Source organism: Eleutherodactylus coqui, chromosome 1 (assembly GCF_035609145.1).
Source record: "Eleutherodactylus coqui strain aEleCoq1 chromosome 1, aEleCoq1.hap1, whole genome shotgun sequence".
Taxonomy (NCBI): Eukaryota; Metazoa; Chordata; class Amphibia; order Anura; family Eleutherodactylidae; genus Eleutherodactylus; species Eleutherodactylus coqui.
This window is the reverse complement of record NC_089837.1, coordinates 15,649,952-15,794,130: the sequence shown is the minus strand read 5'-3', so window position 1 is coordinate 15,794,130 and position 144,179 is coordinate 15,649,952. Positions and strand designations below refer to the sequence as shown.

General features: G+C 50.9%; 1 protein-coding gene across 8 annotated transcripts; it reads right to left on the bottom strand.

Annotated features, from left to right (window-relative positions):
* Positions 1-24,131: 24,131 nt before the first annotated feature.
* LOC136619105 (zinc finger protein 135-like) lies at positions 24,132-106,094 on the bottom strand. Of its 8 annotated transcripts, none has more exons than XR_010790993.1 (13): positions 105,959-106,094; positions 101,254-101,327; positions 98,117-98,243; positions 90,941-91,036; positions 88,027-88,128; positions 87,717-87,830; positions 85,451-85,546; positions 55,283-55,381; positions 51,535-51,633; positions 49,529-49,627; positions 33,376-33,468; positions 27,283-31,047; positions 24,132-24,169 (listed from the first exon to the last, which is right to left on the bottom strand). XR_010790993.1 is itself a non-coding variant. In XM_066594380.1 (12 exons), exons 2-12 carry the CDS (start codon positions 101,272-101,274, stop codon positions 30,560-30,562), a joined length of 1,434 nt encoding a protein of 477 aa, XP_066450477.1. In that variant the 5' UTR covers positions 101,275-101,327; positions 105,959-106,094; the 3' UTR covers positions 26,957-30,559. The 8 variants fall into 8 exon arrangements, 6 of the variants coding, with proteins under 6 accessions (XP_066450477.1, XP_066450473.1, XP_066450474.1 ...); XR_010790992.1 differs by lacking the exon at positions 24,132-24,169 and adding an exon at positions 24,387-25,827; XM_066594380.1 differs by lacking the exon at positions 24,132-24,169 and having other exon boundaries at positions 26,957-31,047.
* Positions 106,095-144,179: the final 38,085 nt, after the last annotated feature.

Here is a 144,179-nt window from a genome sequence, read left to right as displayed (position 1 = left end):
CGGCGGTCAGTCTTCTCGTCCAGCGGCCTCCACCCCTCTTGTCCAGCAGCGGTCAGTCTTCTCGTCCAGTGGCCTCCACCCCCCCCCCACCCCTCGTCCAGCGGCGGTCAGTCTTCTCGTCCAGCGGCCTCCACCCCCCCCCCCCCTCCCTCGTCCAGCGGCGGTCAGTCTTCTCGTCCAGCGGCCTCCACCCCCTTGTTCAGCGGCGGGCAGTCTTGTCGTCCAGCGGCCTCCCCCCCCCCCCCCCCCCTCGTCCAGCGGCGGTCAGTCTTCTCGTCCAGCGGCCTCCACCCCCCTCATCCAGCCGCGGTCAGTCTTCTCGTCCAGTGGCCTCCACCCCCCCTCATCCAGCGGCGGTCAGTCTTCTCGTCCAGCGGCCTCCACCCGCTTTTACAGCAGCGGTCAGTCTTCTTGTCTAGTGGTGGTCAGTCCTCTGCATCGGTGGTTAGCAGCAGTGGATTGACAAGCGCAATAGGTCCAGTAATTTAGAGCCTGGCGGTATAATAGAATTGGTGTCTGGGACTGGGTTGTACTGTTGGGACTTGTGCGCCGATCCTTGCCATACGCATACATGGAGCGTCTTCTGTTTTATGTTATCAGCCACGTCACCAGCTCCGCACGATCTTGTGGTTGTAGTGAAGCAAGAGGATGCAGAGGACGAGCAGGGAGGGGATGAGGCGTCGACAGCGGAGGACCCAGGGAGTGAACCGAAGCCCCAAAGCAACGCCACGGAGCCTCCTGACCCTGACACAAGTGAGTGACGCACGCCGGTCCTGCTGTCCTCCTTCATGGGGGGGGAAATGCGGGAACCGTGTGCTGAGTGTGTGACATGACTGGAGTTGTGGCATCCCTCCCTCATACCACTGATTACCGGAGGGGTTAATAAAAATTCCAATTGCTTTCATAATCCTGTCCCCCCCCCCCCCCCCCCCCCCTGCAGGCCCGTCCCACTAACGGAATTGTTACCATTTTCAGCCTTATTACATATACGTGGAGCTGCAGTCCGGTCCCGGCCACTAGTTCACATTTCACCACTTCCACTGCTTGACTTGGTGCTGATGCTGCTGTAATCACAGGGCTCTTGGCTGGGAAGTTCTGTCCACAGATTGCCTGTAATCACTCTGGCGGCACTGCGTGGAGCTTTGCCCATTACTGTAGATGGACTATCGGACAACCAGTCAGCGCATGCGTGTCAGTAAGAAAGCACCTGCTGATTGGCTCTGCTTTCTCCTCTTCATGTGCTGATTGGTTGTCCAGTAACCTGTCTACAGTACAGTTGGTTTACCAGTGAAAAGCTCATGCTGATTGGATGACTCTTCCGCTGTACAGTGATTTACACTACATCTCCTGCAATGCAGCACAGCACACCATGCTTTTTACTGATAGGCACTAAGTTGACCAGCAGAACTGTGAATGCAGCTCTGGATGTGTCTAGTATAAATGTGGCTTTAGATGAGACTGGAGTGTGAAAATTGTGTACACAGCTTTGGAAGTGTTTGGAGGATGAGTTGTGAATGCAGCTCTGGATGTGACTGGAGTGTAAATCAGAGGATAATAAATAATAAGCACTTTTTTTATTTTCCCTATCACCAGAGTTTGATGAAGAGGGGGGCTCTCAGGATCGGACCCCCGGAGACACCACAAAGCTGCTGAGCCCCACCCCCATGATCAGTCCCGACGGAGATGGCGTTTTTCTGTTTCCTGACATGGGGCTGAACAGGCCCCTCCCCCAGGAATATTCGCTGGAGAACGCCCTGGAATTTGAGAAGTATCTGAGCAGCCTAACGCATCCCGCTCTGCTGATGAGGGAGCGACCGCGTCCGACACGCAGCGAGTTTGACCGCGGCTTTTACGAGAATTACAGCATCCACAGCAAGCAGCGTCTGATGCTGATGGGAGAGAAGCGGTACCGCTGCACTGAATGTGGCAAGGGCTTCACCAGGAACTCCCACCTGAAGGCACACCGAAGGATCCACACCGGCGAGCGGCCCTACAAGTGCTCCGAGTGCAGCAAGACCTTCAGCGAGAACTCCCACCTTACCGTCCACCTGCGCGTCCACTCCGGCGAGAAGCGCTACAAGTGCAGCATGTGCGACAAGAGCTTCAGCGAGAACTCCAACCTCATCGTCCACCAGAGAATCCACACTGGGGAGAAGCCCTACAAGTGCCCAGAGTGTGACCTCTGCTTTAGCCAGCACTCCAGCTTGGTGCGACATCGCCGCAAGCACTCAGGCGCGCGGCCGTACAAGTGTGCACACTGCGAAAAGACTTTTAGCCAGAAGGGTCACCTCAGCAACCACATCCGGACGCACACGGGTGAGCGACCCTACAAATGCTCCGAGTGCGGCAAGTGCTTCAGCGAACATTCTCACTTGACTGGCCACCAGAAGATCCACACCGGCGAGAAACCCTACACCTGCGAAGTCTGCTGCAAGGGCTTCAGCAAGATCTCCAACCTGAAGGCCCACCAGCAGATCCACACCGGCTTTCGACCTTACATCTGCTCCCAGTGTGGCAAGAGCTTCACCCAGCACTCCACCCTGGTCCGACACCAGAGGGTCCACGCCGGTAAACTGGACTCCTTCTGGAGAAAACTCTATGAGGTGGAAGCTGGTCAAGACGTCTCCTGGAAAGACCACCTCGGTTCCATGGGTGAAGGAACCGTGGAAGAGCTGTCCTGTCACCCCGACCAGCACTGTTGACCTGACCTCTGAATGTTAAGGAGCTGCCTGTCCTGACACCTGGGGTCTGGGAAAGCTGATTCATGACCCTTGGGGTTGTATTGGAGGCCACACTAGTCACCCAGCTTTCCCAGATGTTACTTAGACGTTCCTGGAAAGTCATTTTCATCGCCATGACTGAAGTGTGGGTTCCAGGAGTTGTGATTTCAGGGTGTTGGGTGAATGTGAAGTTTCCACTTTTTACTATTTATTTTAGTTTTGTATCATAGCTGTGTTCTAATTTATTAACAATCCCGGACGTTTATTGTGACGACGCGTCCGCCCGGCAGAAGGAAGGGTTAATCGTGGACTCGGACACGATGCATGTAGAGTCGGCCGTCCACGTGACTTTCCACCCTCTGTTAATATACATGTTTAGCTCCACTGAATGTCTGTATTGATTCCTGTCTGTGTGGAGGGACCCTCAGTATAAGGCTGGGGCTTGTCTACTACAGGTACGTACACCATGTTGGCAGAAGTATTGGGTCACATAGAAGGTGATAAAATAGAGTTTTATTCCCATTTTTCCATCCGGTGTTGGGCCTCCTTCAGCCTTCATGACTGCAGTAACCCGCTTTCCACCAAATTCTCAGAGGGAATTTGCCTTCATTCCTGGAGGAGTGCTTCAGATAGGGATGCGGGGGATGATGGGCGTGTTAAGGGTGCATAGATACAGTGTTTTAGTTCTTCCCAGAGATGTTCGATGGGATTGACGTCCGGACTTTGGGTCGGCTAATAATGTCTGCAGATGTTCTGCTCCTCCACACTGTTTGCCGTATAACATGGCGGTCGGCCATGTTGGTGGAGACACGGAGCTGTACCCGAGTATTGCCACAGGGTAGGTGATGCCACATTGTCCAGGATGTCTCTGTACCCATTGGTGGAGGGTGGACTTCACTATAACCAATGGTCCTCGTCCTTCCCAGCAGCCCCTCCCCATAACAGAACCTCCTCCAGACATCACTGTTGGGATGATGCTGTCACGTAGAAACCGCTGTACAGGCAACCGTCACACACAAGTGCGCCATCCGATGGAAAGATAGTGTACTGTAATTTAACTGTCCACAGCACTTGCTTCCACTCACTTACAGTCCGTCGCTCCAAGCACCATCGCAGGCCGTTTTTTGTAACCTCATGTCTTCTACTGTTGTTGCCTCCAGAGCTGCATTCCCAATTCTGCTTTAATCAACAAGTTGTTGACTCTCTTCACAGCTAGAGCCGCTTTCACAACGTTTCTGTTACTACAGTATAAGCACAACTTCCTGTAACAGCTGTTCATCTATTACTGCTGACCACCAGCCTGTACATTGTGTCTGAGAGGTAGTCACAGCCCCGTTCCCTGGGGATGACATCACTGATATAATGGTGTGATCAGACACGTGATCCGCACACCTTGTACTATAGTGACATCATCTATTACTGCTGACAACCAGCCTGTACATTGTGTCTGAGAGGTAGTCACAGCCCCGCTCCCTGGGGATGACATCACTGATATAATGGTGTGATCAGACATGTGATCCGCACACCTTTTACTATAGTGACATCATCTATTACTGCTGACAACCAGCCTGTACATTGTGTCTGAGAGGTAGTCACAGCCCCGTTCCCTGGGGATGACATCACTGATATAATGGTGTGACCAGACATGTGATCCGCACACCTTGTACTATAGTGACATCATCTATTACTGCTGACAGCCAGCCTGTATATCATGTAGTCACAGCCCCGTCCCATATTATTTCATATATGGCACCTTATTATGGCCAGGTCAAGAGTAGACGGGTAGGTATATGACTAGAGTGCCATTACACCTCTGCTACGGAGGGGAATTTACAAAAGCTGTCTCTTTAACCCCTTAATGCTAAAGGGAGTACATGTACACCCTCTGGTGTTTGGAGCTGGTGCGGGAGACGAGCGTACTCCATCCATAGTGGGAGCCACAGTCTTTGGTAGCTGACACCCATCTGCAACAGCCATGATCAAAAGTCATTCAAAAGTTCTAGAAGATGGAGTATTTGGATGATGTGGCACAATTGGGGCATCCTAAAATGGCTACAGATGCTAGAATGGCCACCGTGATCCTAGCAGTCCTTGCCAAGAGCCGGAGGAAGACCAGGAGATTAACATGTATGGAGACTTTTCACTCGTCTTGCATAAGGGACCTTTTATAGCGAACGATCGCTCAACAGTCATCCCAAAGATGATCACTCCGGCACGTTCACAGAGAAGCATCATAACTCAGTGAATGGAGGCGGAGTACGCTGTGGACCTCTTCTGCCAGACCCGCAATTCACTCTAAACAGAACCATTATGTTTGTTTTGTTTAAATACCTGCAGAAATTAGAGGAAAATGATCAAATTATCGTTGGTTGTTCAATCGTTGGCCGTGTTTACACTAAATGATTACATTGGGGAGCAATTTTGAACAAAGTTTTTGTTGACTTTGCTTTTTCAGGCGATTTAGACTAAAATAGACCTGCTGATCTCACAGTTGCAGGAAGAACACCTGAATGTATAACTAATTTGTCACAGTGAGGGTTCTATTGTAGTCTCTGAATAAAAGTTACGTTTTAAAGTCAAGAATAAAAAGGATTTGTATCTCAAAATCCTAAATTTGTAGACACACGAACAAAAAAAATAAATAAAATCTAACCCCTATCATATAATGGGGACTGATAGATAAGCCGCATATCTCAAGATATGTAGGATTGGATTTTGGAATAAAAAACTGGGATCTCCCTATTCCGATACTGTTGATACAAATACCTATCGAAAGGCGGCTTATATATCAGTCCCCATTATATGATAGGGGTTAGATTTTATTATTTTTTTTTTGTTCGTGTGTCTACAAATTTAGGATTTTGAGATACAAATCCTTTTTATTCTTGACTTTGAATAAAAGTTACGTTTTAGAGACTACAATAGAACCCTCACTGTGACAAAATAGACATGCTGATTTCAATAATGCAGTTTGTTTTCTTCTATCACGTCAGATTTTTTCTCTACAGCTTATCTGAATGCAGAGATTCAAGCTTCAGAGCATGGCAGTTCTGTAGAAACTGTTTGGGTGAGAATGCAAGGAGAGAACAACAGAAAGGACACCATTGTAGGCATTTACTATAGGCCGCCTGGACAAGCAGAAGATATGGAGGAACTCTTTCTACATCAGATGGCCAAGCTCTCACACCAGCCCAACATAGTGATCATGGGAGATTTTACCCATCCAGACATTTGTCGGGAATCTCTCAGATAAAAGTAATGGATCCAACAAATTCTTATCCGCTCTTGCTGACAACTTCATCTTCCAGAAGGTAGAAGAGAAAACAAGGGGATCTGATATCTTAGACCTAATTCTTACCATTAGGGAGGGAATGGTTGAGGAAGTAAGAGTGGCTGGGACCTTAGGGAGGCAGTGATCATGCTATCCTTGGATGTTGGATAACAAGTGGAGGAAGACTTGAGAAGACTCAGACCTCAAGGTTGGATTGCAGAAAAGCAGATTTTAAGGAACTCAGAGGGTAGGAAGAATCCAATGGCTGGATGTTCTTAAGGACAGAAATGTCTAAGAAGGTTGGGAACTATTGCGAAATGAGATTCTCGAAGCACAATTGTTACCAATCCCTAAAAGAAGGAAGAATGGGAAGCATTTAAAGAGATCAGGATGGATGAACACAGAACTTGCACACATAATAAAACGGAAGAAAGATATGGGGGTATCTAAAAAAAGAATATAATGTGGTCTGCAGGAACTGTAGGGAAAGTGTCAGAAAAGCTTATAAGGAATTGAGGCTTGCAACAGAGGCTAAGAGCAATAAACAAGGATTTGGGGCTATGTCAAAAGAAAAGTCAAAGATGCTATTGGATGTTTACAAAATGAAAATAGTGAATTGGTTAAGAATGATGTTGAGAAGGCCAAAATTTTAAATTCCTATTTTGTATCTGTTTTCTCCCAAAAAGTAGATGTAACATCAGCTGATCTTCCCTGTGGTATTGGGGGAATAAAATAATGCAGGCAATCTATAAGCAGAGAGAGGGTGAGGGAACACTTGGCTAACTTAAAAGAATTTAAGTCTCAAGGTCCAGATGAATTACATCCTAGGATACTAAAGGAAGCAGCAGAGGTAATTGCTGAACCACTAGCCATAATCTCTGGAGAACAGAAGAAGTCCCAGAAGATTGGAAAAAGGCAAATGTCCCTACCTTCAAAAAAGGGAAGAAGGTGGATCCATGAAACTACAGACCTGTGAGCTTGACTTCTGTAGTGGGGAAAATCTATAAACAAATTATTAAATAGCATGTATGCAAATACTTGGATGAAAATGGAGTAATTAACCAGAGCCAGCATGGGTTTGTAACAAACAAGTCATGCCAGACGAATCTAATTTCCTTCTATGACAGAATCATCGACTGGGTGGATCAGGAAAATGCGGTAGATATACTATATCTTGACTTTAGTACAGTATTTGACAAACTATTTCATACCATACCATGACTAAATCTGGGATTGGCAACGGTTAGGTGGATTCACAACTGGCCGAGTGATCGTACTCCAATAGTGGTCATAAATGGCTGCACATCCAAGTGGAAGAATGTATCAAGTGGAGAACCACAAGGCTCGGTCCTAGGCCCAGTGTTGGTCAACATTTTTATAAATAATCTGGAGGAGGGAAACTGATCAAATTTGCCGAAGACACAAAGCTAGGAGGGGTATCTAACACTAGGAGAAAGAGAGTATTCAAAAAGATATTGAAAATCTTGAACTGTGCGCAGTGACTAACAGAATGGTTTTTAACAAGGAGAAATGCAAAGCCCTACATCTAGGCAAGAAAAATGAAAGAAGCACATACAGCTTGGGAGGAATTGGGCTAAGCAGCAGAACATGTGAAAAAGGCGGGTATACTAATAGATCATAGACTGAACATGAGTCAACAATGTGATGCAGCAGCCAAAAAGGCAAACACAATTCTGGGATGTATTAAGAGAAGCATAGAGTCCAGATCACGTGAGGTCATTATTCCCCTCTACTCTTCCTTAGTCAGACCTCATCGGGAATACTGGGTCCAGTTCTGGGCACCCCACTTTAAAAAAGACATAGACAAACTGGAGCAAGTTCAGAGAAGAGTTACCAAGATGGTGAGCGGTCTGCAAATCATGTCCTATGAGGAACAGTTAAAGGATCTGGGAATGTTTAGCTTGCAGAAGAGAAGGCTGAGAGGAGACTTAATAGCGGCCTACAAATATCTGAAGGGGCTGTCACAGTGCAGAGGGATCAGCCCTATTCTCATCTGCACAAGGAAAGAAGCAATAGGATGAAACTGAAAGGGAGGAGACACAGATTAGATATTAGACAGTGAGGGTGATCAATGAGTGGAACAGGTTACCACAGGAGGTGGTGAGTTCTTCAATGGAAGTGTTCAAACAAAGGCTGGACAGATATCTGTGTGGGCTGATTTAGTTATCCTGCACTGAGCAGGGGGTTGGACCCGATGACCCTTCCATCTCTACCATTCTATGACCACTCAAGCCTGGGTTGAGTGTAGCACTAGCGTTCTCCTATGTGGGGAGGGGTGGAGTTAATTTGGCAACCAGCAATATGTTGTTTGTCTAGGCTATTTGCTTACATGTGAGACTGGTGAGGAATTGTGTGCTGCTCTATAAAGTGAATTCGCAATTTTTTTTTTTTTTACTTCTGCACTTATTTCCTTTCCTTCAGATCATGTCTGCATCTGCTATTTCTTGTAAGTGCCTTAACAGCCCTGATGCCTTTGGCTGTATCTTTGGCAGTTTCAGCATTCCCAGTCTAAGGCCTCATGTCCATGGGCAAAAGAAGAATTAAAATCCGCAGCGGATTTTAACTCGTCTGCTGCCCACGGATCCGTGCCCCATAGGGATGCATTGACCACCCGCAGGTAGATAAATACCCGCGGATGGTCAATAAAAGGGATATTTTAAAAAAAATGGAGCATGAAAAAATCTGGACCATGCTCCATTTTCGTGCGGGTCTCCCGCGGGGACGGCTCCCGCGGGCTTCTATTGAAGCCTATGGAAGCCGTCCGGATCCACGGGAGACAAAAATCAGATTTTACTCACCCGCTTCGGTTCTTCTCTTCGCCGCGGCGCCATCTTCTCTCAGTCGCGGCTGGATCATTTTGCTTCGGGCCGGCGCATGCGCGGGGCACGTCACCGACGTCATCCTGCGCATCCGCCGGGCCGAAGAAAGAAGATCCGGCCGCGACGCAGAGAAGATGACGCGGCAGCGAAGGAAGGATCCGGAGCGGGCGGGAGGTAAGTTTATTCTGATTTATTCTTATTTTCAGCGCTCATGTCCGCGGGGCAGGAGGGACCCGCTGCGGATTCTCCATGGAGAATCCGGAGCGGGCCTGATTTTCCCCGTGGACATGAGGCCTAAGGGTGAACATCAGCTCCTTTTGTCACGCAAGCCTCTTTTGCATATTTCAAAGTTAAACTTGGTGATCAGGATAAGTCTTGGGCACCTCACAAGGTGTTCAAGCAATGTCTTGAGAGTTTACGGATGTGGAAGAAGGGAACATGTGATAAGTTGCCATTTGGTATACCTATGGTGTGGTGAGAGTCAAGAAGTCATTCCAGTGACTGTTACTTTTGTATAGTGAAATTGGAGAGGACTTAGGCCAGTTTCACATGTGAGAGTGAAGTCGCAGAATTATGAAAGCGATGATTTTCAATGGTTTCCTTTACATTTGCAATGTTTTCACTCATGTAATGTTGCAAGAAAAAGAAATCACAGCATGCTCTATCTTTTTGCTCTATCACCCATGGCTTTTACTGGGGCCGCCGGCAGCGGTGAAAGCGATGGGAGAACTCCGCGATCCTCTGCCGTAGCTTTGAGAGCAGCGGCTGGGGGGAATCCCTTCATCCCCGTGGGGATGAAGCCATTCCCCATAGTGGCGTGAGGGTGTTTTCACATGAAAATGCTTTGCATCAGCGGGGCTTTCACATGGTGGAAAGTGCGATATTGACCTGTGAATCATGGCCAGATATTGCCCTCGCCCGTGTGAAAGTTAATACAGGATTTGATCTGCATAAGCTGAATGATTTGGCACGAGATTTGGGACTATCAAAAAGGACTGGAGACTGCATAAGAAAAGCTTGCTTGGAAATGAGAAAAGGTTTCCTACTTTCCATTACTGCAATACTTTCGAAGTGACGGTGGCTTTGTGTTTTGCCATAAGATACACGGTTGAATGGCGACTGTTCAGCAATAGCTCTAAGCGAAGCTTAACCCCTTAGTAGACTCTTTCCGTCCTTTAGAGGGCTTTAATCCCCTGGGCTGTAAAAACACACTCGCTCTCAGGATTAAAGCCATGTGAGCTGTGGACATGACAGCTCCATGCTGCTGGAGGTAGCTGACAACATGGCGCTTTCATGGGGGGCTGCAGGAAGCTCCCTTTCCGGGTCACATGATCGCGGGTATACACCGGATACTGCCAATCGAATAGAAAAGTAAATAAAAGTTAAAGATTCATCTCTCCTCATGGCTCGGATGCATGAGCGGAGCTGAAAGTACTCACCCCCGTCCTCCACGATGTCCTGCGACGTCCTGGTCTTTCCCGGACCTGACCACCTTCTACGCATGCGTTGCAGACGTCCTATCTCAGCATGTGCCCAGAAGGAGTGGCAGCCTGGGAGATTAAAAATCGCTTTGCTCGCAGCTACCATGTGTATTCGGGAGCAGAGAGATATCACCAGGAGCCGCTGTATGTGATTCCCGATCACATGAGCGCTGGTATCCAATTGGTAGTTATAACTGCGTTCTTAACAACCTAGACAATAAAAATATTTTAGTATCTCGCTAGGTGAACGCTATAAAAATCATTTTAAAATGTGATTCCAGAATTGGTATGTTTGATTTCTTTGTCTCCCCCCAAAAAACACTATACAAAGCAATCCAAAAGTCACATGTACCTCAAAGTGGTGCCAATAGGACAACCCATTCCGCAATAAACAAGACCCCATAGAGCAGTGTTTCTCAACTCCAGTCCTCAGGACCCCCAACAGGTCATGTTTTCAAGATGGCCTATAGTAAGAACACTGGTAGCAATGTCTGAGGCACTGACAATAATTACATCATCTGTGCAATACTAAGGAAATCCTGAAGACGTGGCCTGTTTTGGGGTCCTGAGGACTGGAGTTGAGAAACACTGCCATAGAGCTCCACCGCTGGAACAATAATAATGTTCAAGGTTTTAGAGTGCGGCGATGGGGTCAATTTTTTGTAAACAGTTTTTTTTACATTTTCTGTTGCTACAGTAATTAAAAATGTCTATAAACCTGGTATCTCAGAAATCGCGCTGATCAGATAGGAAAGTTATCAGGTTCTTCTCACTGAATGGTGAATGCTGCATCGATAAAACCCCAAACCAATGGTCCTGACAAGCACAAGCATCTCCAACTGTTTTATTGTCCCCCATCCAGAGATGGTGCCATTGTTACACCCCTGTGTCTGTCTGAACCATGTCCTTCCATTGGCTAAAGAGCATTTGGTTTCACAGCCTCAATTACATATACTACTTTTGACACCCACCGTCGCCTCCATTTGCAGTAATGAAGTGAATGATGAAACTGGATTCTACAGACAGGGAATGGGGTGTCTTCAGTGACGAATCTAGGTTTAGTTAGGACACTGATGACCGCTGTGTTCATGTCCTGGAGACCTCGGGGTGAGCTCAATCCTGACCCCACTGCTGGTGTGGTGGTCTGTGGGGCCATCACATCAGTCAGTCCCCCCCCCAGTAGTGGTACGAGGGACAATGACAGCTCAGCGATATGTTCAGGATGTCCTGCAGCCACATGTGTTCCTCTCATGGCAGCTTCCAGCGGGATAATGCTCGGCTGCACACACAAGGGGGTCACAGGAAGCCCCCACAACATTGTCACACTGCTGTGTCTGCCCGGTTGCCAAACTTATCACCAATAGAACCTGTATGGAACTATCTAGGATGCCAAAATCCACAGCATACAAGTTTGCACGAGCTAGTGGCTCAGTTAAAAGAAAGGTGGGGCAATATGCAGCTGGATATCATACAGAACCAGTATGCCGCCATGACCGCTTGTAACCTATCTTGTATCCAAGCTAGAGCTTCCATGGTCACGCAGCCAAACAGGGCACTAGAGCTTCCATGGCCACTCATAACATCTTGTATCCAAGCTAAAGGCACAAGAGCTTCCATGGTCACACATACATAATGTATCAAAGCTAAAGGTACTAGAGCCTCCATGATCAGCTGTATAACATCTTGTATCCAAGCTAGAGACAGTACAGCAGGGGCCTAGTGCCTTCATGCCTCCAATATCACATCTGGTATCCAGGCTAGAGGTGGTACAGCAGGGTACTAGAGACTCCATGCCCATATGTATCGCATCTTGTATCCTAGTTAGAGGTACTAGAGCCTCCATGGTCACCCGTATCACATATTGTTTCCAACCCAGAGGTGGTACAGCAGGGTACGAGAACCTCCATACCCTCAATATCACATCTGGTAACAGGGTACTAGAGCGTCTATGGCTACCTGTATCCTATCTAGTATCCAAGCTAGAGCATCTATGTCATCTGTATCACATGTTGTATCCAAGCTAGAGGGAGTACAACTGGGTACTAGAGCCTACATACCCACCCGATTAACATCTTGTATCCAAGCTAGAGGCGGTACAACACAGAATTAGAGACCATTCCCCCCCCCCCCCCCCTATTACAGCTTATATCGAAGCTAGAGGTGGTAGAACAGGGTCCTAGAGCCTCCAAGCCCACCAGTATAACATCTTCTATCCAACATATGGGTGGTACAACAGGGTACTAGAGCCTCCATGCCACCCATAACACATCTTGTATCCAAGCTAGAGGCAGTACAACAGGATACTGAAGCCTAAATCAACTCTCATAAAACATTGTGTATCTAAGCTAGAGGCGGCACAACAATCGCCTAGATGGCGCCATACAGTTCCCTCATGCTGCTCTCCGGAGCTCCGGGTAGGCTTGCAGGCACTTGTCAGTGCAAACAGAGCATCTTTTGCTAGTAACAGCGTTTGAAGAGATTGCTCTAATTGGAAACGCCTGTGTGAAGGAGGGCTTACTGGGGAAAACTGATGTCATACTAGGTGGGCATGAAGGCTTTAGTACCCTGTTGTACCACCTCTAGTTTGGATACAAGATGTGATGCAGGCGGGCATAGATGCTTTAGTAACCTGTTATACCGCCTCTAGCTTGGATGCAAGATGTAATAGGGGCAGGTATAAAGGCTCTAGTACCCTGTTGTACTGCCTCTAGCTTGGATACTGGATGTGGAAAGGGCAGGCACGAAGGCTCTAATGCCCTTTTGTAGCACCTCTAACTTGAATACAAGATATTTTTACGGGTGGGCATAGATGCTTTAAAACTGTTATACCACCTCTAGCTTGGATGCAAGATGTAATAGGGATAGGTATAAAGGCTCTAGCACCCTGTTGTACCACCCTAAGCTTGGAAACAAGATGTGATATGCAAGTGCATGGAGGATCTAGTACCATGTCGGGCTGCCTCTGCTTGGACACAAGATGTGATTCGGGCGGGTATGAAGGCTCTTCTACCCTGTTGTACTACCTCTAGCTTGGATAGTAGATATGATATTGGGGGTATGGAGGCTCTAGGATCCTCTTTTACTACCTCTATCTTGGATACAAGATGTGATATGGGTTGGAATGGAGGCTCTAGTATCCTGTTGTACCACCTCTAGCTTGGATACAAGATGTGATCCGGGTGGGAATGGAAGCTCTAATACCTGTTGTACTGCCTCTAGCTTGAATACAAACTAGGATACCATCGGGCATGGAGGCTCAAGTACCCTGCTGTAACGCCTCTTACTTGGATACAATATCTGATACAGGTGGATATGGAGGCTCTAGTGCCCTGTTGTTCCACCTCCTAGCTTGGAAACAAGATGTGATACAGGGCATGCATGAAGGCTCTAGTTCTGTATTGTACCGCCTCTAGTTTCGATACAATACGTGATACGGGCGGTATGGATGCTCTTGTACTTGTACCACCTCTTACTTGGATACAGGATGTGTTATGGGTAGACATAGATACTCTAGCACAGTGTTGTATCGCCTCTAGCTTGGATACAAGATGTGATATGGATGGGCATCGAGGTTCTGGACTTGAGCTGAATTCAATATGGCGGAGCTCGAAATGGCTGCCAAAAACATCTCTTCCACCAAAAAATGTAGCTGCTCTCCCAATTAATGCTTTCACACATTGGTAGTCAATTTTCTCACAATTACATCGATTTATAAGTGTACAGACTTTTGCCTCACAGTGTATTATGCTGATTAACGTAATGCCTGGCAGGGTCTAATAGGTAAGTTGCAGACCTGGGAGCCACTGTAAGGCCCTTGCTACCATAGCTATCCCATTGGCACTCCACGATTGAGGTAGCACATGGACCCACTCCCTCTTGTTAGAGTAGGCATTTCTTATGCCTATACTAGTGGGTGTGAACGTACTAACCGCTGTGGCTTTGGCTAAACGTGAAGGTGTTATCCTGGTGGTTCCCTACTATTCACCTTTTAACCCCTGTTCAGGGATCTGGTCTTTTGCTACCTCCTGGAGTAGACTGGTGTAGTTGGCAGCTGACCCACTAGGGTCGTCGGCACTGGTGCAATGCACCATGAGATAGACCAAGGTGCACAGTCTGGATACAGACCAATGTCGAGGCTGGTGGTGTTCAAGCGCGATCTGGGTCACAAGTCTGAGGGTCAAGGTAGGCGGAGTTCAAGAAAGTCCAGGTCACAGTTCCAAGGGTCAAGGCATGCAGAGTTCAGGCAAGTCCGATTAACAGGTCCAAGGGTCGGTACAGGGCAGATCAAGATCAGAATAGCTAGCAGCAACAAACACCACCAATATTTGGGCAAGGAGGAAGTTCCCCTGCCCAGCTTAAATAGGCGAGTAATCACCTATTAACCCTGTAGCTGGGCTGAGAGCATGGAGAATGGTTAATTTCTGCAGTGCTGATGGAAAGCACACAACACTGCAGAAATTAACTCTATCTGTGCTGATAGAAAGTAAGAGTTTATTCATTTAGGAGGGGCATGGCAACGCCCACATCCACCCGCAATAGCAGGAGGGCAGCAGACCCGGGCAGCTGACCTAACACTAATCCTTAAAGAGCATGATCAAATACGTTTTCAAGCCATTTGCAAATTCATGTAAATGACCATTGAGCAATGTGAAACTTGTGATAAGGAGAAGAATCTGTGTGGAGACCTGATATCACCCCTGAGAGGGGAAGGCCTGGAAAAAAAGGGAAAATTGGGGGGGAAAAGTTTTCTTCTGGAAAAAATGAAAAATAGGGGAAGAATATGTTCTTTTCCAATAATAAATAATATATCTATGACATGGTATTCAAACTATACAACACAAAGACCTTACTAAAAGACTTAAATTATTCTCTCAGCTGAAGATAAGCAAATCCTAGAATAGAATTCAAGTAACCCTGTTCTTCTCAATGCAGTTCTCAAACAGAAGAAATATGTATTTGTGCCACTAGGGGGCACTGCAGGGAAAAGCCTCCAGTTTAGTTTACTTGTGTACCTGCTCGGACCTCCTACAGCTGAGTAATTGTTGGCTTACAGGAGATGAGAGTTCATGTCCCCCTCTCAGGCCTTACGGACAGGTAGAGGGTAAATGTGTCTGACCAAGAAGTTTCTCTTCATAGTACACATAATACCTAATGGCGTCCTAAAGACTGGAATCATCGGTGTTTACAACATAAGCAGACGACTTTTAAGTTACAATGTAGCGTGGCAAAAATCACAGGAAAATTCGCCCGAAAAGAGACTTTTGGGATAAGGATCCAATTTTAAAAGATTTGTAAGCTGTAGCGTGTTCACAATTAATTGTAATCCTACAGAACTTCTGTGGTTTATTTCCAGACTAGCGAGATTGACAGCATATACTATCATATTCACAGTATGCGGCATTGTCACTGGGCATCTTATTTCAGCACGCAGGGTCCCCACTTTAATGAGGGAGAAGTGCGCCGGAGAAGGTCAAAAGAAAAACCGTATACCCCTGAACGTATTCGTCCCCATCGATCGATAAACCATTCTGAGACTTCTGTTTTCCGGATATTTGCACGACAGCCATGTATTCTCTAATGGCTAATTTGGCATCAAAATTAGGCTGAAAAGGCCTGGCTGGGATCAGTTGTACATCCAGATACAACAATGCATAATTAATATTATCATGGTGGAAGCAGAGAGGGTTTTCTTGGTAACTCTCGCTAGAGGCTTCATTATCGACAAAACCCTAATATCACGGTTTTAGGGATCTGTCGCAGGACCACATTTTCATGGTTGGTAATTCTCGTTCCCGCAGATATGCTGTATACTTTCAAGCACGCTCTATCAAGAGTGTATTTAGCAGGGACCGATAGAAGGGCTTGGCACTGACAGAGTCTTTATTTCTGGTCAGTTTGATCTTAAGATCCAAGCCGTTCAATATGAGCTTCGGCTGATTAAATATGTCTCCGTGAATAGGTCCCAAAGGCTCCACAGATTTAGAATCGAGTTGTCGCCATCAAAGGTCCTTTCATGATGGTGACCGGCCGTGTCTTTGTAGAACAACCCGGCTGTAAATTGCGATGCCAAGGTTTGAGAACTGTAATGTAAAATAGTCTTGCTATACACTCTATAGCTATAAAGGTTATCCGACTGCGAGATAAGCCGATCCCCAACGTGATGTCCACTTGATTGAAAAGGATAATTCTTACAGCCCACACGATTACCGTCGGGGATGGCTGTTATCCTGTGTCACTGTGACAGTGTAGATGCCGGAGGGTATTATTTAAGTTGTAATACTATTCCTCACTCCCTGATATGAAGAATTCTAGAGGGGAATTGTCGGTGAGAGACGCTATAGGCTGGACTTCAACAAACAGCGATTTTTCAAGACTTGTTTGTGTGGGCGGTATGGCGAAAATATCCAATTCAGATTTGGTGCAATCTACAGGTTCGCCGTGTATGAAAGCCATGTTAGAGAATCAGAAGATGTCGTCCGCTGAATGTCGTTTCTGGTAGTGGTGTTTTTTATGCAAAGTGCTCTGATCCATGAGCATCGGGTGAAATGTCACAGGGAGACGCCTTTTTCTTTTATGCGTATTTTCACGATGTGAACAAGCCCTGAGCCTTGCTGTTCTTCCTGGGGCTGATTAATCCGGTCCATAATAGCCACAGAGATGGTAGTGACAGCATCTTTAGCAATGTTTTTGACCGCGGTCTCTACATGCGGTTGTACTAATTCTAGGCCTTTTCTAAAAAGAAGGGCTCTTCTAAAAAGCCCCCTAAATACACCAGCGAGCCCTGCCCCATACATGTATTTATCGCCATGAAAACCTTCCAATCCACAAAAAAATTTAGCCAGATCGCGGGAAAGAATTTATGAACCGGCTAATGAAGCTTCTTGTAGTTCCTACAGTATATACCAATTACGTCAAACACGGTGAAGGCTGCCTTAGTGGAACGATTTAACCACACGTTAAAAACGAGAATGTGGCGATTCCTCACAAAACATAACACTTTTAGGTATATCGATATTTTGCCCGATCTTGTATACAGCTATAATCGCACCTATCACTGAAACCTTCGGTGCCACCCAGTTGGTGTTACAAAGCAGAACTCCTGAAGAATATGGCCGCATATCTACAGCGATGTTCTGAACTGAAATTCTGTTAAACCAACTTTAAAAATTGACCAGCACTTACGTATCTCAGTTTAAAGGGATTTTCGCTAAAGGATATGAGCAAATGTACACCGATGAAATTTTAGTCATTGACTATTGCTACCCCATTTCAATAACTGCTCTATAAGTTAATCGACCTGAGTGGTGAACATATAGAGGGATCGTTTTATAAAGTGGAGATACAGTGAGTGGCTGCTGACCGTGTTTACAGAATTGAAAAATTACTGAAAAAAAGTAATGTTTTGGGGCAAAATATTTTATTTTGTAAAGTGGCTCAGTTACCCTACAAAATTTAACAGCTGGATCGAAGATAATCAGTTGACATCCGCATAGACCATGGAGGTTTGGTCATTTTATATAACTCTCCCTAGCAACACATCTTCCAAAATTTACCCCGAATACACAATTTCTACTTATATAATGAAACTAGCAAAGCCGATTCACCTTTCGGGCCCTTATGAGATGGTGCTAACGGAGATATGTGGGATATGATTGACCCCTATAAAGGCGGTTTTTTTCATCGCGAAACAAGGAGGGCCATTTGTGCAACATTTTGTGAGTGGCGAATATTATTCATCTATCGATGATATCGTGCACACGATAAATGATCGCAAAGCAAATTTGAGGATAGCAAAGCCTTTAAACTATACTATGACGATGTCTACCAGAGCATAATGAAGTGTCTAGCGGTAATATGCCGGAAAGAAGGAAACACTACGCAGATACAAAAGCAGGGTTTTACACATTATTTGTGTACACTGATATCATTCAACATCAGTACATAGGCGACACTTTTGTACGACTTTTAAAAACGGTCTTAATTAGTGGCAAAAGCAATGACATTGTCGCGATGCACTACAATTGTCCTGATTACTTACCATGCATCACAGAAGGAGAAATAAAAAATTAAAAACCATCACAAAAAATGGCCGTTACTTACTGGGTGAGGAGTGCATATAGATGCATCCTCTCACCATGCAGGTAGCTGACTACCAAATGGAGGAGCCAATAACACCTGTGCGGGACATCGATTGTAACACCCAGGGGGAGCCCAGGGTGGCAGTACCAATGTGGTTCACTGAAGGAAATGCAGGGCAACCCGCCGAATTATCATGGCGTCATTAATAGGTTGCTGGTCTGCATGGTGAACTACATATATTAGAATGGTCTGGCACCCTGTATCCACTATGTGTGGGAGTGAACACCAAGCATCCACCCCTCTCATTATCAGGAGGCAGTGGGAGTGGTTGTCTTATCGGTGTCCTGCACAGGTGTTATTGGCTCCTCCATTTGGTAGTCAGCTACCTGCATGGTGAGAGGAGGCTGCATCTATATGCACTCCTCAGTCAGTAAGTAACGGCCATTTTTTGTGATTGTTTTTGATTACTTACCATTGTGCAAACAACATTTTGACTCTGTTACAATCTCCATTTTATCAGACCAGAACACTCCTGTTAAATTAACGTACAGAAAAAACCTCATATAATGACACTTTAGACCGTGCAACAAATTGCCACGTTAAAATTGCTGTCTCAGAGGGTGTATGGCGACCCGCCGTTTATGCGCTGTTATGTTGCTCAATATGGGGGTGGATTGAAAGGTTTTCATGGTGATGAATATATGTATGGGGTGGGGCTAGCTGGATTATTTAGGGGGCTATTTAGAAGAGCCTTTCCTCTTTTCAGAAAAGGCATAGAATGAGTACAACTGCATGTAAAGATCGCAGTCAAAAACATCGCTAAAGACGTCGTCACTACTGGCTTTGCGGCTATTATGGACTGGATTAATCAGCCCCAGGAAGAACAGCAAGGCTCAGGGCTTGTTCACGTCGCAAAAAATATGTGTAAAAGAAAAAGGCGTCTCGCCGCGACATTTCACCCGATGCTCATGGATCAGAGTGCTTTTTGTAAAAAATGCCAGAAACTCGTTAGACGTTCAGCGGACGACACCTACTGATTCTCTAAGATGGCTTTGCTACACGATGAATGTGTAGCATGCACCAAATCTGGATATTTTCGCCATACCGCCCACACATACAAGTATTAAAAAATCGCTGTTTCTTGAAGTCCAGCCTAAAGCGTCTCTCACCGACAATTCCCCTCTGGAATTCTTCATATCAGGGAGTGAGGAATATTATTACAGCTTAAATAATACCCCCCTGCATCTAAACTGTTGTATAGTGAAATAGGATAACAGTTATCCCTGACGGTAGTCGTGTGGGCTGTAATAATTATCCTTTTCAATCAAGTGGACATCACGTTGGGGATCGGCTTATCTCGCAGTCGGATAACCTTCATAGCTATAGAGTGTATAGCAAGACTATTTTACATTGCAGTTCTCAAACCCTGACATAGCAATTTACAGCTGGGTTGTTCTACAAAGACACGGCCGGTCACCATCATGAAAGGACCCTTGATGGTCGACAACTTAGGCTTCGTCAAAAGAGCCAGAGCCACACTTTGTTCTAAATTTGTGGAGCTTTTGGGACCTATTCATATTTAATCAGCCAAAACTGATATTGAATGGCTTGGATCTTAACATCAAACTGACCAGAAAGAAAGACTCTTTCTGTCACAGCCAAGCCCTTCTATCGGTCCCTGCTAAATATGCTCTTGATAGAGCGTGCTTGAAAGTATACAGCCTACCTGCGGGAACAAGAATGACCAACCATGAAAATTTGTTCCTGGGATGGATCCCTAAAACCGTGATATTAGGGTTTTGTCAATAATGAAGCCTTTAGTGAGAGTTACCAAGAACACCCTCTCTGCTTCCACCATTATATTAATTATGCGTTGTTGTATTGTGGAGGATATATATATATATGTCTATTTTACTATCTGAGCTAGTAGAATAGAATGGAATGTGCTGGCACATCTCATACTGCTAACTGTTATCAGAATATGCAGCTTCATAGAGATACACGCTCATAACCTCAGGACACACTTTTTACCCGCACATAACCCTCAGGCGTCATTTGACGACACATTGCTCATTCCCGCACCTGCCCCCTCCATCGAACTCAGAAAGATGGCGCTGGTTTTTCATCTGAAACCACGTGATGTCGGACGTCCATGACGACAGAAACTCACGCCGGACCGGATGCAAAAAGACCATATTTGGACCACCCAATCCCATGCATTGATTTCCAACCACGTATTGCTTCCTGCTGCCCATAAAGGGCAAGTAACTCATAATGCTATAAAAGATGCTTTACGCCTACTAATAAACAGAGTCCAGGAAGACTTTCTACACTGACAGTCTTGTCTCCGTGTGATCTCTTACATTGTGCGCACAATCTCTGAACATAAATCTGGACGGGTGCAAGCATTCCTATTGATTATGCCGTGGACCCCAATATAAATCCACGTCAGAATCTGGATGTACAACTGATCCCAGCCAGACCTTTTCCGCCTAATTTTGATGCCGAATTAGCCATTAGAGAATACATGGCTGTTGTGCAAATATCCGGAAAACAGAAGTCTTAGAATGGTTTATCGATCGATAGGGACGAATCCGTACAGGGGCATACGTTTTTTTCTTTTGACCTTTCTCCGGATCAGGAGCCTGGCATGCACTTCTTCCTCATTAAAACTGGGAACCTGCACGCAGAATTAGGATTTGCCGCACCGATGCCACATACTGTAAATATGATAGTATATGCAGTCAATCCCGCTATTCTGGAAATAAACCACAGAAGTTCTGTAGGATTACAATTAATTGTGAACACGCTACAGCTTACAAATCTTCTGAAATTGGATCCTTATCCCAAAAGTCTCTTTTCGGGCGAATTTTCCTGTGATTTCCTGCCACGCTACATTGTAACTCTGAAGCCGGCTGCTTACATTGTAAAAACCGACGAACCCAGTCATTAGGACACCATTAGGTATTATCTGTGCTATGTAATGATGAAAAAGCCCTATTGTTTGACAGCTACAGATTACTTCTGACAAGCGAGTTATTTCCTAAGGAGTTTATAAACTGTTCAGAAAGGAACGGTCACCCGGACACAAACCAGAATAATCAACTACAAGTTACACTTAGCGCATGAACTGCGGCCATTGTGGTGTTTTGAGCGTACACTTGATTAAGTGGCCTTATTTTCTGCTTTAGAAAGCTTTTTTCTATAGTCATGAACTCATTTCTATGTAAGTCTCCCCTCATTCAGCATTCAAATATATACACACCCCGTTCATTAGCATGCAGGAAAGTTAGAATGTGGAACTCCGCGAAACACGGATAAAGACTACCAGAATGCTAATGTGGCTGCCGTTTTATAGTGAAGTGATTTGGCCCCAGGACTCAAGCACGGTGCTGCACTTTTGCTACACAGACTGACGCTGAACAGGAAAGTTATAACGCGGAATGATAAAGATGAGTTCATCTACAAGAAAAGTGCAATCACCAGATCCTGCGTACCGGACTTGATCCTCCATACGACACGAACTCGCGGCAACAGCAAAAAGTCTCTACCTCTGGGGTGGACCACCTTCATGTCTGCTCTGGAGGAGATTCATATACCTTCTACGATTGTTGCTGACCCTTCAATGTGAGAGCAATTGGATGAATTAAAAATGGATTGTTTGGTCAGGGTCTCGGCTGCCCTGAAATCCTAAGAAAAAGACTCTTTACTTCATACATGCGTTATCTGTTGAAAGAGAGCCTTGATGGCTGTGAAACTGCTGGACTGTTACTAGTACATTGCAGATCAAAAGCCCGGGGGAGGGGTGTACCGGTCAGTTTCCTAAAACGGGGAGTTTTGACAAAACATGTAGACTTTATACTACTAGTGTGCTTTGGATCTGAGGATGTGTTTTGGGTTCAGCTGCAGAACTCCCTCCAGTTTAACACCAATCTCTTCAGCAATGCGTTCATCTGAATCAGACGCTGCACTTTTGTCAGAGGTTCCCAACCACATGGCTCTGATACATCTGTTGTTAAACACCTGAGTGCATCTCCACTCACAGCTGCTCAGAAAAGGAGAGTGAAAGATTTTATTAAGAAACCGGAAGAATGTTGTTGGCATCCAATACATGCTGGTGCAAATCTACTGGATCCAGGATTCACAGGCAGCGGTGTGATGAGAATACAGCTGCTGCGTCTGACTGCGTTATGGAACAAGCTGCGCACTTCGGATGTTGGAAAAGGACTTTCAAATGTTGCAGAATGTAGAACATCTTCAGGGATTCGTCCCGGAATGCATTCTGGGATTCTGCAAGACTTCTCCCTCCTGCAACATGGTGGCAAGGTTTCCGCACGGCACAACTTCGCTTGCATCTTGCTTCCTGCAGATTCCTGCATCTTCTGCTGCATGTGAAAGAATCTGGTCTACATGTGGTTTTAATTATACCAAATCAAGAAACAAACTGACCTCTGAAAGAGTAGAAAAGATTCAATCCGTGCCAACCTGAAGGTTTTAGAAGTCCATGAGAAAAATGACAAAGAGGACGAAGAAACAGAACTGCTTGCCGTAGTTCAGAAGATGAGATAGATATAACTTATGTTGCGTCTTGTTTCTTTATTTTAGGCACGACTTATAGGGGGGAGCTTCTATGGAGCTTAAATACTGAGGCGGACCTTAATAGAGATGAGCGAGTATACTCACTAAGGCACATTACTCGAGCGGGTAGTGCCTTAGCCGTGTATCTCCCCGCTCATCTCTAAAGATTCGGGGGCTGGCGGGAAGCGTTGGGGGAGAGCGGGGAGGAACGGAGGGGAGATCTCTCTCTCCCTCTCTCCCCCCTGTAACTCACCTGTCACCCGCGCCGGTCTCCGAATCTTTAGAGACGAGCGGGGAGATACTCAGCTAGGCACTACTCGCTCGAGTAATTTGTCTTAGCGAGTATACTCACTCATCTCTAGACCTCAACTTTATTGTTGGTGCTAAGGGGCAAAGCTGATTATTTTTTATGTTGAGTTCTTAGTTTTTTAGTTGTTTTTGAGGGAAAGGGGGTGGTTATCTGTTTTATTGCAAGCATTATACTTTTATATACACTGCACTCCAGGCAATTTATAACACAACTAGAAAAAAACAGGGAAGCAACAGCTTTTTCTCATGGATTTAAAATTTCCAGAAATGTTAAATCTCTAGTCACACCCCATGATCGGCTCTTCAAGAGCAAACCGAAGCATATATGTGATATATGTTGGGATTACTTACTACGCATGACAGACGCACCGGTTTACTCACTACTATAAAAGTCTGCTGCGATATAGAATAAAGAGGCGCTATCTTGATTACACCGAGTGCAATGTGTCCTAGTTTTTTGGAGTACTCCACCGAATTCTTAATTTGGAGTAACAAGATATACCTGGAGTGCTAAAACTCTCTAAACCACTTGGATGTAGTTATCTCCTGGGTCATCGGATGTCCCACCCTCGAGGTACCTCTCATCACCAATAATGTAACAAGCTCTTTCACTACAAGGAACAACTGTTTTATTTCTGTTTATTGAGCAGCCAGCGCCCCCTTGAGGTCAGCTGCATATTCCTGACAATGAGACGTCTTAAGGAGTTCATCCAAAGTTAAAGATTTAACCAAAGGCAGGTGACTCCAAAATGTTTGCCGGTTACTTCTAGGTGGGGAGTCTTGAGCTTGGTCATGTAATAGAATGGAGATGTTGAGCATTGCCTTCGTCAATGAAATAAGATGTCGGCAACGTCATCGGATGATATCAAAAATATCCAGTGGAGATCCCATCTGAAAAGACAAATTAATGACTTAACAAGAAAGACTCTGTTATGTGTTATACTCCAATCACAGGCAAAGCTTCGGGTGTTTTTGCACTCGAGCACCACTTTTTCCGAGTAACTGACTACTCGGACGAAAAGATTCGGGGAGCGCCCCCCCCCCACTCCTCTCTGCAACCCGCCGCTCACCCCCCGAATCTTTGCGCCCGAGTAGTCAGTTACTCGGAAAAAGCGGTGCTCGAGTGCAAAAACACCGGAACTGAGTACGCTCGCTCATCTCTAGTCAGGACTCAGTTTGGCCATTACACAAGACAAATCATCTTTTATACCATTGTGCAGTTGATTACTTGTGTGCTTTGGGTCATTGTCTAGTAGCATCAAAGTCTCTTCCGCTTGAGGTGATGGATGGCGGCCCTTATATTCTCCTGTAAGATGTTCGGATCCACCTTAGAGTTCATTGTTTGCTCATTGATCACAAGATGTCCAGAATCTGAGGAACAAAGCCACTCCAAAGCTTGACGTTCTCTTCACTATTCACAGTTATGATAAGCAGTCTGCAGTCTACTTCTTCCTCCAAGTGGTTCTTTGAGCTAAAAAGTATAACTGCTCTCTCATTTGTTAAAAGCACATTTCCTAGAAGCATTGTGGGACATCCAGGTGGTCTCGGGCAAACTTGAGATAGGCTTCAGTGCCTTTTTGGCTAGCAGCCTTTTCCTTTGTGGTCTGCTTCCACAATCGCCATTCTTCGTCAGTGTTTCTCTAATAGAGGACACATGAACAGTCTGTAGGGTCCTCTATAGCTGATCTCCGTTCCTCTTGGGTTCTTTCAGGATTGCCAGTTGTGCTCTTGGAGTGATATAACAGGACACTTCTATAAAACGTCTTCTGAAGTAGCTTAAATCGAGCCAAGGCTCACTCTGAGTAGCCTTTCTTGAGATTAACAGCTTTATCACTAACCAGGCTCTGTGTGCCTCTATTTAACCCATTAGGAATGCGGCACCTTTTCCTGTTTCAATCTTTGATTTATTCTCCCCACCTCTGATAATTTTCCGTCTCCGCTGCTGTCTGAGGGCTTTTTATTTTTTTGCAGTGCGAGTTGCATTTTTCATTGGTTTTATTTAATGTACCAGATAATGTATTGAAGAACTTTAACTCTTTCCAATCCACTGTCTGATGTCTGAAGACATTATGATTTAAGGCTGTACAGCTCTGATGTTGGAAGATGTCCGTCGGGGTTCTCTTACTATTGCCAGCCTCTCTGCTGTCGGAGCCTATCCAACTTGTCGCCTCATGCAGTACTGGCTTTAGCCAGCAGATAGCGCCGTTGTATAACGGCAGAAAAAAACTAAGCCCCCTAGGAAAACCAGGATAGAAATTGCATTGGAAAGGGTTAAAGCATCTCTAATGAAGAGTGAAAACGTAATTCCACCATCTTTGGGGCGGGGTTGTTCTTGGCATTATGGTGTACATATTTTCAGCCGCCGTCTTCTGACGTCCATCATTTTTCACCTCTTCCTGTTGACACAGCTGTGTGAGGGCTCGATTTCATGCAGGACAGCCCGTAGTTTTTTCGGAGTTCATATGACTTTGATCACTTTCCCTTACATTTTTTCTTGGAGTCGAGGTGACGCGATTCTGGCGCTGTGCATTCTTTTCTGACAACGTTCACTGTGGGGAATGAACAATGCGTTACTTTGATAGATCGGACCTTTTTGAACGGAGCGATGCCAAATGTGTTTTTGTTTGGATATTTTTATTATTAATACAGGAAAAGTTTTTTTTTTTTACTTTTAATTTCTTTTTATAAATTAATAAAACTTTTTAAAACTACTTTTTACATTTCATTGAGCTTGTGATCATTTCACAGTATTGCATTATATCGCGATCTGACAGGCAGACTATCATGCTATGCCACAGGCATGGCTTGATAGGCAAGCTGCTGTGGCAACCCTGGGGGCCTTCAAAAGGCCTCTAGCTGCCATGGCAATCAAACGGCACCCTGCAATCTCACCCACATTGCATATAGCGGGATCAATTTCTGATCCCACTCCATGCAAACACCAAGCCTCCAGGACGTAACTGTATGTCCTGTCGTGTTAAGCGGTTAACCAAAACGCTTTTTGACAATTAGCTCTTGAAGAAGTCATTAACTAATCAGGTTCACTTACTTTTTCTTCCTGCATTGTGCATGATTACAATAAAATGTGATTGTTCCCAGCAAGAGAAGCCAAGTGATCTTGTAGATATGATACCTTTTAAATGCTAACAGAAATACATGATGTAATAACGAGCTTACGAACCTTTCGGGCTCTTCGTCAGGCTGAAATGGAATAGATCTGAAGAGGCATGGATATTTATACACACTTATAACATACATACTTATGACAAGGCACAGATATGGATGTGATTGGTTCGCACTTAAAAGGAATTCTGCAACAGCAAACAAACTTTTTCATCTAGGCACTGATAACAAAGTGAAAGTTTTATGGTCCCTGAATTACTGTTGGGGGGGGCAGGCCAGGAATGCTACAAGAGGTACACAAACATTTTTAACTAGACACTGATAAGGGATTATAAATTTATGGTCCCTGAATTACTGTTGATGGGGGTCTTATCTGTATAATAAATGTCTCACACCTCCCATTCACGCATAAAGCCTGGGGAATAATTTAACCCACTATTCAGCGTGTCAAAAGATCTATTCCATTTCAGCCTGACGAAGAGCCCGAGAGGTTCACAAGCTCGCTGTAACATCATGTTTTTTTGTTAGCCATTAAAAGGTATCATATCTACAAGATGACTTGGTTTCTCTTGCTGGGAACAATCACATTTTGCTCTACTGTGATTACCACACCTTTGCTTTGATTACAATAAAGCACAGCTCAGCTCCTCTGACCCCTTTCAGTGATGAGTTGCTTCCATCCACAGCATAAGTATCGGAAGGTGCTGAATGTTTCCCCACAGTGTTACATGAGAGAAACCCACTGGGTTGGCAGCAATGTTTATGCACTGACGATGTTATGTGGGCACTGTGGATGGCGTATGGTGGCAGGTTTGTGTTGAGATCTAACCCTGTCCTGGGTCCTCTACATGTCATAGAAGAGTTATAATGTGAAAACTTACTTCAGTCAGATTTGGAGTCTTCCCGGTGGAGTGGCCAAATGATGAAGGTAGAGTTGTTGGTCGGGTGTCCGGGTTACCCCGTCAGTGGTTTGGCGGGGAATGTTCTTGAGACTTGTGTTCCGAAATCTCCAAGAAAAAAGTTCAGCTCCAAGCGGTTGTATTTCCACCCCATGTGTTTCACAGGAGGGTCTGCAGCCAGGAAACATCCGTCCAGATCCATTTAAAATGCATTGAAGAAAGCACAAGCCTCACAGGCCTCGCGTATCAACGACACAATGACGTCTTCCTTCTGCTGCGGCATCTGTGGCATACTGTAAAACCGTTACCTGGCACATCATAAGATGCATGAAGGCGGTGCGCAGTGATCTGCAAGGTACTGCACTCAAAGTCCATCATCCTCCAATATGCTGAGCAACAGAATACAGTTTATTGTTCTCTGTTATCAGCCATCTCAGGCTTGGGAGAGACCGATCGTAGTATTCTTTCATAAGTAACGGAAGGTGCAGAAGCCGCCCTCTCCCTAACGATGGCTAGTTACGTCACATGCACTGAACGGCCCCTTGACTAAACCCCCATCTAGCAGCACGTTGGACCTTTAAAACTGCAGCAGTTTCTCATGGTGTAGATTTCACTGGATGATGAAATCGTTCTGCAGAAATATCGGCCCCTGCGGACCAGCTGACAGGAAGGGGTCAGCTGATGGTACGGAGCAACAGAAATCTGCATCCATCTGACCAGGAGATGTTTTCCCGCTGCTCAGTGATACAAGTTTTGCGCTCTTTTGCCCGCTGGAGTCTTTCTGTTTCTCTTAGACACAATGGCGCTGGAACCGGTCATCTGCTGTTATACCATCCGTGCGGAGGAACGGCGAGCTGTGCGTTCGGACACGTTAGTTGGAGCTCCAGCGTTGTAGTCAGCTGACTGTGCAGCCTGTTGGTCAGAACGGTTCCTGACATCCTCCTCCGACCCCTTTAAGTGATGAGTTGCTTCTGTCCGCAGGATCCTGTTCCGCTGGATGTTTTCCTTGGTCGCGCCGCGCATTCTCTGTACACTCTCCACCCTGTTACATGACAAATCCCCCGCAGTTGGCAGTGAGACCCCGGCTAGTCTAGAACCGATGACCGGCCTCGTTGGAAGTCGCTCCGATCGCTGGATCTTCCATCTAATGTGGATTCACACTGAAACTGATCCGCAGAAAACTTGTCACGTGATTTCATGCTGCACTCCGGGGTCACGGGGAGAATTACCATACAGGGGAGCGCCAATCATGTGAGGGCCGGGGGTCTAATAAAGGGGCCGGTCAGTGTATGTCCATTGCTGAGAACCTCCATAGATATATTACATCTGTATCTGTTATACACCAAGGATTCTGACGTTAGTGCTCTTTAAAGTGCCCACAAAGGGGTAGCTGGAAGCCAACACTACATCTATAGCGGTCCCCCCACCTACCCTGTGTCACCGGCCGAACTAGATGGACATTGTCTTCATTCGGCCTTACATACTATGTTATTTATTACACTTGTCCGGGAGGGTCCCTTGGCTTCCTCAGGGGCCGAGGAGCGAGTGCTGCTTTTGCACCCCCTATAGCTATGCCACTGAGTGCCCACATTATTACAGTCTGGCTACAAGCAATAAACACCATTTTTTATTTTTGCCATTCTCTCCGTTTGTCGATCCGCCCGGACAGACCCTTCTAAGTTAGGACTGTGACTTTCTGAAATCTATGGGGGTTGTGTAAGATCCCATGCCACTTCAGCTAGGCCATTGGAGCTTACATGCTGCTCCGGAGCCATACGTATGTCAAGGTGCCCATTAGCCCAAATCCGGATATGTCGGCCATTAACCCCTTCCCGCTGCGGCCCTTTTTTATTTTCTCAGTTTGTTTCCTCCCCATTTTTTAGATTTTTCTCTTTCCAGTGACTTAGCTACAGGAGAGCTTGTTTTTTGCCAGACGAGTTGCCTCCCCAATGGTATCGTTTACCGTTTCATATAGTGTGCCGGAAAACGTAAAGATTTGGAGAAATGGGGAGAAATTGAACAAAAATGCAGTAGCACACTTTCTGGCGCGTATATCTGCTTTTACGATGTTCACAATGCGGCGCTCACTTTATTCTGCGGGTCGGCGTGATGTTGGCGACCCCGAGTTTATATCGTGTGTTAAATGTAAGACCTTTTAAAAAACAAACATTTGCCCTGCCCCCCTCTTTTGACCCCTCTACACCTTTTTCTATTTTTGCATTGATCGGGCTGTGCTCCCTTTTGCACGGTGACCTGTTGTTTATTGGTTTGCCCTGCCCCCCTCTTTTGACCCCTTTTTCTATGTTTGCGTTGATCGGGCTGTGCTCACGTTTGCGCGGTGACCTCTCGTTTATCGGTACTATTTTGGGGTACATACAACCTTTTGATCGCTTTTTATTAATCTTTTTTTCTTGGATACGATGAGACCAAAAATCGCCAATCTGGCATTTCATTTTTTCTTTTTTGACGGCGTTTACGTGCGGAATTAGTATTGTGATATTTTAATAATATGGATTTTTGCAGTGATACCACATTTTTTTTCTTATTTTTTGACAGGACAACTGGGAGTTTTTTTTATTTACTACCTTTACATTTTCTATAATATTTTATATAATATTCAATAAAACTCTTTTCCTTTTACATTTTTTTGATGTTCCCATAGAGGATATCAGAAGGCCCCTGGCTGTCATGACAACCCATTGGTATGCTCTGATGGCACTGTGGGGAGCGGGGGCTGTCCGGGACATTTGAATGGTTAACATACGATCAGCGTGAACTCACATGGTGACTGTCGTCGGCAGTTGTCAGCTATAAATGATAACTGACACCCGCAGTATATGCAGCGTACTCCGTATCCGGCTCCATTCCCAGACACCCGGCATGCACCGGACATATGTGGTGGGAAGAGGCTCAAGAGGCTTCCACTGTCAGATAATGGCAAGGATCGGTGTGATCTTCCTAAATGAAATTGGTACTGGCAACGGTGAGAAAAATGAAGAACCAGATCTAAAGTGGTCATGACTCAAGGGTTGACTTTCCATTGGTTGTATCCCACTCTCTAAACACAATGATAGTTGTTAGTGGTTGTGGGGTTGGTTATCGGGTGCAATCACAGCATATTACATATGTAATCCCTTCATCACCTCCATGATCTTTGGGTTTTGACTCCTTCTATCTCAATCAAATTAAAGAACCTTGTATCCCTTTCAATGTCTCAGATCTCCCACCCCCAGAAATGTCTTCTATTCGTGATGTCTCTCTAGTAGTTCTGCATCCGGCCGCCTAGATGTGTCCGTTGGTGAGTCTTTAGATGGTGGGACTGGACAAAACTCTTAGAGCACTGAGTGCATTTGTAGGGTCTTTCTCCTGTGTGAATTCGCTGATGAACCTTCAGGATTGAGTTCTTGATGAACTTCTTGCCACACACAGTGCACTGGTATGGCTTTTCTCCCGTGTGTACTCTCTGGTGAACCATGAGCTCGTAGGGCTGTCGGAAAGTCTTCACGCAGTGACGGCAGTGGTATGGTCTTCCCCCCGTGTGACCGATTTGGTGTCTGAGGAAACGAGATAGATCTGAGAAGGTTTTAGGACATTCACTGCACTGGTACGGCCTGTCTCTTCTGTGCTGGGGCAGAGGTGATAGGATGCCGACATGATTGTGCCAACTGCTCCACTTATAGAATGAGCCGTTGAGGAAGCAATGTGTGCCAGCTGGTCCATCCGATGCTGTGATCTCTCGCCTGTTCTCTGTAAAATGAAAAGTATTACTCTGTTACAGAGGATGCTCTCACACCTCAACTGCTCCTAGTCAGACTAGAACCAAAGACCCCAAGGTTACCACAGAGCTAGCCAGTTGCATGATTTGGCAAATATGAGCAAACCTGGACAAAGTTTACATCAATTTTGGGTATAGTTTAGGTAGAACTGGACAAATCAGGAGATGGTTGGGACAGACCTGGATGTGTTTTGGGCACATAGGAGCTGAATTAGATATTATTCTACCACATGTGGGCAGGCCTGGACATGGTCTAGGTTGACCATGGGATGATTTGGGCACACATAGGCTTAATTCAACTTGGCTGAAACAGATACAGGCAGACATGGACATGGTTATGGTAAACCTTGACACGGGGTGGACAGACAGGTGTATGATCTGGTGCTAAATTAGACATGCTTTAAGCAGATATGGGCAGAATTGGGCATGGTTTATGAAGACCATGATTTGGGAACATCTGAGTACAATTTGCATGTATCTACTACATTGGGCATAGTTTAGGCAAATATGGGCAGATCAAGAGATGGTTTAGGTAGACTTTGGATGGTTTGGGCACATGTGGGTGTAGTTTAAGCAGAGATGGCCAGACCTGGGCATAGTTTAGGTAGACATACACACATATGAGCTGAATTAGACAGTGTTTTAGTTTTACTACATAGCTAGGACTGAACATGGCTAGGGTAGAACATGATGATCTTTATTGCAAGAATATATTTATCTGTACGGCAGTCCCACACATTGTGGGTGAATGTGGGTCCATTGTGCATTGCCAGGGCAAGTTCAGAATTGATTAACCATATATTTTTGCTTATATTCCTATGTTATATGTGGTTGTCTTCTTATTAGTTTTGGACCATATACACATTTTATGTGGATATGGTATGAGTAGATATGCATACCTATCATTAGATTAGGCACAAAATGAAGGTAGATCTCTCTATCATTCAATAGGCTAGGACATAACAGGACAGCAATAGGAGGTTGGGATTGCCCTTATCAGGGCGGATATCCCAAATTGACAGGAAGGGCCTTGTGACAGGGTCAAGATAGGGACAGTCTGGATCATTACCATCTGATTTTGAGAATACATGAATGGGAATATTTTAATTAAAGGGTTTTTCTGGGCAAATACTAATGACCGGCTGTGGTTCATCTCTTGTGATCCCACCCAATCAGCTGATTGTGCGCCAGCTGACAGGGCCGCAAATACAAAGGGGGCTCTGCTCCGACCTCTGTGAAGTGGCTGGCGCTTGTAACTGCAGACACGGCTCCAATTCATTTCAAAGAGAGCTGCACTTGCAGTTACAAGCATTGGTCATCTATTTAAACCATACCCAGGTCTGACCATATCTATCTAAACCATGTCCATATGTACCCAAATTGTACCCAAGTTTGCTCAAATCATGCTTAGGTTGCCTAAACCATCCCTGGCTGCCCATATTTGCCTAAACCATGCCCAAAGCAGACAATATATGCCTAAACTGTAGCCAGGTCTTCCCAAATCATGCTGTGGTCTACTTAAACCATGTCCAGTTTAGCACTCTTAAATCACACACCGGTACGTTCACACCATGTCAAGGTCTACTAATCAGACCTGGATGTGTTTGGGGCACATATGAGCTGAATCAGACACCATTCTACCACATATATATATGTCTGGGCATGGTTTAGATAGACCTTGGCATGCTTTGGGCAGACATGAGTATGATTTGGACATAAAAAGGCTTAACTTGGCTTGGTTAAGGCAGACCTGGGCATGGTTTTAGTAGACCTTGACGATATGGACAGAACAGTGTATGATTTGGTTTTACCACATAGGCAGCCCTAGGAATTGCTAGGGTAGACCATGGCATGACTTGGTAAGACCTGGGTACAATTTGGGCATATATCGGCCAAATTGTGCATGGCTTAGGCAAATATTGGCACACCTGGACCCGTTTTGGGACCATGTGAGCTGAATAAGGTATTGTTTACTACACATGGGCAGGCCTGTGTATGGCTAGAGTAGACCATGGCATGATTTGGGCAGATCTGACTATTGTTTGGAAACTTATGGGCTTAACTGGGAATGGTTTAAGCAGATATGGCCAGACCAGGGCACGGTTTATGTAGGCCTGGACACGTTTTAGGCAGCGTTTTACCACAAATGCTCATTCCTGGGCATGGCTAGGGCAGACCATGGCATGATTTTGGCACATTGAGCATGGTTTAAGCAGAAATGGGCACACCCGGAATGGATTTATCCTGGACGTTGTAATGTGACTATCAGCAGCTGTATGTCTTGTCGTGATCTCATTCACCTTGGTTGGAACGTTCGGTGGTTTCTACATCCGCAGACGCCTGGTCTATCCACATTTCCGCCATCTCTTGTATCCTGCAGGCTGCATTACTTTCTATGGAGCAAGAGAGAAGAAAAAGGTGAACTATCTGCAGAATTGGTTGCCTACTGCTATCTGTACCGATACACGAGGACAGCACCAGGGATTGCATCTGGCCGTTATAAGGTTGACTTGTAATCATCAGTCATCGATACCATCTATTTCTTATAGTTAGAGCATCAGCGCTGTTTTACTTTAATATTCTTTAAAAGGAATTCTCCAATCTTCTCATTTACCAAAAGCCTGAGACCCGAGGCGACCCCCACCATCCTGAACCCAGAGCGGGGGGCTCCTTCCAAGTAGGGATTCCATTCAATGGAACCAAGAACAGGCAGTGTGGGGCAGGAGACTTCATGAGGCTGTGGGGCCCCTTTTCATTACAGATTTCCATTGGATTGGAATGCTATGTTAACCCTTTAGTGACCAAGCCTTTTTTCGTTTTTTCCTCCCTACTTTTAACAAATCGTAGCTCCTTTATTTATCCATCGCCGTCGCCGTATGAGGGCTTGTTATTTGTGGGACGAGTTGTATTTTTCAATGGTGCTATTCAATGTACCATAGAATTTAAAAAAAGTTTTTCAGTACACTATAAGTGGAAGGAATGGAAAAAAATGAAATCCTGCCATCTTTCGGTGCTTCTTGTTTCTGCGGCGCACAAACTGCAACAGAACCGAGATGATAATTTAATTCTTCGGGTCACTACGATCACTACCATACCAAACTTAATTATCTTTATTTTTTTTGCTGAACTTTTTTAAAGATATTCATTTATTTTCTTCGGCCATCTTCTGCGCGCAACGGCTTTGTTATTTTTCCCTCGACGTAGTTGTGTGAGGCTCATTTTCTGCGGGACGTTCTCTAGTTTGTGTTGGGACCATTTTGGAATGCATACGACTCTTTGATTGCTTTTTATTGCATTTTTTCTTGGCAAAAGGTTTTTTTATTACAACTTTTATTAATAACTAGTAAAACTTTATTGATCTTTTTTTTAATTTTTTTTCTTTTAGTCCCCAAAGGGAAATGCTATAGCATTACATCATACTGTGATCGGGCAGGCATTCTAACAAGCCACCCCACGGCCATGGCTTGATAGGCATTCTACCATGACAGCCCTGGGTCCTTTCAGAAGGCCCCTGGCTGCAATGACACCCGCACGGTTCCCTGCGATCTCAGAATTTACAGCAGCATTTAATGGGTTAACAGCTCCGATGAGCCGCACGGTTTATCGGAGCTGTTGCCTGTAAAACAACAGCTGGCAGCTGCAATGTATGGAGGAAAATTACCCCACGATCTCCCTGCATACATGTCCTGCAGCTGCTGGATGTAAAAACACGATAGGCCGGTCATTAAGGGGTTAAAGTAAAGAAGTATCTTGGCCCACATAATCGCTATGATGGAGCTCACTTTGTAACCTTATTGCTACATTGTATCATTTTCTGTTCCTCTGGATGCAGCCTCTCATCCATCCTTTGCTAGTAGAATAACCCACCTTGGCACGGGTCTATTTCGTCTTACAGTGTTTGCATTGTTTCTCCATTTGGCCAATCAAAAACAACCTAAATTGACCATACTGGTATTTTGAAAGAAGCATTACGCATATCAGGCCGGGTAATAGCTCACTGATTAGCATATCGCACCTCGTCAGGCTGGAGATGGGCTTGGGTCTGCTGGGGAGTCTCTTCTGTAGTCGTACATCAGTCTGCTGGGGAGTTTCAGTAGCTCGCTGCTGGCTGCGACGAGAACGGAAACCTTTCAAAGCGCCCGATTTACCGACGCGGAAAATTCTCCATATATATATATTTATGTATGTTAGGTTACATACTAAGTATATTCTTACTATAAACACATATGTGTGTATTTAGAGGGGTTGGGTTATGGCAGTGCACAGCGCCTCTGTACGGTTCATGTTCAGGAGGAGGACAGCAGGGACCGAGCGGTCACCAGCACAGATCCTATCAGATGGTGTATTACTACGGTGAACAGAGAGGTCATAACCAATCAGAGGCTGTATGCAAATCCTAGCATGAGTCCCAGCCAATCAGAGAGAAGAAAGGAAAGAATTGAGGCATCACTAATATGCCTCGTCTGCTGGGGAGTTTCAACATCCGATTTTTTGCAAATACCTTGAGAACGGTGGAATTAAACAAAACCAAACAATTATAAAACAGATGTAGACATGTTCTAGTCACTGGAATTAAAACCTCTATGCTTTACACTGCAGGCTGAAACCACAGAAATGTAAAGGGTCAACAATACAGAACTAAGTTATTATAAACAAGGCCTAGTCCTGGTTTATAATGCACTGATGCACAACCTGCTCCTCATTGCCCTGCGTTATACACTTCAATCACATTTCATAAGTAAGTAGCTGGCTTGGAATCGCCCCAATGGGCAGACCATCTTCAATCTCTAACCTGTCAATTCCAAGGATGCAAACTAAAGAAGCTGAATTACCAATTTTTAGAAATTAGTCAGTCATAGTATGTGAAAGTGAGATATTGGTTAAGACTCCAGGATCATGTGACACAGTAGGATGAAGCTGGTTGCACCGGAGAGGCAACACACAACTTCCTCCAGTTCTGATAGATGATGGATTACCCCACAGATGAGAAATAATTACAAGGGGTCTTTAACTCCCAGAGCCACCATGAAGCATCAGTGGGTGGGAGGGGCTTGTGTCAGTAAAACTTACTTTCCAGTCAGTTTGGGACAAAAGTGACAACAGTCCGAGGGTTGTCCAGTTAGCTACCTTCAGGCCACATCACACAATGAAGTGTAATGGCAGACTTTTTAGGAGTGTGCCCCACCCCCTGAACAACCATCACTACGATCGGAGGGGAGGACCGTGGTCACATCCATACAGTTTTAAACTTGCAGCACACCACAAATGTTCCGCACTATAGTCCTCTGGAGAAGACAAGCCAAGCAGACATTCTGAATGAGTTGTGTTCGGGGACAGGAATCCCAGACTCTCCTAGCTACCTGGTTGCTATAGGGTTGGGTAAACAGGAACTATAATGAGTTAAGCCCATATCGCCTAATATCAAGTGATAGACTTAAAGGGGTTGTGCCAAGAAGGCAACTCTTTGCCATCTGCCTCTTAACGTGGGCCCTCACTTATAAGCCAGAATGGAAAAAGTTCCACTCAAGTACTTTGTGCCACCCTTGTTTTATTATTAGATGGCCATTCCTCTTAACTACATTTTCCCTGCAGAAATGTCTGGATGACTGTGGCTCTCACCGGCAAAATCAGCTATTTCCCCAGGCCCTGTATTCTGAAAAGATTGGATCGGATAGCACATGTCGTTTGAAGAACTGTATCTGCATATGGGAGTTATAACAGCTAGTTTCCGCCTTCCTCTCAAAAGATTTCTACGGGCAGCATGTAATCTGATCTCTCAGTGAAGCTGAAGTGTGATCTGTGGAGACAGATTTTATCAGTTCAGAGTGAGCAGTGCAGGAGAGAACAGGAGAGGAAGAGAGCCTGGAAGGGGAGGTAGAGGCTTTTTTCTCTAATAAGATATATTGCAAAGTTTCATATCTTCACTTGTTCTACTGATTTATGAAAACTGATTGATCGGCGCTCCACTTTAAAGGAGTTTTCCGGGACTGAAATAATAATTAATGGGCAGGAAATTAAAAAAAAGGCAAATGGATTTCCTTAAAGGGCCATCTGGTCCAGTGCTCTGATCCCAGAAGCAGCAGCTGTTGGTCATATGCCACTCATTGTGCATGTGACAATTCAGCCAATCACAGGCTTCAACAGTAATAATGTCCTGAATGGCACACAACCACTGAAGTCTGGGATTGGCTGAGCGATTGTGTGACTAAAAGACAAACAACTACAGTGGCTTCTTCAGGGATGGGGGGGGGGGGAGCATGGCTTCATTTTCTACATTTTGGGCCAACTAGATTCTTATCAGTCCTGCAAACCCCCTTTAATGACAGATTTGGTAACACACTCAGTAGATTAGTATATAGTATACACGTTTTATGGGTTTAGGATGCCAATTAGATTATGAGTGCCCAGTCTGGGGTTGATACTCCAAATGTCGCGATACGGACAGCTCTAGCAGTAATCCAGGCTTGGCCCATTCCATTTACTGTCTCTATCCCCCACTCACACCCGATGCCCCAGTGTCCATGACCTAGCATCACGGTATTCACGGGGTCATAGTCTCGGCCCACACATCGCTTTCTCTCCAACATCGGCTGCACAAGAAGAAATGAAACTTCTCTAATTTGTTTTAAAACGCTTTTATTTATTTAAAACAATAATAATTTTACTCCAATATTTTATATTCAGAGAAGATTTCTAAAAAATAATCACCAGGAACCAAAAAGCCAACAAAAGCAGAATGGATATGTTTCTGGGGTGTGACCGTATACTAAGTGATCTTTCTTTTTGGGGGGACAGGCTGATCGACGTTGCTTATGTTCATCACCTGCCGCCGCACTCCTGTGTGGACATTGGGGTGCTCTGTGGTCCGATCATTAGGCGATCTACATGAGGCCGGGCGGATGACCTCAATGCCTTTCTGTATAATGCTGCCCAGGGCAGCCAGTCCATCGGTCTGCTGGATCTGTAGGAGGTTCAGCGAGTACGCGATCTGAGACAAGATGGCGTTCTGCTCCTGCATGAGGAGGTTGGACTCCCGCTGGTGGGAGGTCAGGTTGTGCAGAGTGCTGTTTATAGCAGAGAATTGGTGGTGGTCGTGTGTCTCGGGCTCCGACTCCGCAGCAATCTCTCTGTCTTCCATGACGTCTGAGGGATGAGGACGACTGTTTGGCGAGATGATGGATGGTTCTTCAGAGGAGTCCTTGCTCGAGTCCTCAGCTGCATCCTGGCATTGAGGAGAAAAGCCGCTGGCCGCCTCCGGATGGACGCATTCAATGGGCTCTAAACACAGAAAAGTTATTGCGTTACCGAATGTAATCATTTTATGTAAATCGACTCTTACGATTATTACTCATGTTGGCTCTTAAACACTCCCAGAATCCCACCACACATCCAAGTCTGGGCAAATTCCATGGGACTGGAAATCCTGCGAGTTCTCAAAAATCTCATTCATTCCGGTAATCCCACTTTTCTTATAAAGTCAAGTCAATCCTTTCATTCCATTTGTTCCAACAGACAATCCATTAATTTGCCATGATTAAGCGGGATGTAAAATTATAAATTCTGGTTGTAACATAATTTAACCAAATTCCTTCATTATCGGATGTCCCGGCAGTCCTAAATCAGTCCTACTTTATACCTAAATACATTCGTCTACCTATCCAAATCAGAACTTTTAATACTCCTTTTTGTTCTGCTGGAGCCATAATCTCACCTTGTACTGTATGCCTGCAAGGGTTTATCTAGTTAGAGACTACTGATTAGATTAATTACTGTATCATGCTTCATCCCACTAGACACATAATCCCATGGATTACCTCTCTCATCCCACTAGACACATAATCCCATGGATTACCTCTCTCATCCCACTAGACACATAATCCCATGGATTACCTCTCTCATCTCACTAGACACATAATCCCATGGATTACCTCTCTCATTCCACTAGACACATAATCCCATGGATTACCTCTCTCATTCCACTAGATACATAATCCCATGGATTACCTTTCTCATTCCACTAGACACATAATCCCATGGATTACCTCTCTCATCCCACTAGACACATAATCCCATGGATTACCTCTCTCATCCCACTAGACACATAATCCCATGGATTACCTTTCTCATTCCACTAGACACATAATCCCATGGATTACCTCTCTCATCCCACTAGACACATAATCCCATGGATTACCTCTCTCATCCCACTAGACACATAATCCCATGGATTACCTCTCTCATTCCACTAGACACATAATCCCATGGATTACCTCTCTCATTTCACTAGACACATAATCCCATGGATTACCTCTCTCATCCCACTAGACACATAGTCCCATATAGGGAGCCTGCATTCGGACCCATTTGAGACCTGGGGGATAAACCATAATGCAGGTAAACCAGATATAGGGATAGTGATTAACACGCTGGATGTTGAGGATAACCGTTATGAACCCATTACACAAATAAATTTATTAACCCACTAGACACCAGGGATAATATAAAATGACTAGAAACTAGGAATACAATTATTAACTTACTAGGAATGTAAATATGCTTACTGTCCTGTAGGTTTATGTGCATATTAACCCACTACCCAGCAGGGATATTATCCTACTAGAAAACATTTACTAACCCACTATCCACTAGGGATATTATCCTACTACAAAACATGGCTAGTATTATTACCCAAATAGTCACCAGGGATATTGATATTGTGCTTGAAAACATAGGGCATATTACTAACCCACTAGCCACCAGGGACGATATTATCCTACTAGTAAACAAAGGCAGTATTTCCAATCCACTAACTTTCATAGGTATATTATTAAACATGGGTAATATTATTAACTCATTAGCCACTGGGGGTATGACTGTCCTACTTGAAAACATAGGCAGTATTCTTAACCATATTCCTGGCGACTAGTAGGTTAAGATTACTGCCTATGTTTATTAGCAAGATACTAAATCATATCCTTGATGGCTAGTGGGTATCCTACTAGTAAACATGGGTAGTATTCGTAACCCCATACTAACAGTATTAACAATCCACTACCCACCAGGGATATGGCAATTCTTTTGCTACAAAACATAGATACTATTACTAAACCACTAGACACCAGGTATATAAAACCCCCTTCTACAAATCAGGGACAGAATTAATTATCCACTAGGCACCACCAGAAACACTGATAATCCAACAGATAAGATTGATATTGAGATTAACCTCCTAGAGATAAGAGACGTTGTATTAATGGGTCATGACTAGGGATGAGCGAGTATACTCGCTAAGGCACTACTCGCTCGAGTAATGTGCTTTAGCCGAGTATCTCCCCGCTTGTCCCTGAAGATTCGGGGGGCGGCGCGAGGCGGGGAGCTGCGGGGGAGAGCCGGAGGAACGGAGGGGAGATCTCTCTCTCCCTCTCTCCCGCCCGCTCTCCCCTGCTCCCCGCTGCGACTCACCTGTCAGCTGCGGCGGCTCCCGAATCTTCAGGGACGAGCAGGGAGATACTCGGCTAAGGCACATTACTCGAACGAGTAGTGCTTTAGCGAGTATACTCGCTCATCCCTAGTCATGACATGTAGGCCACTGATTTCATTTAGCTATAATGTGAATTCGCTATCAGTCTTCAACGAGCTCTCGTATACCTAGCACTGTCGCAATATGTAACGCTCACCAAAGATGTTGAAGGGCCTGGAGGTAGTAAAGACTGCGTAAAGACAGGAGCCGCAGGGTAACATGGTAGGGCTAGTTGGTAGAAGTTCAGGAATGAAAGTTCCATACCACCAAGTCCTACATGTAATGTATCAAGCCAACAATTACTCCGTGGTCCCTAGCGCGTCACATGGAGTCTACCATAACAACTCATCAGAACGCTCAGAAACAAAAGCAACAAACCTTTTCACAATACACAAAATAAGACTATTTACCGGCTTCCACCTCCTCGGGGAGATCTTCCTTGTCTTGGTTCCAATCAACCTCTTTGCTGTATTCCGGCTTGAAGAAATCTCTCAACCTCTGCTCGTATGGCGTCAGCCTCAGGTGCGGTGGGGGTCGGCGCCCAGTCTCTGCAACGTGAGCCGCAGCTTCGCTCAGCTTCTCATTCATTTTGCGTTTGGCATCCTTCCACCTTTTCTTGACTTTATCGCTGGTGCGCGAGGCCACTCCTACTGCGCTCACTTCGTTGGCTATGGCCTGCCACATGGCGTTCTTAGCCACACTGGGAGTAATGTCTGCTTCATTGCCAAAAAGCTTGGAGTAATTCTCTATCACCAGGTCAACTAGGACGTCAAGTTCCTTCTCGGTGAACTTTACGATTCGCAGGCGCGGAACTCCGGGAGAGGGGGATGAAGTAGACTGAGATCCAAGAGAGTTAGAGACCTGAGTCACAGGGAATTGCGAGGGTGACGCGGTATCACAGATATGCAAGATCGGCTCACCCGTATCTGTCATTTTGGCACAGAACAAAGTAAAGTTTAGAGGTGGTGGGCCTCCAAAAACGAGATTGGGTTACATGTAAACTGTGGATAGCTGCAAAGTTAATTCTGTACGTTTCATTGAGTAGAAGTATAATTTTAATATAAGTGGGGCATCTGATCGGGCTGGATGGTGTCAAGTGGACACAAACTACAATTATCTCCTGGCAACTCTCCGACCTCTTTGGTCAGACAGGAAGTTGTCACTGAACAACACAGATACAGTCATTGGCCCATCCTCACAACCCTTGTATGATGGACACCAATCAAGGTTCATGTTGATTGCAGGGATAATACGGAGGTCTCTCAACCATCTACTTGTTATGTCGTTACATGGTTATATTCTTGGTACAATCAATATACAAAGCCATAAAAACAAATCGCACCATATGTATGCCCAGCAATAGGTTCAGATGGACCAAGAACTGGCGGATGTTGTCCATTGCAATCGATCGGCTCAAGGTTTCAGAGAGCTGCAACCCGACAATCTAATCCGCAACCATTTTAGTAAAACCTCCTCGAATGTTTGGTGGGTGAAGAAAACATATCTACAATCCCAAATGTTGGGAGGCTGTGTAAAATCTACTTAAAAAGAAGACTGCAATCATTTGGAAATCTCATCTAACCATATAATATCCACAGAAGAACATAGAATACAAATCAGAAGGGAAAGGAGACATTTTCAAAAAATTAACTCATACAGAAATCATTGGCAGCAACGCATCTCACAAAGGCGGGACAGTTCCATGTCTACCATTGTGTAGTAGACCGTCTTATGGGAAGGGAGGAGACCAATTGGGGAGTTTTTGGATAGGAATTCTTGTCTGATGTAGGATTTTAGCTGCTCCACAGTCCTTGGTCGTCTCTGTAGGCCAAAGGTTTTCCATTAGTGAAAGGTCTGGACTGCAAGTGGCTGGTTCAGCATCCGGACTCTTCTTCTGCAGTCATGCTGTTGTGATAAATGCAGTATGCGGTTTAGCATTGTCTTGCTGAAATACACAAGGCCTGAAAGAGACGTTGTATGGATGGGGAATATGTTGTTCTACAACCTCTACATACGGCTCAGCATTGATAGTGCCCGTCATGATGTGTGAGCTGCCCATTCCATAGCCACTAATGCCACGCCATACCATCAGAGGCAGGCTTCTGAATGGCTTGCAGATAACAAGCTGGATGGTTCCTCTCCTCTTGAGTCCACAGGACACGGCATCCGTGGTTTCCAAAAAGAATTTCACCTTTTGATTTGCCGGACTCCGAAACAGTTTTCCTTTTTGCCTAAATCCATTATAAATGAGCTTTGGCCCAGAGAAGACGCCGGCGTTCCTGGATTGTGCTGATATTTGGCTTCTTCTTGGCATGATGCGGCTGTAACTGTATTTGTGGATTGGTGATCTGTGTTCACACACAGTGATATCTGGCAGTATTCCTGAGCCCTGCAGGGATTACATTACAGAATCATGCCTGTGTATAATGCAGCGACGCCTGAGGGCCCGTAGAGCTCCAGCATCCAGTACTGACCGTCGGCCTTGTCCCTTGTGCACATAAATTTCTCCAGATTCTCTGGATCTTTGAATGTTATTGTGTATTGCAGATGGGGATATTCAAAGTCTTTACAATGTTATGTTGAAAATTTTTCTGGAATTGTCCCACAATGTTTAGCCGCAGTTTCTCACTTATCGTTGACCTCCGGCCATCTTTGCTTCTGAGAGACTCGGCCTCTCTAACATGCTCTTTATACAGTCATGTGACATAGTAATGAAAAACAGCTGGAGGGTCAATTTTCTACTACCTCTTACTTTTCCAGCCTTTCGTTACTCCTGCCATAACTTTGAGAAATTAGTTAATTTTTTAAAATAAAATGAAAAAATGTCTCGCTTTCAACTTCTATTGTGAATAAAATGAGACTCACTAATCATTGCATTCTTTTTTTCGTAATATTTACATTTTACACAGCATCCCATTTTTTTGGAATTGGTGTTGTAAATAAATGTAAATAAAAAACGAACGCAATGATTTGGAAATCCCATATAACCATACTGTATTCACAACAGAACATAGATCAGAGGGGAGACATTTTTCCATTTAACTCATTTAGAAATTGATAGCAGCAACACATATCACAAAAGTTGGGGGTCACATGACTGTATAAAAAGGGCACGTTAGAGAGGTGGAGTCTCTCAGAAGCAAAAATGGACAAAAGTTCACCAATTTGTGAAAAACTGCATCCACAAATTGTGGAAGAATTTCAGACAAATGTTCCTCAATATAAAATTGCAGAGACTTTGAATATCCCAACATTTACAGTGCATATCATCATCAAAATGTATGTGCACAAGGGACAAGGCTGACAGTCAGTGTTGGATGCTGGAGCTCTACGGGCCCTGAGGCGTCGCTGCATTATACACAGGCATGATTCTGTAATGTAATCCCTGCAGGGCTCAGGAATACTGCCAGATATCACTGTGTGTGAACAGATCACCAACCCACAAATACAGTTACAGCCGCATCATTCCAAGAAGAAGCCAAATATCAGCACAATCCAGGAACGCCGGCGTCTTCTCTGGGCCAAAGCTCATTTATAGTGGACTGAGATAAAAAGGCAAAAACTGTTCTGTGGGCAGAGGAATCAAAATTTGAAATTATTTTTGGAAACTGCAGACTAAAAAGGAGATGGACCATTCAGATTGTTATGAGCACACAGTTCAAAAGCCTGCATTTCTGATGGTATGGGGTTGTATTAGTGCGTATGGCATGGGCAGCTCACACATCATAATAGTCAGTGTGCAGTGGAAGTGATGTCAGACCCGAGCCAGGAGCAGGGAGGAAGGGGACACCGGAGCATCAGAGGAGCCGGCGCCAGGAGGCCGGGGGAGCCACTGGAGGATTGTCCGCTCATCCAGTAGGCAGCAGCAGAGGAGCGGGTCCCGTACCCAGAGCGGCAGGAGGACAGACAGTGCGACCGTCGGGAGACGGGACCCAACGCTGAGCCGGCAGGTGACGTCTTCAGAGCTGCAGAGGAGCGGATAAGTAGTCTCTGTGTATCTAAGTGTGTGTCTTATTGTGTGTGTGTCTGTGGTTTAAGTGTGTGCCTGTGTATAAGTGAGGGGGTATTAGAGTGTGAGTCTGTAAGTGAAGAAAACCAGTGTAAGTGTCTGTGTGTAAGTAGAGCAGGATTGGGTGATTGAGCAAGAGTAAATAGTGGGAGTGAGCCTTATTTAAAAAAAAAAAAAAGAAGTGTGTGAGCGGTTAGCACGGGCGGCGGCGTGTGAGCGGTTAGCACGGGCGGCGGCGTGTGAGCGGTTAGCACGGGCGGCGGCGTGTTTAGAGTGGGATCTAGTCAATCTTCACTACTTCCACAAGTAAATTGTAGATCCCCATTAGGATGAGCTCCATGCCTGGCAATGTCATCCAGTGTGCTACTTGTGCAATGTATGCGGTCCTTGATCAGCCGATCGAGGGTGCATACTGTTGCGCAAGATGCGTGCACGTCGCACATTTAGAAGCCCAAATCCTGGATCTAAATGAGCGACTGGCAACACTGAGAGCCACTGACATGATAGTTGTATATAGAGGCAGCATTCCAAAAAAAGACAAAGACCCTTGTGGTCGAAACGTCGCGGCTGGGCTCATGCCACGAGTTGAAATAAAAGTCTGTGGACTATATTACTCTGCTGTTTGGAGTGCTGCCTCTACATACAACTATCGGGACTACATTTTGGAACCTGGGATTCGGTTTCTCAAGGCGTGCACCCATCCTTATGTCCGATATTTCCTACCGATTACATCGGGTTTGGTGAGTGCTGCTGACCATATTCTATTGAGAGCCATTGACATCATGGAAAGGAGTTTGCTGCTCACTGAGCAGACACTCGCTGGGGTAGAGGCGGGGGCGGATGGTAGTACGGAAGTGCAGGGGGAGCAGGCAGTCAGCTGGGTGTCAGATAGAAGGAGGGTAGAGGGAATAGATCCAGGGAGGCTGGTCCTGAACTGGCACAACCCAACATGTCTGCAACGTTGGCAGATGAGGGCGATGCCATTACAGAGCCAGCACCGCTGCAGCACGACAGGTCCTCTGAACGCCAGGGGGATGACTGCTCCAGTGAGACGGGGACGGGGAGCACAGGGCAGGCTAGACAGGTTCTAGTGGTGGGGGACTCAATTATAAGGGGGATAGAGAGGGAAATCTGCCATAAAGACTGGGATCATTGGACGGTGTGTGGTCTTCCTGGGGCTCGAGCTCGACACATCGCGGATCGGATTGACAGATTACTGGGAGGGGCTGGTGAGGATCCAGCGGTCATGGTGCACGTTGGCACCAATGAACAAATATGAGGTCAATGGAGGGCCCTCAAAAATGATTTCAGGGACTTAGGGGCCAAGCTTAGGGTGAGGACCTCCAGGGTAGTTTTCTCGGAAATACTACCTGCACCTAAAGCCACACTAGAAAGGCAGCAGGATCTTAGGGAGGCAAACAAGTGGCTCCGGAGTTGGTGTAAGAAGGAGGGATTTGGGTTCCTGGAGAACTGGGCTGACTTTGCTGTCGGCTACAGGCTCTACCGTAGGGACGGGCTGCATCTTAATGGAAAGGGTGCAGCTGTGCTGGGGGATAAGATGGCCAGAAGGTTGGAGGAGTACAGTGACCACAATATAATCAACTTCCAGCTGTCAATCAATAAGAAGCCTTATCAGGGAGAAACAAACAAACTAAACTTTAGTACAGTTGATCAGCTCAGAACTACTATCGGAAACATTAATTGGGACAATATCCTCAAAAATAACAGTACAGAGGAGAAATGGGAAAGTTTAAAAACATCCTAATTACCTCATGTGAGCAGTTCATACACTTAAATAAAAAAAGAAGAACTACAAGTAGAAGGAAACCAATGTGGCTCCACAAGACGGTAAGAGAGGCAATAAATGAAAAAAAGAAAGCTTTTAAACTAGTAAAACAAGAAGGCAGCGAAGAAGCGCTAAAATCATACAGGGAAAAACTAAATATGCAAAGAAAAGATCAAAATTGCCAAGAAGGAGGCAGAAAGACTGATCGCCAAAGAGAGCAAAAAAACCCCGAAACTATTCTTCAACTATATTAACTGCAAAAGGATTTGCACCGAGAGCGCTGGCCCTTTAACAAATAATGCAGGAGGAATCATTGAAGATGATGGAGGGAAGGCAAATCTATTAAATAGTTTCTTTTCAAGCATATTCACGAACGAAAAGGAAATGTCACATGAGATGCAGGGGAATAAAACAAATAAATATTACATATCTAACACAGGAGGAAGTGCAGAGCCGGTAAGAGAGGATTAAAATTGACAGAAATAGCTGGGCCCAGATGGAATACACCCAAGGGTTCTAAAGGAACTAAGTGATGAGATAGCTAGGCTGCTATATCTAATATTTATGGATACTATCAAGACCGGGGTTGTACCACTGGATTGGCGTATTGCCAATGTGGTTCCAATATACAAATAGGGGTCCAAAAGTGAGCCTGGTAACTACAGGCCAGTAAGTCTCACTTCAGTAATGGGAAAAATATTCCAGGGGTTTATGAGAGACGCCATCCTGGAATACCTCAAGGAGAACAATGGAATAACCCAGCACGGGTTCATGAGGGGTCGATCATGTCAGACCAATCTGATCAGCTTCTAGGATGAAGTAAGCTCTAAGCTGGACCTGGGAGATTCTATTGATCTCGTATATCTGGACTTCTCTAAAGCCTTTGACACCATGCCGCATAATAGGCTAATATACAAAATGAGGCAGCTCGGACTGGGCGAAAACGTGTGTATCTGCGTAAAGAACTGGCTCAGAGATAGAAAGCAGAGGGTGGTAATGAATGGTTCATTCTCTGATTGGGCCACAGTTGCTAGCGGGGTGCCACAGGGTTCAGTATTAGGCCCCACTCTGTTCAACATATTTATCAATGACCTGATAGAGAGGCTGCACAGCAAAATATCAATATTTGCAGAGGACACAAAATTATACAAGATAATCAATGCAACGGAGGACAATGTGCGGCTACAAACGGACCTGGATAAGCTGGGGGCTTGGGCAGAAAAATGGCAAATGAAGTTCAAAGTTGAAAAATGTAAGACTATGCACATGGGCAGGAGAAACGGATGTGACCAATCTACACTAAATGGGGTACCACTAGGGAAAAGTGATATGGAAAAAGACCTGGGGGTACTAGTGGACTATAGACTAAACTGGAGCAACCAATGCCAGTCAGCTGCTGCAAAAGCTAATAAAGTCTTGGGGTGCATTAAAAGATGTATAGGGGCGAAGGACGAGAACATTATCCTCCCATTATATAAGGCACTTGTCAGGCCTCACATGGAATACTGCGTACAGTTCTGGTCACCGGGGCTCAGGAAAGATGCTACGGTATTGGAGGGGGTTCAAAGAAGGGCAACTAAACTAATACATGGAATGGCGGGACTGGAATACCCAGAGAGGCACCAAAACTGGGATTATTTACCCCAGAAAAAAGACGGCTAAGGGGTGATCAAATAACTATGTATAAGTACATGAGGGAACAATACAAGGATCTCCCAGGATCTGTTTATACCCAGGACTGCGACAGTAACAAGAGGGCATCCGCTACGATTAGAGGAAAGCAGGTTTCATCACCAACATAGAAGGGGGTTCTTTACTGTAAGAGCAGTGAGACTGTGGAACTCTCTACCGGAGGACGTGGTGATGGCAAAATCCATAGAGGAGTTTAAGAGGGACTTGATGTCTTTCTGGAGCGCTATGATATTATAGGATATAAATCTTAGGCGACCAGCGAGGTTGTATTTCTGGGTACAGACAGGTAGGAACTATTAGGGGTTGATCCAGGGAACAGTCTGATTGCCATTACGGAGTCAGGAAGGAATATTTTCCCCGAAAAGGCTAATTGGCTCCTGCCTCTTGTTTTTTTTTGCCTTCCTCTGGATCAACAACACAGGAGGATAACAGGCTGAACTAGATGGACATTGTCTTCATTCAGCCTAACAGACTATGTTACTATGTATATCATGTAAGGCACCATCAATGTTGAGCGGTATATAGAGGTTGTAGAACAACATCTGCTCCATCAGGGAAGGCCTTGTATACGTTCAGCAGGACAACACTAAACCGCATACTGCATCATCACAACAGCAATTAGGTCCTCCTCACCTCCCAGACGTAAAAACAAGAGGGGATGCAACAGAATGGTAGACGTGGGCCGCTCCAACCATTGTGAGATGCCTTGTGCCAACAAGATCTAAAGGTCTCCTCTTCCCCATCGGATTTGTTGCATTGTGAATAAAATACGGTTTGATGAGATTACCAAATGGTTGCATTGTTTCTTTACACGGATTTACATTTTACACAGCATTCCAACTTTTGGCATGGTGGTTGTACAATCGAGGCAGAGGAGGCAACCATAGAACAAGATGAAGACATGCACCCTCCTAGGAGCCGTCTAGAAATGATCGCCAACAGTAATGTCCCTTGGGTGCTGTGTTCATGTGTGCGGCCTGATCCCTACAGAGAGCGGTAAGCTCCTGATGAAAGGGTGTCCTATCCCATGGTTGTCCACCCTGGACTACAAAGTAACACTGAGAAGAGGCAAAAAGTATTACCCTAAATGCAAATGCGAGTGCTGACTTCACTGCAGAAACACTGACATTCTGGACATCTCCATGCACACCCCAACACGACACATGCTGCTCCCTACCTACCCGGAGAAGGCCTGAACGAGCGCCACAATATGAGGAGATATCAAACTCTTCTACCATACTGTCTGGTGAGGAGGAAGTGGCCTCTGTGAGGGAAGGGTGGATCATCATCATAACGTATGTGTGAACATGACCTGGAGTCACGGCAAGTGACATCTTGGTGACCACTGAAGGAAGTGCTGATGTACTTTATGTCCCCCTGGCTCAGGACATGACTACCAACGTAGAGTCACACGTCTTATCCGGATAAAATCTTCAAGTTACTTACCTCTTGTCGGTGCAGTGGTACTAACTGGTCCTTGTCCTCCAACCGACACCTTGATATACTCTGGTTCCTCTTGTTTAATTGGCTTGGTGGTCACCTGGCCTGGATATATAACCAAACAATACATCACCGGGGTCCAGAACACGTAAGGCATACCTGCACTTTCAGAATAAGCTGCCATGTGTACATGAAGACCACCACTACAGTGTACATCTGGCTATCAGATGATCGGCATCTCACACCTTTCAGCAGTATCCTACTCTGCAGGCTGTATATCTAGTTTTGAGTTTTCTCTGAGTTGGTGGGTAGACCACTGTTAGGAGGTCTTATATACACTGCTTCTGCTACCTCTCTCTCACTATCATTTTATCTCCATAGAGGTCTAGGAGTAGCATCTCTACGCTTCTTTCTCAGTTGGCCTCTCTTCCTTTGTTCTCTCCATAGACTTCTGTGAACAGCATCTATCTACTTCTCTCACTCCTCTTCCTCCTTTCCTTCCATAGACTTCTATGGTTGCATATGTATGTGTGTCTCTGCTCTCACTTGACTCCTCTTCCCACTCCCTCCTTCAATAGACTTCTATGGGCAGCAGCTTGTGTGTCTCTCTTCTCTCACTTGGCTCCTTCTCGCCTTCCCATAGACTTCTATGGGCAGCATGTAAGTTGATCCTTCAGTGAGTTGACAATCCCTCTTGGGAGACTAGTTTTTCAGAGTGAGACAACAGTTAAGAGGGAGAATGGGAGGAGGGCCGGCGCCTGATAAGTGGAGAACGAGGCATTTTTCTCTCATTAGGATAAATCACATTTCTTCTATTCGCTCGGTCTACTGATTTACACAGAGTTGGTTGGAATGACAATGATCATTTCCACTAATGCGTGTCTGTCTGTAGGGAGTATGGATGGAGTCCAAGTACTGAGAAGCTGCTGCAATGCTCCAGATCTGTATGGCTTCCCTGAGGGGAGTCCCTGTAGGACCACTATCATCTGTAGTCAGTCCTCGGACCGACATGTCAAACAGAAGCACATTTACTCTGAAATGCCTTCACCTTCTCCTGACTCCTCTGCCGACCCCCGATGACATTAGGTCATGTGCTGCGGAAGAATACAGCTTCCCATCTTATAAAGCGATGACATATGACTAGGACCACCACTGGTCCCATCTTATAAAGCGATGGCATATGACTAGGACCACCACTGGTCCCATCTTATAAAGCGATGGCATATGACTAGGACCACCACTGGTCCCATCTTATAAAGCGATGGCATATGACTAGGACCACCACGGACCCCAACAATAAAGGTGGCTCCAGTACATCACTACTGTAGAGCTGCGGCCTCTTCTACACTCAGGCCACTTCTCAGGGGATTAGCACCAGAATCAACTTCTCTACACTGCTGGGAACCCGATCGATCTTGGGAGCGGAGGGGCATATTTGGCATTTCAGCCGCACTTAAGCGGCGCTGCTGATTAGAGCCACCTGATAGGCTCTTCGCCACCACATGACTACACAGCGTGCACGCGGATTGCCTTAAGCAGCCGTGCACTACACACTACAGTTAAGCAGCCGTGCACAGACCCCCCTTTGGAGATGTTCACAAGTGCTACTTCACGAGACTCGCGGGGGGTTATGGTTTAGAGTTAGGGTTAGCACAGCTCTTTGTGCACGGCTGCTTAAGTGTAGTGTGTAGTGCACGGCTGCTTAAAGCAATCCGCGTGCACGCAGTGTAGTCACATGGGGCTGAAGAGCCAATCAGGTGGCTCTAATCAGCAGCGCCGCTTAAGTGCGGCTGAAATCCCAAATATGCGGGCGGGTCCCATCTTCTTCTCATTCACCCGCTCTTCCTCCTCAAGTGAAGATGTGCAATGCTGCTCTGTTCACTTACAAATGTTCTGCCGGAGACGCTGTACTGTCAATATGTAATAAGAGAGGTACCGCTACACCCCTGTGAAGGGGGCTCCTAATATTCATGGCACGGTCCTGCATGTACGGGGGTCTGGAGATGGCTCACCTCTAGATGTGGCCCCGGTACTATCTGATCTGGGGCCACCCACCGACACCTTCATGTAGTCGAGGTCTTCACATTTCATCAGCTGCGTCGATGGCCGTCCTGTAACAAGAGGGTCGCACAGTCAGCCCCATGTCAGAAAGATGGCAACCTCCGGGCACTGAGGCAACACCTCTGCTATCTGACCAGAACAACAACTGGGGAAGCATTTCTAAGGGCGCGCACAAGGAACGGGTTTTTCAGGAAAATAAATCAGATGCCGGATTTGAAAGAAAACCCACGGTGGGCGGCCGAGACCGAGCCCGCGGTGGGCGGCATTGACCGAGCCCGCGGTGGGCGGCCGTGACCGAGCCCGCGGTGGACGGCCGCGACCGAGCCCGCGGTGGACGGCCGCGACCGAGCCCGCGGTGGACGGCCGCGACCGAGCCTCGGGTTCTGCCACAGATCTGCACCACATGTCCATCTGACACTTTATGTCTCAGGAATTGACAATTCTTTTCTTCAGCACAGATTTCCATTAAAAGCGGAATGCAGACTTTGGCGCAGACTGTGTGAACACGCCCCAATACCGCAGCCAAACCAGAGCTGCAGGCAAAACTCAGGTCCTGTCAGGTCTCAGGTGTATAAAAATATATAAATCCTCCTGCATGACCTGCAGGGCGACAGTATGTAGTGATGTAGTATGCGCTCCTGGATGATGGGAGTGATGCATTGTGGGTGATGGGGGGATTAGCTTGTGAGCTCCTGGGGTCAGGGGTGGCGATTGTGATACATTGTGTGTGATAGGGGGGGGGGGATTACATTGTGAGCTTCTGGGGTCAGGGATGATGGGAGTGATACATTGTGTGTGATGGGGAGATTAGATTGTGAGCTCCTGGGGTCAGGGATGATGGGAGTGATACATTCTGTGTGATGGGGAGATTAGATTGTGAGCTCCTGGGGTCTGGGATGGTGAGAGTGATACATTGTGTGTGATGGGGAGATTAGATTGTGAGCTCCTGGGTCAGGGATGATGGGAGTGATACACTGTGTATGATGGGAGGATTAGATTGTGAGCTCCTGGGGTCAGGGATGATGGGAGTAATACATTGTGTGATAGGAGGATTAGATTGTGAGCTCCTGAGGTCAGGGATGGTGAGAGTGATATACTGTGTGTGATAGGTGGGATTAGATTGTGAGCTCCTGGGGTCAGGGATGATGAGAGTGATACAATGTGTGGGCTCAGGGATGATGGGGGGGGGTTTATATTGCGGGTGATGGGGAGAATAGATCTCCTGAGGTCAGGGATGGTGAGAGCGATGCACTGCATTTGAGATAGAGAGATTAGATTGCGAGCTCCTGGGGATAGGAATGGTGAGAGCGATACATTGTGTAAGATATGGAGATTAGATTGTGAGCCTCTGGGGTCAGGGATGATGGGAGTGATATATTGTGGGTAATGGGGGGATTAGATTGTGAGCTCCTGGGGTCAGGGATGATGGGAGCGATATATTGTGGGTGATGGGGGGGATTAGATTGTGAGCTCCTGGGGTCAGGGATGATGGGAGCGATACACTTTGTGTGACGGGGAGATTAGATTGTGAGCTCCTGGGGTCAGGGATGATGGGAGTGATACACTGTGTGTGACGGGGAGATTAGATTGTGAGCTCCTGGGGTCAGGGATGATGGGAGTGATACACTGTGTGTGACGGGGAGATTAGATTGTGAGCTCCTGGGGTCAGGGATGATGGGAGTGATACACTGTGTGTGACGGGGAGATGAGATTGTGAGCCCCTGGGGTCAGGGATGATGGGAGTGATACATTGTGTGTGATGGGGGGATTAGATTGTGAGCTCCTGGGGTCAGGGATGATGGGAGTGATACACTGTGTGTGATGGAGAGATTAGATTGTGAGCCCCTGGGGTCAGGGATGATGGAAGTGATACATTGTGTGTGACGGGGAGATGAGATTGTGAGCCCCTGGGGTCAGGGATGATGGAAGTGATACATTGTGTGTGACGGGGAGATGAGATTGTGAGCTCCTGGGGTCAGGGATGGTGAGAGCGATACACTGTGTGTGATGGGGGGATTAGATTGTGAGCCCCTGGGGTCAGGGATGATGGGAGTGATACATTGTGTGTGACGGGGAGATGAGATTGTGAGCCCCTGGGGTCAGGGATGATGGGAGTGATACATTGTGTGTGATGGGGGGATTACATTGTGAGCTCCTGGGAGCAGGGATGGTGAGAGCGATACACTGTGTGTGATGGGGGGATTAGATTGTGAGCTCCTGGGGTCAGGGATGATGGGAGTGATACATTGTGTGTGACGGGGAGATTAGATTGTGAGCTCCTGGGGTCAGGTATGATGGGAGTGATACACTGTGTGTGACGGGGAGATGAGATTGTGAGCCCCTGGGGTCAGGGATGATGGGAGTGATACATTGTGTGTGATGGGGGGATTAGATTGTGAGCTCCTGGGGTCAGGGATGGTGAGAGCGATACACTGTGTGTGATGGGGGGATTAGATTGTGAGCTCCTGGGGTCAGGGATGGTGAGAGCGATACACTGTGTGTGACGGGGAGATTAGATTGTGAGCTCCTGGGGTCAGGTATGATGGGAGTGATACATTGTGGGTGACGGGGAGATTAGGTTGTGAGCTCCTGGGGTCAGGGATGATGAGTGATACACTGCGTGTGAGAAGGAGAGATTAGATTGTGAGGTCCTGGGGTCAGGGATGGGTGCCAGCTGCCTTATCAACATATTGATGATGTATCCTCAAGATAGATCAGTAGTTGATTGCCTGGGGTCCATCGCTTGGCACTGCAATACACGGAATCGGAGCGGAAGATGCTGCTCTGACCCATGTGTAGTGGTGTAGTGCCCGTGGCTTGTAATTGCAGGCTAGGCTCTCATAAGATTAATAGGAGCTGCACCTGCAGTTACAAGCGCCGGCCACTACACAGGGATCGGAGCAGCGGCTTCTGCTGCATTCCTTTGTATTGTGGAGCTGACAGCACCGAACAGCAGAGCCCAGCTAATCAACTATTGATGGCCTACCCTGAGGATACATCAATAATAGTACTTTCAGAAAAACCATTTTGGGTACGTTTACACATATCATCGGCAAAAGCAGCTCTGCTAATGTGGTTCCGCAGCGGATTTCATCCTTTCAATAGAAGCGATAAAGTCTGCTGCAGATTGGCGCCCATAGTACAGATGTTCCACCGCGTAAAATCCGCACTACATGTGAAAGTATCCTAAGGCTGGGTTCACACGGGGCGGATTCCCGTCGGAAATCTCGCGGTTTGGCCGCAGCAAAAACCGCGAGATTTCCGCCAGGAGAACCGCCGCGGTTTAAGCCGCGGCGGCATTGAAGCGGTCCGGCCGCATGCATTTCCGTTGCGGCCGGCTCTCCCATAGAGGAGAGCGTGGCCGTAACATAAATAAACAAAAAAACGTCTGTAAACAGACATGCTCAATCTTTGGAAACCGCGGCTGCGGCGGCCGCAGCCGCGGTTTCAGCCGGATTTACCGCAACGGATTAGCCGTCCCGTGTGGACGAGGTTTCGGGGAAACCTCGTCCACATGGCTGGCTAATCCCGAGATTAGCGGCCGCGGGCGGTTTTGCCGCCGGCGGATCTGCTGCGGCAGAACCGCGGAAAATCCGCCCTGTGTGACCCCTGCCTTAGTGCAACTCCGTGGGGCCGTATCAAAGAGGTCTTACTGTAGAGACGGCTCCAGGGACTTCTGTATGCTCTGTCACCTCTCACCTGTAGGGGGCGCCGTAGTGTCGTTGGACTCGTGGCCTCCCACTGACACCTTGACATAATCCACCTTCTCTTGCTTGATTGCCTGCAATGACAACCGTCCTACAAAGAGGATGAAACACAAAGATCAGAATTGCAGAGCCTTCGCCTCTGGTCACACCCAAAGCTGCGGTCACTGCTGATCTCCTGGCCTACTTCTCACAATGCCCCATTCACACGGGCCGGCAAAACAAAGCGGGTGACGTCGCCGCCAGTTGTTGGCGCTCGTACAGAACGTTAAGCCAGGCAGATCATCGCTCACTTCTCGCTCAGCGCTTCACATTATGTATAGACGGAGCGTTAGACGCAGAGAAGTGAGCGACCAGCGATGGCTGAAACGGAGCGACAAACAGAAGGTAGACGATCCGAGCGCGAGGGCTGAAACGGAGCGACAAACAGAAGGTAGACCATCCGAGCGCGAGGGCTGAAACGGAGCGACAAACAGAAGGTAGACCATCCGAGCGCGAGGGCTGAAACGGAGCGACAAACAGAAGGTAGACGATCCGAGCGCGAGGGCTGAAACGGAGCGACAAACAGAAGGTAGACGATCCGAGCGCGAGGGCTGAAACGGAGCGACAAACAGAAGGTAGACGAACTGAGCGCGAGGGCTGAAACGGAGCGACAAACAGAAGGTAGACGATCCGAGCGCGAGGGCTGAAACGGAGCGACAAACAGAAGGTAAACGATCCGAGCGCGAGGGCTGAAACGGAGCGACAAACAGAAGGTAAACGATCCGAGCGCGAGGGCTGAAACGGAGCGAAAAACAGAAGATAGACGATCCGAGCGCGAGGGCTGAAACGGAGCGACAAACAGAAGGTAGACGAACTGAGCGCGAGGGCTGAAACGGAGCGACAAACAGAAGGTAGACGAACTGAGCGCGAGGGCTGAAACGGAGCGACAAACAGAAGGTAGACGATCCGAGCGCGAGGGCTGAAACGGAGCGACAAACAGAAGGTAGACGATCCGAGCGCGAGGGCTGAAACGGAGCGACAAACAGAAGGTAGACGAACTGAGCGCGAGGGCTGAAACGGAGCTACAAACAGAAGGTAGACGAACTGAGCGCGAGGGCTGAAACGGAGCGACAAACAGAAGGTAAACGATCCGAGCGCGAGGGCTGAAACGGAGCGACAAACAGAAGGTAGACGATCCGAGCGCGAGGGCTGAAACGGAGCGAAAAACAGAAGGTAGACGATCCGAGCGCGAGGGCTGAAACGGAGCGACAAACAGAAGGTAGACGAACTGAGCGCGAGGGCTGAAACGGAGCGACAAACAGAAGGTAGACGAACTGAGCGCGAGGGCTGAAACGGAGCGACAAACAGAAGGTAAACGATCCGAGCGCGAGGGCTGAAACGGAGCGAAAAACAGAAGGTAGACGATCCGAGCGCGAGGGCTGAAACGGAGCGACAAACAGAAGGTAGACGAACTGAGCGCGAGGGCTGAAACGGAGCGACAAACAGAAGGTAGACGATCCGAGCGCGAGGGCTGAAACGGAGCGACAAACAGAAGGTAGACGATCCGAGCGCGAGGGCTGAAACGGAGCGACAAACAGAAGGTAGACGAACTGAGCGCGAGGGCTGAAACGGAGCGACAAACAGAAGGTAGACGAACTGAGCGCGAGGGCTGAAACGGAGCGACAAACAGAAGGTAAACGATCCGAGCGCGAGGGCTGAAACGGAGCGACAAACAGAAGGTAGACGATCCGAGCGCGAGGGCTGAAACGGAGCGACAAACAGAAGGTAAACGATCCGAGCGCGAGGGCTGAAACGGAGCGACAAACAGAAGGTAAACGATCCGAGCGCGAGGGCTGAAACGGAGCGACAAACAGAAGGTAAACGATCCGAGCGCGAGGGCTGAAACGGAGCGACAAACAGAAGGTAGACGATCCGAGCGCGAGGGCTGAAACGGAGCGACAAACAAAAGGTAGACGATCCGAGCGCGAGGGCTGAAACGGAGCGACAAACAAAAGGTAGACGATCCGAGCGTGAGGGCGTCGCATCCAGAGGCCATGATTATTGTACACTTTCATCGTGTGGCTGAATTCTGCGTGACAATCGCTGCGTGTAAATGGGCCATAAAGCAGGATATCGCATATCAATGGGCTTAATTGGATCAACCAGCGGGGTGGTGGGGGGGCGGACTGAACTGGAGGGTCCTCGCCGACTATATCGCTTGGTTTGGGTGTAGCGCACAGTCTCCTGCTGATATGACCTCTGATAATGCACTCGGTGTATCCCACATATTACATACGGAGCTGCAGCGATGTGATCAATGTATGCTGATGCTCAGCACTGCGGTTCTCAAGAGGTTAACAGAAGAGCCGCAGGCTGGATATACAGATAATAACGGCTTGCGCTCTTCTCTCGGGGGCGCTGATGTCACCTTCTATAAACAGCTGGGCAGCCGGGACGGGCGAACGCAGAGCGCTGTCCCAGAAGACGCGGCAGCCCTCCCCTCCCTTGTGTCCTCGGGCTCAGCTGCAACAACGCAAACTTAAAAATGGCGGTCAGCAGGGACCCCCCCCCCCCACCGTATAGAAAGATCAGGGATGGGAAGTGATAAACGGACCCCGGAGGCAGCGGCAGAATATGGCTGCGCGTCACATCCAGCGGCGCCTCGGAGACCGACGGCCAGAAAATAACTAGAAGTGTCATCTGTTACATCAAGTTACAAACTAAGAGAACACGGAGTAGCAGAACACATGGCGGAATCCAATACTACCCAGTGTAACCATAGAGGGTGCAGTATATAGCACCTATGGAATCCAATACTACCCAGTGTAACCATGGAGGGTGCAGTATATAGCACCTATGGAATCCAATACTACCCAGTGTAACCATAGAGGGTGCAGTATATAGCACCTATGGAATCCAATACTACCCAGTGTAACCATAGAGGGTGCAGTATATAGCACCTATGGAATCCAATACTACCCAGTGTAACCATAGAGGGCGCAGTATATAGCACCTATGGAATCCAATACTACCCAGTGTAACCATAGAGGGCGCAGTATATAGCACCTATGGAATCCAATACTACCCAGTGTAACCATAGAGGGCGCAGTATATAGCACCTATGGAATCCAATACTACCCAGTGTAACCATAGAGGGTGCAGTATATAGCACCTATGGAATCCAATACTACCCAGTGTAACCATAGAGGGTGCAGTATATAGCAACTATGGAATCCAATACTACCCAGTGTAACCATAGAGGGCGCAGTATATAGCACCTATGGAATCCAATACTACCCAGTGTAACCATAGAGGGTGCAGTATATAGCACCTATGGAATCTAACGCTACTCAGTGTAACCATAGAGGGCGCAGTATATAGCACCTATGGAATCCAATACTACCCAGTGTAACCATAGAGGGTGCAGTATATAGCAACTATGGAATCCAATACTACCCAGTGTAACCATAGAGGGCGCAGTATATAGCACCTATGGAATCCAATACTACCCAGTGTAACCATAGAGGTTGCAGTATATAGCAACTATGGAATCCAATACTACCCAGTGTAACCATAGAGGGCGCAGTATATAGCACCTATGGAATCCAATACTACCCAGTGTAACCATAGAGGGTGCAGTATATAGCAACTATGGAATCCAATACTACCCAGTGTAACCATAGAGGGTGCAGTATATAGCACCTATGGAATCCAATACTACCCAGTATAACCATAGAGGGTGCAGTATATAGCAACTATGGAATCCAATACTACCCAGTGTAACCATAGAGGGTGCAGTATATAGCACCTATGGAATCCAATACTACCCAGTGTAACCATAGAGGGTGCAGTATATAGCACCTATGGAATCTAACGCTACCCAGTGTAACCATAGAGGGTGCAGTATATAGCACCTATGGAATCCAATACTACCCAGTGTAACCATAGAGGGTGCAGTATATAGCACCTATGGAATCCAATACTACCCAGTGTAACCATAGAGGGTGCAGTATATAGCACCTATGGAATCTAACGCTACCCAGTGTAACCATAGAGGGTGCAGTATATAGCACCTATGGAATCCAATACTACCCAGTGTAACCATAGAGGGTGCAGTATATAGCACCTATGGAATACAATGCTACCCAGTGTAACCATAGAGGGTGCAGTATATAGCACCTATGGAATCCAATACTACCCAGTGTAACCATAGAGGGCGCAGTATATAGCACCTATGGAATCCAATACTACCCAGTGTAACCATAGAGGGCGCAGTATATAGCACCTATGGAATCCAATACTACCCAGTGTAACCATAGAGGGCGCAGTATATAGCACCTATAGAATACGTTACATTAAGGGTTACCCTAATATATTAAACACCATGTCCCCGAAGTAGATTTGTAGCATGAGCCCCGTGACTTCTTGTAAAATACATGAAGACCATTCTTGCCCAGTTCACCACCTCTGGCACTCGGGTCTGCCCACGCCTCTGCTCACGTCCAAGTAGCTTTGTCAAGAGGGTGTCTAGACGCATGGCCTCTTTGGCCGATCATTGGCGTCAGCTGTACTAGTGCCCAGGCCAGTGATTGGCCAAAGCCGTCATACGCTTAGATGGACAGAGCTCAGCTGGTTATAGTATTCTAGCCAATAAAAAAGAATGGACCTTCAATTAGAGGGTTACTAAATTCTCCTGTAGCCACTGGCTCCCCACCAAGGCCCCGCGGTCCCGCGAGCTCCCCACCAAGGCCCCCGCGGTCCCGCTAGCTCGCCACCAAGGCCCCCGCGGTCCCGCTAGCTCGCCACCAAGGCCCCCGCCGTCCCGCTAGCTCGCCACCAAGGCCCCCGCCGTCCCGGTAGCTCCCCACCAAGGCGCCCGCCGTCCCGGTAGCTCCCCACCAAGGCGCCCGCCGTCCCGGTAGCTCCCCACCAAGGCGCCCGCCGTCCCGGTAGCTCCCCACCAAGGCGCCCGCCGTCCCGGTAGCTCCCCACCAAGGCGCCCGCCGTCCCGGTAGCTCCCCACCAAGGCGCCCGCCGTCCCGGTAGCTCCCCACCAAGGCGCCCGCCGTCCCGGTAGCTCCCCACCAAAGCCCCCGCCGTCCCGGTAGCTCGCCACCAAGGCCCCCGCCGTCCCGGTAGCTCGCCACCAAGGCCCCCGCCGTCCCGGTAGCTCGCCACCAAGGCACCCGCGGTCCCGGTAGCTCCCCACCAAGGCCCCCCGCCGTCCCGGTAGCTCCCCACCAAGGCCCCCGCCGTCCCGGTAGCTCCCCACCAAGGCCCCCGCCGTCCCGGTAGCTCCCCACCAAGGCCCCCGCCGTCCCGGTAGCTCCCCACCAAGGCCCCCGCCGTCCCGGTAGCTCCCCACCAAGGCCCCCGCCGTCCCGGTAGCTCCCCACCAAGGCCCCCGCCGTCCCGGTAGCTCCCCACCAAGGCCCCCGCCGTCCCGGTAGCTCCCCACCAAGGCCCCCGCCGTCCCGGTAGCTCCCCACCAAGGCCCCCGCAGTCCCGGTAGCTCCCCACCAAGGCCCCCGCAGTCCCGGTAGCTCCCCACTAAGTTCCCTGGTGTCTCAGGAGATTAATAATAATGTGGACTACAACCGATACCCTGCTCGCCACCAAGGCCCCCGCGGTCCCGGCAGCTCGCCACCAAGGCCCCCGCGGTCCCGGCAGCTCGCCACCAAGGCCCACGGGGTCCCGGCAGCTCGCCACCAAGGCCCACGCGGTCCCGGCAGCTCGCCACCAAGGCCCACGCGGTCCCGGCAGCTCGCCACTAAGTTCCCTGGTGTCTCAAGAGGTTTAAAATTAATGTCCCTGGCATTCAGTGGACTACAACCGATACCCAGCTCGCCACCAAGGCCCCCGCGGTCCCGGCAGCTCGCCACCAATGCCTCGCGGTCCCGGCAGCTCGCCACCAAGGCCCCCGCGGTCCCAGCAGCTCGCCACCAAGGCCCCCGCGGTCCCAGCAGCTCGCCACCAAGTTCCCTGGTGTCTCAGGAGATTTAAAATTAATGTCCCTGGCATTCAGTGGACTACAACCGATACCCAGCTCGCCACCAAGGCCCGCGCGGTGCCGATAGCTCCCCACCAAGGCCCCCGCAGTCCCGGTAGCTCCCCACCAAGGCCCCCGCAGTCCCGGTAGCTCCCCACCAAGGCCCCCGCAGTCCCGGTAGCTACCCACTAAGTTCCCTGGTGTCTCAGGAGATTTAATAATAATGTCCCTGGCATTCAGTGGACTACAACCGATACCCAGATCCCCACCAAGGCCCCCGCAGTCCCGGCAGCTCGCCACCAAGGCCCCCGCGGTCCCGGCAGCTCGCCACCAAGGCCCCCGCGGTCCCGGCAGCTCGCCACCAAGGCCGCCGCGGTCCCGGCAGCTCGCCACCAAGGCCCCCGCGGTCCCGCTAGCTCGCCACCAAGGCCCCCGCGGTCCCGCTAGCTCGCCACCAAGGCCCCCGCGGTCCCGGTAGCTCGCCACCAAGGCCCCCGCTGTCCCGCAAGCTCGCCAACCAAGGCCCCCGCGGTCCCGCTAGCTTCCCACTAAGTTCCCTGGTGTCTCAGGGGATTTCATAATAACGTCCCTGGCATTCAGTGGACTACAACCGATACCCAGCTCGCCACCAAGGCCCGCGCGGTCTTGGTAGCTCGCCACCAAGGCCCCCGCGGTCTTGGTAGCTCGCCACCAAGGCCCCCGCGGTCTTGGTAGCTCGCCACCAAGGCCCCCGCGGTCCCGGTAGCTCCACACTAAGTTCCCTGGTGTCTCAGGAGATTTAATAATAATGTCCCTGGCATTCAGTGGACTACAACCGATACCTAGCTCGCCACCAAGGCCCCCGCCGTCCAGCTAGCTCGCCACCAAGGCCCCCGCCGTCCAGCTGGCTCCGCACCAAGGCTCCCGCCGTCCAGCTGGCTCCGCACCAAGGCCCCCGCCGTCCCGGTGGCTCCGCACCAAGGCCCCCGCCGTCCCGGTGGCTCCCCACCAAGGCCCCCGCCGTCCCGGTGGCTCCCCACCATGGCCCCCGCCGTCCCGGTGGCTCCCCACCAAGGCCCCCGCCGTCCCGGTGGCTCCCCACCAAGGCCCCCGCCGTCCCGGTGGCTCCCCACCAAGGCCCCCGCCGTCCCGGTGGCTCCCCACCAAGGCCCCCGCCGTCCCGGTGGCTCCCCACCAAGGCCCCCGCCGTCCCGGTGGCTCCCCACCAAGGCCCCCGCCGTCCCGGTGGCTCCCCACCAAGGCCCCCGCCGTCCCGGTGGCTCCCCACCAAGGCGCCCGCCGTCCCGGTAGCTCCCCACCAAGGCGCCCGCCGTCCCGGTAGCTCCCCACCAAGGCCCCCGCAGTCCCGGTAGCTACCCACTAAGTTCCCTGGTGTCTCAGGAGATTTAATAATAATGTCCCTGGCATTCAGTGGACTACAACCGATACCCAGATCCCCACCAAGGCCCGCGCAGTCCCGGCAGCTCGCCACCAAGGCCCCCGCGGTCCCGGCAGCTCGCCACCAAGGCCCCCGCGGTCCCGGCAGCTCGCCACCAAGGCCCCCGCGGTCCCGGCAGCTCGCCACCAAGGCCCCCGCGGTCCCGGCAGCTCGCCACCAAGATCCCTGGTGTCTCAGGAGATTTAAAATTAATGTCTCTGGCATTCAGTGGACTACAACCGATACCCAGCTCGCCACCAAGGCCCGCGCGGTCTTGGTAGCTCGCCACCAAGGCCCGCGCGGTCCCGGTAGCTCGCCACCAAGGCCCCCGCGGTCCCGGTAGCTCGCCACCAAGGCCCCTGCGGTCCCGGTAGCTCGCCACCAAGGCCCCCGCGGTCCCGGTAGCTCGCCACCAAGGCCCCCGCGGTCCCGGTAGCTCACCACCAAGGCCCCCGCGGTCCCGCAAGCTCGCCAACCAAGGCCCCCGCGGTCCCGCAAGCTCGCCAACCAAGGCCCCCGCGGTCCCGCAAGCTCGCCAACCAAGGCCCCCGCGGTCCCGCTAGCTTCCCACTAAGTTCCCTGGTGTCTCAGGGGATTTCATAATAACGTCCCTGGCATTCAGTGGACTACAACCGATACCCAGCTCGCCACCAAGGCCCGCGCCGTCCCGCTAGTTCGCCACCAAGGCCCTCGCCGTCCCGGTAGCTCGCCACCAAGGCCCCCGCGGTCCCGGTAGCTCGCAAAAAGGCCCGGGTAGCTCGCCACCAAGGCCCCGGTAGCTCGCCACCAAGGCCCCGGTAGCTCGCCACCAAGGCCCGGTAGCTCGCCACCAAGGCCCCCGCGGTCTTGGTAGCTCGCCACCAAGGCCCCCGCGGTCTTGGAAGCTCGCCACCAAGGCCCCCGCGGTCTTGGTAGCTCGCCACCAAGGCCCCCGCGGTCTTGGTAGCTCGCCACCAAGGCCCCCGCGGTCTTGGTAGCTCGCCACCAAGGCCCCCGCGGTCTTGGTAGCTCGCCACCAAGGCCCCCGCCGTCCCGGTGGCTCCGCACCAAGGCCCCCGCCGTCCCGGTGGCTCCCCACCAAGGCCCCCGCCGTCCCGGTGGCTCCCCACCATGGCCCCCGCCGTCCCGGTGGCTCCCCACCAAGGCCCCCGCCGTCCCGGTGGCTCCCCACCAAGGCCCCCGCCGTCCCGGTGGCTCCCCACCAAGGCCCCCGCCGTCCCGGTGGCTCCCCACCAAGGCCCCCGCCGTCCCGGTGGCTCCCCACCAAGGCCCCCGCCGTCCCGGTGGCTCCCCACCAAGGCCCCCGCCGTCCCGGTGGCTCCCCACCAAGGCCCCCGCCGTCCCGGTGGCTCCCCACCAAGGCCCCCGCCGTCCCGGTGGCTCCCCACCAAGGCGCCCGCCGTCCCGGTAGCTCCCCACCAAGGCCCCCGCAGTCCCGGTAGCTACCCACTAAGTTCCCTGGTGTCTCAGGAGATTTAATAATAATGTCCCTGGCATTCAGTGGACTACAACCGATACCCAGATCCCCACCAAGGCCCGCGCAGTCCCGGCAGCTCGCCACCAAGGCCCCCGCGGTCCCGGCAGCTCGCCACCAAGGCCCCCGCGGTCCCGGCAGCTCGCCACCAAGGCCCCCGCGGTCCCGGCAGCTCGCCACCAAGGCCCCCGCGGTCCCGGCAGCTCGCCACCAAGATCCCTGGTGTCTCAGGAGATTTAAAATTAATGTCTCTGGCATTCAGTGGACTACAACCGATACCCAGCTCGCCACCAAGGCCCGCGCGGTCTTGGTAGCTCGCCACCAAGGCCCGCGCGGTCCCGGTAGCTCGCCACCAAGGCCCCCGCGGTCCCGGTAGCTCGCCACCAAGGCCCCCGCGGTCCCGGTAGCTCGCCACCAAGGCCCCCGCGGTCCCGGTAGCTCGCCACCAAGGCCCCCGCGGTCCCGGTAGCTCGCCACCAAGGCCCCCGCGGTCCCGCAAGCTCGCCAACCAAGGCCCCCGCGGTCCCGCAAGCTCGCCAACCAAGGCCCCCGCGGTCCCGCAAGCTCGCCAACCAAGGCCCCCGCGGTCCCGCAAGCTCGCCAACCAAGGCCCCCGCGGTCCCGCTAGCTTCCCACTAAGTTCCCTGGTGTCTCAGGGGATTTCATAATAACGTCCCTGGCATTCAGTGGACTACAACCGATACCCAGCTCGCCACCAAGGCCCGCGCCGTCCCGCTAGTTCGCCACCAAGGCCCTCGCCGTCCCGGTAGCTCGCCACCAAGGCCCCCGCGGTCCCGGTAGCTCGCAAAAAGGCCCGGGTAGCTCGCCACCAAGTCCCCGGTAGCTCGCCACCAAGGCCCCGGTAGCTCGCCACCAAGGCCCGGTAGCTCGCCACCAAGGCCCCCGCGGTCTTGGTAGCTCGCCACCAAGGCCTCCGCGGTCTTGGAAGCTCGCCACCAAGGCCCCCGCGGTCTTGGTAGCTCGCCACCAAGGCCCCCGCGGTCTTGGTAGCTCGCCACCAAGGCCCCCGCGGTCCCGGTAGCTCGCCACCAAGGCCCCTGCGGTCCCGGTAGCTCGCCACCAAGGCCCCCGCGGTCCCGGTAGCTCGCCACCAAGGCCCCCGCGGTCCCGGTAGCTCACCACCAAGGCCCCCGCGGTCCCGCAAGCTCGCCAACCAAGGCCCCCGCGGTCCCGCAAGCTCGCCAACCAAGGCCCCCGCGGTCCCGCAAGCTCGCCAACCAAGGCCCCCGCGGTCCCGCTAGCTTCCCACTAAGTTCCCTGGTGTCTCAGGGGATTTCATAATAACGTCCCTGGCATTCAGTGGACTACAACCGATACCCAGCTCGCCACCAAGGCCCGCGCCGTCCCGCTAGTTCGCCACCAAGGCCCTCGCCGTCCCGGTAGCTCGCCACCAAGGCCCCCGCGGTCCCGGTAGCTCGCAAAAAGGCCCGGGTAGCTCGCCACCAAGGCCCCGGTAGCTCGCCACCAAGGCCCCGGTAGCTCGCCACCAAGGCCCGGTAGCTCGCCACCAAGGCCCCCGCGGTCTTGGTAGCTCGCCACCAAGGCCCCCGCGGTCTTGGAAGCTCGCCACCAAGGCCCCCGCGGTCTTGGAAGCTCGCCACCAAGGCCCCCGCGGTCTTGGTAGCTCGCCACCAAGGCCCCCGCGGTCTTGGTAGCTCGCCACCAAGGCCCCCGCGGTCTTGGTAGCTCGCCACCAAGGCCCCCGCGGTCTTGGTAGCTCGCCACCAAGGCCCCCGCCGTCCCGGTGGCTCCGCACCAAGGCCCCCGCCGTCCCGGTGGCTCCCCACCAAGGCCCCCGCCGTCCCGGTGGCTCCCCACCATGGCCCCCGCCGTCCCGGTGGCTCCCCACCAAGGCCCCCGCCGTCCCGGTGGCTCCCCACCAAGGCCCCCGCCGTCCCGGTGGCTCCCCACCAAGGCCCCCGCCGTCCCGGTGGCTCCCCACCAAGGCCCCCGCCGTCCCGGTGGCTCCCCACCAAGGCCCCCGCCGTCCCGGTGGCTCCCCACCAAGGCCCCCGCCGTCCCGGTGGCTCCCCACCAAGGCCCCCGCCGTCCCGGTGGCTCCCCACCAAGGCCCCCGCCGTCCCGGTGGCTCCCCACCAAGGCGCCCGCCGTCCCGGTAGCTCCCCACCAAGGCCCCCGCAGTCCCGGTAGCTACCCACTAAGTTCCCTGGTGTCTCAGGAGATTTAATAATAATGTCCCTGGCATTCAGTGGACTACAACCGATACCCAGATCCCCACCAAGGCCCGCGCAGTCCCGGCAGCTCGCCACCAAGGCCCCCGCGGTCCCGGCAGCTCGCCACCAAGGCCCCCGCGGTCCCGGCAGCTCGCCACCAAGGCCCCCGCGGTCCCGGCAGCTCGCCACCAAGGCCCCCGCGGTCCCGGCAGCTCGCCACCAAGATCCCTGGTGTCTCAGGAGATTTAAAATTAATGTCTCTGGCATTCAGTGGACTACAACCGATACCCAGCTCGCCACCAAGGCCCGCGCGGTCTTGGTAGCTCGCCACCAAGGCCCGCGCGGTCCCGGTAGCTCGCCACCAAGGCCCCCGCGGTCCCGGTAGCTCGCCACCAAGGCCCCCGCGGTCCCGGTAGCTCGCCACCAAGGCCCCCGCGGTCCCGGTAGCTCGCCACCAAGGCCCCCGCGGTCCCGGTAGCTCGCCACCAAGGCCCCCGCGGTCCCGCAAGCTCGCCAACCAAGGCCCCCGCGGTCCCGCAAGCTCGCCAACCAAGGCCCCCGCGGTCCCGCAAGCTCGCCAACCAAGGCCCCCGCGGTCCCGCTAGCTTCCCACTAAGTTCCCTGGTGTCTCAGGGGATTTCATAATAACGTCCCTGGCATTCAGTGGACTACAACCGATACCCAGCTCGCCACCAAGGCCCGCGCCGTCCCGCTAGTTCGCCACCAAGGCCCTCGCCGTCCCGGTAGCTCGCCACCAAGGCCCCCGCGGTCCCGGTAGCTCGCAAAAAGGCCCGGGTAGCTCGCCACCAAGGCCCCGGTAGCTCGCCACCAAGGCCCCGGTAGCTCGCCACCAAGGCCCGGTAGCTCGCCACCAAGGCCCCCGCGGTCTTGGTAGCTCGCCACCAAGGCCTCCGCGGTCTTGGAAGCTCGCCACCAAGGCCCCCGCGGTCTTGGTAGCTCGCCACCAAGGCCCCCGCGGTCTTGGTAGCTCGCCACCAAGGCCCCCGCGGTCTTGGTAGCTCGCCACCAAGGCCCCCGCGGTCCCGGTAGCTCCACACTAAGTTCCCTGGTGTCTCAGGAGATTTAATAATAATGTCCCTGGCATTCAGTGGACTACAACCGATACCTAGCTCGCCACCAAGGCCCCCGCCGTCCAGCTAGCTCGCCACCAAGGCCCCCGCCGTCCAGCTGGCTCCGCACCAAGGCTCCCGCCGTCCAGCTGGCTCCGCACCAAGGCTCCCGCCGTCCAGCTGGCTCCGCACCAAGGCCCCCGCCGTCCAGCTGGCTCCGCACCAAGGCCCCCGCCGTCCAGCTGGCTCCGCACCAAGGCCCCCGCCGTCCCGGTGGCTCCGCACCAAGGCCCCCGCCGTCCCGGTGGCTCCCCACCAAGGCCCCCGCCGTCCCGGTGGCTCCCCACCAAGGCCCCCGCCGTCCCGGTAGCTCCCCACCAAGGCCCCCGCCGTCCCGGTAGCTCCCCACCAAGGCCCCCGCCGTCCCGGTAGCTCCCCACCAAGGCCCCCGCCGTCCCGGTAGCTCCCCACCAAGGCCCCCGCCGTCCCGGTAGCTCCCCACCAAGGCCCCCGCCGTCCCGGTAGCTCCCCACCAAGGCCCCCGCCGTCCCGGTAGCTCCCCACCAAGGCCCCCGCCGTCCCGGTAGCTCCCCACCAAGGCCCCCGCCGTCCCGGTAGCTCCCCACCAAGGCGCCCGCCGTCCCGGTAGCTCCCCACCAAAGCCCCCGCCGTCCCGGTAGCTCCCCACCAAGGCCCCCGCCGTCCCGGTAGCTCCCCACCAAGGCCCCCGCCGTCCCGGTAGCTCCCCACCAAGGCCCCCGCCGTCCCGGTAGCTCCCCACCAAGGCCCCCGCCGTCCCGGTAGCTCCCCACCAAGGCCCCCGCCGTCCCGGTAGCTCCCCACCAAGGCCCCCGCCGTCCCGGTAGCTCCCCACCAAGGCCCCCGCCGTCCCGGTAGCTCCCCACCAAGGCCCCCGCCGTCCCGGTAGCTCCCCACCAAGGCCCCCGCCGTCCCGGTAGCTCCCCACCAAGGCCCCCGCCGTCCCGGTAGCTCCCCACCAAGGCGCCCGCCGTCCCGGTAGCTCCCCACCAAGGCCCCCGCCGTCCCGGTAGCTCCCCACCAAGGCCCCCGCCGTCCCGGTAGCTCCCCACCAAGGCCCCCGCGGTCTTGGTAGCTCCCCACCAAGGCCCCCGCGGTCTTGGTAGCTCGCCACCAAGGCCCCCGCGGTCTTGGTAGCTCGCCACCAAGGCCCCCGCGGTCTTGGTGGCTCGCCACCAAGGCCCCCGCGGTCTTGGTGGCTCGCCACCAAGGCCCCCGCGGTCTTGGTGGCTCGCCACCAAGGCCCCCGCGGTCTTGGTAGCTCGCCACCAAGGCCCCCGCGGTCTTGGTAGCTCGCCACCAAGGCCCCCGCGGTCTTGGTAGCTCGCCACCAAGGCCCCCGCGGTCTTGGTAGCTCGCCACCAAGGCCCCCGCGGTCTTGGTAGCTCGCCACCAAGGCCCCCGCGGTCTTGGTAGCTCGCCACCAAGGCCCCCGCGGTCTTGGTAGCTCGCCACCAAGGCCCCCGCGGTCTTGGTAGCTCGCCACCAAAGCCCCCGCGGTCCCGGTAGCTCGCCACCAAGGCCCCCGCGGTCCCGATAGCTCGCCACCAAGGCCCCCGCGGTCCCGATAGCTCGCTACCAAGGCCCCCGCAGTGCCGGTAGCTCCGCACTAAGTTCCCTGGTGTCTCAGGAGATTTAATAATAACGTCCCTGGCATTCAGTGGACTACAACCGATACCCAGCTCGCCACCAAGGCCCGCGCGGTCCCGGTAGCTCGCCAGCAAGGCCCCCGCGGTCCCGGTAGCTCGCCACCAAGGCCCCCGCGGTCCCGGTAGCTCGCCACCAGGCCCCGGTAGCTCGCCGCCAAGGCCCCCGTAGCTCGCCGCCAAGGCCCCCGCGGTCCCGGTAGCTCGCCGCCAAGGCCCCCGCGGTCCCGGTAGCTCGCCGCCAAGGCCCCCGCGGCCCCGGTAGCTCGCCGCCAAGGCCCCCGCGGCCCCGGTAGCTCGCCGCCAAGGCCCCCGCGGCCCCGGTAGCTCGCCGCCAAGGCCCCCGCGGCCCCGGTAGCTCGCCGCCAAGGCCCCCGCGGCCCCGGTAGCTCGCCGCCAAGGCCCCCGCGGCCCCGGTAGCTCGCCGCCAAGGCCCCCGCGGCCCCGGTAGCTCGCCGCCAAGGCCCCCGCGGCCCCGGTAGCTCGCCGCCAAGGCCCCCGCGGCCCCGGTAGCTCGCCGCCAAGGCCCCCGCGGCCCCGGTAGCTCGCCGCCAAGGCCCCCGCGGCCCCGGTAGCTCGCCGCCAAGGCCCCCGCGGCCCCGGTAGCTCGCCGCCAAGGCCCCCGCGGCCCCGGTAGCTCGCCGCCAAGGCCCCCGCGGCCCCGGTAGCTCGCCGCCAAGGCCCCCGCGGCCCCGGTAGCTCGCCGCCAAGGCCCCCGCGGCCCCGGTAGCTCGCCGCCAAGGCCCCCGCGGCCCCGGTAGCTCGCCGCCAAGGCCCCCGCGGCCCCGGTAGCTCGCCGCCAAGGCCCCCGCGGCCCCGGTAGCTCGCCGCCAAGGCCCCCGCGGCCCCGGTAGCTCGCCGCCAAGGCCCCCGCGGCCCCGGTAGCTCGCCGCCAAGGCCCCCGCGGCCCCGGTAGCTCGCCGCCAAGGCCCCCCGCGGCCCCGGTAGCTCGCCGCCAAGGCCCCCGCGGCCCCGGTAGCTCGCCGCCAAGGCCCCCGCGGCCCCGGTAGCTCGCCGCCAAGGCCCCCGCGGCCCCGGTAGCTCGCCGCCAAGGCCCCCGCGGCCCCGGTAGCTCGCCGCCAAGGCCCCCGCGGCCCCGGTAGCTCGCCGCCAAGGCCCCCGCGGCCCCGGTAGCTCGCCGCCAAGGCCCCCGCGGCCCCGGTAGCTCGCCGCCAAGGCCCCCGCGGCCCCGGTAGCTCGCCGCCAAGGCCCCCGCGGCCCCGGTAGCTCGCCGCCAAGGCCCCCGCGGCCCCGGTAGCTCGCCGCCAAGGCCCCCGCGGCCCCGGTAGCTCGCCGCCAAGGCCCCCGCGGCCCCGGTAGCTCGCCGCCAAGGCCCCCGCGGCCCCGGTAGCTCGCCGCCAAGGCCCCCGCGGCCCCGGTAGCTCGCCGCCAAGGCCCCCGCGGTCCCCGGTAGCTCGCCGCCAAGGCCCCCGCGGTCCCGGTAGCTCGCCGCCAAGGCCCCCGCGGTCCCGGTAGCTCGCCGCCAAGGCCCCCGCGGTCCCGGTAGCTCGCCGCCAAGGCCCCCGCGGTCCCGGTAGCTCGCCGCCAAGGCCCCCGCGGTCCCGGTAGCTCGCCGCCAAGGCCCCCGCGGTCCCGGTAGCTCGCCGCCAAGGCCCCCGCGGTCCCGGTAGCTCGCCGCCAAGGCCCCCGCGGTCCCGGTAGCTCGCCTCCAAGGCCCCCGCGGTCCCGGTAGCTCGCCTCCAAGGCCCCCGCGGTCCCGGTAGCTCGCCGCCAAGGCCCCCGCGGTCCCGGTAGCTCGCCGCCAAGGCCCCCGCGGTCCCGGTAGCTCGCCGCCAAGGCCCCCGCGGTCCCGGTAGCTCGCCGCCAAGGCCCCCGCGGTCCCGGTAGCTCGCCGCCAAGGCCCCCGCGGTCTTGGTAGCTCGCCGCCAAGGCCCCCGCGGTCCCGGTAGCTCGCCGCCAAGGCCCCCGCGGTCCCGGTAGCTCGCCGCCAAGGCCCCCGCGGTCCCGGTAGCTCGCCGCCAAGGCCCCCGCGGTCCCGGTAGCTCGCCGCCAAGGCCCCCGCGGTCCCGGTAGCTCGCCGCCAAGGCCCCCGCGGTCCCGGTAGCTCGCCGCCAAGGCCCCCGCGGTCCCGGTAGCTCGCCGCCAAGGCCCCCGCGGTCCCGGTAACTCGCCGCCAAGGCCCCCGCGGTCCCGGTAGCTCGCCTCCAAGGCCCCCGCGGTCCCGGTAGCTCGCCTCCAAGGCCCCCGCGGTCCCGGTAGCTCGCCACCAAGGCCCCCGCGGTCCCGATAGCTCGCCACCAAGGCCCCCGCGGTCCCGGTAGCTCGCCACCAAGGCCCCCGCGGTCCTGGTAGCTCGCCACCAAGGCCCCCGCGGTCTTGGTAGCTCGCCACCAAGGCCCCCGCGGTCTTGGTAGCTCGCCACCAAGGCCCCCGCGGTCTTGGTAGCTCGCCACCAAGGCCCCCGCGGTCTTGGTAGCTCGCCACCAAAGCCCCCGCGGTCTTGGTAGCTCGCCACCAAAGCCCCCGCGGTCCCGGTAGCTCGCCACCAAGGCCCCCGCGGTCCCGATAGCTCGCCACCAAGGCCCCCGCGGTCCCGATAGCTCGCTACCAAGGCCCCCGCAGTGCCGGTAGCTCCGCACTAAGTTCCCTGGTGTCTCAGGAGATTTAATAATAACGTCCCTGGCATTCAGTGGACTACAACCGATACCCAGCTCGCCACCAAGGCCCGCGCGGTCCCGGTAGCTCGCCACCAAGGCCCCCGCGGTCCCGGTAGCTCGCCACCAAGGCCCCCACGGTCCCGGTAGCTCGCCACCAGGCCCCGGTAGCTCGCCACCAAGGCCCCCGTAGCTCGCCACCAAGGCCCCCGCGGTCTTGGTAGCTCGCCACCAAGGCCCCCGCGGTCTTGGTAGCTCGCCGCCAAGGCCCCCGCGGTCTTGGTAGCTCGCCGCCAAGGCCCCCGCGGTCCCGGTAGCTCGCCGCCAAGGCCCCCGCGGTCCCGGTAGCTCGCCGCCAAGGCCCCCGCGGTCCCGGTAGCTCGCCGCCAAGGCCCCCGCGGTCCCGGTAGCTCGCCGCCAAGGCCCCCGCGGTCCCGGTAGCTCGCCGCCAAGGCCCCCGCGGTCCCGGTAGCTCGCCGCCAAGGCCCCCGCGGTCCCGGTAGCTCGCCGCCAAGGCCCCCGCGGTCCCGGTAGCTCGCCGCCAAGGCCCCCGCGGTCCCGGTAGCTCGCCGCCAAGGCCCCCGCGGTCCCGGTAGCTCGCCGCCAAGGCCCCCGCGGTCCCGGTAGCTCGCCGCCAAGGCCCCCGCGGTCCCGGTAGCTCGCCGCCAAGGCCCCCGCGGTCCCGGTAGCTCGCCGCCAAGGCCCCCGCGGTCCCGGTAGCTCGCCGCCAAGGCCCCCGCGGTCCCGGTAGCTCGCCGCCAAGGCCCCCGCGGTCCCGGTAGCTCGCCTCCAAGGCCCCCGCGGTCCCGGTAGCTCGCCTCCAAGGCCCCCGCGGTCCCGGTAGCTCGCCTCCAAGGCCCCCGCGGTCCCGGTAGCTCGCCTCCAAGGCCCCCGCGGTCCCGGTAGCTCGCCTCCAAGGCCCCCGCGGTCCCGGTAGCTCGCCTCCAAGGCCCCCGCGGTCCCGGTAGCTCGCCTCCAAGGCCCCCGCGGTCCCGGTAGCTCGCCTCCAAGGCCCCCGCGGTCCCGGTAGCTCGCCACCAAGGCCCCCGCGGTCCCGGTAGCTCGCCACCAAGGCCCCCGCGGTCCCGGTAGCTCGCCACCAAGACCCCCGCGGTCCCGGTAGCTCGCCACCAAGGCCCCCGCGGTCCCAATAGCTCGCCACCAAGGCCCCCGCGGTCCCGGTAGCTCGCCACCAAGGCCCCCGCGGTCCCGGTAGCTCGCCACCAAGGCCCCCGCGGTCCCGGTAGCTCGCCACCAAGGCCCCCGCGGTCCCGGTAGCTCGCCACCAAGGCCCCCGCGGTCCCGGTAGCTCGCCACCAAGGCCCCCGCGGTCCCGGTAGCTCGCCACCAAGGCCCCCGCAGTGCCGGGAGCTCCGCACTAAGTTCCCTGGTGTCTCAGGAGATTTAATAATAATGTCCCTGGCATTCAGTGGACTACAACCGATACCCAGCTCACCACCAAGGCCCGCGCAGTCCCGCTAGCTCGCCACCAAGGCCCCCGCTGTCCCGCTAGCTCGCCACCAAGGCCCCCGCTGTCCCGCTAGCTCGCCAACCAAGGCCCCCGCGGTCCCGCTAGCTTCCCACTAAGTTTCCTGGTGTCTCAGGGGATTTCATAATAACGTCCCTGGCATTCAGTGGACTACAACCGATACCCAGCTCGCCACCAAGGCCCGCGCCGTCTTGCTAGCTTCCCACTAAGTTCCCTGGTGTCTCAGGAGATTTAATAATAACGTCCCTGGCATTCAGTGGACTACAACCGATACCCAGCTCGCCACCAAGGCCCCCGCGGTCCCGGTAGCTCGCCACCAAGGCCCCCGCGGTCCCAGTAGCTCGCCACCAAGGCCCCGGTAGCTCGCCACCAAGGCCCCGGTAGCTCGCCACCAAGGCCCCGGTAGCTCGCCACCAAGGCCCCCGCGGTCTTGGTAGCTCGCCACCAAGGCCCCCGCAGTCTTGGTAGCTCGCCACCAAGGCCCCCGCGGTCTTGGTAGCTCGCCACCAAGGCCCCCGCGGTCTTGGTAGCTCGCCGCCAAGGCCCCCGCGGTCCCGGTAGCTCGCCGCCAAGGCCCCCGCGGTCCCGGTAACTCGCCGCCAAGGCCCCCGCGGTCCCGGTAGCTCGCCTCCAAGGCCCCCGCGGTCCCGGTAGCTCGCCTCCAAGGCCCCCGCGGTCCCGGTAGCTCGCCACCAAGGCCCCCGCGGTCCCGATAGCTCGCCACCAAGGCCCCCGCGGTCCCGGTAGCTCGCCACCAAGGCCCCCGCGGTCCTGGTAGCTCGCCACCAAGGCCCCCGCGGTCTTGGTAGCTCGCCACCAAGGCCCCCGCGGTCTTGGTAGCTCGCCACCAAGGCCCCCGCGGTCTTGGTAGCTCGCCACCAAGGCCCCCGCGGTCTTGGTAGCTCGCCACCAAGGCCCCCGCGGTCTTGGTAGCTCGCCACCAAAGCCCCCGCGGTCCCGGTAGCTCGCCACCAAGGCCCCCGCGGTCCCGATAGCTCGCCACCAAGGCCCCCGCGGTCCCGATAGCTCGCTACCAAGGCCCCCGCAGTGCCGGTAGCTCCGCACTAAGTTCCCTGGTGTCTCAGGAGATTTAATAATAACGTCCCTGGCATTCAGTGGACTACAACCGATACCCAGCTCGCCACCAAGGCCCCCGCGGTCCCGGTAGCTCGCCACCAAGGCCCCCGCGGTCCCAGTAGCTCGCCACCAAGGCCCCGGTAGCTCGCCACCAAGGCCCCGGTAGCTCGCCACCAAGGCCCCGGTAGCTCGCCACCAAGGCCCCCGCGGTCTTGGTAGCTCGCCACCAAGGCCCCCGCGGTCTTGGTAGCTCGCCACCAAGGCCCCCGCGGTCCCGGTAGCTCGCCACCAAGGCCCCCGCGGTCCTGGTAGCTCGCCACCAAGGCCCCCGCGGTCTTGGTAGCTCGCCACCAAGGCCCCCGCGGTCTTGGTAGCTCGCCACCAAGGCCCCCGCGGTCTTGGTAGCTCGCCACCAAGGCCCCCGCGGTCTTGGTAGCTCGCCACCAAGGCCCCCGCGGTCTTGGTAGCTCGCCACCAAAGCCCCCGCGGTCTTGCTAGCTTCCCACTAAGTTCCCTGGTGTCTCAGGAGATTTAATAATAACGTCCCTGGCATTCAGTGGACTACAACCGATACCCAGCTCGCCACCAAGGCCCCCGCGGTCCCGGTAGCTCGCCACCAAGGCCCCCGCGGTCCCAGTAGCTCGCCACCAAGGCCCCGGTAGCTCGCCACCAAGGCCCCGGTAGCTCGCCACCAAGGCCCCGGTAGCTCGCCACCAAGGCCCCCGCGGTCTTGGTAGCTCGCCACCAAGGCCCCCGCGGTCTTGGTAGCTCGCCACCAAGGCCCCCGCGGTCCCGGTAGCTCGCCACCAAGGCCCCCGCGGTCCTGGTAGCTCGCCACCAAGGCCCCCGCGGTCTTGGTAGCTCGCCACCAAGGCCCCCGCGGTCTTGGTAGCTCGCCACCAAGGCCCCCGCGGTCTTGGTAGCTCGCCACCAAGGCCCCCGCGGTCTTGGTAGCTCGCCACCAAGGCCCCCGCGGTCTTGGTAGCTCGCCACCAAAGCCCCCGCGGTCCCGGTAGCTCGCCACCAAGGCCCCCGCGGTCCCGATAGCTCGCCACCAAGGCCCCCGCGGTCCCGATAGCTCGCTACCAAGGCCCCCGCAGTGCCGGTAGCTCCGCACTAAGTTCCCTGGTGTCTCAGGAGATTTAATAATAACGTCCCTGGCATTCAGTGGACTACAACCGATACCCAGCTCGCCACCAAGGCCCGCGCGGTCCCGGTAGCTCGCCACCAAGGCCCCCGCGGTCCCGGTAGCTCGCCACCAAGGCCCCCACGGTCCCGGTAGCTCGCCACCAGGCCCCGGTAGCTCGCCACCAAGGCCCCCGTAGCTCGCCACCAAGGCCCCCGCGGTCTTGGTAGCTCGCCGCCAAGGCCCCCGCGGTCTTGGTAGCTCGCCGCCAAGGCCCCCGCGGTCCCGGTAGCTCGCCGCCAAGGCCCCCGCGGTCCCGGTAGCTCGCCGCCAAGGCCCCCGCGGTCCCGGTAGCTCGCCGCCAAGGCCCCCGCGGTCCCGGTAGCTCGCCGCCAAGGCCCCCGCGGTCCCGGTAGCTCGCCGCCAAGGCCCCCGCGGTCCCGGTAGCTCGCCGCCAAGGCCCCCGCGGTCCCGGTAGCTCGCCGCCAAGGCCCCCGCGGTCCCGGTAGCTCGCCGCCAAGGCCCCCGCGGTCCCGGTAGCTCGCCGCCAAGGCCCCCGCGGTCCCGGTAGCTCGCCGCCAAGGCCCCCGCGGTCCCGGTAGCTCGCCGCCAAGGCCCCCGCGGTCCCGGTAGCTCGCCGCCAAGGCCCCCGCGGTCCCGGTAGCTCGCCGCCAAGGCCCCCGCGGTCCCGGTAGCTCGCCGCCAAGGCCCCCGCGGTCCCGGTAGCTCGCCGCCAAGGCCCCCGCGGTCCCGGTAGCTCGCCGCCAAGGCCCCCGCGGTCCCGGTAGCTCGCCTCCAAGGCCCCCGCGGTCCCGGTAGCTCGCCTCCAAGGCCCCCGCGGTCCCGGTAGCTCGCCTCCAAGGCCCCCGCGGTCCCGGTAGCTCGCCTCCAAGGCCCCCGCGGTCCCGGTAGCTCGCCTCCAAGGCCCCCGCGGTCCCGGTAGCTCGCCTCCAAGGCCCCCGCGGTCCCGGTAGCTCGCCTCCAAGGCCCCCGCGGTCCCGGTAGCTCGCCTCCAAGGCCCCCGCGGTCCCGGTAGCTCGCCACCAAGGCCCCCGCGGTCCCGGTAGCTCGCCACCAAGGCCCCCGCGGTCCCGGTAGCTCGCCACCAAGACCCCGCGGTCCCGGTAGCTCGCCACCAAGGCCCCCGCGGTCCCAATAGCTCGCCACCAAGGCCCCCGCGGTCCCGGTAGCTCGCCACCAAGGCCCCCGCGGTCCCGGTAGCTCGCCACCAAGGCCCCCGCGGTCCCGGTAGCTCGCCACCAAGGCCCCCGCGGTCCCGGTAGCTCGCCACCAAGGCCCCCGCGGTCCCGGTAGCTCGCCACCAAGGCCCCCGCGGTCCCGGTAGCTCGCCACCAAGGCCCCCGCGGTCCCGGTAGCTCGCCACCAAGGCCCCCGCAGTGCCGGGAGCTCCGCACTAAGTTCCCTGGTGTCTCAGGAGATTTAATAATAATGTCCCTGGCATTCAGTGGACTACAACCGATACCCAGCTCACCACCAAGGCCCGCGCAGTCCCGCTAGCTCGCCACCAAGGCCCCCGCTGTCCCGCTAGCTCGCCACCAAGGCCCCCGCTGTCCCGCTAGCTCGCCAACCAAGGCCCCCGCGGTCCCGCTAGCTTCCCACTAAGTTTCCTGGTGTCTCAGGGGATTTCATAATAACGTCCCTGGCATTCAGTGGACTACAACCGATACCCAGCTCGCCACCAAGGCCCGCGCCGTCTTGCTAGCTTCCCACTAAGTTCCCTGGTGTCTCAGGAGATTTAATAATAACGTCCCTGGCATTCAGTGGACTACAACCGATACCCAGCTCGCCACCAAGGCCCCCGCGGTCCCGGTAGCTCGCCACCAAGGCCCCCGCGGTCCCAGTAGCTCGCCACCAAGGCCCCGGTAGCTCGCCACCAAGGCCCCGGTAGCTCGCCACCAAGGCCCCGGTAGCTCGCCACCAAGGCCCCCGCGGTCTTGGTAGCTCGCCACCAAGGCCCCCGCGGTCTTGGTAGCTCGCCACCAAGGCCCCCGCGGTCTTGGTAGCTCGCCACCAAGGCCCCCGCGGTCTTGGTAGCTCGCCACCAAGGCCCCCGCGGTCTTGGTAGCTCGCCACCAAGGCCCCCGCGGTCTTGGTAGCTCGCCACCAAGGCCCCCGCGGTCCCGGTAGCGCGCCACCAAGGCCCCCGCGGTCCCGGTAGCTCGCCACCAAGGCCCCCGCGGTCCCGGTAGCGCGCCACCAAGGCCCCCGCGGTCCCGGTAGCTCGCCACCAAGGCCCCCGCCGTCCCGGTAGCTCCCCACCAAGGCCCCCGCCGTCCCGGTAGCTCCCCACCAAGGCCCCCGCCGTCCCGGTAGCTCCCCACCAAGGCCCCCGCAGTCCCGGTAGCTCCCCACTAAGTTCCCTGGTGTCTCAGAAGATTTAATAATAATGTCCCTGGCATTCAGTGGACTACAACCGATACCCAGCTCCCCACCAAGGCCCGCGCAGTCCCGATAGCACCCCACCAAGGCCCCCGCGGTCCCGGCAGCTCGCCACCAAGGCCCCCGCGGTCCCGGCAGCTCGCCACCAAGTTCCCTGGAGTCTCAGGAGATTTAAAATTATTGTCCCTGGCATTCAGTGGACTACAACCGATACCCAGCTCGCCACCAAGGCCCGCGCGGTCTTGGTAGCTCGCCACCAAGGCCCGCGCGGTCTTGGTAGCTCGCCACCAAGGCCCCCGCGGTCCCGGTAGCTCGCCACCAAGGCCCCCGCGGTCCCGGTAGCTCGCCACCAAGGCCCCCGCGGTCCCCGGTAGCTCGCCACCAAGGCCCCCGCGGTCCCCGCTAGCTCGCCACCAAGGCCCCCGCGGTCCCCGCTAGCTCGCCACCAAGGCCCCCGCGGTCCCCGGTAGCTCGCCACCAAGGCCCCCGCGGTCCCCGGTAGCTCGCCACCAAGGCCCCCGCGGTCCCCGGTAGCTCGCCACCAAGGCCCCCGCGGTCCCCGGTAGCTCGCCACCAAGGCCCCCGCGGTCCCCGGTAGCTCGCCACCAAGGCCCCCGCGGTCCCGGTAGCTCGCCACCAAGGCCCCCGCGGTCCCGGTAGCTCGCCACCAAGGCCCCCGCGGTGCCGGTAGCTCGCCACCAAGGCCCCCGCAGTGCCGGTAGCTCGCCACCAAGGCCCCCGCAGTGCCGGTAGCTCGCCACCAAGGCCCCCGCAGTGCCGGTAGCTCGCCACCAAGGCCCCCGCAGTGCCGGTAGCTCGCCACCAAGGCCCCCGCAGTGCCGGTAGCTCGCCACCAAGGCCCCCGCAGTGCCGGTAGCTCGCCACCAAGGCCCCCGCAGTGCCGGTAGCTCGCCACCAAGGCCCCCGCAGTGCCGGTAGCTCGCCACCAAGGCCCCCGCAGTGCCGGTAGCTCCGCACTAAGTTCCCTGGTGTCTCAGGAGATTTAATAATAATGTCCCTGGCATTCAGTGGACTACAACCGATACCCAGCTCGCCACCAAGGCCCGCGCAGTCCCGCTAGCTCGCCACCAAGGCCCCCGCTGTCCCGCTAGCTCGCCACCAAGGCCCCCGCTGTCCCGCAAGCTCGCCAACCAAGGCCCCCGCGGTCCCGCTAGCTTCCCACTAAGTTCCCTGGTGTCTCAGGGGATTTCATAATAACGTCCCTGGCATTCAGTGGACTACAACCGATACCCAGCTCGCCACCAAGGCCCGCGCCGTCCCGCTAGCTCGCCACCAAGGCCCTCCCCGTCCCGATAGCTCGCCACCAAGGCCCCCGCGGTCCCGGTAGCTCGCCAAAAAGGCCCGGGTAGCTCGCCACCAAGGCCCCGGTAGCTCGCCACCAAGGCCCCGGTAGCTCGCCACCAAGGCCCCGGTAGCTCGCCACCAAGGCCCCGGTAGCTCGCCACCAAGGCCCCGGTAGCTCGCCACCAAGGCCCCGGTAGCTCGCCACCAAGGCCCCCGCGGTCTTGGTAGCTCGACACCAAGGCCCCCGCGGTCTTGGAAGCTCGCCACCAAGGCCCCCGCGGTCTTGGTAGCTCGCCACCAAGGCCCCCGCGGTCTTGGTAGCTCGCCACCAAGGCCCCCGCGGTCTTGGTAGCTCGCCACCAAGGCCCCCGCGGTCTTGGTAGCTCGCCACCAAGGCCCCCGCGGTCTTGGTAGCTCGCCACCAAGGCCCCCGCGGTCTTGGTAGCTCGCCACCAAGGCCCCCGCGGTCCCGGTAGCTCCACACTAAGTTCCCTGGTGTCTCAGGAGATTTAATAATAATGTCCCTGGCATTCAGTGGACTACAACCGATACCTAGCTCGCCACCAAGGCCCCCGCCGTCCAGCTAGCTCGCCACCAAGGCCACCGCCGTCCAGCTGGCTCCGCACCAAGGCCCCCGCCGTCCCGGTGGCTCCGCACCAAGGCCCCCGCCGTCCCGGTGGCTCCCCACCAAGGCCCCCGCCGTCCCGGTGGCTCCCCACCAAGGCCCCCGCCGTCCCGGTGGCTCCCCACCAAGGCCCCCGCCGTCCCGGTGGCTCGCCACCAAGGCCCCGGTAGCTCGCCACCAAGGCCCCGGTAGCTCGCCACCAAGGCCCCGGTAGCTCGCCACCAAGGCCCCGGTAGCTCGCCACCAAGGCCCCGGTAGCTCGCCACCAAGGCCCCCGCGGTCTTGGTAGCTCGACACCAAGGCCCCCGCGGTCTTGGAAGCTCGCCACCAAGGCCCCCGCGGTCTTGGTAGCTCGCCACCAAGGCCCGCGCGGTCTTGGTAGCTCGCCACCAAGGCCCCCGCGGTCTTGGTAGCTCGCCACCAAGGCCCCCGCGGTCTTGGTAGCTCGCCACCAAGGCCCCCGCGGTCCCGGTAGCTCCACACTAAGTTCCCTGGTGTCTCAGGAGATTTAATAATAATGTCCCTGGCATTCAGTGGACTACAACCGATACCTAGCTCGCCACCAAGGCCCCCGCCGTCCAGCTAGCTCGCCACCAAGGCCCCCGCCGTCCAGCTGGCTCCGCACCAAGGCCCCCGCCGTCCCGGTGGCTCCGCACCAAGGCCCCCGCCGTCCCGGTGGCTCCCCACCAAGGCCCCCGCCGTCCCGGTGGCTCCCCACCAAGGCCCCCGCCGTCCCGGTGGCTCCCCACCAAGGCCCCCGCCGTCCCGGTGGCTCCCCACCAAGGCCCCCGCCGTCCCGGTGGCTCCCCACCAAGGCCCCCGCCGTCCCGGTGGCTCCCCACCAAGGCCCCCGCCGTCCCGGTGGCTCCCCACCAAGGCCCCCGCCGTCCCGGTGGCTCCCCACCAAGGCCCCCGCCGTCCCGGTGGCTCCCCACCAAGGCCCCCGCCGTCCCGGTGGCTCCCCACCAAGGCGCCCGCCGTCCCGGTAGCTCCCCACCAAGGCGCCCGCCGTCCCGGTAGCTCCCCACCAAGGCGCCCGCCGTCCCGGTAGCTCCCCACCAAGGCCCCCGCCGTCCCGGTAGCTCCCCACCAAGGCCCCCGCCGTCCGGTAGCTCCCCACCAAGGCCCCCGCCGTCCCGGTAGCTCCCCACCAAGGCCCCCGCCGTCCCGGTAGCTCGCCACCAAGGCCCCCGCCGTCCCGGTAGCTCGCCACCAAGGCCCCCGCCGTCCCGGTAGCTCGCCACCAAGGCCCCCGCCGTCCCGGTAGCTCGCCACCAAGGCCCCCGCCGTCCCGGTAGCTCGCCACCAAGGCCCCCGCCGTCCCGGTAGCTCGCCACCAAGGCCCCCGCCGTCCCGGTAGCTCGCCACCAAGGCCCCCGCCGTCCCGGTAGCTCGCCACCAAGGCCCCCGCCGTCCCGGTAGCTCCCCACCAAGGCCCCCGCCGTCCCGGTAGCTCCCCACCAAGGCCCCCGCCGTCCCGGTAGCTCCCCACCAAGGCCCCCGCCGTCCCGGTAGCTCCCCACCAAGGCCCCCGCCGTCCCGGTAGCTCCCCACCAAGGCCCCCGCCGTCCCGGTAGCTCCCCACCAAGGCCCCCGCCGTCCCGGTAGCTCCCCACCAAGGCCCCCGCCGTCCCGGTAGCTCCCCACCAAGGCCCCCGCCGTCCCGGTAGCTCCCCACCAAGGCCCCCGCCGTCCCGGTAGCTCCCCACCAAGGCCCCCGCCGTCCCGGTAGCTCCCCACCAAGGCCCCCGCCGTCCCGGTAGCTCCCCACCAAGGCCCCCGCCGTCCCGGTAGCTCCCCACCAAGGCCCCCGCCGTCCCGGAAGCTCCCCACCAAGGCCCCCGCCGTCCCGGAAGCTCCCCACCAAGGCCCCCGCCGTCCCGGAAGCTCCCCACCAAGGCCCCCGCCGTCCCGGAAGCTCCCCACCAAGGCCCCCGCCGTCCCGGAAGCTCCCCACCAAGGCCCCCGCCGTCCCGGAAGCTCCCCACCAAGGCCCCCGCCGTCCCGGTAGCTCCCCACCAAGGCCCCCGCCGTCCCGGTAGCTCCCCACCAAGGCCCCCGCCGTCCCGGTAGCTCCCCACCAAGGCCCCCGCCGTCCCGGTAGCTCCCCACCAAGGCCCCCGCCGTCCCGGTAGCTCCCCACCAAGGCCCCCGCCGTCCCGGTAGCTCCCCACCAAGGCCCCCGCCGTCCCGGTAGCTCCCCACCAAGGCCCCCGCCGTCCCGGTAGCTCCCCACCGAGGCCCCCGCCGTCCCGGTAGCTCCCCACCGAGGCCCCCGCCGTCCCGGTAGCTCCCCACCGAGGCCCCCGCCGTCCCGGTAGCTCCCCACCAAGGCCCCCGCCGTCCCGGTAGCTCCCCACCAAGGCCCCCGCCGTCCCGGTAGCTCCCCACCAAGGCCCCCGCCGTCCCGGTAGCTCCCCACCAAGGCCCCCGCCGTCCCGGTAGCTCCCCACCAAGGCCCCCGCAGTCCCGATAGCTCCCCACCAAGGCCCCCGCAGTCCCGATAGCTCCCCGCCAAGGCCCCCGCAGTCCCGGTAGCTCCCCGCCAAGGCCCCCGCAGTCCCGGTAGCTCCCCGCCAAGGCCCCCGCAGTCCCGGTAGCTCCCCGCCAAGGCCCCCGCAGTCCCGGTAGCTCCCCGCCAAGGCCCCCGCAGTCCCGGTAGCTCCCCACCAAGGCCCCCGCAGTCCCGGTAGCTCCCCACCAAGGCCCCCGCAGTCCCGGTAGCTCCCCACCAAGGCCCCCGCAGTCCCGGTGGCTCCCCGCCAAGGCCCCCGCAGTCCCGGTAGCTCCCCGCCAAGGCCCCCGCAGTCCCGGTAGCTCCCCGCCAAGGCCCCCGCAGTCCCGGTAGCTCCCCACCAAGGCCCCCGCAGTCCCGGTAGCTCCCCACCAAGGCCCCCGCAGTCCCGGTAGCTCCCCACCAAGGCCCCCGCAGTCCCGGTGGCTCCCGACTAAGTTCTCTGGTGTCTCAGGAGATTTAAAATTAATGTCCCTGGCATTCAGTGGACTACAACCGATACCCAGCTCGCCACCAAGGCCCCCGCGGTCCCGGCAGCTCGCCACCAAGGCCCCCGCGGTCCCGGCAGCTCGCCACCAAGGCCCCCGCGGTCCCGGCAGCTCGCCACCAAGTTCCCTGGTGTCTCAGGAGATTTAAAATTAATGTCCCTGGCATTCAGTGGACTACAACCGATACCCAGCTCGCCACCAAGGCCCGCGCGGTCCCGATAGCTCCCCACCAAGGCCCCCGCAGTCCCGGTAGCTCCCCACCAAGGCCCCCGCGGTCCCGCTAGCTCCCCACTAAGTTCCCTGGTGTCTCAGGAGATTTAAAATTAATGTCCCTGGCATTCAGTGGACTACAACCGATACCCAGCTCGCCACCAAGGCCCGCGCGGTCCCGGCAGCTCGCCACCAAGGCCCGCGCGGTCCCGGCAGCTCGCCACCAAGGCCCGCGCGGTCCCGGCAGCTCGCCACCAAGTTCCCTGGTGTCTCAGGAGATTTAAAATTAATGTGCCTGGCATTCAGTGGACTACAACCGATACCCAGCTCGCCACCAAGTCCCCCGCGGTCCCGCTAGCTCCCCACCAAGGCCCCCGCGGTCCCGGTAGCTCCCCACCAAGGCCCCCGCGGTCCCGGTAGCTCCCCACCAAGGCCCCCGCGGTCCCGCTAGCTCCCCACCAAGGCCCCCGCGGTCCCGCTAGCTCCCCACGAAGGCCCCCGCGGTCCCGCTAGCTCCCCACTAAGTTCCCTGGTGTCTCAGGAGATTTAAAATTAATGTCCCTGGCATTCAGTGGACTACAACCGATACCCAGCTCGCCACCAAGGCCCGCGCGGTCCCGGCAGCTCGCCACCAAGGCCCGCGCGGTCCCGGCAGCTCGCCACCAAGGCCCGCGCGGTCCCGGCAGCTCGCCACCAAGGCCCGCGCGGTCCCGGCAGCTCGCCACCAAGTTCCCTGGTGTCTCAGGAGATTTAAAATTAATGTGCGTGGCATTCAGTGGACTACAACCGATACCCAGCTCGCCACCAAGTCCCCCGCGGTCCCGCTAGCTCCCCACCAAGGCCCCCGCGGTCCCGGTAGCTCCCCACCAAGGCCCCCGCGGTCCCGCTAGCTCCCCACCAAGGCCCCCGCGGTCCCGCTAGCTCCCCACCAAGGCCCCCGCGGTCCCGCTAGCTCCCCACCAAGGCCCCCGCGGTCCCGCTAGCTCCCCACCAAGGCCCCCGCGGTCCCGCTAGCTCCCCACTAAGTTCCCTGGTGTCTCAGGAGATTTAAAATTAATGTCCCTGGCATTCAGTGGACTACAACCGATACCCAGCTCCCACCAAGGCCCCCCGCGGTCCCGGGAGCTCGCCACCAAGGCCCCCCGCGGTCCCGGGAGCTCGCCACCAAGGCCCCCCGCGGTCCCGGGAGCTCGCCACCAAGGCCCCCCGCGGTCCCGGGAGCTCGCCACCAAGGCCCCCCGCGGTCCCGGGAGCTCCCCACCAAGGCCCCCCGCGGTCCCGGGAGCTCCCCACCAAGGCCCCCCGCGGTCCCGGGAGCTCCCCACCAAGGCCCCCCGCGGTCCCGGGAGCTCCCCACCAAGGCCCCCCGCGGTCCCGGGAGCTCGCCACCAAGGCCCCCTGCGGTCCCGGGAGCTCGCCACCAAGGCCCCCCCGCGGTCCCGGGAGCTCCCCACCAAGGCCCCCCGCGGTCCCAGGAGCTCACCACCAAGGCCCCCCCCGCGGTCCCGGGAGCTCCCCACCAAGGCCCCCCCCGCGGTCCCGGGAGCTTCCCACCAAGGCCCCCGCAGTCCCGGTAGCTCCCCACCAAGGCCCCCGCAGTCCCGGTAGCTCCCCACCAAGGCCCCCGCAGTCTCGGTAGCTCCCCACTAAGGTCTCTGGTGTCTCAGGAGATTTAATAATAATGTCCCTGGTATTCAGTGGACTACAACAGATACCCCTAGAGGCTTATATATATGGAGTCTTCTGGAGTGACTTTAGTTTGGACATTTCCTGGATCTGCACTTTTTCGGAGATCTCAAACCTATTTTGTTTTTGTGACCGTCTGAACTGGGATCCTCACAGTAAGTCTCTGACCAAAGGGAAGGGTCGGTGGACTTCAATGAAGGGAGCCGTTAGGGCAGCCACCCTTTGTGTCATCTTCTCTATGCGTGGCTCTGGACTGTTCCACAATATTGGATTCCAGATAACAAAAAAAATTCTAAAAAAGGATACTTTTAGGCAGTTTTCACATGTGCGTTGTAAGGTATAATTATGAAGCCCATTCTTTTGAATGGAGTCATATACATATGAAATTATTTCTTGAAATCGCATCGCGGTGTGAAAAAAAACAAACTAATTGCGGCACGTCCTATCTTTGGACATTCCCTCGGAACGCCTCGCCTATTTTCAATGGGCCAGAAAGCAAATTGCACGGCATGCGAGGTGCACGCGAGTGCGATGTAAAGTTTCCCAATGCCGTGCCGCGCCGGGGGACCGCTACTTCCCTAAAGGCACGGAAGGCGTTTTTAACAGACACATTCCCGAGCGCTGAACTTCGCAGCACATTATCACGTGAAATTAGGCAATCGTTCTGATAAGATGCACTCCCAGACACTGAAATATCTGTAGCAAATCTCTGACTAGTGACAGCTTCATTGTGAGAATGGTGGACCAAGCGCAGACCGCCAATATGACCACAGAAGACAACAACAGCCCCTCATCATCTGCTTTCCAGGACTCACTGTGTGCAGGAATGGTACGGCCTTCAGGACTATCAGCTGGATGAAGCTCCTCTCTATCCTGCTGTAGTGAGAAGACGGAGGTGACGATCGGCTCAGCTGCGTACAAAGGAGACATCGCGTTATTAGAGAAGCTACAGATGCTTTATATGAGGTGACAGCGGGAGGACAAGACGGGGAACAGATGAGGCACCTCACCCTAAGGCCCTAGGAGGATAAGGCTCTGAGGCTCGCTCCATTAGTACGGATCACCAATGCCTTTATAAGGCCGCCTGCACACAACCAGTTTTCAATTGTGGAATCCATGATAGTCCCCGGCGCGGACCACCCATGGTATTCTGCACCAGCTGAAAACAGAACAGTCGCATGTCCGCTCCCATGACCGGATGGCGATTTCGTGAGCCGAATTAAAATCACAGCACGCTCTATTTTGTGCAGACTCCGCAGACTGCTTTCACTGAAGTCAATGGAAGCCGTCCGACTTGCAGCACATCCGTGGTCCTTGCGGATAGGCCGCGGGCATCCACGTCATCGGCTAGTGACGGCACGGGAAAAACAAATATTGAAAGTAAAGAAAAAAATCCGTACTGTTGTCAGAAGGATCCCCCAAATCATGATGATCATACGCCAATGGTGGTCGGCCTGACATCGTGTTGGGCTTTATGCGCGGCCATGGGTGTTTGCTTTATATACACCCTATACACTTCCCACTTAATGCAATATCTGGCCCAGAGTAGGTTGTTAATTATGACCCTGGTGGCTAGCAGGTTAGTAGCACTATCCACGTTTTCTAATAATATCATCCCTTTTGGCTTGAGGGTTAGTAATACCCACCGTTTTCTAGTAGCAGAACAATATCCCTGGTGGCTAGGTGCTTTAGTAATACTCCCCGTTTTCTAGTAAGATAAAACCAATATCCCTGGTGGCTGTCAGGTTAGTAACACTACCCCCTATTTTGTAGTAGGATATCATCATTAATGTTTTCTAGTAGGATAACAACAATATGCCTGGTGGCTAGAGGTTTGATAATACCCCAACTGTTTCCTAGTAGGCTAATTTTCTTTGGGGCTAGTGGGTTAGTAATACTACCCATGCTTTCTAGTAGGAGAACAACAATATTCCTAGTGGTTGTTAGGTTAGTAATACTACCCCTATTTTGTGGTAGGATATAGTCATCCCTGGTGGCTAGTGGGTTAGAAATGCTACCCCAACGTCATCATCCCTGGTTGCTAGATGTTTGGTAATATTATCCTTATTTCTAGTAGGATATCATCATCCCCGGTGGCTAGAGGGTTTGTAATACTATCAGTTTTCTAGTAGAATTAGAAAAATATCCCTGGTGGCTAGTGTTTAAGTAATACTCCCTATTTTCTAGTAAGATGAAAACAATATCCCTGGTGGCTGTTAGGTTAGTAAATCTACCCCTTATTTTGTAGTAGGATATCATCATCCCAGGTGGCTAGTGGGTTAGTAACACTATCCAATGTTTTCTAGTAGTATAACAACAATATGCCTGGTGGCTAGTGGGTTAGAGATGCCACCCCTATTTCATCATCCCTGGTGGCTAGAGGTTTAATAATACTATCCATGTTTTCTAGTAGGATATCATCATCCCTGATGGCTAGAGGGTTTGTAATACTACCAGTTTTCTAGTAGAATATCACCATCCTTGGAGGCTAGTGGGATTAGCAACACTAATCCCTGGTGGCTAGTGGGTTAGCATTATTAGCCCTGTTTTGTAATACACAATAACAATATCCCTGGTGGCTAGTGCTTTAGTAATACTATTCATGTTTTATAGCAGACTACCCCTTTTAAAAAGGTTGACCCTTTTGGATGAGTCACATTTGTCAGAAAGGTCCTCAGAAGCGAGATGATCATACGCCACTGGTGGTCAATGTGGCATCTGGTGGGGGCCCGATAATGGCCATCAGCATGTTCTAGGTACCCTAAACACTTCCTGCTTGCTGGATCTTTGCAAGGAGAATCAGTCCCAACTGAAAGGCAGTACAGAGGGGGCCTCACACCAAGACCACCTGACGAGAGCAGCAGCTCGGCAACAGTCTTGTTTGGGGTCAGGGACCCTCGTTTGAGTCATCAGTCATGTTTCAAGGCTCTATAAAGCGATGACTTGTGATCACTAATAGGGGGCACTAGAGAGCCAGTTTTCTCCCCTATGGCGGTGGTTCACTATTTCACACTCTTATTTAGCCAATCACACGTTTGGTTTACAAGACAGTGAGAAGACAAGACTTGTGCGCTGCCTCACCTCTGCCGTGCGCTGCCTCACCTCTGCCGTGCGCTGCCTCACCTCTGCCGTGCGCGCGGCTCTGCTGCGTCTGCTCTTCCGGGTGGATCCTCAGCAGTAAATCGGGGCTGCAGGCTGTGGAGAAACCACACATGAGACCCTGTGGACGGACATCTGCTCATTCTCCCCGAATTCCAGTATCTAGGACACGGCTGGTCCAGGTCTCCCCCCATAATAGTATCCTACAGTCCTGGGTCTTGCTAGCATGCTGCCGCTGGCAATTTAGTTTCCCCCGTACCCAATAACTGACCCACTCCCACCATGATCCTACCTTGATGAGTGGTGGACTTGGCTCCCTTCTTCTGGCAGTCCGGGTGGGAGCCCCGCTCTTGCTTCAGCCCCATGATCCGGCCCGGCTCTCTGGGAACGGAGGCTGAGGGGACACCACAACAGTTTGATTACTTATCTGTAGTTTGGCTATTTTCAATTTGATCACTTGGACCTGCAGGCGGCACTACTGAGGTGGCACTACCGGGGCGGCACTACCGAGAGCTCCTGAGGACTACAGGACCCTTCTCATACCTGGCGGGAGCCATGCTTTCCACATCAATACAGACATCCTACTGGGCCGGAAATAGTTGCACCAAGTGTCACCATCAACTGTCTCACTAGTGCAGCCTCAGGCTTTGGCCCTGGATATTCCAGTCATCATATCCCAATGTAGAAGCAAGATAATTAATTTACCCCGTTCACACAGGTGCCGGCTCAGGGGGTCTCCTTCTAGCTCCCCCAATGCGGATGGCGGTCATGGAAAGCCTGGGCTTAGTGAAGGCTCTAAGGCCTGCTATTTATCTAAAACTATTTGTAGGCCTAAAAGGCAAACATTAAAACTACAACATATTGCAATACTGAAGTATTGCAGTGTATTGTAGAGTGATCCTCCTCCAACTAATGGTTTGATTGCCGCAGTTGGTATTGACAGTGGCATCTCAGTAGATAAATGGGCACGATCGGAGGCATCTCTGAATGCAGAACATCCCCACTTATCAGGAGCTATAACGTGTCATTTTCCATAGGCAGAGCCGTATCAGGCTTGTTTTTTGTCGGACGAGCTGTAAGGCTCCAGGATGTTCAGTTCCGTCACGCAGGTTCAGGGCATGTAAGGAGGAGGACCGGGGGATCGTGAAGGGGTGGGTGTGGGGAGGCGGGGGTGGGCGTCGATCCCGCTCCATACAATGCAGGTGCCGTTTCTTACAGCAGACACCCGCCTGCAACAGCTCTGACCAGCAGCGCCGCTGATCGTGGGCGTTAATCCTTTAAATGCGGTCGTCAATTCTGACAGAGGAATTTAAATGTCCCAGTCGATGTTTAGGGGGTCTTGTGCGGTTGCCATGGCAGCTAGGGGCCTTCTGAAAGCCCCCAAGGCTGCCATTGCAGATTGCCTATTAAGCCATGCATGCAGCGTGGCTTGATAGATTGCCTGTCAGATCGCGGTATAATGTAATACTGTGGTATTGCACCATACTGCAGGAGCGATCAAACCATCATAAGTTGAGGTCCTCTCTGGGCACTAAAAAAAGAATAAAAGGTAAAGATCAATAAAAAAATAAAAAGGTAATGAAGGTTTAAAAAAACTCCCCTTTTTGGGTGAATCGTCACTGGTGACACGCCGACACCGCTCTGTGCATGTGCAGCTGGGCGGCAGCCGGCACACAGCAGAGCGGAGAAGAGGCCGGGAGGAGGTGAGCCGCGTTGGTCACTGCAGGGGCGCGGCTGGCATCGGGATCCGACCCATAAACAGATTTCACCCACATACTGTGCGGAAAAAAAATAGCACAAAGCAAACAATTCGAATGATTAAAGGGGTTTTCCGGGGAGACTACTACCCATGAGGGGTCCTCAGGATAGGTCATCAGTAGTTGATCTGCTGGGGACCATGACCAATCAGCTGAGCGGCGCATGCTGTTAGCGCCACAAATACACAGAGGTCGGAGCGGAAGTCTCTGCGCTGACCTCGGTGTAGCGGACGGCGCTTGTGACTGCAGGCTGGTGTCTCATTGACATCAACGCGAGCCGTGCCTGCAGTTACAAGTGCCGGCCACTACACAGAGACTTCCGCTCCAACCTCTGTGTATTTGTGGTGCTGACAGCATGCACCGCTCCGCTGATCGGTCGGGGTCCCACGAGGCGGACCCCAGCTGATCAACTATTGATGACCGACCCTGAGGACCGGTAGTATTCTCCCTCACAGCCGACTTCACTCTTAGCAACGCAATGGATGAAATCTTATTCAGATCTGCAGCACCCCTGCAGCCTACGGTGCGGCTTCTGCTGGTTTTCTTCAGGCCTGCAGACCAGCTTCATGGGAACACACCCCAAGGCTGCGGTCACACGGGGCGGAAATCCTACGGAATGACCGCAGCAAGACCGCACGGAAATACCGCAAGATTTCAGCAACAGAAAGGCAGCTCCAAAACCCGTGCCGCCTGTAATCCGCTGCGGCCGCCTCTCCCAAAGAGAGGAGAGAGCGCACAGCGGAAACAGCGATGCAATCGACATGCCGCGACTTTGAATTCCGCGCAGCGTATCAGTTTCAGCGCGGTTTTTACAAATCTCATCCACTTTGCTGCTTAGGTTTGGATTTAAGAATCCCGGCGGAACTTCCGTGCAGAAATTGCACCCCGTGTGAAGCCGGTCTTGGGCTCACGTCCACGGACGTTTTTTCACCACGTCTTACACATGCGTTGCGCAAACATGTGATAAATGGTGAATAGAGTCAATGAAACTAGATGGACTTTCATTGGTCCGCGCTTTATTTCCCTGCTACCGCGAGTCCCATCCATCTGTACGCAACGCTGTCCATGCGCAATACATTACGCTTTCATACACAGCGGGGAATTAAAACAAGTCCCCCCTGCAGGTCGGTGCGTGTGAAGTGCCCTCGCAGCCATGCGTGATCTCCGCCGGCAGACCCGGTAGTTACACTGCGGGGGGGATAACGCAGCGAACAAGGAATTCCTCTTAAAAATATTTAGCCTTAATTAGAAAACTATGGCTGTTCTCTTCCAGAAACGGCGCCACACCTGACCAGAGGTTGTGTCTGGCATTACAGCTCAGCTCCACTTGAAATGAATGAAGCAGAGTTGCAATACCGCAGACAACCTGTGGGCAGTGCGGCGCTGTTGCTGGAACAAGGCGGCCATGTTCTTCTGATCTTAGACCAGCCCTTGTGTTTTCCGTCTGACCTGCACTGTTGGCTCCGTCCGGCTCACAGATGTCGATGTACAGGTCCTTCACCTTCTTGATGCAGAACAAGACATCACGGTTGAGGATCTCAAAGCCTAAGACAGCAGGAGACAAGTCAGTGGGTGACATCACACAGAGCCTCCGCCACCCCACCACATAAGCACTGACTGGCATTGACATTAAAGGGGTTGTCCAGTTGTAAACCGTTCATGGTCTATCCTTAGGACAGGCCACAAATAGTAAATCGGTAGGGGGCCGCCACACAGGACCCATGTCCCCCCCATCTGATCAGTTGCTCACCAGGCAGGAACACTCATGCACTGAGCTGATTTCTGCAGGAAGTACACAGCTCCGTCCGCACTGCAGTGGCCACGCTTGGTATTGCAGGCAAAATTAGCATTCACTTCAATGCAAACTTTTACTGTAATACCGAATCTGACCACTGCAGTGGGGATGGAGCTGTCTGCATGAGCACATCAGGCCAGAGAACAGCTATGCAGAGGGGGTACCCAACAGCAGCCCCTGATAGCCTATTCTACAGATAGGCCAGTAATAGACTACAACTAGAGATGAGCGAGTATACTCGCTAAGGCACTACTCGCTCGAGTAATGTGCCTTAGCCGAGTATCTCCCCGCTCGTCCCTAAAGATTCAGGGGCCGCCGCGGCTGACAGGTGAGTTGCGGCGGGGAGCAGGGGAGAGCGGGAGGGGGGGGGGGGGGGGGGGGGGGAGAGGGAGAGAGATCTCCCCTCTGTTCCTCCCCGCCCCCCGAATCTTTAGGGACGAGCGGGGAGATACTCGGCTAAGGCACATTACTTGAGCGAGTAGTGCCTTAGCGAGTATACTCGCTCATCTCTATCTACAACCCCTTTAAGCTGCACAACTAATATACTTTGTATCAGTTCCTCGACACTTTGCAGATGTCTGCTTGCTGTCAGTAAATGGAAGCAACGCTGAAAAAAAGATAGAGAACTAAGACTTCTTCCAATGTAGTCAGTCCCGGCAACCCAACAATGTATGGGGCCAGGGGGATGGGGGTATAAACCTGCCACCCAGCTGGGAAGGGGTGGATGTAATTTACACCCCATGGGTGATGTGGTATCAGAAGCGGAGACAGTGCCATCCGCAGAGTAAGCCGGTTGGGACTGACACTGTTAACCCCTCACATGCTGTGATCAGATTTGATTGGGCATGTAAAGGGTTCACAAGGGGAGGGCGGCTCCCCTTGTGACATCACCGGCCCTCCACCATGTAATCGCGGAGGGTAATGGGTTGCTATGGCAATCGGATACCAGACCATGATGTCCGGGTCTGCCATGGCCTATGATCTCTACAGATAGTCCCTGACTTGCGAACATTTGATTTATGAATTTCGCAAGATGCGAACAACCTGTCCTGCACAGTAGGATGCTACGGCATTATATCATACGGTGCAGGGACCGGGCCTGATAGAAGCCTGTCCGGTCACATCGCGGTTGCTAGGCAGCCGGGGGCCTTCTGAAAGGCCCTAGGGCCGTCTATTCAGAGCGCCTATCAAGCCTGGTAGAAGCCTGTCCGGTAAGATCGTGGTTGCTAGGCAGCCGGGGGCCTTCTGAAAGGCCCTAGGGCCGTCCATGCAGAGCGCCTATCAAGCCTGATAGAAGCCTGTCCGGTCAGATCGTGGTTGCTAGGCAGCCGGGGGCCTTCTGAAAGGCCCTAGGGCCGTCCATGCAGAGCGCCTATCAAGCCTGATAGAAGCCTGTCCGGTCAGATCGTGGTTGCTAGGCAGCCGGGGGCCTTCTGAAAGGCCCTAGGGCCGTCTATGCAGAGCGCCTATCGAGCCGTGCGCTTGATGGGCACTCTGCATAGGCAGCCCTGGGGCCTTTCAGGAGGTCTCCGGCTGCCTAGTAACCGCACAGCGTCCCGCGATCTCATCGTGGGACGCTCTACGTTACAGCGGGCACCCGGCGGCTGCAGTTCCGACCAGCCGCGCCGCTCGTCAGAACTGTTAACACTTTAAATACCGCTGTCAGTCACCGTGGAGCGAAATTCAAAAATGGTGTCAGAAAACAGGCGAGTGTCCTCTGGATCAAGGTTGGGTTGTGAATACTGCAAGCCATGCCCACCAGAAAGCCTGCAGACCGTGAGTGGCCTCCGGCCCGGGGTGATGGTTTAACTCTGCCTATTCCATGCCTTGCAGGACAGGGACACGCAGAAGGCTAAGGAGGTTCAGAAGTGGGCTAGAAAGTGTCCAATATGCTTGAAGCGGTTAGAGGACTCTTCTACTAAGTCGCTCTGTGCCGAGTGTGCGGCTAAAGTCATACGGGATGAGAAAACCTCCATGATGGCGGATATACGCTCCATCATTCGGGAGGAAATTAACACCTCCCTAGGCAGCCTCTCCCCTCAGTCCGGCGGTCAGGCTAACAGAGCGAGCTGAAGGTCTCCAGAAGAGTCATCAGATGCTGAGGAGGGCCTTTTTGAGGAGATTCCATCAGAAATGACACCTCTCCCGGCCGAGAAGAGGAAATATTTATTCTCCCTCTGGGACATGCAGCGACTTCTGGACGCGGTGTGCAGTACTATGGAGGAGGACGCTCCCCAGCCTCGCTCCCTCCAGGATGACATGCTCCGGGGCTGCAATCCCAGCAGAGGGCCACATTTCCTGTTAATAAAACTCTGAAGCAGCTGATCTTATCAGAGTCGAGTGGCGCGGAACAGAAGTTTCCCCTTTCTAAGGACTTTAGGGACAGGTTACTATTCTCATCCGAAGATACGGACTTCGAGACCCTCCCTAAGGTCGACGTGGCTGGCGCCAGAGTGGCCTCTGAGGACGTCTCTCGTCTGCAGGACCCACTAGACGCTAAGGTGGATGGGCCCATGAATAAATCCTGGGAAGCCTCAGCCCTCACCTCACAATTAAAACTAATATCGCAGCAACGCCAGTCGCTTGGTCCATGGCAATATGGCTAGACCAACTACATACCTTGGTCTACCAGAAGGCCTGGGAGAGGAAATCTCAGACTGTCTGCCTCTTCTCTAACTAGCCACCAGGCTGACGCCTCCATGGAGTCCATCCGGCTTGGGGCTCGTACAGCCATACTTTCCGAAGGGCCGTTTGGGTTACTGCTTTGTCCGGGGACAGCCCTTCTAAGAATAGACATTGTGCTTCAGCCTTTCAGGGCAATCACATCTTCGGTTCAGGCAGAAGTCATGGATTTCCGGTAGAGAGGCCTTTCAGGCGTCCTCCCTCATTGTATCCTCCCCATAGAGGATATGAAGGAAAGGAAAGTTGGGTTGCTGGTCCTACCACAAAGGAGGAAGGGGTGAGATCCCAACCGCCAGCTCTTTGGACCACCTTCAGAGAGTGAGGGGTAGATTATCTCGATTTTTTCCCAAAGCAGGAAGAGGTGACCTCTAACCCCTGGGTTCTACGCCTGAAAGCCGAATGGTATAGAATTGAGTTCTCCTCTCCTCCGGAGAGGTTTGACGTCACCCCCGGCCAGTCACCTTCCCTCCAACAGGCCCTGCTGCTGTGGGCTCAGGATTTGCTGGCCTTAGGCGCAGTTGTCCAGGTCGCAGTAAAGTTTTGTGGGTTTTATTCCTCTTTTTTTCCAGTAAAGAAATTATTAGGACAATATTAAACCAAAAAACATTAAATAAATTTATCCTACATAGACGATTTAAAACCGAGATCACACAAACCACCGTCCCCTTAATTTCCATAGACCGTGTCATGGCTACCATTGATCTCAAGGATGCAGATTATCATGTGCCCATTCATTCCGACTTCCAGCAATACCTTCAGTTCGCACTGCTTATTGATGGGTCTATCCATCGATTCCAATTTACATGTCTGCCCTTTGGGATCTCCTCCGCCCCATACATTTATTCTAAAATAATCTTAGACAGGATAGCTTTTTTGCGAACTCGGGGAATAGTCATTGTCCTCCTGGTGGCGGAGTCTCACTCTAGACTCCAAGTCCACTTAGATTCCACTCAGGATTTGTTGCAGTCCCTCGGCTGGATTATAAACCTATCCAAATCTAGTTTTTAGCCCAAATATCGGAAAAAAATTCTAGGAGTTGTGTTGGACTCTCACCTCCAGGGTTCTTCCCTTTCTCGTGCAAGACAGCAGAATGTGAGGAGAGCATGACAAGTCCTTTTTCCATCAGAGAGGCCACGAGGGTCTGAGGCCTCATGACGTCATGTATCAAGGTGATCTCTTGGGCTCAGCTTCATTGCAGAGACCTTCAAATCCTTGATCCTCAGGACTTGCGATAGGTCTCCATTCTCCCAAAACCAAGTGATCTCCTTATCCCCAAAAGTAAGGAGATCCTTGAAGTGGTGGCTATCCATTGATAACCTCGCTAAAGCCTATGAATGGTATCTGGCCTCTCCGGTTACTATATTCACGGACAGTAGCCTGACTGGCTGGGGGCCCACATAGGACAGATTTATGTCCAAGTAGCTTGGAGCACTTTGAAAGCATCTCAGTCCTCTAATTTTAGGGAACTTTGTGCAGTATGGAAAGCCATCCGTAGACTTAAGTCAAACGTCAGGGGGAAACACGTAAAAATTTTCTCGGACAAAATTACAACGGTGTCACTTATTAGCTACCAGGGATCCACCAAGAATCCTCGTCTTCAAGACCTGGCATCGAGACTTCTGGACTGGGCCAAACGACAGACTCTTTCTATAGCAGCCTTTCACGTAAGGGGGTCCGAGAATTCGACAGCGGACTTTCCCAGCTGCAGAGAAATTGATCCAGGGGAATGGACATTACACCCACATGTATACAGCACTATCACAAAGAAGTGGGGGGTACCACAGGTGGACCTGTCTGCCACCCGAGAAAATTCCAAGTGCCATTGGTTTTTTTCTTGAAGTGCGGATGTTCATTTCCTGGGCATAGACGCACTCTCCCATCCATGGGACTGGGAACTGGCTTGCGCCTTCCCTCTTATGCCCAGGAGGTCATCAGGCGCTGTAATCCTAATTGCCCCGTTCTGGCCAAAGAGGCCCTGGTTTCCACCGCTTACCACCCTCTCAGTCCAGAATCCTATGCATCTGCCATTAAGGTCGGACCTTCTTCTGCAGGGGCCTCTGGAGTGTCCGGAGGTCCAGAAGTTCAAACGGGTGGCCTGGATGCTTGAGAGGGTAAAGTTTTTGGACCAGGGCCTATCGCGAAGGGTAGTGTCAACCCTCTGCGCAAGTTTGAAAATTTCTACTAGAAAAAGTTATGCCAGACTCTGGGATATGTTCATTAGATGGTTAGGCCACAGTATGCAGGACCTCCACTACCCAAACATCCATCAGATTTTGGACTTTCTTCAGGAGAGCTTAGACAAGGGGCTAAGTCCTAAAACCCTTATGGTTCAGGTGGCTGCGTTGGGGGAACTTCTTTGATTTCCCTCTGGGGGACCATAGATTGATAAGGAAGTACCTCAAGGGGACAGTTGGACTCCATCCCTTTGTCAGAGAAACTGCCTCCCCCCCGCCCGGGATCTCATTTTAGTATTACAGTCATTTTGTGAGGCCCCCTTTCAGCCCCTCGAAGATCTCCCCATTAGTCTCCTCTCTCACAAAGTGGCCCTATTGGTAGCTATCACTTCAGCCAGATGGGTAGGTGGGGTGGGGGGGGGGGGGGGGGATCCAATCACTTTCCATTGAAGCACCACATATGTGCCTTTAAACCTGACCCCTTTTTTCACTAATTTTCATATAAAACAATCTGTAATCCTCCCCTCCTTCTGCCGGGAACCCCTGTTTCTAAAGAACAGAAATTCCAGAGTCTAGATGTTGGAAGAGCAGTGTTGGCATACCTTGAGGCAACTAAGCCCTTTAGGAAAACTAATAACCTGTTTGTTCAATTTCAGGGAGCGGCCAAAGGAGGCGCCGCTTCTAAAACTTCCATTGCAAGATGGGTCAGGTGGGCCATCCAAGAGGCCTACAAGTCTCAAGGCGCTTCCCCTCCGGGTAGTCTGAAGGCCCATTCCACTAGGGCTGTTGCCTGTTCCTGCGTGGAGAGCGTCAGGCGACAACGGGTCAGATCTGTAGAGCCGCCACTTGGTGAACACTCGTATGTTCGTAAAACATTAGCGGCTGCACTTAGAAACCAGTAGTGATCTGGCATTCGGACGCAAGGTCTTTCATGCGGTGGTCCCTCCCTAAAGCCATTGCTTAATTCGGTATTCCTCCAGGTGTATGCGGTCACGATGAGGAGGGGAATGCAGGAATTTATCCTACGTTCATCCACGTGAGGTAAGGGGTCATTCCGTATTCACTGGTGTGCAATACGTGTTCTTCACGGAGAGCCGGGTCACTGTAGCCATGTGGTAGACACCGGTGATCTGGTGCAGGGCTGCCATGACGACTCAAGAAAGGGAATATAAATTCCTATAATATTTCTACTCCCCAAAAAAGGTTTTTTTTTGTAGAAAAGTGGAAAAACCTAAAATATATATATTCATCAGGTCATTTATGATGCAAGATTAACTCTGACAAAACAAAAAAAAATGGAAGAATTGCAGTTTTCTCTCCTCCCTGCCCTACAAGAGATACAAATAAAAGCTCTACAACACATTCTAGGCACCAAAAAGGTGACCAATCAGAACTACGAGTCGCAGCGCAAAATACAAGCCCTCGTGCGGCCGCGTCAGTGGAAAAACAAGAGAGTTGGAGATGAAACTCTCCCAAAATCTTCACGCCCGCAGGAGGAAAACAGGCCGCGTCATTAGGGCCGGCTGCACACGGGCGGAAGCGCATTTGCACGATGGTAGTTGTGTTTTTGTGCGTCTGTCTTACTGTATTTTTTGAATATCTGCATGCACAAATAAACCCCGCAGGCGCGCTAACACTGATATCAACGGGCAAGTAAGCCAAAGAGTTTAATATGAGCTGCTCAATACGCTCAAACATAGAGCCTGCGGCGGATGTCTTTGTGTAAACGAACCACGCGAGAATACGCCCATGTGAAGGAAGCCACTGCAATCAATGGATTCTATTCACTGCGCAGTGCATGCGCAATACGCTGCACAAACGCGTTCCTGTGAATAAGCCCTAAGGGGTTAAGGACCGGCGCTTCGATACCACAACACTGACAGGGAGCTTGTCCGTCAGCCACATGTCTGTCTGCCACTAGGGGGTGTGGGGGGGCGGCCTACTAGCGTGTCTCCGGCTCTCTGGGGGTCTCACCCATGGCCTCCAGCGCAGAGTGGATCTCCAACATCACCTTCTTATACAGCTCCTTCTGCCAGGCCTCCAGGCCCACCCACTGCTCAGCGGAGAAGCAGGCCGCCACGTCGTGGAACGTCACCGACATCTGCGGAGAACAAGCAGGGATTTTATTTACGTTTATTCACAAAAGATGGCGGCACAGAGAGACAGGAAATCCGAGTCCACTCATCTGTAGGATACCAGTGGGCAGGAAACATCCCGACCGACTGCTCTACGCTATTTAGTGATCAAGGTTTGAATTACGGAGGAATTTCCCATTTACTTCAATGGAAAATTTGCCTGTAATACCAAGAACCACCACTACAATGAGAACGGAGCTGTCCGCTTCCTGCAGAAATCTGCTCAGTGCGCTAGCACAAACAGTTCAAAGGTGTCCTGGGCAGCAGACTCCCTCTGATAAACTATTCATGGCCCATCCTGAGCACAGGCCATCAACAGCTTACACCTAAACAAACCCTTTACCTGCCATAGAAGTGAATGAGAGTTATGGAAACCACATATGGCAGCCAGGAAGGCAGTTTCTGCAATCACAGACCTGGTGGCTGCGACATACATATGGCTGTGGCTATTACGTCCATTAGTAGAAAACATAATAGAGAATAGTGAGTGCAGCTCTGGAGTGTAATACAGCATGTAACTCAAGGTCAGTACAGGATAAGTAATGTATGTACACAGTGACTCCACCAGCAGAATAGTGAGTGCAGCTCTGGAGTATAATACAGGATGTAACTCAGGATCACTACAGGATAAGTAATGTATGTACACAGTGACTCCCCCAGCAGAATAGTGAGTGCAGCTCTGCAGTATAATACAGGATGTAACTCAGGATCAGTACAGGATAAGTAATGTATGTACAGAGTAACTGCACCAGCAGAATAGTGAGTGCAGCTCTGGAGTATAATACAGGATGTAACTCAGGATCAGTACAGGATAAGTAATGTATGTACACAGTGACTCCACCAGCAGAATAGTGAGTACAGCTCTGGAGTATAATACAGGATGTAACTCAGGAGCAGTACAGGATAAGTAATGTATGTACACAGTGACTCCACCAGCAGAATAGTGAGTGCAGCTCTGGAGTATAATACAGGATGTAACTCAGGAGCAGTACAGGATAAGTAATGTATGTACACAGTGACTCCACCAGCAGAATAGTGAGTGCAGCTCTGGAGTATAATACAGGATGTAACTCAGGAGCAGTACAGGATAAGTAATGTATGTACACAGTGACTCCACCAGCAGAATAGTGAGTGCAGCTCTGGGGTATAATACAGGATGTAACTCAGGATCAGTACAGGATAAGTAATGTATGTACACAGTGACTCCACCAGCAGAATAGTGAGTACAGCTCTGGAGTATAATACAGGATGTAACTCTGGATCAGTACAGGATAAGTAATGTATGTACACAGTGACTCCACCAGCAGAATAGTGAGTGCAGCTCTGGAGTATAATACAGGATGTAACTCAGGATCAGTACAGGATAAGTAATGTATGTACACAGTGACTGCAGCTCTGGAGTATAATACAGGATGTAACTCTGGATCAGTACAGGATAAGTAATGTATGTACACAGTGACTCCACCAGCAGAATAGTGAGTGCAGCTCTGGAGTATAATACAGGATGTAACTTAGCACCAGTACAGGATAAGTAATGTATGTACACAGTGACTCCACCAGCAGAATAGTGAGTGCAGCTGTGGAGTATAATACAGGATGTAACTCAGGAGCAGTACAGGATAAGTAATGTATGTACACAGTGACTCCACCAGCAGAATAGTGAGTGCAGCTCTGGAGTATAATACAGGATGTAACTCAGGAGCAGTACAGGATAAGTAATGTATGTACACAGTGACTCCACCAGCAGAATAGTGGGTGCAGCTCTGGAGTATAATACAGGATGTAACTCAGGAGCAGTACAGGATAAGTAATGTATGTACACAGTGACTCCATCCAGCAGAATAGTGAGTGCAGCTCTGGAGTATAATACAGGATGTAACTCAGGAGCACTACAGGATAAGTAATGTATGTACACAGTGACTCCACCAGCAGAATAGTGAGTGCAGCTCTGGGGTATCATACAGGATGTTTTTTAGATCAACGCACTGTTCACAGCATAGCGGTCACGTTGTAGTAAGACTAACACCACTCTCCTGCCATTGCGCTGTCACTACAGAGCTGCACACCCTGCTCACTTTAAGGTTACATTCACAGTGGTGAGTTCTGTGCGTTGTGGGACACATGAATACGAACTTCAATCTTTTTGATTGGACTTCTTCACATGAGCGTTTTTTCCCCTCACAGCAATGCTGCGAGGATACAAACCGCAGCAGGTTGTATATTCAGACGTACCCCCCCCCCGGACATCACATGATGTTTCCCACTGGAATCAATGTGGCCCCCTGTGGCCCTCTGCTGTGCGGGAAGCACGCCCCTGACAATCGCAGCTTCATAGTCAAAAACATCGTGTGAAAAATGCACGTTGGCAAGTGCGATCATGGGCGGAGCTCCTCGGCGCGGTGTCGCGTTTGCTCCTAAGGCTTTGCTCGTGGTCCGCTTGATATCGGCTGATCTGTCCGGCGGGGCCGTTCACACATACAGATCTTTCTGTACGCAGAGCGGCGGTGCGGCTAACAATCGTATCCGGTCTGTCCACGCAGATAGCACATCTGAGCGCTAACCCAAGATCCTGAGATGAAACTCACTCACCTTAGGCCGGGCTAAGACGACCATATGGTAAACGCTGTGTATCGCCACGTCTGTGATCACGTGTGCCTGCGCACAACTGCCTGCGCACAACTGCCTGCGCACAACTGCCTGCGCACAACTGCCTGCGCACAACTGCCTGCGCACAACTGCCTGCGCACAACTGCCTGCGCACAACTGCCTGCGCACAACTGCCTGCGCACAACTGCCTGCGCACAACTGCCTGCTCACGCCCGGCTCACTGGTTACTTTTTTTCCCCTTTAACTTCTAACTCCCGTTTCCCACTAACGTGTAAATCCGCTGCACATATGCAACGTACATGCGTGTAATACACAAGTAAATTAGGCATGCGTGAGCCCCGCCTTAGCTGGAAGCAGGAGCGTACTCACTGGGTAGGTGTGGGCGGACATGTCTTCAGGATGGACGATCGTTGTGTCTTCAGAGATGGCGGCTCCTTAATAACCTGCGGGAAAAGAGCGCAAATCAGTCGCACGTTCACAAGATACGAGACGCTGGCTTTATGTACCGTAACCAATGACCGCGGCCAGGATGGCGCCACACGCTGCACGGAGGTCCATGAGCGGCACCCACTGCGACGATAACGAGGTTGTCCAACAAAGAGTTAATCTCAGCAGGACCCCGATTTCTCACTTTCTCATGCCCCCCCCCCCCCCTTAACCTGCACCTGAAACCGGCGGTAAAAATTGCTCGCTCGCCGTCCTGCTACCCCGCTACCCGGTGTTTGGGTGGCCTGAGGGCGCCGTCACACTGGCGATAACATCCTGCATCTCGAGGGGGAGTGAAGATGCAGAATGATGAAGCCAATGGTTTCCAGTCGTTTCCTTCCCATTTGCGATGTTTTCACTCCTGCGATGCTGCGCTGGGATGAATAAATGGCGGCATGTCCTTGCTTTTTGCGATATCGCCCATGGATTTCAATGGGGAATGAAGGGATTCCCCCCAGTGATGTAAGGCTGTCCTCACGAGGCCTGCTCGCATCAACGGGGGGTGCGATCATGGGCTATTGCCCTCGCCAGTGCCCTGCACCATCCACAGGATGTAAATGTATGGCCATTTGTGGTAACCGCACCCCGCCCATGATGTACATTTGCGCCCGGGAGGAATGAGCTCGGCTACTGAGCCTACCCAATAGGATGATACCTGATGTGAGCTGTTAGGTAGGGGTTAAGAGCTTTGTGCCCAATACATTTGTACAGGATTAACTATGTGCAATGCATCAGGAGTCGGAGCTGAGCTCACAGAGCATTGTCTATACCGGATGCAGTTGGATCTCAGCTGAGAGCAGGACTAGTTATGTACAATGTATCAGGAGTCAGAGCTGAGCTCACAGGGCATTGTCTATACCAGATGTAGTTGGATCTCAGCTGAGAGCAGGACTAGCTATGTACAATGTATCAGGAGTCGGAGCTGAGCTCACAGAGCATTGTCTATACCGGATGTAGTTGGATCTCAGCTGAGAGCAGGACTAGTTATGTACAATGTATCAGGAGTCGGAGCTGAGCTCACAGAGCATTGTTTGTACCAGATGCAGTTGGATCTCAGCTGAGAGCAGAGCTAGCTATGTACAATGTATCAGGAGTCGGAGCTGAGCTCACAGGGCATTGTCTATACCGTATGCAGTTGGATCTCAGCTGAGAGCAGGACTAGCTATGTACAATATATCAGGAGTCGGAGCTGAGCTCACAGAGCATTGTCTATACCAGATGCAGTTGGATCTCAGCTGAGAGCAGGACTAGCTATGTACAATGTATCAGGAGTCGGAGCTGAGCTCACAGAGCATTGTCTATACCGGATGCAGTTGGATCTCAGCTGAGAGCAGGACTAGCTTTGTACAATGTATCAGGAGTCGGAGCTGAGCTCACAGGGCATTGTCTATACCAGATGTAGTTGGATCTCAGCTGAGAGCAGGACTAGCTATGTACAATGTATCAGGAGTCAGAGCTGAGCTCACAGGGCATTGTCTATACCGGATGCAGTTGGATCTCAGCTGAGAGCAGGACTAGTTATGTACAATGTATCAGGAGTCAGAGCTGAGCTCACAGGGCATTGTCTATACCGGATGTAGTTGGATCTCAGCTGAGAGCAGGACTAGCTTTGTACAATGTATCAGGAGTCGGAGCTGAGCTCACAGAGCATTGTTTGTACCAGATGCAGTTGGATCTCAGCTGAGAGCAGGACTAGCTCTATGTACAATGTATCAGGAGTCGGAGCTGAGCTCACAGGGCATTGTCTATACCAGATGCAGTTGGATCTCAGCTGAGAGCAGGACTAGCTCTATGTACAATGTATCAGGAGTCGGAGCTGAGCTCACAGGGCATTGTCTATACCGGATGTAGTTGGATCTCAGCTGAGAGCAGCACTAGCTATGTACAATGTATCAGGAGTCAGAGCTGAGCTCACAGAGCATTGTCTATACCGGATGTAGTTGGATGTCAGCTGAGAGCAGGACTAGTTATGTACAATGTATCAGGAGTCGGAGCTGAGCTCACAGAGCATTGTCTATACCGGATGTAGTTGGATGTCAGCTGAGAGCAGGACTAGTTATGTACAATGTATCAGGAGTCAGAGCTGAGCTCACAGGGCATTGTCTATACCGGATGTAGTTGGATCTCAGCTGAGAGCAGGACTAGTTATGTACAATGTATCAGGAGTCGGAGCTGAGCTCACAGGGCATTGTCTATACCGGATGTAGTTGGATCTCAGCTGAGAGCAGGACTAGTTATGTACAGGGTTAATGCTTCTGAGTGTAACCAAGACTCCTCTCATTCACAGTTCGTATGCAGTTCCTTCACATGGGTGATGTCTTGTAGGTTGCTACATTGCCAGGATACAAGATGGCGGGACGCTCTATGCAGCCGCGACCTGCGATTTTCTGTGGCCCATGTTTCCCTATGGAGCCTTCCTTTGCGTTCATCACGAATCGCGGCTTTTGTGCGATGTAACTTTTACAGTCGGACGTCCCTAAACTGCCCCGGCTGCATGAAAAACCCGAACACAATCCATCACCTCCCAGGCGCGGTCCGCTCCGCCGCACTTCTCCGGCAGCTCCGCGGCGCTTGCTTGCAGTCTTCAGCCAACGCTTCTGGGCAGGGGGTTCAAAAATTCCGACTCCAGGCAGCGCTGGCTCTGATTGGCTCTTGAGCGCCATGCCATGCTATTAAATGCCTGCGATTGGTTCATCAAGTGCTGCAGTGATTGGTTCTCGAGCGTCGCGGCTCAGCCAATCAGAGCCAGTGCTTCCCGGAGGTGACCAGGAAGCGCTGACTGAAGACTACAAACAAGCGCCGCGGAGAGGTGCGGCGGAGCGGACAGCGCCTGTTAGCTGACGTATTGTTTTTTGTTTTCTGGCGGTGACATCGCGGTTGCCGTGTAAATGCGCCCGTTTTCTGACAGTAGCACAGTTCTGGGTCAAAAAATGGCGCCTACTTTCGCAGAGCTTCGCCCTCTTCTGCCATCGGGTGCAGGATGCCCCGGCCGGCGCCCCCGCGTACCTGCATTATCGGCGACTCGCCGTACAGGTGTTTTTGTCATATTCCCCGCACCGTCGCCAGGCGATGCCGCAGCTAACCGCAACCCATGCGCAATGCTAACTGCCGACGGGCTCCATTGACTTCAGCGGGTCCGCGACCGAGTACAGCGCGCTGCGAACTTCCCTCCGCTCGCAGAATCCGCAATTCGTATCCGTGAAAGTGAGCAAAAAGCTATAATTCCATGCTTCACAACGGCCAACCGCCGCGGATGCCGGTCGCGGGCTCCGATATAGGAATCCGGTGGTGTGGAGGCGGCCTCAGTAATGGCGCATCACGGACAGCGGCGCGGGTCACCGACATTACAGAGCCTGAAGCGTGGAGACACGCGGGCGCGGCAGAATACCACACGGCATTACACCTCTAAAACCGCGCAAAAGTGTGCAGCCGCCAGTCTGTGTCACGTGTAAAGCCGCAGGGTTAGCTCTAAACGAGCAACAACACACGGACCGCGGCAGGACCGGCGCACGAGGATATACCTGCGCCGTCCTATGTGGCAGAGACTCGCGGCTCGGGTCATCACTTCTGCGCGAGCTGGAATCCACGTGGGACGATCCGTGTCGTCTCCGGCTGTGAGCGCGGCCTCCCTTCACAGGAACGTACCTGCGCAGCGATTCACGGACGTGTTTGTTGTGCGCACGATGCGCTGAGCATAGACGCCATTGGTCGCATTTTTCAGTCGTATGAAACAAACCAAAACCGCGGCGCGTCCCATTTTAGCGCATATCACGCCCCAATATAGCCCGTTCAAATCCGTGACTTCGCGGAAAAACGGAATATTCGTTGCGTTTTTACGCAAAAAACCCAATGGAATTCCTCATGTTTAACGCACGGAAAAACGCCGACAGGTAGAAATGCGCAGGAATTAACGTATTTCTGCCTGGAACGTGCGGCGTCTTCAGAAACCCACAACATGGCGGTGCAGACGAGTGCGGAGCGTAATCGATGGAACCGGACATAAACCACCGCGGTCGGTCGGCGTCCGTCAGGTAACGGATCCCTGCGCCATTAGATACGTTTTTTATGCTCTCATGGCAGAAAAGAAAAATGGAAATCGTGAGCGTCGGAGGCGTTATCAGACATCGCTGGCAGGGACCGTGGGGGCTCCACCACACGGGATGAGGTTTCCATGGCGACCGCATACACCGAACACAACCCAACCGCAGCGGCCATGTTGGATTATTTGCTGGGTGGTCGCGGCGTAGTTTGCTGTTGCTAGGTTACCACATATAAAGTCTCATTTAGTTGAGGGGGCGTGGCAGGCATGAGGATGCCACCAGTGGGCGGGGCTACAGGGAAACATGGCGGTCACCTCACTACAAGCGCGCTGGGGGGCCACTCATAGTAAAGCTAACAGAGACGTATCGCCTGCAGCACGGGGATAGCAGGAAGTAGCAGGCAGCCAAGGGTTAAACAGGGTGATGCCAGACATATAAGGAGGAGTCCGCACAACAGCGCCCTCCGGCGGAGCCCCCCGGTATACAGGGAGGGCGGGTGACGTCACCGTGCACACAACACGTACAGGAGCGGGGGCTGGGTGCCCTACCTCACAGGTCACACATAGCGGCTCCGCGGGCGCCAAGACAGGTGATCGCGGCCGGCAGCTCTGTCAGATCCCTTCAATCAGCTCTCTGTCCGATGGGCGCCGCCATGACGGGTGCACCGCGCATGCGCAAGGGTTTAGCGGCGGAAAATACGTCAGGGCGCGCGCCTAGAGGCCACGCCTCCACTGCTGTCAGCAGCGGCGCAAAAATCGAAGGTCTCTTGTGATTGGTCAGGGGTTCGGGAACCGCGGGTCATATGTGGGCGGGAAACTACTGCGCAAGCGCAGACTATTACGTGGCTGAGTGTGAAAGAAGCGCGGAACGCAGGAGAGCTGGCTCCTCATATCCATCAGTAAATACAGCCCAACACTATATACCCCTCATACAGCCCAACACTATATACCCCTCATATCCATCACTGTATACAGCCCAACACTATATATCCCTCATACAGCCCAACACTGTATACAGCCCAACATTATATACCCCTCATATCCATCAGTAAATACAGCCCAACACTATATACCCCTCATATCCATCACTGTATACAGCCCAACACTATATACCCCTCATATCCATCAGTAAATACAGCCCAACACTATATACCCCTCATATCCATCACTGTATACAGCCCAACACTATATACCCCTCATATCCATCACTGTATACAGCCCAACACTATATAACCCTCATACAGCCCAACACTATATACCCCTCATATCCATCATTGTATACAGCCCAACATTATATACCCCTCATACAGCCCATCACTGTATACAGCCCAACACTATATACCGCGCATATCCATCATTGTATACAGCCCAACATTATATACCCCTCATATCCATCACTGTATACAGCCCAACATTATATACCCCTCATACAGCCCAGCACTGTATACAGCCCAACACTATATACCCCTCATATCCATCACTGTATACAGCCCAACACTATATACCCCTCATATCCATCACTGTATACAGCCCAACACTATATACCCCTCATACAGCCCATCACTGTATACAGCCCAACACTATATAACCCTCATATCCAACACTGTATACAGCCCAACACTATATACCCCTCATATCCATTACTGTATACAGCCCAACACTATATACCCCTCATATTCATCATTGTATACAGCCCAACATTATATACCCCTCATATCCATCACTGTATACAGCCCAACACTATATACCCCTCATACAGCCCAACACTGTATACAGCCCAACACTATATACCCCTCATATCCATCACTGTATACAGCCCAACACTATATACCCCTCATACAGCCCATCACTGTATACAGCCCAACACTATATAACCCTCATATCCATCACTGTATACAGCCCAACACTATATACCCCTCATATCCATTACTGTATACAGCCCAACACTATATACCCCTCATATTCATCATTGTATACAGCCCAACATTATATACCCCTCATATCCATCACTGTATACAGCCCAACACTATATACCCCTCATACAGCCCAACACTGTATACAGCCCAACACTATATACCCCTCATATCCATCACTGTATACAGCCCAACACTATATACCCCTCATACAGCCCATCACTGTATACAGCCCAACACTATATAACCCTCATATCCATCACTGTATACAGCCCAACACTATATACCCCTCATATCCATCACTGTATACAGCCCAACACTATATACCCCTCATATCCATCATTGTATACAGCCCAACATTATATACCCCTCATATCCATCACTGTATACAGCCCAACACTGTATACCCCTCATATCCATCACTATATACAGCCCAACACTATGTACCCCTCATATCCATCAGTAAATACAGCCCAACACTATATACCCCTCATATCCATCATTGTATACAGCCCAACACTATATACCCCTCATACAGCCCAACACTGTATACAGCCCAACACTATATAACCCTCATATCCATCACTGTATACAGCCCAACACTATATACCCCTCATACAGCCCAACACTATATACCCCTCATATCCATCATTGTATACAGCCCAACATTATATACCCCTCATATCCATCACTGTATACAGCCCAACACTATATACCCCTCATACAGCCCAACACTGTATACAGCCCAACACTATATACCCCTCATATCCATCACTGTATACAGCCCAACACTATATACCCCTCATATCCATCAGTAAATACAGCCCAACACTATATACCCCTCATATCCATCACTGTATACAGCCCAACACTATATACCCCTCATACAGCCCAACACTGTATACAGCCCAACACTATATACCCCTCATATCCTTCACTGTATACAGCCCAACACTATATACCTTTCATACAGCCCATCACTGTATACAGCCCAACACTATATAACCCTCATATCCATCACTGTATACAGCCCAACACTATATACCCCTCATACAGCCCAACACTATATACCCCTCATATCCATCATTGTATACAGCCCAACATTATATACCCCTCATATCCATCACTGTATACAGCCCAACACTATATACCCCTCATACAGCCCAACACTGTATACAGCCCAACACTATATACCCCTCATATCCATCACTGTATACAGCCCAACACTATATACCCCTCATACAGCCCATCACTGTATACAGCCCAACACTATATAACCCTCATATCCATCACTGTATACAGCCCAACACTATATACCCCTCATATCCATCACTGTATACAGCCCAACACTATATACCCCTCATATCCATCATTGTATACAGCCCAACATTATATACCCCTCATATCCATCACTGTATACAGTCCAACACTGTATACCCCTCATATCCATCACTATATACAGCCCAACACTATATACCCCTCATATCCATCAGTAAATACAGCCCAACACTATATACCCCTCATATCCATCATTGTATACAGCCCAACACTATATACCCCTCATACAGCCCAACACTGTATACAGCCCAACACTATATAACCCTCATATCCATCACTGTATACAGCCCAACACTATATACCCCTCATACAGCCCAACACTATATACCCCTCATATCCATCATTGTATACAGCCCAACATTATATACCCCTCATATCCATCACTGTATACAGCCCAACACTATATACCCCTCATACAGCCCAACACTGTATACAGCCCAACACTATATACCCCTCATATCCATCACTGTATACAGCCCAACACTATATACCCCTCATATCCATCAGTAAATACAGCCCAACACTATATACCCCTCATATCCATCACTGTATACAGCCCAACACTATATACCCCTCATACAGCCCAACACTATATACCCCTCATATCCATCACTGTATACAGCCCAACACTATATACCCCTCATATCCATCAGTAAATACAGCCCAACACTATATACCCCTCATATCCATCACTGTATACAGCCCAACACTATATACCCCTCATACAGCCCAACACTGTATACAGGCCAACACTATATACACCTCATATCCATCACTGTATACAGCCCAACACTGCATACCCCTCATATCCATCATTGTATACAGCCCAACACTATATACCCCTCATATCCATCATTGTATACAGCCCAACATTATATACCCCTCATATCCATCACTGTATACAGCCCAACACTATATACCCCTCATATCCATTACTGTATACAGCCCAACACTATATACCCCTCATATTCATCACTGTATACAGCCCAACACTATATACCCCTCATATCCATCACTGTATACAGCCCAACATTATATACCCCTCATATCCATCACTGTATACAGCCCAACACTATATACCCCTCATATCCATTACTGTATACAGCCCAACACTATATACCCCTCATATTCATCACTGTATACAGCCCAACACTATATACCCCTCATATCCATCACTGTATACAGCCTAACATTATATACCCCTCATATCCATCACTATATACAGCACAACACTATATACCCCTCATATCCATCACTGTATACAGCCCAACACTGTATACCCCTCATATCCATCACTATATACAGCCCTATACTGTATACCCCTCATATCCATCACTGTATACAGCCTAACATTATATACCCCTCATATCCATCACTATATACAGCCCAACACTGTATACCCCTCATAACCATCACTGTATACAGCCCAACACTGTATACCCCTCATATCCATCACTATATACAGCCCAACACTATATACCCCTCATATCCATCACTATATACAGCCCAACACTATATACCCCTCAAAGTTATTAACTGTATACAGCCCAACACTGTATACCCCTCATATCCATCACTGTATACAGCCCAAAACTGTATACCCCTCATATCCATCACTATATCCAGCCCAACACTTTATACCCGTCATATCCATCACTGTATACAGCTCAACACTATATACCCCTCATATCCATCACTGTATACAGCCTAACATTATATACCTCTCATATCCATTACTATATATAGCCCAACACTGTATACCCCTCATATCCATCACTGTATACAGCCCAACATTATATACCCCTCATATTCATCACTGTATACAGCCTAACATTATATACCCCTCATATCCATCACTATATACAGCCCAACACTATATACCCCTCAAAGTCATTAACTGTATACAGCCCAACACTGTATACCCCTCATATCCATCACTGTATACAGCCCAAAACTGTATACCCCTCATATCCATCACTATATCCAGCCCAACACTTTATACCCGTCATATCCATCACTGTATACAGCTCAACACTATATACCCCTCATATCCATCACTGTATACAGCCTAACATTATATACCTCTCATATCCATTACTATATATAGCCCAACACTGTATACCCCTCATATCCATCACTGTATACAGCCCAGAACTATATACCCCTCATATCAATTACTGTATACAGCCCAACAGTATATACCCCCCATATCCATCACTGTATACAGCTCAACACTGTATACCCCTCATATCCATTACTGTATACAGCCCAACAGTATATACTCCTTATACCCCTCATCTCCATCACTGTATACAGCCCAACACTATATACCCCTCATATCCATCCCAACACTATATACCCCTCATATCCTTCACTATATACCCCTCACACCCTGACACTATATACAACTGACATCATGACACTGTACACTTCACACTTTGACACTATAAACCCCTTATATCCAACCATATAAACCCCTGATACCCATCACTATATACCCCACACACCCCAGCACTATGCATCCTTCATATCCATCACTATAAACCTCGCACAACCTGAAAACTATATACCTCTCATACACCCGCTCGCATCCTAAAACCATATACCCCTCATACACCAACACTATATACAACTGATATCCAACATATTTCCCTCTCACTCCCCCACACTATATACCCCTAATACACCATCACTGTATACCCCTCACACACACCTCACCCCAACACTATATACCTCTCATATACATTACTATACACCTCACACACCCTGACACTATATACCCATCATATTCATCACTATATCCCTCAATAGCAAACACTATATACCCCTCATACTCCAATACTATATACTCCTCATATCCATCACTATATCCCCCAATAGCCAACACTATATACCTCTTACACACCAACATTATATACCCCTCACATCCCAAAACTATGTACCTCTCATATCCATCACTATATATCTTTCATATCATCACTATATACACATGATATCCATCACTATATACACCTCATATCCAACACTATACCCCCCACGCACTAACTTTATATACCACTCAAATCCAACAGTATATACCCCTCACAACCCAACACTATATACCCCTCATACACGAACACTATATACCTCTCACATATCAGTCCTGGATATTATACATAAGCTCCTTGTACACTAGATACATCACAAATATTTCCCCTTGCATAATAAGGGAGACACTTTATTAGTGATCAGTCCTGGAAGCTATACATGAGCTACTTGTACTACTCACAGATATCCCTACTTGTATAATAAGTGGGGCAGTTATATTAGTGATCTCTCCTGGATGTTATACATGAGCTCCTTGTACACCAGATACCTCACAGATATCCCTTGCGTAATAAGCAGGGGGAAATAATGTGAATTATCAGTCCTGGATATTGTAAACTAGCTGATATACCCGGCTTTGCCCGAGTTAATTTGGTACTGGTGTTTATCTGGTGTTCACACGGAAAATCTTATGAAGTCGTGGTTACTTTAGAGATACTGAGGAAAAACATATGCTCACCATTTTGCATAGTTCTCTGCGTTACCCAGGAAACACCACGTGGAGGTAACCATGCGACGTTTCTTTCATATAAAATGACATCAGGAAGTGAGAGATTTAGATTCCATACGTAAAATTTGGACACTAATTCTTTTGCGCTTAGAATTGAATAATCGAGTTGGGACCCATTAGCTTTTCCTATTTATGACATAATCAATGCTCATGCCAAATTTCAAGTTTCTATGACATTGGGAAGTGAGAGAATTAGATTCCGTACGTAAAATTTGTATGCTAATTCTTTTGCGCTAGAATTAAATAATTAAGTTAGGACCCATTAACTTTTCCTATTTTGGACATATTCAATGCTTGTGCCAGATTTCAAGTTTCTATGACATCGGGAAATGAGAGAATTAGATTCCGTACGTAAAATTTGGATGCTAATTCTTTTGCGCTTAGAATTGAATAATCGAGTTGGGACCCATTAGCTTTTCCTATTTATGACATAATCAATGCTCATGCCAAATTTCATGTTTCTACGACATCGGGAAGTTGGAGAATTAGTGGCGAGTCAGTCAGTGAGTCAGTGAATCAGTCAGTCAGTCAGTGAGTGATTCAGTGAGGGCTTTCTTCTTTATATATAGAGATGTACACTAGATACCCCACAGATATTATACAAGGAGGGATAAGTGGGGCAGTTATATTAGTGATCAGTCCTGAATGCTATACATGAGCTCCTTGTACACTAGATACCCCACAGATATCCCTTGCATAATAAGCAGGGGGAAATTATATGAATTATCAGTCCTGGATATTGTAAATGTACACTAGATGCCCCATAGATATCTATGTACAATAAGCAGGGACAGTTATATTAATGATCAGTCCTGCGTGTTATACATGAGCTCCTTGTGCACTAAATACCCCACAGATATCCCTCCTTCTATAACAAGCAGGGGGGGGGGGGGCAGTTATATTAATGATCAGTCCTGGATATTATACATTAGCATCTTGTACACTATATACCACAAATATATCCTTCCTTGTATAATAAGCAGGGGCAGTAATAGTTATGATTAGTCCTGGATATTGTACATGGGCTCCTTGTACACTAGATGGCCCACAGATATCCATCCTCATATAAGTGAGGGCAGTTATATCAGTCTTAGATGTAACACATGAGCTCCTTGTACAGTAGATACCCCACAGATGCCCATCCTTGTATAATAAGCAGGGGGAGTTATAATAATGATCAGTCCTAGATGTTGTACATGGCCTACTTGTACACTAGATACCCCACAGATATCTCTCAATGTATAATAAGCGGGGACAGTTAAATTGAGGAACGGTTAAAGGATCTGGGAATGTTCAGCTTGCAGAAGAGAAGGCTGAGAGGAGACTTAATAGCGGTCTACAAATATCTGAAGGGCTGTCACACTGCAGAGGGATCAGCCCTATTCTCATCTGCACAAGGAAAGACTAGAAGCAATGGGATCAAACTGAAAGGGAAGAGACACAAATTAGATATTAGAAAAAACTTTCTGACAGTGAGGGTGATCAATGAGTGGAACAGGTTGCCACGGGAAGTGCTGAGTTCTCCTTCAATGGAAGTCTTTAAACAGAGACTGGACAAAGTTATCTGTATGTGATTATTTAGTGAGTCCAGCATTGAGCAGAGGGTTGGATCAGATGACCCAGAAGGTCCCTTCCAACATCTTTCTGTGATTCTACTAATGATTAGTCCTGGATTTTATACAGGAGCGCCTTGTTCACTATATACTTCACAGATATCCATACTTGTAAAATAAGTGAGGGGCAGTTATATTAGTGATCAGTCCTGGATGTTATGCATGAGCTTCTTGTAGAGTAAGTAGGCGTAATAATATTATTGATCCATCCTGAATATTATATATGAGCGTCTTGTACACAAGATTCCCCACAGATATCCCTCCTTGTCCAATAAGGGGGCAGGTATATTAATAATCAGTCCTGGATGTTACACATGAGCACTAGATACCCCACACAGTTGTATAATAAATGGGGAGCATAGCAGGGGTCAGTAAAGAGGTCTTTCCTCTTTCCAGGACTATAACAAGGAGGTGCTCTGTATAGATATATCGGGGGTCGGTACAGAGATCTCTCCCATCATCTATTTATACCCAGTGTCAGGAATCAAACCGGGGATCTCCTGCGCTCCATTTGTGTAGCACTCGCTAATGAGCCATCCAGTCTGTGGACAGTTCCCCTGCAAGACTCAGCCTTCCCTGATCTCCGTTTCCTGCATCCTGGTCCTGACTCCACCTCTGTTCCTGATTAGGCTCATTATAAAAGCCTGACCCTGCCACTGCACCAGCGCGTGATTATTGTGCTCCACTTCTGCCTGCTCCTCTGCTATTTAACTGAGAACTTCTTATATCCTTTTTTGACAACACTACCCATTTCCTCCATTTGTACAGTGACACAAGCCTTATACCAACCACTGTCTTCCCTTCTGACAATGCTACCAGCCTCCTCCATTTGTACTGCGACACCGAGACTTCCTGATACAAACCCCTGGCTTCCCTCCTGACAACGCCACCCACCTCCTCCATTTGTACTGCAAACAAGACCTCCCATTGCTGACTCCTGGGTTGTCCCTGACTTCTCTCTCCAGATCTGCTGCTACTACATCTGAGGCTCCAACTCAATGTCTGAAACCGCTACAAAATAATCATGCCCAAATATGATTCCCACAGTGGCCACCCTCAGAAACAGATTATGGAGCTTCAGAAATGTTGTGCCTCCTACCAGGAAAAGATCGCCAATACTGTGGTTTCTTAAATCAATGCTGGATTAATTTTCATATGTAGCCCACCTTGTTTACAAGTGACCAGAAAAAGGTATTCTTTATCATTAACCTCCTCACTGATGCGTTGCTTGATAGCCTCCATGCCCTTATTACCACTATGGGTCAAATCTTTGATGATCCGAACCGCTGTTCCACAGCCAAAGGGGGGTTACATAACCTACGACAAGGGCGGAGTATATGGTGGAATTTTGTCGCTGGGCAAATTATACCACATGGAACACAACTGCACAGTAGAGCCAATTCTGTCGGGGATTATCTGAGTGTGTAAAGGATGAACTTGCTAGAGTGGAGACCTCTGATAACCTAGTACCGTGATGGCGAACCTATGACACGCGTCGCTATGGTCACTGACACGTGGCCGCTCACCCCGTTAATGAATACCGGCAGGGGCCGTGGCTCCCCTGCCAGTATTCACTAACCAGCACTACTAACAGCGCTGATCCCGACGCACACTGTGATGTCAGTGTGCAGCCAGGATCCTCCTCCCCCGTCCCCTGACGTCTCCTACCTTTTGGTTCCGCGGGAGCGTCCGGGGGAGGAGGCATCCTGCTACACACTGACGTCACAGTGTGCGCCGGAGATCATCGCTGCTGGCGGCGCGCTGGGCACAGGAGGAGCGGAGCTTCCACAAGGTAAGTACGTGGGTCTCGTGGGGGGGCAGTAACCGCTAGGGGGCCGCTGTAAGGGGGCAGTAACCGCTGGGGGGCTGCTATAAGGGGGCAGTCATTGCTGAGGGCTGCTGTAAGGGGGCAGTTACCACTGGGGGGCCGCTGTAAGGGGGCAGTCACCACTGGGGGCCTCTGTGGGGGCAGTCACTGCTAAGGGCTTCTTTGGGGGGCAGTCATTGCTGGGGGGGCCTCTGTGGGGGGCAGTCACTGCTGGGGGACCTCTGTGGGGGGCAGTCACTGCTGAGGGGCCGCTGCGGGGGGCAGACACTGCTGGGGGCCTCTGTGGGGGGCAGGTAATGCTGGGGGCCTCTGTGTGGGGCAGATAATGCTGGGGGTCTCTGTGGGGGGCAGATAATGCTGGGGGCTTCTGTGGGGGGCAGGTAATGCTGGGGGCCTCTGTGGGGGGCAGGTAAAGCTGGGGGCTGCTGTGGGTGATGCTGCCGCTGTTGGGGGGCTGCTGTGGGGGGGCGCTGTCGCTGCTGGAGGCCACTGTGGGGTGCACTGTCGCTGCTGGGGGCCGTTGTGGGGTGCGCTGTTGCTGCTGGGGGCTGCTGTGGAGAGCGCTGTCGCCGCTGGGGGCTCATCATTACTGAGATGAGTGAGGGGGAGAGGCGATGGCCTGCGCTATGGGTGTTTTGGGTTTATTAATAGAGATGAGCGAACGTACTCGGATAGGCACTACTCGTCCGAGTAATGTGCCTTATCCGAGTACCGCTGTACTCGTGCTGAAAGATTCGGGGCGCTCCGCTGCTGACAGGTGAGTCGCAGCGGGGAGCGGGGCAGAGCGGGCGGGAGAGAAGGAGAGAAAGATCTCCCCTCCGTTCCTCCCCGCTCTCCCCTGCAGCTCCCCGCTCCGCAGCGCGTCCCGAATCTTTCAGCACGAGCGGGGAGGTACTCGGATAAGGCACATTACTCGGACGAGTAGTGCCTATCCGAGTACGTTTGCTCATCTCTATTTATTAACCCCTTCATGACATGGCCTATTTTGGGCTTAAGGACGCAACAATTTTTGGCGGATTTTCCTCTCCATTTATCAAAAGCCATAACTTTTTTATTTTTCCATCGACGCGGCCGTGTAAGGGCTTGTTTTTTGCGTGGCGAACTGTAGTTTTTATCGGCGTCATTTTTGGGTACATTAACTATATTGTAAAACTTTTTTTTTTTTAATGATAGCAGGGAGAGAAAACGCATCAATTCTGCCATGGATTTTTAAATTTTTTTTTACAGCGTTAATCATGCAGCATAAATGAGACAATCCATTCTTTCTGCGGGTCGGTACGGTTACAACGATACCAAACTTTTTACATTTTTTTTAGGTTTTTCCACTTTTCTGCAATAAAAACCCCTTTTTTGGAAATCTTTTTTTTTTCTAAATCGCTGCATTTAAAGTCCTGTAACTTTTTTTTTTATGTACGGAGCTCTGTGAGGGCTTATTTTTTGCAAGACGAGCTGTAGTTTTTATTGGTACCATTTTGGGGTACATATGGCTTTTTTGATCACTTTTATTGCGTTTTTAGTGAGGCAAAATGCTAAAAATGAGCATTTTGCCTCAGTTTTTTAGCGTTTTTTAAAACGCTTTTTTCCGTGCACAGTCAAAAGCATGTGCAGCATATTGTACGCGTCGTTATGGACGTGACAATACCAAATATGTGGGGTTTTATTTTTTTTTACCATTTTTTATGCTAATCTGAGAAAAAGCATAAAAAATGGGTTTTTTTTACTCTTTTTATACATTTTTTTAATTAATTTTTTTTAATCTTTGTTTTTTTTCTTTACAACATTTGTGTCCCCCTGGGGACTTCGACCAAAGCCCTGATGATCGCTGTGATAAGGCATGGCAGAGCTACTGCTCTGCCATGCCTTATCACTTATACAGCAATAATAGGCATTGGCAATACAGGACGCCAGTGTCTGGCATCCTGTTGCCATAGCGACAGGCCGGCCTCTCACGATAACATCGCGAGAGGCGGCCGGAGACACAGAGGGAGCGAGGTCCCTCTGTGAACTCCTTCCCTGCCGCGATCTACTTAGATCGCGGCAGGGAAGGGGTTAACAGCGGGGGGCGCATCTCCGATGCCCCCCCGCTGTTGCAGCGGGACACAGGCTGTGACTGACAGCCGGCTCCCGCTGCGGGATAGCGCGGGATCATATCATATGTGATCCCGCGCTATCCCCAGGACGTAAGTTTACGCCCTGTTGCGGGAAGTACCCCGCTCCCAGGACGTAAACTTACGCCCTGCAGCGGGAATGGGTTAAATACAATTATACATTACAATTATACATATTTGTTATTTAAACTATAAATATCGCGAATTTATGGATTTTTCTTCAAGTGACACACCACCCTAGTTATGCTCGGTTTTTTGGCAAATTTTGACACACCGAGCTCGAAAGGTTGCCCATCACTGACCTAGTAGTTTTCATCCAGCTGTGCATCCAAATTGACCATAGACTTTCCGAGCGGCAAAAGGAGAGACTGTGTAGTTTGGGCACCAACACCACTTACTACTTCAGTCAATCCATATTGGGTCCCCAGGCTGAAGCTGAACCAGAACTGATGCAGGCTTATGCCATCCGCAAACCCCTCTTCATCACTGAAAAGAAAGGCGCTGTGCTAAAAATCTGTGCCTTTACTGTGGAAGCTCGGGACATTATGCCTTAAACTGTCCAAATAAGTTCGAAAGGACTCTTGCCATAGCCAACTTCAAGATGACGACCAATCCAGCCATTGCAGAAGAATACGATGCCAGCAAACACATCTTTGCACCAGTAGTACAAGATGGTGTATAAACCTTTCCTCCATTCCACTATTTCGTCCTCCCAATAGAGATCTTAATGGAAATCAGAGGACGCAGTGCTAAGCGATCTTGGATTCAGGAGCAGGAAGATACTTCATGGATTTAAGATCCGCTCTTGACAAAAACATTGCAATCAGACCTACGCCCGTACCTATCCATATGAAAACCATGGATTAGTCACCCTTGTCCTTGGGACCAGTCACACAGGAGACAATAGAACTGGAGCCCAACATGAAACCTGACCAAGAAACAATCAGCTTCCAGCTCATCTATTTTCACTGATACTCAGGATCCCCTGTTTTCTACTCATAATCCCTCTATCAACTGGGAATCAAGGAGCATTGCCTTCCCTTCTGAGTACTGTAAAGAGAACTGCAAGATGGCAGCATCTGCCCCTAAACCAGTGTTAGACCTAGAGGAGGGTCAGCAGGACTTTGAGAAGTTACTGATTCAGTACCAGATGTTGAGCGATGTTTGCAGCAAGAAGAAAGCTGACCAGGTGCCACCTCATCGGCCCTATGATTGCCAAGTGGAGTTGCTCCCCAGTGCTTTTACTCCATTCGAGCGGCTCTACAACCTTTCATAACTGGAGTTTAAGGTACTCCGAGAATGCCTGAATGAAATTTTCAAAAAGTGAAAAAGCAGCTCATTCGACTCCCTACTTCCCCCGCTGGGGGAAACCCATGTTTTTCGTGTAAAAGAGTGACTCAACCCTGCAACCATGTATCGATTACAGGGACATAAGATAGCAAAAAAGTAAGATTTCTTACAAAGTGTCTGTTTTTCCCTGAGGCTGTGAGGTCATTATCTGCTGGAAAAGGAGAACAGTAGAGCATACTGCTTTGATCCATGCAAAGAGCCCGGCAGATTGATATGCCCTTGGATAGAGTTTGGAATGTAAATGCTTGAAGGATGTCCGGACAATTGAGGTGAGTCTTGTACGTGATTTTTTTGCCCTGAGATGAGATTGTGAAAGAATGCTACTGCAGCAAATTGTGTGAAAAAATGGAGTAAAAAAGTTGTGTGGAAAAATTTGCTGTGTAAGAACTGAAGCTATATGTTATACGCTATCGCTGTGTGCTGCTTTGGAATGTCTTGGTGACGTTTTTACTCCTCCCTCCTCTACTTCCTCTTCAACCTCTGACTGACATTCTTGATAAGGCAGTGAACTTCTAACGTCTAATATGTAGCTACTATGTTGTATATTTACGGACAGTTTTGACTATTTAACACTGTAGATGATAGCAATTGAATTTGGAAAATTTGGCAAATATAGATGTATTTGAAATATTGTATCTGACTAGAGATGAGCGAGCACCAAAATGCTCAGGTGCTCGTTACTCGAGTCGAACTTTCCGCGATGCTCGAGAGTTCGTTTCGAATAACGAACCCCATTGAAGTCAATGGGCGACTCGAGCATTTTTGTATATGACCGATGCTCCGCTAAGGTTTTCATTTGTGAAAATCTGGAAAACCCAAGAAAGTGATGGAAGCGACACAGAAACGGATAGGGTAGGCGAGGGGCAACATGCTGGGCTGCATCTCAGGTTCCCAGGTCCCACTGTTAAGCCACAATAGCCACAAGAGTGGCCCCCCCACCCCCCTAACAATTTTTACTTCGGACAAACCTTCATTAGCAAGGCACACCTTAGCTAAGCACCACACTACCTCCAACCAAGCAAAAGCACTGCCTGCGGGACACACCGCTGCCTCTTCTCCTGGGTTACATGCTTCCCAACCCCCCCCCCCCCCGCACACGACCCTGCGTCCGCAGCGCACACAAAAGTGTCCCTGCGCAGCCTTCAGCTGCCCTCATGCCACACGCTGGCTGCATAGCCACACCACCCTCATGTCTATTTATAAGTGTGTCTGCGATGAAGAGGAACCGGAGGCACACACTGCAGAGGGTTGGCAGGGCCAGGTAGCGACCCTCTTTAAAAGGGGCGGGGTGATAGCCCACAATGCAGTTGAGAATGAATGAGAAATTGACGTTCGATTTTCATTCCAATAAAGTGCCAACCTCCGTCAGGAGCTGCAAACGTGGGCATGAGTTACATAGCTATGGGGAATCCATGTACCCACACAGTATTCATTCTGTCTAGGTGTCAGATAGCTCAATCGACACCACAAGGGGAAAGCCATCTGCACTCTGCCCCCTACCCAAGTCAGTCAGTGTCTTTGTGCCAGACAGGTCAAACACCGCGATGGAAAGTCTGTGTGCACCAACAGCATAGGTGGGTCCAACGCAACCCAAGACATGAACAATAAATAAATCAGAGTGGCCAAACATGGCAAACTTACACTGCGCCAACGACATAGGCCTCGGGCCACAGCTTCAGCAATCGTAGGCATGAAGCGGACTTCAATGCTATTTGTGAGGGTTATGAACATCTTAATTTATATATGTATGTATCTTTGATATACGTTTCCGGAGGCTGTAGGCCTAAATTGTACACTCTATTCTGTGTCCTATGAAAAGCTCTGCTAGGTGAAGTACAGGTGTAATCTTAAGTGTCCATCATGTCTCTAAGAACTTGTTTATCTCGTTACACTGATCAAAAGGTTGTATGGAATGCTTTGTTAATGTAGAGTGTGATGATAATCAGGATACCAGACACGATGTCTACAAACAAACAAATAAAGCATTGTTTATAGAGAAGACAAAATTATGTACCAGTAAAACAGGTCGACCTCTGTAAAGCAGTTCAACCTCTGATACGCCTACTATTTTTTGTATAAGAAAGACAATGTACACAATAAACTCAGATTTGCTCTAAGACACGACCGTGATGCCTGTGTCTATTGCTTTCTCATGGTGGCTGCCATAACCACCTTTGATTTGGAGCCCCACAGCATATTAACGTAACATGGAAAAATCCCTATCAGTAATTGGCGCCCGAACGCGGGACTTGATGGAACAAGAGGACCACCTACACCTCGAACCCCCCCGGACCCAGATGGGATAAATAGCCACTCGGAACCACGGATTGACAAAAACTGCGCAGTAAGGTAAGGTTTTATCTTGCCACAATCTATCCGTGCTTCCTGGCTGCTCCTTTCCTGTCCGAGGGGTAAGAAGTGCATGCCTCTTATAAATCTTCAAGCTTTTTAAGAATTCATATGGTGGGCTGAATATGCTGTGCGGGTGTTTAACTGTTATTGTCTTTATTTGTTACTTTGCATGGTCAGTGTACAGAATATGATACCCTATTGCCAATCTCTGGAAGGCATGGTATAACTTATACCAGGGAAGCCTAAAATTTTCAGGGGATAAAACCCCTGATGGGATCCTCTTATAAACATAAGAGAAGTAGTAGAGACAAGGTAAAATATGCAGGGTGAGGAAGTACAGAATATGAAACCCGCTTGCCGATCTCGGGAAGGCATGGTATAAATTGTACCAGGGAAGCCTAAAATTTTCAGGGGATAAAATCCCTGAATGGGAGCCTCTTATAGGTATAAGAGAAGTAGTTGAGACGGGGGGAAATAAGCAGGGTTGGGAAGTACCGACACTTTTAGACAAGTGAGGAAGTACTGACACTTAAAAAAAGTACTGACACTTTAGTAACTGACATGCAAATGTTTTTGTCTTTATGTGTGTGTATAAATGGAAGGACCTGTATGAGAGTTAGACTGTGTTATATGGTGTATACTGTCCGGTAACCAGAAACGAAATGAAGCAAAAATGACCAAATGCTGAGCCAGACCACAGGGGGTGGAGCTAGGTGATGTAAGGAGATGGGAGGGAAGAACAATAGGAACAGGTCTTGCTCCACCCCACACACAGTCCAGCCTAGGTGAGAAGTGTGTCTCCATTTTAAGTGGATGTTGGTGTATATATATGTATATTGTGGTAATGTATAGAGTGAAGGTCACTCTTAGACTCCATGTTAAGTCTCTCACTTGAACAAATGGAGTGACCAAAGGAGGGGCATCTAATTTTATTCCTGAGACTAGTTGTGTGAGATAATAGCCCAAGATTACCACAGTGTATATATGTATATACAGATTCGTGGAATATGTGGAATTCAAAAATATTGAGTTGTGTTAATTGAATTAAGATATTAATATGAGATAATTGTGTACTTGAAACACCTGATAAGTACTTTAGTCAAATTAATAACAAAAGTTCTATTTAAAGTGTAATTCATCTTCAATGAACAACAGTATTTTATTTGAAGAGTGTATAAAGAAAATAATAATAAAAATAATAAGCCTCTTGGTGTACATAAACCGCCAGCCATTGGCCATAGTGCTGGTAAAGAGGATAAGGTATGGAAGACTGCATAAGAAAATAGTGAAACAAACAATCGTTTTATGTGTGTGAAAGAATAAAAACAATAAGCCTCTTGGTGTACATAAACCGCCAGCCATTGTCCATACTGCTGGTAAAGAGGATAAGGTGCGGAAGATAGCTAAAGAAATTGGCAAATGAATATTGGTCCCCATCCCACTTATTAGGGTCCCAATCAACTACAGTATGGGCCTTTTGTGGTGTCTTATTCTCTTTGAGGCGTAATTTGAACTAAGTCTTGCTCCTTGCAGCAATATATATTAATGGCGCTGTGAACAGGATTACGCAGAGAGTAATACACTAGTTTGTTTTAAAGGAAAATTTTGATAAACTGATAGTTGAAGAATTTCTTGTGATAATCTGGCACAGTGTGAAAATGTCGCCTTTTAAGAAAATCCGCAATAGTACGAAAATGTCGGTAGCTAAGAACAAAGAAGTGTCCGATGAATTGTTAATTATGCCAGGGTGGAATAAAGCCCCCTATAATATATTGGCCGCTGAGTGGTCGCAGTGTGGTGAATATCAGTATGTGGGTAGAAATGGGCATAAGTTGTATTGTGTTTGTCATTGGGTAGCCTATTCTGAGCAAATTGTGTAAAAACCGCGGTACTAAGAGTTTTTCTTATCTATACATAATTCGCTCATTATTGGAAGTCTGGTGTACAGTAAATACAATCCCAATTTCTACTTCACATATTATCAGTCCGTATAGGAATGAATAAAACCCCCTTAGTGAGTGTGAATTTGCAGTTTAGAAGATGTTTACAGGCAGTGGAACCAGTTATACAGCTATTTGTCTGGAGAAGTTTCTGTGTTCTATAGAAGATAAGATACATTTCAAAGGGTGGGGAGTACTGGGCTTTAGAAGACCTACTTGTCTTTGCAAAGAAATCTGAATTAAGAATTGGTTATATTTGGCTACACAGGAAGTATGTTGTAATATATATATATATACTGTTCAGTAGCTGAAAATGAAATGAGAAAAGAATTCAAAGATGTTCTCTCATTGTCGGGTTAGTTCCCTCTTCCATCTTCACCCCCTCCTTCATCTCAATTCCAACCGTCTCCTCCCCACCCTATGCCAAGTCATCCACTCCAAGGTCAAACATTGGACTGGAGGGATGGACCTGCTGGCATTGTGGACAACAGAACCCGGATTGGAGAGAGAGCTGCCCTGCTTGCGGAGCTCCTCGGTGCAAACCGGTTATGCCTATGCTCACTAGATCCTAGGCTAGTGAGTGGAAGCATGAGAAGGAGGACAAGGAGGAGATGCAGGAGTATATGTAGAACAGGGAAGGCAGCGGGAACTATAATCTAAAATTATGTGAAAGACTATTGTGGCACAGATTGGGATAAAATTAAACATAGAGAATTGAGAAGTGGTAAAATATTTTTAATTTGTCTGAAACATTGGGGAAAAAGAAAAAAAAAAAAATTGAGAGAATCCTCCTTGTCTCTTTCTAATATCACACAAAGAGAAGGAAGAAAGTGTAAAACAATTCTATGCCCCCCTTCAACAACGTTTGTCAGATCTGGGGTATAGGGGCATAGAAGAGATGGGTAAACATGTACTTAGTATGGCCTTTGTAGAAGGTCTATTGAAATCCCTAAGGTCAAAGATAATAAGCCAGAGTGGAGACAGTCTGAATCTCCGGCCCCTTTTCAGACAAAAGGGCATTTATGTAACTGTCCTGCAGGCTTGGACTCCGCCTGAGGGGACTGTGCTGTTGCAATATGTTAATGACTTTCCAGCTTTGTGCTGAGGATATGAAAACATGTCAATCTGCACCCATTTCTCTTCCAAAAATTTTTTTTAGCAGAAAATGGCTGCAAGGCTTAAAAAGGAAAAATTACAGCTTTGTAAACAAAAGGTTGTTGTCTAGCTCAAGAAGGCAGACATCTCACAGAACGACGCAGGGCTGCAGTTCAAGCCATTTCTGTATCTTCTTCTGCTGCCAAAGCTTCGCACCTTTTTGGGACTTGTCTCATACTGCCGTCCCTGGCCTTTCATGCGACAGCAGTATTGACGCAAAAACATGGAGGACGTCCACGGTCACTTGGGTATTACTCCATGAGATTGGATCCGGTAGCCCGAGGAGCCCCCTCCTGTGTCTGTGCGGTGGCAGCAGTACAAGCAATGGTTGACAAATCTTCTGAGTTGGTCCTGGACTACCCCCTAGTGGTTCTCACCCCTCATGACATCCAGAGTATACTCACTCAAGTACAACCTAAACACCTGTCTCTAGCTTGTCAAATAAGGTTGCAATGTGCTTTGCTCATGCCCCCCCTTTTAATATTTATTTTCAATGGTGAACCCGGCTACTCTTCTTCCAATCGAGTATCCTGTTTCAAATGGGGGAGGGGGAGGCATAGGTGATCAAATGGGGGAGGGGGATGCATAGGTGATCTATGTATTACAGATCAGCTATTTTTAAAAAAATTTTTGCAAATAAGAACGTGATCTATTTGGAATAGAATATCAGCATGATTGTCTAGCATTGATGCAACAAGAAAGTTTAAGTTTTAAAGAGTTATTGAAACCCCTTGTTAATACATATTTTGAGTTGTATTTTATAGATGGTACCAGGGTGATTGACGACTCCACACCAGATATGCAGTGTTCACACAACAAGATCTCTAAAAGCAGAATGCCTCCGCATGTCTCAGTACAAGAAGCGGAACTGAAGGCCCTCACTGAGGCGTGTAGAGTGACAGAAGGTAACCATTTACACTGACTCCTGGTATGTATTCGGCATAGATCATGGTTACGGCCCAACATGGAAGGCCAGACATTTTTAAACTTCTGTAGGACAACCCATTGAGAATGGTGTAGCAGTACAGAACCTTATGAAAGCCCTACTCCTACCAGACAAAGTAGCAATCCTGAAGGTGAAAGCTCATACTAAAGCCAACAGTGCAGAAGCAAAAGGCAACGCCCTAGCAGACTTCAGCGCAGACAGCGGCCCTCACGCCGTGGAAGAAAGAAGAAAAGAAGATACTGACCGCACAAGTCAGAGACTATGATTTGGACTTTGATAAAAATTTGAACATTGATGTACTAAAGACATTACAGTCACAAGCCAGCAAAGAAGAAAAAGATAAATGGACTAATATGGGGGCAGTAGAACAGGGTGGCGTATGGCAAACAGTCAGTAACTTGCCTACCACGATCCCTGTACCCCATGATGGCCCAGCTGATCCATGAAAAGACTCACCTATCGGAGGCAGCTATGTTACCTACGCTTGAGAGAGAAAGGGTTGCCCCCTGGGTTCTTTGTAGCTGCTACATCATTTGTCCAGTTTTGCATGAGCTATGCCGTAAGCAACAGGGTAGAAGTAAATTGACCACAAAGGCACTTGCCAGGACCACTCTACCCATTTCAGGGATTGCAAATTGACAACATTCAGCTCCCACGTGTTGGGAAGTATGAATATGTGCTTGTTGTTGATGTTTTTCAGGTTGGAGGCGTACCCTGTTACAAAAGTAAATGAGCAGGTAACCGAAAAGAAGCTCATGAATAAGGTAATCTGCAGATACGGGGTACCAGAGGTAATCGAGTCAGATAGAGGTACACATTTCACAGGTGAAATAATGCAACACTTCATGTCTGCCCTGGGTAACTCCCAGGCATTTGACACCCCTTATCATCCACAAAGAGCCAGAAAACCATTGTGCATTATAATATTTCTCTTCAGGCAATGAAACCCTGCACCAGAGGAAAACGAAAATGGTATGATACCCTATTAGGGGGAATTAGTACAGGTGTAGGGGTTCTGAACTCTATAGATTTAGAGGTGATGAAGAATAAAATGGCTGGGGTAGGACAGGATGTTTCTAGATTGATAAATGTTCAGGCACAATGCATGCCTTCCTTGTTCCTCCCCCGATGTCTTGCATTAGGATATGATAAGGATGTATTAACGCTTTTTAATCTGGTTTTGCGGTTTAAAAGGATTTGTTTGTAAATATGAGTAAATTCATGAACTATACACAATGTAGCCTGCAATATGTATATATGATTCACGAGAGGGACAAAGCAGTCAGATGTGATGACAAATAATGAAAAATTGTGGAAAAATATTCTCAATAATGTAATTCCAGTAGCATCTTGGATACGGCCCCGGGGCTGATGGTGTAGAATGCTCTGATGAGTATAGCACTGGGGAAATGATTTTATGATGTAAAGGACACAAGCCTGATGTGTAAGTCTGTAGTACTACCTGTGGTGTTCGGACCGCCTCTATATGCTTTACAATATTGGTTGCCCAAGTTCACAGGTATGATGATTTATAGTGAAAATAAAACCCATGGTATAGAGAACTGTGAAGAAACACTGGATGGCCTAGCATGCGGACGGAGTACAGCCGCATATGAGCCATGTTTCCAGCAGCCTTCAGTCAGCATATGTGATTGGACGGTGTTACCTGCTTCATCTATATGCTGATAGAAGTTGGCCCCCAATATATATTCTTTGTTGCCAACCGAACTGGAACCACCAGTATGTATAATCTCATCACTCCATTGTCTGGATGTATACAGAACATATCGGTGATACATTGGTTTACAGAAACTTACACATTTTTGCCAGATGCTGAAGCAACATTAAGGTACTACTGGTACCCAGATGCTATCCCTATGTCAACTCTGACAGTATCCTTGGGTAGAATTGTAAGACTAATGATAGATACTGAACACCTTTAAAAGCATTTGGATGTTACTAACCTCTCCCTTATGGAATTAGAAAAATGTATGGGTAGGAGATAAGCTAGTCAGCCTAGGTACTAAGATCCAGGTAGACACAGAGTATAACTGGTATGATATTTTTACTGAATGGTCACCTACAGCAGGAAAGATGATGGATTTTATGTTTCACCCATTATTAATACTGTTTCTTTTGTTCATTCTTTTGAGTGTTTGCAATTTATGGACATTCTGTGGGATACGGAGACAAGCAAATTATCTGGAATCGCTCCCTCTACGATATCGTTAAAACAGTCATACGTAAAAGAGCAACAACAGTGGGGATCCGGCGAAGAGGATAGAAAGACCGGCGGGGGTGGCTTAGCACCCTTGATAGTACCACTACAAAGGCTCTTTTCAAGATGGACTGTTTCAAAATGGGGGACTGTGAGGGTTATGAACATCTTAATTTATATATGTATGTATCTTTGATATACGTTTCCGGAGGCTGTAGGCCTAAATTGTACACTCTATTCTGTGTCCTATGAAAAGCTCTGCTAGGTGAAGTACAGGTGTAATCTTAAGTGTCCATCATGTCTCTAAGAGCTTGTTTATCTCGTTACACTGATCAAAAGGTTGTATGGAATGCTTTGTTAATGTAGAGTGTGATGATAATCAGGATACCAGACACGATGTCTACAAACAAACAAATAAAGCATTGTTTATAGAGAAGACAAAATTATGTACCAGTAAAACAGGTCGACCTCTGTAAAGCAGTTCAACCTCTGATACGCCTACTATTTTTTGTATAAGAAAGACAATGTACACAATAAACTCAGATTTGCTCTAAGACACGACCGTGATGCCTGTGTCTATTGCTTTCTCATGGTGGCTGCCATAACCACCTTTGATTTGGAGCCCCACAGCATATTAACGTAACATGGAAAAATCCCTATCACTATTACACCTGTGAAGGTCTCATTAAATCACTTACGTTTTCTTTCACCGCTCCAAAGACTGCATTAGCCAGGAAAAAGTTCCACAGGCCCAACCTGGCGCCGTTGCAGTTCCCCAGGGACATAGGCCTCGGCCAACAGCTTCAGCAATCGTAGGCAGGAAGCGGACTTCTATGCTAGTACACCTGTGAAGGGCTCAGTAAATTCGTTACATTTTCTTTCACGGCTCCAAAGACTGGATTAGCCAGGAAAAAGTTCCACAGGCCCAACCTGGCGGTGTTGCAGTTCCCCCAGGACATAGGCCTCGGCCAACAGCTTAAGCAATCGTAGGCAGGAAGCAGACTTCGATCCTAGTACACCTGTGAAGGTCTCATTAAATCACTTACGTTTTCTTTCACCGCTCCAAAGACTGCATTAGCCAGGAAAAAGTTCCACAGGCCCAACCTGGCGCCGTTGCAGTTCCCCCGGACATAGGCCTCGGCCAACAGCTTCAGCAATCATAGGCAGGAAGCGGACTTCGATGCTAGTACACCTGGGAAGGTCTCATTAATGCAGTTATGCTCCTGTGGCCCAATCAAGTTTCTCAGATAACTGTGGTAACACGAGAGAAAATACATGATGCACAATGCTGATCCCCTGACCCCAAGCAGGAGGAGAAGTGTGGCCTTACAAGGCCAAGAAACCATGACCAGGGCCCGCTGTAGCCTGTGTGGAAAGGATGTGAGCGGGCCCTTGGCCAGGCTCGGTCCCAGCAAACACCTTTGAGACCCAAGGGGTCGGGACTGACATAGCAATGGGATGTCCATGTGCCCACACAGTATTCATTCTGTCTAGGTGTCGGATAGCTTTATCGACACCGCAAGGGGAAAGCCATCTGCACTCTGCACCCTACTAAAGTCAGTCAGTGACTTTGTGCCGGACAGGTAAATCACCGCTATGGGAAGTCTTTGTGCACCCACAGCGTAGGCGACCCAAAGACAGTAATAAACATGAAGAAATGATAGTGCCCAAACATACCAGACTTTCACTGTGCTGAGTACATAGGCCTCTGCACACACCCTCAGCAATCATGGGCATAGAGCAGACTCCGATGCTAGTACAGCTGTGAAGGTCTCATCAATGCAGTAACGCTTCTCTTCTTTGGCCCTAACCAGTGTCTCAGATAACTGTGGTAACACGGGAGAAAATACATGATGCACAGTGCTGATCCCCTGACCCCAAGCAGGAGGAGGAGGTGGCATTACAAGCCCAAGACACCATGACCAGGACCCGCTATAGTCTGTGTGGGAAGCACGTTAGCGGGCCCAGGGTCAGGCTCGGTTCCAAGCCTCCACCCAAGGTGCCCTGAGTTACATAGCAATGGGAAATCCATGTGTTGCAACATAGATAGCTCAACACTGGAAGGGGCTGTCTTTGAGTTCCTTGGCCAGGCCTCTGCGGTAAGTGCATAAAGATGGTATTACACAGGAAGAAATCAGAGTGCCCAACCATGGGAGAGTTTCGCCCCGCCAAGCAACTTGGCCTCGGCCAGCAATTCTGGCCTAGTCAGTCACTGTATTATTTGTGCCACATAGGTAAAACACTGTGTTGGGAAGACTTAGTGCACCCATAGTATAGACAGACTGCTGTAACATTCCTGTAGCAAAGGTATAAGCAGACTCCAGGAACATTTCTGTAGCAGCAGTATAGGCAGACCCCTATTACATTTTTGTAGCTGCAGTATAGGCAGACCCCAGTACCATTTCTGTAGTGGAAGTATAGGCAGACCCCAGTAACATTTCTCTAGCAGCAGTATACGCAGACCCCTGTAACATTTCTGTAGCAGCAGTATCAGCAGACCCCTGTAACATTTATGTAGCAGAAGCATATGCAGACCCCAGTACCATTTTTGTAGCAGCAGTATAGGCTGTGAGGAAGGAGGAGCAGCAGCCAGAGGATTCAGAGTTTCAGCAGTGGACTGCGTAGAAGACTGGCTGTCCGATACATTGCTGGATGCATTTTCTGCCATCCACGACAGGACCTGCTCACACTGCTCTGTTTGTAATAAAGGTCTACCACGCGGACCCATAAATTGTGATAAAAAGCTGGGGACTCCAGAAACTTGCCTCTCTCCTAATCCCGCAGCAGCCGGCTGGGATACACCTGGACCAGGAACTTGGCCTGTGCCCACACCCTCACTTGGAACTCTGCATCCTCGCCTGCGTCCACATCCTCGACCCCTACCCCTCAGCATGGTGGATTACGAATAGAGCAGACACAGACCGCTGTAAATAATTATGGAATTGTATGTGTACACTTTCATGCAGAGAGCGGAATCGTAACGCTAACTCCAGGCAGAAAAAAATGGAAGGATTGCCGCAAACAGGCCTAGCAATGCAACAGTGATGCACCAAAACTCCCACCAGGCACCCAGTAAAATGCAGACGGTCAGAGGTAGCCCAACGAAGGAGCTTTTTGGGGTTTTTTTGAAAAAAGAAGACAGGCTATATACTGTGTATATCACTTTCCCTCTACAAGTACCTGTGTTGGCCGTACGCTGAGCGTTAAATTCACTGCAGAAACAGGCCGGTGTAAATAATCTTGGAATTATGTGCGTAGACTTTGTCGGTGAGAGCGTTATAGTAAGGCAAACTCCAGGTAGAAAAAAATAGTCAGGAAGGCCGCACACAGGCCTAACTTTGCAATAGTAATGGACTACAACTCCCATCAGACACTCAGTAAAATTTAAATGGTCAAAGGTAGCCCAACCAAGGAGCTTTTTGTTTTTTAAAAAAAATAAAAAATAAATACAGGTTATATACTGTGTATATCACTTCCCCTTTATCAGTTGCTGTGGTCGTATGCTGTGCATCTCTAATTTACTGCAGACACAGCCCGGTGTAAATAATCTTGGAATTATGTGCGTAGACTTTGTCGCTGAGAGCAGTATAATAAGGCAAACTCCTGGCAGAAAAAAATAGGCAGGAAGGCTGCAAACAGGCCTAAGTGCAATAGTGATGGACTACAACTCCCATCAGACAACCTGTAAAATGCACACGGTCACAGGTAAGAAGGAGCTTTTATTTAAAAAAAAGTTTTGAAAAAGATTACAGGCTTTATAGCGTGTATATGACTTTCCCTCTATCAGGGGCTGTCGCCGTACGCTGTGCGTGAAGTTGACGGCAGACACAGAGCGGTGTAAAATATTTTGGAATTATTGGCGTACAGTTGGAGGCTGACAGCGGTTATGTAAGGCTAACTGCAGCCAGAAAAAAATTATAGGGAAGGCTGCAAACAGGCCTAGCTGTGCAATAGTGATGGACTACAACTCCCATCAGACAACCTGTAAAATGCACACGGTCACAGGTAGCCCTAAGAAGGACCGTTGGGGTTCTTGTACACAGGATCCTACACTACCACTCTCCCTGCCTCACCAGCACTCTCCCTATACTATGTAGTACAGACTGCAGCCTGAGAACGCTATAGCTGTAATGGGGCTGCACGCCCGATATACAAAAATAAAATTTGCAAAACTGCTCCCAGCAGCCACAACAGTAATGCACATGGTCAGATGTGGCCCTTAGAAGGACCGTTGGGGTTCTTGTACACAGGATCCTACACTAACACTTTCCCTATAGCAGCACCAGCACTGTTCCTGATCTCTCCCAGTGTGTGACTGTGGCGAGCCGCGGGCGGCCCCACTTTAAATACTCGGGGGTCACTTGATCTCTCCAGCCACTCACTGCAGGGGAGTGGGATAGGGCTGGAACGTCACAGGAGGAAGTTTTAATGCCTGTCCTGCGTTTCTATTGGCCAGAAAATGGCGCAAAACTTTCAGGGAAGGAAATGGAATTGACTCGAACACCGCGTGGTGCTCGCCTCGAGTAACGAGCATCTCGAGTACCCTAATACTCGAATGAGCAACAAGCTCGGACGAGTACGCTCGCTCATCTCTATATCTGACCAAAGAAAGGGTTTCTTCAGACTTTCTTGTTGTTAAGATAGACAGAGAATATCTTAATTTGGCATAATCTTTAAAGGGACATGTTTAGTTTTCAGGGTTTTTCTCTGCTCTGAAGTATGTATCCTTCTGTATTGACTATAGAATCTGAGATTTAGGCCGCCTGCAGACGGCCGGGTCGGATCCGGCTGCGAGAATTCTCGCACAGGGACCCGACCCGAGCGCCTGCGAGCCCCGCACAGAATTAGAACATACCGTGGTTTGTTTTCTGCACGTGATTTCGAGCAGACAAACCGCGGCCGTCTGCATAGGATTGAGTATTGTAATGCAATCCTATGCAGGCGTGTACAGGGGGAAATTCTTTGGGGAATCCCGCCGCGGAATTTCCGCCCGTCTGCTGGCGGCCTAAAGCAGGACGACAGAAGCACTTAGCAACGTTATTTGAGTAGATTACCCAGGAAAAGGTACTTTCTTGTTATACTACTAATAGAGAGTAGTATAAGGCACACAATGAGCCGGTTTTACCAATTACGGGGAGCTCTACAGACTGTTAGGAGAGGAGTCCTTTGTATAATACAGATCTCTGCCGTAAGGGGTGGAAATAAACCCGCTCCAGAGGTTTCTCTCAAATTGCGTCCAGGAGATGAAACTCTAAGTGCTTGTGTAGGTGTTTAGAGGGGTTTTTCAAGCTAGGAACTGTATATTGTATGAAAGAGTAATCTCAGGTAAGCTATGGGAGGTATACTAAGTAATAGCATTGAAGATGCCCGAAAGATTACCAAACAGATTGTAGGGGAGAGCGAGTGAAAAAGCAAAGTCTTCCCCCCTACCCTTTTACAGTCAGGGAATCAGAGACTCTGGAAACAATGTATCTGTGAACATAGAAGATGTGTTTTAAAATACAGCTGTGACAGAGAGAATCCTGACTATATGCTGACAATACCTTTCTGCAATAGCTATTTATGGACTGTTCAGTCCTTATCAGCGTATATGCCCAGCACACAGTTGTTAAGGACCGCTAGGTCACATTAACCTTTCAAGCCTTGGGTTCCAAATCAATTCGTATCCGATGCACCACGGAGGCCAAGAACCACACAAAGAGTCGGTTTCTAGTTCTCCTCAGATACGTAGAGAGAGCCCTGGCAAGTATATAGCTCACTCTGCTTAAGGCGTACGTACTCTGAATCTTTATTAACTTTTCATAGCGTTTCTCAATACAGGAAAGGAATACGTCATTAGTCACAGCTTTAATCTCATTGGGTTAAAAAATAAAACATTACAGCATAGTGTGAGAATATATATGAAATGTCCTTCAAATGTTAATGTTATCTCGTCCTCCCTTGTGAGTTTGGATGGTCGCAGCATCTTATTAGCACGATTCGTTCTTTTCCCAGAGCTCAGGGCGTGGGAGGGTTTCTTCTGATAACGATTTTTTCAGGCTTGGTTCTCGGAAGAATAAAAACAAATCATTAGACATTGCACCGAATCTCATGCTCTAAAGTTATTTTTGCTTGAATTATTGTTTCACTACGCACAAGCTTATTTACATTTTATAATGCTCTATTTTGTATCTAGCAGCCATTTTGAGACAGATTCTTCCATTTTATGGACCTGTACCTTCTCAAACCCTCCTAGAAACTGTCTCAAAATAAACAATACCTTATAACTTCTACTGGGCGGGGTAAGGTTTGCTTTCCCTATCTCTAGTTTATGATCTATGCCCTACCTATCATTGTTGGTCAGCTGTCCAAGGGCTAATCCCTTCCCCGACAACTAATGCTAACTAACTAAACACGAAGACCTAATAGACACAGAAGGGATCTACAACACACATGCTACTCTATTCTAATGGCTGGGAAACTAGAGTGGTCACCCCTGCTTCTGCTGAGACAGCTCCAGAAGGGGACAAATCGCTCTGTTGTATTATAGGCATATAGCCATTGCCTGGGGTCTCTACATCTACGTATATGGGGGCGACAGGTACCATCTGATCTGTAAGCTTAGCACAGGAGCGTTTTATGCAGGGCACAATACAGAAAGTAGCAGGAGTATGATAAGAGTAACCAGAATCCCTATTCCTATCTGCATTAAGAATTGTTTCCATTGTCCGGTCCATGCAAACCACTCATCCCAGGGGTTAGTTATCCCAGAATTACGCTTCAGCTCTCCTGACAATGTGTCCAATTTCTTTATTGCGATAGTCACTTTACCTGTGGGGCCTGTATTATCTGGAATATTCGTACAGCAAGTTTCACCAATTATTTTACAAACACCACCTTTCTCGGCTAGCATCATATCCAGAGCCACTCGGTTCCGGAAAGCCATGGTGGCCGTGGGGCCCAACTGATCAGCAAGCCCCTAAAGTGCATCTCTCGTATAGCTCACGAACCCCTGCTGGTTGTAATATATATACAAACATTCTTATTGATGGTTACTATTCCAAACAGGGACTCAAATCCGGCCCCAACCTGATCCCTGGCCTCAAACCCATCCGGCACCCCCCTTGGCACTCCGACCGCATCCATATATACACACATGTGGATCAAACCTGCCACCTGGTTTCAGATTGTGACGCTTGTCTGTAGGACCTGAGAGAGAAGCAGAAACCGCAGAATGCGTTATTGACAATTCCTTGGAGAGACCTATGACAAAATTAACAAGAGAATCATTTCCCAAACTTGGCTACTGTGGCATGTATCCTCCGGAGAAAAAGAAAAACTAATGGAAGACACTCAATTCAAGATTTGCCCGTTTCCTTCATTGCCCATGGATCTACTTTCCCACTACTCCGTGGATGGTAGGGTGTGTGAAAAGCCTGGAATATACCCAAAGCAGACATGATGTATTGCATTATTTCACCTGTGAAGTTTGTACCTTTGTTTGACTCAATCACTTCCGGTACCCCGTATCTGCGGATTACCTCATTTATGAGCTTCTGTGCGGTTACCTGCTTACTTACTTTGGTAACAGGGTAGGTCTCCAACCTGAAAAGAAATCAACAACAAGCACATATTCATACTTCCCAACAAGTGGGAGCTGAATGTAGCCAATTTGCAATCCCTGAAATGGGTAGAGTGGTCTAGGCAAGTGTTATGTGGCAAATTTACTTCTGCCCTGTTGCTTAAGGCAAAGATCATGCAAAATTGGACAAATGATGCAGCAGCTACAGAAAACCCAGGAGCCAACCGTCCTCGTTCAAGCGCCGAAATCATTGCTGCTTTGAGAGGTGCATCTTTCCGTGCGTCAGCTGGGCCATCTCGGGGCACAGGGACTGTGGTAGGCAAGTTCTGTTGACTGTTCGCCATACACCGTCCTGTTTCTGCTGCTCCCATATTTAGTCCATTTGTCTTTTTCTTCCTTGCTGGCTTGTAACTGTAAAGTCTTTAGCATAAAGTCTTTAGCATATCAATGTCCAAAGTTTAGTCAATGTCCAAGATTTTTGCCAAATTCTTCTTTTCTTCTTTTCTTCCACGGCTTGAGGGCCGCTGCCTTTGCTGAGTGGTCTGTGATGGCGTTGCCTCTTGCTTCTCTGGTGTAGGAATTGGTGTGAGCTTTCCACTTTGTCAGGTAGAAGTAGGGCCTCCATGAGACTCTGCACCGCTGCACCATTCTTAATTGGCTGTCCTGCTGAGGTAAAAAACTGTGTGGCCTTCCATATTGGGCCGTAATCATGAGCTATGCCAAATGCATACCGGGAGTCAGTGTAAATGTTTGCCGTCTTACCTTCTACCACTCTACACGCCTCAGTGAGGGCCTTCAGTTCCGCTTCTTGTCCTGAAACATGCGGAGGCATTCTGCTTTTAGGACATCTTGTTGTGTATATCCAATGTGGAGTCGTCCATCCTCACCCTGGGATCATCTATAAAAAACAACTCAAAATATGCATTGTTAACAGGGGCTTCAGTAACCTCTTAAAACTTACATTTTCTTGTTGCATCACTGCTAGACAATCATGCTGATATTCTATTTCAAATAGATCAGAACCTTGTTGCAAACAATTTAAAAATAGCTGATCTGCAATACCTAGATCACCTATGCCTTCTCCTCCCCCCTGTGAACCAGGATACTCAATTAAAAAAAGAGTAGCCAGGTTCAAAAGAGCACATTGTAGCCGGATCTGACAGGCCAGAGATAAGTGCTTGGGTTGCACTTGCGTGAGTATGCTCTGAATGACATGAGGGGTGAGGACCACTAAGGAATGGGGGGGGGGGGTGTAGTCCAATACCAACTCAGAAGGTTTGTCAACCATTGCCTGTACTGCTGCCACCGCACAAACACATGAGGGAGCTCCTCGAGCCACTGGATCCAGCCTCATGGAGTAGTATCCAAGTGGCCGTGGTTGTCCTCCATGCTTTTGTGTCAAAACTGCCGTTAATGGCTAGAAAGTTCAGTACAGATAAGAGTAAAGGGTAAAGAGTAGTTGGGAATACCCAAGACTAGAGAGCTGCTTCAGAGGTGAGAGAGAAAAGAATAATTGAAAGACAGTCATAGAGTGGTTGCATAAGAGAGGAAACCGAGTAGAACCATGGGTGGCAATATGAAACAAGGCCCAGAAAAGTGCGGAGTTTGGCAACAGATGTAGATACAGGTATGGCCTGGACAACAGCATTTTGTTCCTATGTCAGATGTCCAGTTCCTTGGCCTAAACAATGACCCAGGAGAACAACCTTTATTTTGCAGGACTGGAGTTTGTCATTTCTGCAAGAAAAATTAACAGTGAAATTGTGGCCTGTTGGCAGGCTTCCAAATTATCAGCACACAGCACCGACATGCCGTAGGTGTCTGACTGACACCTCATCAGCACACAGCACCTACATCACACAGCGCCGACAGCACACAGAACCTACATGCGGTAGGTATCTGGCTGACCCTTTAGTGTCTTTTCTGCACTGGAAAAAAGAGGGGTGTTTGTTGGAGCAGTTAGTTTACAAAACTCTTCTGAACCGGCACCTGAGGTCTCAACCCGTACCGATCCATCCGGTGAGAATTTGATGGATGCAGATAAGGCCTGTAAGATATCAGTATCAATAACAGAGACATGAATATTCTACAAACATCTATGCACATTGAAAATTTACAGTCAGCATATGCAGAAGGGGGGGGAGAAAAACTTGTATCCCCAGTCAATATCTGCATCACACATCTTACATTTATCATAGTCTGAACACGGGTCATTAACTCTCATCCATCCATGCGGTCAAGTCTGTCTCTCTCATTCAAATGTTAGTAAGAGTTCACACAGGACGTAACGCGTATGATGCAACTGTCCTCATCTTGCAAACAAATGCATTCAATCACTACCACCTCTCCCTGGAATCAGTCAAACTTTAACTGTCTGTAATACTAGAGATGTACAACAGATTCCACAACACTAATATTTCCCATAAAAGGAACACACATTTAGCAATTATGCACACGTCCAACCAATCACAGAACTGACATTTACACAAAGAACAGCAAAAACAGTAAGATTCACTGGATGCATTATGGGTTCTATTCTATTCAAGCAAACTTAATTATTGTCCAGTGTTCTCCGCTCTAATCTTTGGCCATGAGAATTAGATAAAGAGAAAAACAAAGGGAAGGCAGGAGATTGGAGACAAGGGGGAGGACCTGCTCCGGACTAGCTGCGGCTTCTCATAGATCAAGCATTAACCCTCTATCTATTCCTATATCTATATTATCACGTATTGACCCTCTCCTTCGTTCTGTAAGCTTTTCTACTGCCGTCTGCGATCCTAGCGACCTTTCTTCTCAGCAGTATCTGACTTATGAGGAATGGACAACACGTACAGCAATGACACAATGTTAGGACATTAAGACATACAGGACAGACAGCACGGTGGTTAATTGTCACATAATTGTCTGCAGACTCTGCATGAACTTGCTTCATGTCATAGGGGGACACAGACTAGAGGATTCCCTTTCTCCTCCATTTTTCCCCCTTGCAAAGTGGAAAAGTAGGGGCAGGGCAAAGGGAGAAAAACATTGTCCATGACACGGCCGGGGCGGTGCCCTCAGATGGTGAAGAAGGGCTGCCTTCCTTTGTCTTCAACTCAAAGCATATGAATAATCGCCATCTTGAAATTGCAACTTTCTTACTTCAACTTTACGTCACTTACTGAAACATCTTTCTCTGCAAACTTGAGCAATCGTCTATTAACTAAAATTCCTTCATTATCAGCTAACACACTTTTCAAGCCTTTTCCGACAGCCCCCACCTTTGCAAAACAACTGTCAGCTCTCTGTGAATATGAACTATTCCCTGCATTTAGACTCATAAATAACACATATGCTGTGACCTTCTAATGACGCCACATGTTCTGCATTTTCAACTCCTCTCTACATACTACCAACTGTCTTCTTCTTAACAATTTAAACATCATATATTACGACGGCCTAATTATAATTATATATAACTGCCTGAGACCCTGGTATGCCTGTAGCCTTATGCTCAATCATGTAATGTAAGAACTCGAACGTCTGACGCCCTTTCACATAACTTCTTAACTTTTTGCCTGCTCTACATGACACCAAGTGGACAGGATCCAGGAGACCCTGATTAGTAGTCTTCTTCTTAAAGAACTTCAACATGTTATTACGTACGATACAACAAGACGTAGTGTTCAAAGACTTCCACGCCAAATGCTCTGTCCTCGATGACGTAGTGTTCACAGACTTCTACGTTCGATACAGTTAAACAGCCAAAATGCCCGATACAGTTAAACAGCCAAAACGCCCTGCACCGTTAAACAGACAGTCCTAATGGACCCACAAAATGCCATGTACTGTTAAACAGCCAAAACGCCCTGTACATTTAAACAGCCAGTCCTACTGGACCCACAATGAAAACACATATATATACATATAGTCAAATTACAGATTCTGTCCCTCGGTGTCACTTAAGATTACCCAAGACCTGAGGTAACAATGTCTATTGATGACAGCTTAACAATTGTACATTGAAATAACGACTGACCGCAGGACAGACTACAATCAAACGTGCCAAAACAGACCAACGGTAGACATCATATATATGTATATATGTGACTTACCGCACTGTATGGGGTTGATCAGTCCCCGGCCTTTGGCACGGCTGATATCATCAGTCCAGGTCTGTGTCGTAGTCCAATGGTTATCATCAGCGTCAATCAATAAATCCTGCCGACTACGCCAGTTGTTAAGGACCGCTAGGTCACATTAACCTTTCAAGCCTTGGGTTCCAAATCAATTCGTATCCGGTGCACCACGGAAGCCAAGAACCACACAAAGAGTCGGTTTCTAGTTCTCCTCAGATACGTAGAGAGAGCCCTGGCAAGTATATAGCTCACTCTGCTTAAGGCGTACGTACTCTGAATCTTTATTAACTTTTCATAGCGTTTCTCAATACAGGAAAGGAATACGTCATTAGTCACAGCTTTAATCTCATTGGGTTAAAAAATAAAACATTACAGCATAGTGTGAGAATATATATGAAATGTCCTTCAAATGTTAATGTTATCTCGTCCTCCCTTGTGAGTTTGGATGGTCGCAGCATCTTATTAGCACGATTCGTTCTTTTCCCAGAGCTCAGGGCGTGGGAGGGTTTCTTCTGATAACGATTTTTTCAGGCTTGGTTCTCGGAAGAATAAAAACAAATCATTAGACATTGCACCGAATCTCATGCTCTAAAGTTATTTCTGCTTGAATTATTGTTTCACTACGCACAAGCTTGAAGAACTTGAACGAGAAGGAGAAAAGGATCCAGCGAAAGGCCCTTTTATGGGACTTAAACCAAAAAGCACTGCGTATCCTCCACCTGTCGATTCAGCATATCCTGAAATCTTTGAAATTATGGTGAATGACGAACTGAACAAGCTATCTAAGGTCCATAGGTTTAAATATCAGAACCTGACTATAGCTGAAAAACAAGCCCTACTGACTATTGAGAAGGATGAAACAATAATCATCAAACCTTCGGACAAGGGCGGGAACATCACCATCTTAGATCGGAATCAGTATCGTGACATGTGCCTTAAAATCCTACTGGATAAAAACGACTATGAGATACTCCCAACTGACCCGACGGATAAGTTCAATAGTGAACTCAGGGAAATCCTGGTAGCAGCGAAGGAAAGATCACTTATTAGTGACAACGAATACAAATTTCTGTACTCAACAAATCCTCAAATCGCAACATTCTATGGATTGCCAAAAATCCATAAGGGGTTAAATCCCCTTAAAGGACGCCCGATTGTCTCGGGAATTGATAATGTGACTCAAGGTGTTAGCAAATACATCAATATCATTCTGAGACCTTTTGTGGAAGCCCTCCCGGCCTATGTCCAGGACACAACAGATGTCCTCAAAAAACTTGATGGCCTTACCGTATCCCCTGACACTAAGCTTGCCAGCTTAGATGTTGAATCGCTGTATAGCTGTATACCTCATGAAGGAGGCTTGGAAGCAGTTAGCTTTTTTCTTAAGCAAAGGGGAACTCAATTTAGAGCGCATGACACCATGCTCTTAGACCTTCTGTCATTTGTCCTCACTAAAAATTACTTTCTTTTCGAGGGGCGGTACTTCCACCAGCTCAGGGGTACAGCTATGGGGAGCCCATGTGCCCCCACTTATGCTAACCTGTACCTGGGCTGGTGGGAGGAAACCCTCGTTTTCTGTGAGGCAAACGAAGAATGGTTACCATCGATAGAGTTATGCATTCGTTATATTGACGAGATCCTAATTCTATGGACTGGCTCGGTAGAGGGCTTCCACAACTTTGTCAAAAACTTAAACCAGAATAAGCTAAACCTATATTTAACAACTGAAATTCACCCGACGACAATCACTTTTTTGGATTTGCAAATCACCAAAGGTGAAAATGGCTCCCTTGAGACTACCATCTTCCGTAAGGATACTGCCACGAACACCCTGCTCCATTGGGAAAGTCACCACCCAATGGCGTTGAAGCGTGGAATACCGAAAGGTCAAATTATCTGTGCCAGGAGAAATTGTTCCTCTGACACGGAGTTTCGGTCCAAAGCAAGGGATATGACACAACGCTTTAGAAGCAGAGGGTATCCTTCTTCAGTACTAACACAGGCAAATGACTTTGTAAATAGCAAACGAAGAGAAGAATTCCTCCAGAAGAAACCATCAATAACCGGGGACAATAAGGCTCGTATCATAGGTACTTACGACGATTGTGCCAAAGAGGTACGAGCAATCTTAGAAAAACACTGGCACATATTACGTCGTGATGTGGATTTGATAAATTACCTACCTGAGAGGCCTTTAATCACCTTTAAGAGAGGAAGAAATTTAGGTGATCGTTTGGTACATAGCCATTTCAATCCAATTTTACAACGTAAGACCTGGCTAGCATCTGATCTACCCAAAGGTTGTTATCCTTGTGTAGGATGCAAAGCATGTAAATTTATTCAGAGAGGAAATTTCTTCAGAAGCTCTTTAACTGGGAGAGAATATTCCATTCGTGATTTTATCAATTGTAGGTCCCAGTACGTGGTATATAAGGCTACTTGCCCGTGCCCCCTCGACTACGTGGGTAAAACTACCCAACAACTGCGCCGACGGCTGTTAGCGCATGTTGGTAACGTAGAACGGGGGTATAAAACTAGTTTGGCAACTCACGTAAAGGAACATCATGGAAATGATCCCAATGTTCTTAAATTTCAAGGTCTGGAGATTCTAAGGGATAATGGAAAGCGCGGCAACCGAGATCGACGATTGCTGCAAAAAGAGAGCCAATGGATCTATCGCTTGGACTCCTGTACTCCCAGGGGCCTAAATGAGTGTCAGTCCTTTGCTTCATTCATCTAAAATATTGTCAGGCTTGGACATCCAACTCATAATAATAATAATAATAAAAAACTGGGATTGTGACATCTACCACATGATATACACGATTTCTCCCTCAATATTGCATGCATAAAATACATAACAACCCTCTCTTATAATGAGGTGACTATACATACTTATGAATAACATTAAGATCTAAAATGACTGGGGATAACCCAGGTGATGCATTAAGCCTTGCTAACATCAATAGTAGTCCCCCATAGGACCAATACACAGAGCAGTATATGGTATGAATATAAGAATGAGATGAGATATAACTAGATGTAAACATCATTAGGTTATTCCTGTGTTAGTATCAGGTTATAACTAAACTATGAAATCACATCGGGCTGTAAACACTGCTCTCTGTATGAAGCATCATTAGCATATCAGGGATTGTCATAATCAAACTACAGTGCTTCCACTAACTAATTAAAACGCCCATAAACAAGGGGCTAATGCACCCAACACCTCTTACACATCGCTACCTGTAACCTGGCGTTTATGTGTTGCCATAGAAATTAGACACAGCCACGTCAGCGGCACGCTCGGGCCGCTTGGTTGGCAAGTGATTGGCAACACAACGCCTAGGGTCAACTGCGCATGCGCAAGCGCTCGAAATATCGCGAGACTTGGATGGAAGGTGTGCGACGCTCTCTGCAGCTCATTGGTGTTTTGGTAGCCTATCCCCTTGTCCGGGAGGCGTGGTTTCTGCGATATAAACCAGGACTTTGAGTTCACTTACCATCTATGCTCATTTATCCTGCAGCCTCTGTGCAGCACAGTTCTCTGTCTATACCTGTGTCAATATCCATCCTGATGACGCTACTTATAATTAGATAGTAGTAGAAACGCGTTGATGGTCTCTTTTAAGCTATCTCCTAGTACTAATGTTAGCTCTAAAAATTATCAAGTAGCTTGGCTGGGAAGAATAGTGCTGAGAGCATCAAAACATCAGATGTTCTCATCAGCCTACAGATAGCTGACTCTCTTAGCTATCTTTTCATGTGAATAATATCAACTTTGATTTATAATCAAAGAGTTCACCTCTACAGATAGCATTTGAGGGCATTAGAATATTGAATGCACCTATTTATCTATCAGACAGATTCTGAGAGCTGTTTCATTTTGATCCATATGAGATCAATAATTTAGAGGGAATCTTGCTATAGATTGGAGAGACGTATTTCTCTATCCAATCACTCACTTTATGAGGGGTTTGCTATGAAATAGGTTCCCCATTTATTATGATATCAGAGGGGTTCCTATTATTCACAAACCACTCAATGTACTGGTAGACCAATTACGTTCTCAACGAGATTGGTCACCTTGTCTCCTCTTATTGGTAGTAATATATGTCACTGAACTATTATATGTGACATACACGGAAATTCGCTACTTTCGAACTACCGAATATTAGTGACACTCTGTCTCAATTCATTAACACACCTAATGAGAACTAGGAGGTGTATTATAAACTATCTTGTGTATAATCCAAGGGAAAAATATAATAGAGATCAGGTGATATAACATCCAATGACCTGACGTGTTGTATTCTGATAAGACAACACACATAGAATTTGACATTCTGTGTGAATCCCCTGTGATTTATATGACAAAGATCTTCAGGAGTCACTAATAGACAAATTGGATACATCCTTTTCCCTTTGTCATATGAGCATAGCAACTTCTATCACAGTAGCACGCACATATAGAAAAATGAAAAAAAAAATTTTGTTTGTCTTTTATTTTGTATCATTAATAAAAGTTACGTTTTATCACTTCTGTGGTTCCCCACGGTGAAATAGCTTATTTACATTTTATAATGCTCCATTTTGTATCTAGCAGCCATTTTGAGACAGATTCTTCCATTTTATGGACCTGTACCTTCTCACAGTCTGACTTCGACTGGCATAACACAGAAAGACGAGGAGGTAGAGGAATTCTTTGCCAGATCACTGATGGGGTATGGCCAAT

Excerpts from the sequence above, each read along its gene's own strand:
- LOC136619105 (XM_066594376.1), bottom strand. The coding sequence starts at position 101,274 with ATGTCCGCCCACACCTACCCA. Across the intron at positions 55,382-85,450 it reads CCGTACCATTCCTGCACACA|GACGGTTGTCATTGCAGGCA; the intron begins GTGAGTCCTGGA and ends TCCTCTTTGTAG. Across the intron at positions 41,522-49,528 it reads TACCACTGCACCGACAAGAG|ATACGGGTGAGCCGATCTTG; the intron begins GTAAGTAACTTG and ends CCAAAATGACAG.